At 55.6% G+C, this 137,816-nt stretch overlaps 5 protein-coding genes across 14 annotated transcripts; 3 read left to right on the top strand and 2 right to left on the bottom strand.

The window, feature by feature from the left end:
* Positions 1–23,450: 23,450 nt before the first annotated feature.
* On the top strand, positions 23,451–50,720 carry DAGLA (diacylglycerol lipase alpha). The gene is made up of 19 exons (XM_012454389.3): positions 23,451–23,589; positions 24,027–24,238; positions 26,281–26,382; positions 26,866–27,004; positions 29,706–29,793; positions 31,898–32,032; positions 32,676–32,753; positions 34,980–35,104; positions 38,865–39,018; positions 39,589–39,672; positions 39,767–39,844; positions 40,292–40,372; positions 41,182–41,324; positions 41,683–41,751; positions 42,110–42,182; positions 43,423–43,619; positions 44,411–44,540; positions 45,111–45,298; positions 47,281–50,720. The coding sequence occupies exons 1-19, from the start codon at positions 23,495–23,497 to the stop codon at positions 48,236–48,238; spliced, it is 3,129 nt and encodes a 1,042-aa protein (XP_012309812.2). The 5' UTR covers positions 23,451–23,494; the 3' UTR covers positions 48,239–50,720.
* A 7,057-nt stretch (positions 50,721–57,777) lies between these two features.
* MYRF (myelin regulatory factor) lies at positions 57,778–94,529 on the top strand. Of its 7 annotated transcripts, none has more exons than XM_021676846.2 (27): positions 57,778–57,844; positions 71,236–71,323; positions 71,570–71,833; positions 75,228–75,289; positions 76,212–76,491; positions 77,482–77,732; positions 77,812–77,935; positions 79,629–79,824; positions 81,880–81,956; positions 82,147–82,257; positions 82,609–82,699; positions 83,069–83,269; positions 83,543–83,654; positions 84,244–84,353; positions 85,086–85,246; positions 85,321–85,393; positions 85,662–85,750; positions 86,041–86,109; positions 86,531–86,611; positions 86,779–86,864; positions 86,958–87,149; positions 87,392–87,640; positions 89,586–89,673; positions 89,913–89,987; positions 90,316–90,421; positions 91,825–91,899; positions 92,086–94,523. In XM_021676846.2, the coding sequence occupies exons 1-27, from the start codon at positions 57,799–57,801 to the stop codon at positions 92,164–92,166; spliced, it is 3,438 nt and encodes a 1,145-aa protein (XP_021532521.2). In that variant the 5' UTR covers positions 57,778–57,798; the 3' UTR covers positions 92,167–94,523. The 7 variants fall into 7 exon arrangements, with proteins under 7 accessions (XP_021532521.2, XP_064220886.1, XP_064220887.1 ...); XM_064364816.1 differs by having other exon boundaries at positions 86,776–86,864; XM_064364817.1 differs by lacking the exon at positions 86,041–86,109 and having other exon boundaries at positions 86,776–86,864.
* Positions 94,530–95,139: 610 nt separating this feature from the next.
* TMEM258 (transmembrane protein 258) lies at positions 95,140–98,746 on the bottom strand. Its single transcript, XM_012454397.3, has 4 exons — positions 98,663–98,746; positions 96,497–96,606; positions 95,790–95,926; positions 95,140–95,246 (listed from the first exon to the last, which is right to left on the bottom strand). Exons 1-3 carry the CDS (start codon positions 98,663–98,665, stop codon positions 95,800–95,802), a joined length of 240 nt encoding a protein of 79 aa, XP_012309820.1. The 5' UTR covers positions 98,666–98,746; the 3' UTR covers positions 95,140–95,246; positions 95,790–95,799.
* A 246-nt stretch (positions 98,747–98,992) lies between these two features.
* FEN1 (flap structure-specific endonuclease 1) lies at positions 98,993–103,975 on the top strand. 4 transcript variants are annotated; one of them, XM_012454396.3, is made up of 2 exons: positions 98,993–99,040; positions 101,741–103,975. In XM_012454396.3, the coding sequence occupies exon 2, from the start codon at positions 101,762–101,764 to the stop codon at positions 102,902–102,904; it is 1,143 nt and encodes a 380-aa protein (XP_012309819.1). In that variant the 5' UTR covers positions 98,993–99,040; positions 101,741–101,761; the 3' UTR covers positions 102,905–103,975. The 4 variants fall into 4 exon arrangements, with proteins under 4 accessions (XP_012309819.1, XP_012309817.1, XP_012309818.1 ...); XM_012454394.2 differs by having other exon boundaries at positions 99,007–99,133; XM_012454395.3 differs by lacking the exon at positions 98,993–99,040 and adding an exon at positions 99,322–99,575.
* A 2,285-nt stretch (positions 103,976–106,260) lies between these two features.
* On the bottom strand, positions 106,261–121,194 carry FADS1 (fatty acid desaturase 1). The gene is given in 14 exon segments (XM_012454398.2): positions 106,261–109,112; positions 109,446–109,571; positions 109,678–109,757; positions 110,009–110,105; positions 110,430–110,527; positions 111,454–111,530; positions 113,063–113,123; positions 116,194–116,322; positions 116,429–116,530; positions 117,956–118,153; positions 118,711–118,821; positions 120,824–121,049; positions 121,051–121,101; positions 121,103–121,194. Coding segments are annotated over 14 exon segments (1,500 nt in total). The 3' UTR covers positions 106,261–109,060.
* Positions 121,195–137,816: the final 16,622 nt, after the last annotated feature.

Below are 137,816 nucleotides of genomic sequence, written 5' to 3'. Positions count from 1 at the left end.
TGCTTTTGGAGATAGGGAGGCAGCCTGCAAGCCTCCAGAGCCACTTCTGATTGTGGGTGAAGCTTGGTGCACATAGCATGGACAGTTTCCAAAGGAAAGGAAACCTTGTGCCCCACCTGCTTCCCCGGGGAAGCTCACTCTTGCCCTGCTTCCCACACGCCATCTCTGAGTCTCTTTGGCCAAACGTGCTGGCAGTGTGATCTGAGAGGAGCAAGGGAGCTGGGCCAGGGGCCTTGTCTGACATTTCTCTAGCAGCTGCTAGGCACCAGGCGTGGTGCTGGGTGCCAAGGACAAGAGATGCCAAGTGTAGCCCTGCCCTCCCGGAGCTCCCAGCCCAGTGGGGAGCCTGGAACGGAGGGGCACTGATTAGGTCTGCCCTTGGGGGTTGGTGGGCCCTGGCAGCTTCACAGAGGAGGTTGTGTTTAGGCTGAGCCTTGGAACACTGAGGTGTTCCCAGGAGAGCAAGATTGGAAAAGGCCTTTTGGGCAAAGAGAACAGACTGTGCAAGGGCACAGAGGCATGAAGACCGCCTGCCGAGCACGCTCAACTGTGGCGCGCAGCAGAGCAGAGCAAGTGGGACATGCTGTGCACCTCAGAAAGACAGTGCCTCCTCTGGCTGCAAATGGTGGGGGCCAGCCTCAAGCCGAAGCCCTGGATGGGAGCCAGTGGGGGCACAGGCCTTCCTCAGCTCGGGGGAGTTCTGCCCTGAGTTTGGGGCCAGCAGATGCAGCCCCTGCTGGTGGAGTAGAACTGGACCGTCTTTCCCTCCTGGCTGGCTCTGCAGTCTAGTAAGGGTAGTACCCTACCTCTGCAGGGTAGTAAGGTGTTGGCCTTACTACCCTGGGGCTAAGGCCAGGGGGTCACAGATCAGCCAAGTGAGCATGCCCTGGGAGAGTGTGGTGCCCAGATAACCACAGCACTGCCTCTCCTGCTGCGACCCGCCCTGGCTCTGTCCCATACCCGCAGGCAGCACTACGCCGGGCACCCACGCATCCAGACCCTCTTCTGTGCCAAATCCTCTCTCAGTGGTCCCATACAGGCCTCATCCCATTTAACCTTCACAAAGGCCACGTGCGATAGGCATCCCTGGCCCTAAGGTCCTCCTTTGACTTGCTCCAAGTCACCCAGCCAAGGCGTGGCCCAGCAGAGACTCCAGGCCCAGGTCTGCCTCACCCTTGAAGACTCATGCCTTGCCCGTCCTTCCCTGTGGCTGCCCCTGTCACCTCACAGTCGGGCCCCTCTGGGGAGTACAATGAAGAAAAGGCCAAATCATTAATCCTGGGAGACCCTGCAAATACTGTTGGGCCAAGTGCTGGGGACACCAGTGGCAGCTGTGGGCAGAGCTACCTGAAAGCCACCCGGTAGGGCAGCAGGCCCTGCAGCGTGGAGGCCCTCCATGTTTGCTTTTCCCAGCCCTGTGTTTGCTGTGCTGCTCACACCTGGCTGACTGTTTGCCCAAGGATTTCTCCCCTGGAAGGTGGGTGGGGCTGGGGAGGGTGGCAGACAGGTGGCCGGCTGCCTCTGGCCACCTAGCTTTCCTGCAGCCCCACACTGCCTGCGAATGCCACGCCACCCTGCGTCCCCGAGGCTGCCCCAGCAGTGTCTGGCCTCGCCCACGCAGAGCATGTGACTTGGCAGTGCCCAGGCCTGGCATGCCTGGCGTGCCAGGGCAGCAGCAGCTGGACTGTCAGTAAGGAGCTGGAGAGGCCCCCAGAGCCTTCCTGTTGGGGCACTGGCCTGCGGCGTGGGGGTAAGGGGATGCATCAATGGGACTTTTGTATGGCAGGAGGCAGCGGAGCACATGATTGGACCCAGGAGTATTTGTGGACACATCTGCCCCTTTCTTTTCTGCAGCAGCCTGTCTGCAGGCCCTCACCCTTCCTCCTAGCAAGGAAAGCCTGTCTTGATGCAACCAGTCCCTGCCCTGACCTTCTCTTTACGCTGTTTCTGATGAGTCAGCCCCAGGAACTTGAACTTGGACTTCTCCAGCCTCTGGGCCTGCCCTGGAGGCAGAAGCCCAGGACCTGCCTCCCCAACACTTGCCCTCCTGAGGGTGTGGCCTCCCAGCATCCTCTCCTGTCAGACTGAGCTCATGGCCAGTGACTCCTTGAGGCTGTGGTCGTGGTCCTCAGGCCAAGGGGAACAGATTGAATCAGCTGCTGATGGATCTGGCATCCTAGGGAAGAGGGAGCCCTTTCTCTCCTACAGCTGGAACTTCAAAGAGGGACTTGCATTAGCCAGGCAGGGAGCCAGGTGCCTCCCTCCCTGCAGTCCCGCCTATGGCCAGCTTCCTGGAGTGGCTTTGGTCCTGTGGGGAGGGCGATCTCAAGGCACTGTCTTGGAGTTTCCACCCTGCTTGGCCTTTAGCAAACCCACTGCTCTGGCCTGTGATCTCTCCACCACTTGGTACCTGTCATACAAGCCATGAGTATGTGCAGGCTGCCACCAAGAGGCTGTACTGTGCCCTCTGTGGGCAAAGAGCTCTGTAAACAGAGAGCAGCTTTGGGAGGGGGATCTTGGTGCAGTCATGGTGGCAGCCTTCCCAGGTGGGCACAGCTGTAGGAGGTTACCTGGTCACTCCTATGCTGGCCCTTGGGGAGCCTGGCCAATGTAGCCTGATCTGGGTAGGGCAGCCTCTGGCTCCTGGCCATGGGAAGCCCAGGTACACCCACGCCTCTTAGCTGGGAGGCAAGGCAGGTGCGGAGGAGAGGGCATGCTGGTTCCCTCTGAGGCGTGTGACTTGTTTGAGTTGCCGTGGCCCACCTGGCCCCGCACAGCCCCTTCCTTCTCTTGCCCTGTGGGGATCCGTCTAGGGAGAGCTGGCCCAGCATGCCCACCTGGGACACACCCAGAGAGTGCCAGCCTGGATGGCACTGCCAACAGCCCGATCCTCAGGCTGTTTACCCTGCACCTCCCTGTTCCTCCAGCAGCAATAATGAGACCCCCTCGTGTCACTCACATGTAGCCCCGGGCCAGACACTTGGCCTCCTCACAGTGAGCGATGCCGGGAGGTTGGTGTTCCTGCAGTCCCACTGAAAGCTGAGGAAATCTGATTTGTGTCACGCTTTCTCCAACATCGCTCAGATGTTCATCCCCTCTTTCCAGGAGTTGGGGCTCAAAGAAGTTGTGACTTGCCCACACCTCTGGAATGGCCGGAATGACCGGGAAAAAAATGATCTGGGCATGGTGGCAGAGGCCATAATAAACCTCTCGAATGACCCATTTCCAGCCTGGATTCTCTGACACCAAGCCCCATGTGTTTTCCACTGTGCCCTGCAGTAAACAGAAGTGCTAATAAAGAAGCATGTTAATACATAATTAATCCCACCTCCATCCCTTGGGCCTTTTCTCTCTGAGATGACCCGAGCACCGCCCAGACGTGATCTCATGTGTCCTGCCAAGGCCCCAGAAGAAGGGAGAGAAGGCTGGGTTCAGAGGGGCCATAGGGATTAGGAGCCGGTCTCTCCGCTGCCAGCCTCAGCCCCACCACACGCCCACTACCCGCCTCGCCCTCTGATCTGGGTAGGAAAGCTGCTGAGGCTCAGGCACATCTTGGGCACCTGCTGTCTTCCTCTGCTCTCCTGGATTGTGCGAACCTGGAGGAGGAGAGAAGCCAGCATTCCATGAGCCCCACGTGGTGGGGATGTGTGCGTGCAGGAGCCCAAGGCTCTGCTTAAAGGGAAAGAATATTGCTGAGGCTTTTTCTTGTTCTTCCCTCTAAGGAGTCTTCAGTGTATCTTTTTTTTTTTTGAGACAGAGTCTTGCTCTGTTGCCAGGTGCCAGGCTGGAGTGCAGTGGCGTGACTCGGCTCACTGCAACCTCCACCTCCTGGGTTCAAGCAATTCTCCTGCCTCAGCCTCCCGAGTAGCTGGGACTACAGGCACACGCCACCATGCCCAGCTAATTTTTGTATTTTTTTAGTAGAGACGGGGTTTCACCATGTTGGCCAGGATGGTCTCGATCTCTTGACCTAGTGATCCGCCTGCCTCGGCCTCCCAAAGTGCTGGGATTACAGGCGTGAGCCACCACACCTAGCCACGGAGCCTTCAGTGTATCTTATTTGTTCCCACATTTGCGGGAAGCTGGCAGAGGGCAGTTCTGGGTCACGGGGAAGGGGGCGAATGAGGACCCCGAGAACCTACCCTTCCCCCAGTCTCACCCCCGAACCTGCTGAGGTCACACGGCAGCAGTCAGTAGCAGGTTAGGCTTTTCTTGTTTTGTTTTTAGAGATGGGGTCTTTCTGTGTTGCCCAGGCTTCAGTGTAGTTATGGGATCACAGTTCACTGCAGCCTGGAGCTCCTCAGCTCAAGTGATCCTCCAGCCTCAGCCTCCTGAGTAGCTGGGACTACAGCCATTTGCCACCATGCCCAGATAATTTTGTTTTTTTAAATAAAGACAGATTCTCTGTATGTTGCCCAAACTAGTCTCAAACTCCTGGCCTCAAGTAATCTTGCCTCAGCCTCCTGAGTAGCTGGGACTGTAAGCATGCACCACCACATCTGGCTAAATGGTAAATTTTTTTTGTAGACATAGTTTCTTACTATGTTGCCCAGGCTGCTTTCAAACGCCTGGCCTCAAGTGATCCTCCAGCCTCAGCCTCCCAAAGTGTTGAGATTACAAGTGTGAGCCAACACACCTAGCCCATCCATGCTGGGTTTTCTCTCTCTTTTTTTTTTACTCTTGATAATTGCAAGCTGAACATGTTGTTTTGAACTTAGTTCTGACAGATTTCAGAAGTGGGAATCGTCAAAGCACTGGGCCATGATGTGGAAATTCCTGACCTCTCTACCTCCAGGACAGCGTTGGGGCCCAGAAGAAAGTGGGTGAGAAAGACGATAGTACCTTAAGGCTCCGAGACTTCTGTGGGATTATATTCCTGAGCCAGAGGCTACAGACCCTTAGGAACTGAGCAGGGGGACAGGGGAGGTAGATCCTAGGGAAACCAGCGAACATTTGGTCAACCTCGTCATCTTCCAGATGAAGACGCTGAGGCCCTTAGAAGGGAAGTCATCTTCCCAGGTCCTTCCCCTTCTCGCTTACGGCCAGGCCATCGCTGAGGTGCCCTCCAGGCCCGGGGTGGGAAAGGGCTTGAGTCTCCTAGCTGCATCCTGAGAATGTAGCTCTCTGTGCTCTTCCCTAGAGGGACCCCCTCCCTCCCACAGGATGCTGTACAGAGGTGGACGCAAGTCACCCTTGCCCAGATGCACAGGGTCACGCTAACCAGATGCACAGGGAGGTGGCGTGGAGCCAGGCCTGTCAATGCTGGGGATCCCTCCAGTAGCAGGACCGCTTGCTGCATTACTGCAGGCAAATCGCCCCGCAGCCCCTTCCTGTCACAGTTGCCTCATCAGTCAAGATGCCGCATTTCCTCCCTGCCTCCACCACACTGGGTTGTCGGTGGCCAGTGAAGTCGCATATCTGGGCAGTTCAGGATAGGGCGGTGGATCCCAGGCGTGGCCAGCAGATGGTGTGGAAGGAGTCTAGGGCTGGGAGTCAGGAGCCCTGGGTTCTAGGTGCAGCTCTGCCTTGGCTCCTACAATCTCCTGTTTCTATCCTTCTCAGGCTGTGCTCAGAAATGGTTCCTCCTTCAGGCAGCAGGGCCGTGGTGAGCTCCCCCGACCTGCCAAATCTCTACTCAGTTCAGGGAACCTAGCAAGGAAGAAAACAGGCAAGACCCCTCCCCGAGAAGCCACACCCTGGTGGAGGAAGCCAGACAGTAAACACATTAAGGGGAACCTTAGATCGTGAGAAGTGCTGATAGGAAAACAGAACAGAGTCCTGTGATGGGGCGCTCGGGGTACCTGAGATGTGGCAGGCAGTCCCAGGAGGGGATGTTTGAGCTAGGAGCTAAATGACAGGAGGGAGCCAGCCACGCAGAGATCTGGGGGTGGGGGTGGGGTTCTGTCCAGGCTAGAGGAGGAGTGAGGACAAAGGCATTCAGCATGTCTGGCCTGTTGCAGGAACAGAGAGAAGGCCAGTGTGCCTGGGAGGCGGGTGAGGGCAGGCAGAGGCCAGGCCGCAGGGCTGGCAGGCCAGCGTGAGAGGGAGAGGGCTTTATTTATTTATTTTTTTTGAGATGGAGTCTCGCTCTGTTGCCCAGGCTGGAGTGCTGTGCGCAATCTTGGCTCACTGCAACCTCTGCCCCCTGGGTTCAGGCAGTTCCCTGCCTCAGCCTCCCAAGTAGCTGGGATTACAGGTGCCCGCCACCACGCCTGGCTAATATTTGCATTTTTAGTAGAGACAGGGTTTCACCATCTTGGCCAGGGTGGTCTCGAACTCCTGATCTTGTGATCCACCTGCCTCAGCCTCCCAAAGTGCTGGGATTACAGGTGTGAGCCACTGCGCCTGGCTGGGAGAGGGCTTTCTAAGTGTGTTGAACAGTGTAACATGACTGGAAATGGTGGGTGGGTGGGTGGATGAAGGATAGAGGGAGGGAGGGAGGGAGGGATAGATGGATGAATGGATTGTAGGCACAGCTATGGGGTGATCCCTTTTCTCCCCATTATAAAGGTCACAGCCAGCACTCCTATAAAAAAAGACAGCTTAACAAGAGGAAAGCATAACAAATTTATTTAATCAAAGTTTTACATGACATGGAGCCTTCAGAAAGAAGACCCAAAGATCCAGGGAAAACTCCATTTTTATGCTGCTTAAGTTTGAGGAGGAATGGACAACCATGTAGAACTAGGATTGGACAGAAAGAGTAAGACCTCATGGGGGTAACTGAGTGGGGAACCCAGCAAGGCCTGCTCCTTCAGATTCTTCTTGGCCTCTCGTGTTGCATTCCTTCCTCCAGGGTATGGGGCAGGAGTCTGAATGAGGGTCTCATGACCTACTATCAAACAAAATAGGCCAGAGAATTTTTTTTTTTGAGACAGAGTCTCACTCTATTGCCCAGGCCGGAGTGCAGTGGCGCGATCTCAGCTCACTGCAACCTCTGCCTCCCTTTTCAAGCAATTCTCCTGCCACAGCCTCCTGAGTAGCTGGGATTACAGATGGGTGCCACCAGGCCCAGATAATTTCTTATATTTTTGCTAGAGATGGGGTTTCGCCATGTTGGCCAAGCTGGTCTCGAACTCCTGACCTCAAGTGATCCTCCCGTCTGGGTCTCCCAAAGTGCTGGGATTACGGGCAGGAGCCACCGAGCCAGAGAATGTATTTCTGGCCAGCTCCTACACAGAAAGGCAGGGTCAGGCTGATACTTTTAGGTTTTATGGGTGGCCTTGGGGGAAAGGGTTCTGGTTTATATGATCTGCCTTGGGAAAGAGGAATTCTAGCTTCTATGGCTTGCCTCTGGGGAGAGTGAGGGGTGGGGAAGAGAATTCTAGTTTCTATAGTTTGTGGTTTGTGTCTTGTGTCAGGAGAGTGAGGGGTACAGACAGGAAGGCAGAGGTCAGAGAAGAGTTTTGCTTCTTGGGCTGTTTGTGAGGACTTCACTTTGAGGTACCATTTTCTGAGTGCCAACAGATGGTAGGGTGGGGGTGACTGGCATACAGAGGCCCTCTCTCCATTCCCCTCCTGTAATAGGTTGAATTAGCTCTGAGATCCCCTCTGCATGGTCCTATTCATGGTCAGGCCCACATGGCAGGAAGAGTGGGGAGCTGAATGTTCAGGAGAAATGCCTCAAACCCCCTCAAGCACATGGCCGTGGGGGCAGAGCCCACTGACTACCCCTGAGTGGGACTCCTGGACCGACGTCCTGACCTGCTGTGCCCGGGCTTGCCTGAGCTCGGGACTGAGCTGAACTGAGACTGGGGGGAGGGGAGGACACAGACTTCACCTGTGTTCACAGAGCCCAGGGCCAGCTCCCGGAGCTGTAGCCCTGAGGGTGGGGTGGGCAGCCCAAGCACATTCTCAAGGCGTTCCTCTGGGATCAGGTGCCCCCTCTGCTCACCCAGTCACTCGGGCCAGACAGCTGGGGTCATCTTTGATAGCACCAGTGCTACAGCCGGCAGTAACCATCCTGTGTGTGTGTGTGTGTGTGTGTGTGTGTGTGTGTGTGATGGAGTTTCGCTCTTGTTGCCCAGGCTGGAGTGTAGTGGTGCAATCTCGGCTCACCACAACCTCCACCTCCCTGGTTCAAGCGATTCTCCTGCCTCAGCCTCTTGAGTAGCTGGGATTACAGGCATGTGCCACCACACCCAGTTAATTTTGCATTTTTAGTAGAGATGGAGTTTCTCTGTATTGGTCAGGCTGGTCTCGAACTCTGGACCTCAGGTGATCCGCCTGCCTTGGCCTCCCAAAGTGCAGGGATTACAGGCGTGAGCCATGGCTCCCAGCCCAGTAAACATCCTTGTTACCCACCCTGTCTGTTACCCACCCTGTCTGTCCCCATTTTGTCTGCTGAATCTCCGTCTGGGCCACCCACTTCTCTTCGCCCTCACACCCACCTTGGCTTGTTCCCAGGCTCAGAGCCCAGGGCCTGGCTCTGCCAGCTGTCTGCCTCAGCCTCCTCTCTGCTGGCCTGGCCTCGGTTCCATCCTCCCGGCCTCCGTTGTCCTCACACTTGGGCCCTGCAGCCGAGGGTGTCCTCCGGTGCTTGTTCCCCGCCGCCCACTCCTGTGGTCGCTTCCCTCTGCTAGTCCTTCAGAAACAGCTCCAGCTCCTAGTTCTGAAGGCAGCCGCCCTCACCTCCCCGTCTGAGCATGCATCAGAGGATTTTTCCTTGTTGTATGTGAAGGTTTGCTCAGTCTCTTTCCTTCTGGGCTACAGCCTCCATGAGGGCTGGCACTGTGTCGGCTTTTATTTGTCACCATCCACCCACTCCCTGACACATAGTAGGCACTCTGGTGATTTGTGGAAGGATGGATGGATGGAGAATGGCTGCATGCATGAACTTGACTTTATCCAGATTTCACCTGTGTTCACACCACCCAGGGCCCAGCCCTGGCGCCGTTTCCAGCCTTTTCTACTCTGAGAGCCTGCCCCTGTCCTAAGCCAGGAGCCTGGAACCAAGCCCTGGCCATCTTTGGGTTTTGGTGTCCTCACACCTGCCAGGGCCAGGACCACCTCCTGTCCTTGCTCCTGGGTCAGCCAAGCCTGGGCTTTGAGGTCTGGGCCTGTCCAGGACCTCTCGAGGAGGGAAGGGCTCACTCAGAAGCACGCTACTGAACAGAAGCATGAAACTGTCGAGGACTCACTGCAACTGCTGAACAGTCTGACAGGTCCCCTTTCGAAGTAGAATGCATCCCAGAGAGGCTTCCAGGGCGATGACAAGTTTGGAAACCAGGCTGACTCGAGAATCGAGGACAAGCATGGGACTGAGAAGTTGGGGGCAGGGAAGGGACTTGGGATCAAATGGCTTGGGAGCCTTCACCCTCCAGCTGGGCCTCAGAGTGAATTGGGCATGGACGAGAATGAATGGCAGCAGGTCTTGGGCTGAGCCAGTGGCTCTGGGTGCCATGTCTCTTTCGGCTGGCCAGGGCTCTGCTCCCCACGGACCTGGTAGCTGCGTCCTGCCCACAAACATGTCAAGGTGCAAGCTGGAGGAAGCTCTGGGTTTGAAGCCATCTCCCTGAGGGTTGGAATTTTACCTGAGGGCCCTGCTCATGGTTGGGGGTGGGCTCTAAGCTGCCAGGATTTTCTGGTCAGGCAGGCTCTGTCTAAAACAGGCAGAGAGTGCACCCAGGAGGCCTCAGAGCCCATGATTCTAGGTCACCTCCTGCAACATCCAGAGACAGGAGTGGTATTTATAGCAGCCAGCGGCCACCGAGGGTGAAGAAGTCAGCATGAGCTGTGACGCAGGCTGACCCCGCCGAGGTCCCCTAGCTCTCACTGCATCCCTTACCGCCACCCCCATCCCAGAGTCTTCCTAGGATGAGCAGGGAAGAACTGGGCCTGCTGAGGAAGCAGGCGTCACATTGCCTCCCCACACCCCGGGGGAGATGAGGTGCCGCTTTCTGCCTGGCAGGAGCCTTGGCCTCAGCTGGTCTCACCAGGACCTTGTCTGGCTTGACAGCCCCAGCTGGGCATCCCATTAGCACTGCTGGTCTCTCTCAGACGTTGCCATCAGCTCCTTCGTGGAAAGGTTCATCCTTTGGAGTGACGGCAGCTTCACTGACCTCCCCTGGGCAGTAGGTCAGCTGGGGCCTGCCTCCTCCCCACTGCTGATAGTTAAGCGGGCCGACTGCACCGGCCCCTGGTTGACTGGTATGAGGCCCTGCCAAACTCCCGCCGCCTCCCTGTCCTGTCCTTATGAAGTGTGAGTGGAGTGCCACTGGGACTAGAGGGGCTGTGCCAAGCATGTGGCCCCACCCAGCTTCACCTCCTGTCACCCCTGGAGCAGGTCAGGAAGCAGAGGTCACAGAAGTGACAGCGTCACAAGGCTGGGGCCCCAAGCTTCTGAGGGTGAGTGCCCTGGGAAGGAAAGTGATGCCAAACTCTGGGGTCAGAGGTCGAGCAGGTGGGCCCTTACCTGCCCAGAACAGATGGGTCCGTGGCCCTGCTCAGGCATGGGCAGGCAGAGGCTGGCAATTGTCAGGGGCCTGTTGGGGTTGCCCTCATCACAGAGGCCTGAGCTCCCCTCCCCTTTCCATTCTCCATGTTGCCCAGAGCCTCCTGGCCTATTCCCCTACAGGCCGGGAGAGAAGCAGGTGGAGGCCATGACCCACCGTGTCACAGAGGAGGCGAGGCAGGTGTACCAGAAGCCAGCAGGAAAGTGGGTCATGGGCTTACCTGATCATTTGTGGGCTGGTCTTCCAGGGCTGGGGCTGAAGGCCAGCTGGGACAGGCACCCGAGCAGGCCTCGGAGGCCATGGAGGCCTCGTCGGGGAGGAGTGCCTAAAGCAAGCGGGGCCATCTGGAGAGGAGGAAATGCCCGGACACGGGGCACACTCAGTGACTGAGCAGCTGGAAAGACAGGAGCGGGAGTGGATATGCCTGGCCGGCAGGGACAGAACCAGCCAAAGTTCAGGGTGTGGGTGCTCGTGGCAGGGCTGGGCAGGGTGGGGTAGGGGTGTGGTTGGTGGAAAGCTTTATAGCTGATGGTTGGGAGTTTTAATTTTATTTAAAGGTCATTTAGGAATCATAATATGCTTTTGAGAAGGGAATTTATTTATGTATTTATTTATTTTATTTTTTATCTTTTTGAGACTGAGTCTTGCTCTGTTGCCCAGGCTGGAGTGCAGTAGCATGATCTCGGCTCACTGCAACCTCTATGTCCCTGGTTCAAGTGATTCTCCTGCCTCAACCTCCCAAGCAGCTGGGACTACAGGTGCCCACCATCACGCCCGGCTAATTTTTATATTTTTAGTAGTTGCCTGGCCTCAAGTGATCCGCCTGCCTTGGCTTCCCAAAGTGCTGGAATTACAGGTGTGAGCCACCGCACTTGGCTTGGGGGTGGATTTAATTAGAGTTGGATGTCACCAATCGCCTCCTCTAAGCTGGAGCCTGCTCTCAACACCCCTCTTTGTCCTGCCAGCCACCCCAAGAGGGAGGCACTGTCATCGTCATCCTATTTGACAGACAAGGAGAGGGTGGTTGATTCAGCCTGGGCAGTGGCCAGCCCCTGCATTGTATGTTGAAGGTCACAACTCTGTGGCCATTTGAGTAAATCAAGGCACTGGGACCAAAGCCAGCTCCAGTCCTGTCCTCCACCCGGCAGCAGAGGGCCTTCCGAGCCCCTGCCCCTTCCTGGAAGCCTTGTGCTTGGGTCCAGCTTTGTCCTGCCTGGGGTGATGGGAGGGAATGGGGAGGTCTGAAGGACAGAATACTCAGCTGTCGGCCCAGGTCTCTAAGCTTCTGGGTCAGGGTCTTTTTTCTGTGGCCCCTTTTGCCCTCCTGGCTCAGGCAAGGAGATGAGACGCTATGATCTTTGTGTGAGCTTGGGCACCTGTATGGAGCCCCCAGCCGCTTTCTTTGGCCATTCTGCAGGTAAAACTCTAAAAGTTAAGTCTAGAATTGACCTGAGAGCACATCCTGTTCAGGCTGGAGTGCAATGGTGCGATCTTGGCTTACTGCAACCTCCGCCTCCCAGGTTCAAGCAATTCTGCCACAGCTGCATAGTGTGCCACCATGACCAGCTAATTTTTTGTATATTTAGTAGAGATGGGGTTTCACCATATTGACCAGGCTGGTCTCAAACTCCTGTCCTCAGGTGATCTGCTGCCTCAGCCTCCCAGTGCTGGGATTACAGGCATGAGCCACTGTGCCCGGCCCCTTCAAACATTTTTAAGCACTGAAACTGTTTTGTCCAAACACAATGTTACAAGGAACCCCAATACATAAAGCAGCTGAAAGCTGCTCTGATTGACATTGCCTGTGAGCCCCCTGAAGCCTGCCCACTATGGCCACCTCCCCTCATCTGGGGTCCCTGACGGCTTCGGAAAACCCACTGAAGGGCGCTGACATCCTCCTCATTGAGCACAGAAGGAGAGGAGGGTGACGGAGGGGACGGGGTGCAGCCTGTGTGCTGTTGGTGGCAGCAGATGCCACCTCCCTTTCCAGTCTCCATGGGGGCAGGGGATGTTGGCCCTTCCTGTCACATACTGGAGCTCTGCAGACCTCCTCCCCTGGGGAAAGAGCTCCTGTTACGAAGTCACTTGATCCCTGCTTGCTTTCCAGATGCCCAGGAAACAGTCAATGGGAAACCCAATAGCCTGAGCGGCCAGCCTGTGCCCTAGATGGCCATGCAGCTTAGGGAGGTGGCCCGCGAAGCCTCCCCACCTCTGAGCAGCATGCACCCACGCCAGCCAGACCCCAAGGGCCAGCCCACAGCCTGAGGAGAGGAGGCGGCAGGACCAGGGCTCAGGGTAGGCTGGGCAAGGGGGCGGGGCCCCAAGAGGGGAGGTGTCAGGCTAGGTGTGCCCACTTAGCATATCATTAACAGCTTCATTAGGGGGCTCCCTAATGAAGTGGAAGGTGCTAATTCTTCACTGAGGCGTTGCCAGCACCCAGACGGAGTCTCCTCTGGAGGAAGCTCTGAGAAGCCAGAGCACCGGGATTCTTGCTGGGAGCTGATGAACTGCCTGGCAGGGAGGCCATCTGGGGAGTGAACTCCCAGCAAGTGGCTCCTTGGAGAGGGGGTGACTAGAGGGAGGAGCAGAGGGTGGAGTCGGTGGAAAGCTGGAAAGGCAGATGGGCTTAAAGAGGCGGGGGGTGCTCTGCCTGTCAGGGCATCCTGCGTTTGAGCTGGGAAGGAGCCTGCAGTGAGCCACCCTGAAGCTCAGACATGCAAGCAGATAGATGGTAGGGCATCCCAGCAGGATCTCAGGCTTTGGAGTGTTCTAGAGTCTTGGGGCCTTGGGTGAGAGCTCTGTGGTTCAAGCTGTCCTGGGGTGTTGAGTCCCCTCTCCCTGGGTGGTTGTGTGTTAAAGGAGGCAGTGCCACTAAAGCCTTAGTGCGGCTGTGCCGGGCTCCTAGGAGATGCAGCCCTGCCTGCTCTTGAAGGCAGGTCAGAGGATTCCGCAGATTGGAAGGGTGAGGGCAGGTGCAGTCAGGCTGGTCACCTGTCTGTTTGGGAGGGCTGACTTAGATCACAGAGTTACTGCCCCTGCCTCGCAAGATGAGGGAAAGGTTCTGCGCACACTGGGGAGAGATGGTTACTAAATCGCAATGATGGCGGCTCCTGTCTTCTAAGAGCTGAGTGCTTTGTGTGCGTTCTTTCATTAACTCCTCATGATTCACTCCCTATGAAGTGAGTACCTTCATTATTCCATTTTACAGATGAGGAGATTGACGCTCAGAGAAGTGACAGTCATAGACAAGTAGAAGTGCTGGAACTAAGATTCAGGGCTGCCTCGCTGCAGGACCGGAAGGCAGGCCTGGGTCAGCTCACGGGATGGCCACCCCCCTCCACGTTGATGCCCTTGAGAAAGCAGCGTGAGGGGAGTGAGAAGACCATAGGGCGGGTATAAAGGACGCAGACCACAGATGCCCTTCCCCACAGACAGGCAGGAGAAAACGGCCTGGTGCCACCCAGTGTGGGGTGTGTTGGCCTGTGTGTGAGGGCTTGGAGATCCAGGCCGCCCGGCCGCACCCATCACAGAGGCCAGCAGAGCCCGCCTGTCTGGGCCTCTCCAGAGGGGACATGGACGTGTGGGACCATCGGCTTGTTCCGAGTTTTAGAAAAATGAATAGTCTCCAAGGAAGAGTCCAGAAGCCAGACCTGGCCTGGCCAGGGCCTGGGGACTCCTTCCACTATTGGAAAATGTCCACTGGGGCCCAGGACTGAGTGGGCCCTGGTGTGAACCCCCCGCTGGAAAGGAGAGGTCAGAGGGAGGCTGGGGCAGGAGGAGGGCCCAGCCTGGCTGCCAGAAAACGGTCCTGCCGCCCTCCTGGCCCTCGCTTCCCGCTCCCCAGCAGCCAGCCACCCTTCCAGAACAACCAGCAGGAAATGAAAGGCCCCAGTTGATTCCCAGGGAGTTGGCTGGTGTCGTAGCAGGGCTAATGGCAGATGGCAAATTCTGCTCATTGCAGACGAGTAGAAAATAATTAGCGTGAGAATGAGTAGCTGGAGCCTGGTAATAAATGGGGCCCTGGTGAAGGCTTCAGGGTACAGGCTTGGAGCACAGGCTCTGGAGCCTCAGGCCTGGCTCTGCCACTGAAGTGCTGAGCGGTCTTGGGCAAATTACTTAGCCTCTCTGGGCCTCCGTTTCTTCATCCATAACACAGGGCATAAGAGGTTGTTAAAAGGATTACATTAAAGGAGGTAATCTTTGTGAACTGCTTGTTAAAGTAGCCGGCATGTAGCAAATGCTATATAAGAGTTTGTTTTTAAATAAACATGTGATTGAATAATTGTTGGAACTATTTGTGGGTCCAGCCCAGGCCGGCATTGCCCCCAGGTCGTTGAGGTTTCTCTTTTCGTCCTCCCCCCTGAACACTGTGCCCAGCTCCCTGGCTGCTGTTTTATAGGGAGGGGTCTCTGGCCAAGAAGAATGAGGAGGGTACAGAGAGAACACAGCAGGTAGACCTGGCTTCAGAGCCCGACTCAGCCACTCACTCACTAGGTTCTTTAAACTCTTGGAGCCTCAGTTTCCCCATCCATGACATGCGAACAGCTCGACCCACCCGTGGGGTTGTGGTGAGGGTGGTTATGTGACTGGCACGTGGCGAGGGATGGAGGAGGCGCCTCCCCTGGTCCTTCCAGGCTGTCCTCGGGTAGAGTGGGAAAGGTGTTTGTTAGTACAAGACCCTGGGCGGCGGGTAGGAGGAGACGAATGTCAGTGGCCTCCCACTCCTGCCCCCGGCTGCACCAGGCACACTGTTTTCATCCCTGGGCCTGGGCATGTGAGGACCTATCTCATGCTGAAATCCGGCTCCAGCCCTGGGCAGGCTCCACTCTGCCTTCTGCTCCAGCACAGCTGATGTGTGAAAAGCGACAGCTTTTGGGCCCCTAACTTGGGTTGCACACACCCGGGTACAGGCTGGTGGCGCATGCGGCCCCCAGCCCACACGTGCTCGCTCTCCATTGTCTCCCTTGTCACCTTCCCCCTCCTGAGCTTTCGGAGGCCAGCCGCTCGGCCACTGGGAAGAAGGGGACAGTTCCGCAGCCCCAGAGCCCTGGGTGGGACGTGTGGGTCCTTCTGACTCTATGTTTGTGAGGATAAGGAGTCAGACTGACATGCAGAGAGGGTTTTTTTCTTGCAAGTAATTCAAGGAGGCTGCTTGAAATCCCAGCTCTGCGACGTGACGTCCTCATGGAGGGATCTTTGGGCAAACCATTTTGCCTCTCGGAGCCTCGGTTTCTTCATCTGTAAAGCTGGGGTAATACCCCTGTGGCCTGATGAGGCTGGAGTTGGATGGCACATAGTGTTTCTCGTGCTGTGCTCTCTCCCAACTCTGCAGCCTGCTCGGTGGAATTCCCCTGGGCTCAGTTTTCCTCATCTGCAGAATGGGTCCCATGCTCTCCCATATGATTGTGGGTCTGAAGCCAGATGAAGACCCAGAAGTATTCTCAGTCTGTAAGAAGAGGTTTAGAGCCAGCTTTTGAGTTCAGAAACAGGTGTTTAGCTGAATCCTGCTTCTCAGAAGCAGCACGCAGAGGTTAAGACCTGGGTTCTGGACCTAGACTGTGTGTCTGTGGGCAAGTCACTTCAGCTTATCTGTCAAATAAGGGGAAAGGTAGTGCCTACCTCACAGAGCTATTGTGAGGACTAGATGAGTTCGTGTTTATAAAGGGCATAGCGTGCTCCAAGACCTCGCAGGCAATTCATAAATGTTAGGAGAACCGAAGCAGCCCAGTCCCCGACTTGCGGGTGGGTTGAGCTCATTCCGTCCCCGTCATCACCTAGGACCCTGGAGCCACCTTGCAGTTCTGTAAAACGGTTCCAGTTATTAGGTGTTGATCCTCTCCCTCTGCTGTCCTCTGTCAGCCTGGTGAGGCAGCGCAGAGAGGTTAACTCACTACCACAGTCCCGCAGCTGCAGAGCCAACAGCTGGAATCTCACCACCACCAAAGCCTTTGCTAAAGAGAGCAGGACCTGTCTGCCAGCCCAGCGAGGGCAGACAGTGACCTGCTGGTAAGCCTGCCCTAGCTTGGGTACAGCCTCTGAACACAGCGCCTCTGCTAGGGGGATGCCACCAGTGCCTGGCAGGCTGCCAGGGGCTCAGCCTCACAGTGCTAAGTCCCCCAGATCAGATGTCCACCCTAATGCCAGAAAAGCTCCAGTACCCAACACAGGTACACTCAGAATCAGATGGACCACGAGGGCCTACCAGGCAGCAGGCATCAGTTTCTCTAACTATTTTGGAGCACCTTCCAGTTTCAAAGCCCTTTCACACAGGAATCCCATTCATCATGGAAATGGGAGTCCTGGGCTCTCTCTTCATGCTACCAAGGGTCAGAAAACCCTGCAGAGCTGAAAAGAGCCCTTACAAACTTGCCAGTTTCCCCATTTACTTTGGCCACCAAGAAGTGTGGTGTCCAGTGATAGTTTTATTATTATTATTATTATTATTATTATTATTATTTTGAGACGAGTCTCGCTCTGTCACCCAGGCTGGAGTGCAATGGCACGATCTTGGCTCACAGCAACCTCCGCCTCCCAGGTTCAAGTGATTTTCCTGCCTCAGCCTCTGGAGTAGCTGGGATTACATGCACACAGCACCGCACCTGGCTAATTTTTGTATTTTTAGTAAAGGCGGGGTTTCACCATGTTGATCAGGCTGATCTCGAACTCCTGACCTCGTGATCTGCCCGCATCAGCCTCCCAAAGTGCTGGGATTACAGACCTGAGCCACCACGCCTGGCTGGTGATAGTTTTACATATAGCAACCCTGAGTGCCCTTATGTCTCACACGTGTGCAATAGATTCACCCTCCCGGGCCTTCTATTTGGATTTACTAGGGCCTAGAGGGGTCGGGACTTTCTGTCCTGGGGACACTACTTTTGGTCCAGCACTAGGCAGCTCTAGGATGTGGCTGGACCTGGTCCCCATCACCAGCCCCAGCAGGCAGGAGTAAAAAGGGGGCCCAGGGAAGGTGGCTCTCTGGGTCTGAGAGTCTCCCCTCTGTCACCACAGCTGCTGCAGAGCAACAGGGACTCACCTGCTGCAGGCAGGGGAGCCACCCCAGGTGACTGAAGTAGGCACATGGTTGATGCCTCCCTGCAGATTTATCTCCAGCGAGGGAGCTCCTGCGATTTTGCTGGCTTCTAGGAGGGTTAGGCATCTCCAAAAGCGTGAAAGAGAGGATCTCAGCCAGGCTCCCTGGGGTGACACGCTGTTAATGCTAGTGTCACTGGGGAGTTTGAGTGGGGTATGGAGTGAGGTAGAAGGGAGTGGGCTGGCTTGGGGGCTCAGGCTGCGTGTCCAGCCCCCGGCGGTGACGCTGCAGGGATGGACGTCATGGGAAGAGCTGGGGCCTCTGTGTTCTTTCTGAACCTCAGGTTTCTCACCCATAAAAGGGGACAGTGGGACTGTCCTGAGACCCCTTTTAACTCTGACCTTTGTTAGGTGTGGGCTTTGGATGGCAGCAGGAATGACCTGGGCCTTGGGCCTGCCTGGCCTCTGGATCCCCGGGTGGTGTCAGGCAGTCTCTGCATCTGTCTCCGAATTCTTCAGTAGTAATAATAATGGCAGCGTCTGCTGAGCACTTACCAGATGACAGGTGCTGTTTGAAGTGTTGACTGATCTAACCCTCCTGATAATTTGGAGGCAGGTGAGGAGACTGAAGCACAGAGAGGTGAAGTAACTTGTCCAAGTCTTGTGAGAGCCAAGGCTCAGATATAGCCTGCTTTCAAGAGTGTAGGCTCTTAATCACCCCTCGCGCACTGTGTGGAGCGAGAGCGACACTGCCACCCTGCATTACTGCTGTGAGGACTGAAGGCAGTTAGTCTAGGACTGGGGACACAGAAGGTGCTCAGCTAATGTCAGATGGGTCCCCATGGCTGGACCTGGCTGTCATCCCCTCCTTCAGGATCGACCTCCATCCCATCCCCAGGCCAATGACCAAGGCCATCTCTGGCCGGGTGAGAAATCTCATGGGCTAGAGGTGGCACTGGCTGGGGTTCCCCAGCTCATTGTCCAGTGCCCTGGGACACTCCAGAGGGCTGAGCCAGCACCTTCTTCCATCCCCTGGGAGCTCTTGGAGTCCCATCTGCTGGGAGTCCTGCTTGCAAGGGGCTCTGCTCCCTAAAACCTGCTCCCAGGGTCAAGCCCACAGGGTACCTTGGGATGAGGGGTCGAGGCCCAGCCTAGGGTGCTTTTAGCATCGGAGTGCTCACGGTGGGGGCAGGCTCCTGGGTTAGGGCTTCTGTTTGCTCGCTCCAGCCCTTTCCGACCAGCTGGGCACCAGCAGCACCTTCCAGACCCAGCACCCAGGCACAGGTCACATCACAGGAGGTCCCCACAAAGACCCCCAGGTGTCTGCTAATGCAGCAGCAGCCATCAACAGATCCTTGGGGTGTGCAGGGCCTGTGCAGAGTCCTGTAGTGACGTCACTCCAGTCCATTTTAACCACAGCCTTGAGAGGGGTATTGTTAAACCCATTTTATAAAAGAAGAAACTGAGACCCCAGAGCAGTTCATCCAGCCAGAGGATAGGGAGAGGGTTCTCCCTGAGCTGTCAGGGAAGACTCTGGGGTGGGAGCCCAGCCTGGCAGTCAGGAAGGGAGGGACGTTTCCCCAGAGGGAAGGGTATGAGCTCAGAGGGGGAAGGAGCCACTGTTTCAGCCCTTGTGACTGGGAGGGGAGCTGTGCCGAGGAGGCCACGGGGTGGGGCTGAGGGGCTGGAGCCAGGCACTGCAGCTGGTACCCAGAGGTGTGAGGATAGGTGGTGTGAGACCCGGGCCCCAGAGACTCTCTGTTGAGCTGGGGCGGGGATGGGCAGCAAGGAGTCAGCAGGTTAACTAACACAGTGTGACCAGGGCCATGCTGGGGGAAGGAGTCCAGGATTCCCATAAGAGAGCAGCCTGTTTCCCAGGAGGAGAGTGGGGTACAGGGAGGATATCAGGGAGGGCTTCAGAGAGGAGGTCACTTTTGGCTGACTTAGAGAGATGAGTCGAATTTCACTTGTCAGAACTGGAGTAAGCAAAACATGGACCCTTTCAGTGTCTGGGGAGCAGGACATTTCGGGGGTGTTAAGAAAGAAGGGTGTGGCAGTGTGAGAAGGTGCTGGAGAGCCTCCCCAACCAGAAGGACTGGTCAACCGAGGGTGAGCTCTGTGCTGGAGTCTGTCTGAACCAGGATCCCTTTCTGCTCAGGGGATAAAGGAATGCATGGATTCAGAGAGGGCGAGGCACGTGCTGTCCTTCCAGGGTAACTGAGGCCTTTAGCTGTTGCCCAAGGGGCTTGGACTTTGTCCTGCAGGCCATGGGGGGCCAGGAAGGGTTTTAAAGTAGGGGGCAACATGTGCATTTTTAAAAAGAGTTTGCATTTTTAGAAAGAGGAACTCCCAGAAGGGTTAATAGTCCAGGGGCCTGAATCACCGGCAGGGAAATTGGGCTGTGTGGGTGGGGGAAGAACGAGGCTTCCTCGGGCTGCTGAAGTCATTCCATCCATGTGAGAGGGGCCCTGGCACCCCGTTCACACTTGCCTGTGCTGGGGGCCCAACCAGAGGCAGGAGGAGCCCCCAGCAATGCGTGCCCCCTGCTGGAAGCTGTGCCGTGCCTGCCCTGGAAGCCCCACTGGTGTGGGATAGGAAGGACAGGCAGCACCCACCCATGCCCCACTGTGGCTGTGAGAGGGCAGGACCCTGTGCCCCAGGGGAAGACAGCCAGAAGAGGTGCTTTGTGGCAGCCCCAGACCAGGAAATAGCCTCTGTCCTCCCCCTCCTGAGACATTTCCTCCAGATGAAATCACATCCCCAGCAGGGGAACAGACCCTTATTGTGATGGGCTGGGGTCTCTAGAGAAAGGGTGCCATTCAGGCCCTTAAAAATAGCAGCCGGAGAGAGACGTATGAACTGGCCTGTAGAGTGGTGTGGCCCACCCCCAACCCCCCTGCTGCACAGGCCCTGCCACCCCCACCCCAGACCTTGACCTGTTGGTGACCAGCTGGAGAATACACCAGCCCAGGCGGGAGGGGCGGCTGGTCCCGAAAGGTTTTCCCTGCACTCCATCTGCCTCACCCGCCCCGGCTAAGACAGCTAGGGCCTCTGCAGATCTCTCACGTAATTCTCACCAGGACTTTAGGAGGTAGGGATGATCGACATTTTACAAATTGACATTTTACAGTTGAGGAAACTGAGGCACAACTCACAAGTCACACAACAGGTATGTGGTAGAGCCCAGGTTCAAAACCAGCCAGCCTGGCAGTTGAATCCCAACCTCTGTGCCTTGGATTCTATGGTTGTGGACTGGCCACAGGTGCAGGCCTGTCACCGGGGACCCAGCAGGGTCGGCCCCCAGGAGTCCCCCCACATGCACTAGGTAGGCACCAGTGTTGACCGTGGCAGTTGGCCTTAGGCTGGTCACCTTGAGCTGGGGGCAGTGGTGACCACTGGTTATATTCTTCCAGCGTCTCGACAGTCCTGCAGCCACCTCTGCAGGGCCCAGTGCCAGGTTCGGCTCACTCCTTCCAGCCTGAGAGCTGGGGCGAGCAGGCACGGTTTGGGCAGAGGAGGGGAGTGCAGAGTGAGTGTGAGTGTGCTGGGTGGATGGTGTGTGAGCTGGAGGAGTGTTAGCTATCCTGGGCTCCATGATGCCAAGGGTGGCAGCAAGAGGAGGGACCTCCTAGGGTGATTAGGAGGGGCCGTCCACGGGGTGGAAGGAGATATTCTGGGCTGCTGACAGGGGCAGGCCTGGGGGCAGGCTGGGTACAGGCTGGGTGCAGGCTGGGTAGGGCTGGACCCTCGCCTGCCAGCCAGCCTCTCTGGGATAGCACTGCTCCCTCCTCCCCCGTCTGGCCAGATCAGAGCAGGATGCGGAGCTACAGCACCTGTGGGGGCGTGCTGCCTCCCCACCTCTAGATTCATTCCATTCCATTTCATTCCATTCATGTGAGGGACTCCCGGCAGCCTGACAGCCCCCTGAGCCCGACCCTGTGCTGCACCTTACCCTCTGTGAGCCACCTGGAGAGGGGGAGGGGGTGGCAATACCAGCTGTTGGCAGCTCTGTTCTGGCCCAGCCCAGCTGCCACCCGTGGTACCCCAGCCCCCTCCTGTCCTATCTTGTCCAACCCTAATCTGAAGCTTGTGCTGTCAGCCACTTGTCACAGGCACTGCTGGAGCCCCGGCCCCCTGCAGTCCACAGGCCCCCCCAAGCCCAGCCACCCCACCACCACGCTCCCTCACTCTCCACCCTTCTCCCAGCTTCCCAGAAGCTGAGCTCCGACTCCTCCTTGGAGAGAGAGTAGGATGATGTCACTTCCTGAGGGTGGGGGGAGGAGTAGGCACGACCCCGGCAGGCTAGCCCGCCAGCCCGCCAGGGCCACAGCTTGCCAAGTGGCTGCAGCGGGGATAAGGAGGTGGGCCGGGCGGACATGCGGGCTGGCCACCCGGCCCCACGCCCTCTCACCCACCCCGAGGGCTATGACCACTGGCCAGGGAAGACTTGGCTGCTTCTTTCCCGAATGATGCCGGGCTCCTTGGACACATATTTTCCCTGGAGCCGTCACTGGGGAGAGGAGGATCTGCCGCCTGCCCCGGACCAGGTGCCATGTAAGCCTCTACTGGCGTGCGGGGGCAGCTGCCCACCAACTTGGTGGCTAGCCCCCTGCAGCAGGGCTCCCTCTGCACAGTTTAGGGCAGGGCTACCCTGGAGCCCTTTATGGGTATCTCTGGGGAACCAAACTCCCTGTGGGGTCACCTCCCGCCCATGCTGCTTCCCTTCTCTCTGGGGTGCTGAGGAGTGGGGGCCCTGAGTTCCTGGGCACTCCTCCTTGAGCTTGCTTGGGGCTGACTTGAATTCAGCTACTTCAGAGAGTTGGAAATCCAGCCATAAAAGCTGCACGGCTCAGGGTGGGCTTGGGAGGTATCGTTGCCAGGAGGGGGGTTACCCTGCAGGGCTCACCCCATCCTTCCAGCAGTGCGCGGTGGAAGGTGTCCCAAGCCCTACTCCTGACCTTGCACCTCAACCGTTCCCTTCCCTCCCTGGAGGCATAGCTGTGGTGGGGACTTCTGTCTGATGGGTTCAAAACCAAGTCATAGAGCATGCTCTCAACTTCCAGCAAAGCAAGACACTGAGAACCTCATTGAAGAAATACTTACGGCTGGGCGCGGTGGCTCATGCCTGTAATCCCAACACTTTGGGAGGCAAGGCAGGCAGATCACCTGAGGTCGGGAGTTCGAGACCAGCCTGACCAACATAGAGAAATCCCGTCTCTACTAAAAGTACAAAATTAGCCTGGTGTGGTGGTGCATGCCTGTCATTTCAGCTGCTCGGGAGGCTGAGGCAGGAGAATCACATGAACCTGGGAGGCGGAGGTTGCAGTGAGCTGAGATCGAGCCATTGCACTCTTCTGTCTCAAAAAAAGAAAAAAAAAAGAAAAAAGAAAAAAAAAATACTTGTTGAGCACCTGCTCTCTGCCAGGCAGTCCTCATCCTCCGTGTTTGTGAGTCCGACCATACACGGTCCCTTGCCGCCACCTTCCCAAGGCCTTCAGCCTTTTTCCAGCTTCGCCAGGCTTTGTGCTGTTGGGCAGGCTTGTTCTTGGTCTGGGAAGCCCCCTCCCTTGACTCCAAGGACAGTGTGCACTGGGCCAGGTCTAAAGATTATAGGGCTTGAGGGCTGGGTTGAGGGTCCTGATCCCATGTAGGAGGAAACGGGGTGAGCCTAGATTTTTAATAGAGCTGGACAGTGACTACTGGGGTAACCCCAGGTAGAAACCGATGGGCCAATGCCAGTCTCGCAGGACAGGAGAGACCCCAGGGGGAAGGCTGAAGTCTGTGTCCTGCTACTAAGGTCCTTTGTGTGGGCTCCTGCCCAGAGATGGGTCAGCACTTCCAGTGGCCAGCTCCAAAAATGCCCGTGCTGCTGGCCACAGAAGGGACTGATCCAGTGGCCCAGGAATGCAGTGGCCCTGGGTGCCACCACCTCCCCAGGCAGCCACAGGGTCCTCTGCTTTCTTGCAGGAGGTGAGCACCAGGCCCGCTGAGCCTCTGCAGAGCCACCAGCCATGCCCGGGATCGTGGTGTTCCGGCGGCGCTGGTCTGTGGGCAGCGATGACCTCGTCCTGCCGGCCATCTTCCTCTTCCTCCTGCACACCACCTGGTGAGTCCCCAGACCTGGGGCCTTAGGCCCCGGGTTTGGGGAGAAAGGCCTGGAAGGAAGCTTTCTGGCCCTTTGTTCCTCCCTTCTTGGGCCCAAGTCCTGACCCTGTCATGCTCCCAGCTGTCCGGAGGAGGTGCCTGAAACATTGAGCCCCTCAGGGCGGTACCCACATGGAGCCGAGACCCCTGCTACCATTGCTGGACCTGACCCCGGCACTGGGTGGAGTTGCTGCCACTGTCTCCCCAAGGCTGACCCTGAGTCTTTGGCCACCCAGCCCTTCTAGGCATTCAGTGCCAGGTAGACAATGGTCTTAGGAGGAGGTACCTGCTGCCACCCCTCCCTCCTCTGAATCTGGGCTGGGGAGGGGCCTGCCTACTAGGGACATCTTCAGGTGTGGGGGGCACCCGGCCTTGCTCACGTGGGCTTTCCCTTGACAGGTTTGTGATCCTGTCCGTGGTGCTCTTCGGCCTGGTCTACAGCCCGCACGAGGCCTGCTCCCTGAACTTGGTGGATCACGGCCGAGGCTACCTGGGCATCCTGCTGAGCTGCATGATCGCTGAGATGGCCATCATCTGGCTGAGCATGCGTGGGGGCATCCTCTACACGGAGCCCCGCGACTCCATGCAGTACGTGCTCTACGTGCGCCTGGGTAAGGGCCACCCACCCTGGGGTGCTGCCCCAGACAACTCCCGCCTCTCCATTCGTCCAGCCAGGATTTACTGGGCACATGCTATGAGCCAGGCCCTGTGTTAGCACAGGGGTACACCAGTGAACTAAGGCCTTCTATGGCTTACATTCTAGACAAGGGGCCAGCAAACTGCAAGCTGAGGGCCAAATCCAGCCTGCTGTATGTGTTTATAAGTAAGGTTTTAGGCTGAATGTAGGGTGGCTCACGCCTGTAATCCCAGCACTTTGAGGCCACATCGGGTGGATCACAAGGTCAGGAGTTCAAGACCAGCCTGGCCAACATGGGGAAACCCCGTCTCTACTAAAAATACAAAAATTAGCCAGGCATGATAGTACGTGCCTGTAATCACAGCTACTTGGGAGGCTGAGGCAGGAGAATCGCTTGAACCCAGGAGGTGGAGGTTGCAGTGAGCCAAGATTGCGCCACTGCACTTCAGCCTGGGTGAGAGAGCAAGACTCAGTCTAAAAACAAAAAAGTTTGACTGAAACATATCCATTCAGTCAGGTGTTGTCTCCAGCTGCTTTGCCCCTGCAACAGCCGAGTTGACTAGTTACTACAGAGACTGTAGGACTCCCAGAGTCCAAGACATTTGCTCTTTGGCCCTTTACAGAAAAAGCCTGCTGACCCCTATCCTAAACCATGTACATCTCTTCAGAGCACGTCTTCCCTGTGATCCTTTTCCATCCAGGCTCGCCACTTCCTGGGAACCCCCTCAGGGGTCGGGGCCGGCTCCCCAGAGGACCAGCCTGTGTCCTCTTCCTGGGCTCAGGTTGCAGCCCCTTCTTCTGGTCGTTCCTAGTGAACACCTCTTGTGCTTCTGTGCACTGTGCTGAGCGCTTTTTCCTGTGTTAACTCACAGGGAGCGGGTGTTACTGGTCTCCTTTTAGAGACGAGGAAACTGAGGCCCAGGCCTAGCCCCTTCAAGGTCACACAACTAGTAAGTGTGTAAATGTCGGAGATGGGATTTGAACCCAAGCTGTCTGGCTCCAAAGTCTGGTCTCTGAGCTGCCACGCTGCTGCCTGTGGGGCTGGGGCTTCCAGTGCTGCCCCAGTGAGGCCAGCAGATCTCCTCCTCAGCCACCACTCCATACCCCACCCCTCCAGTCTCAGCCCTGGGCTCCGAGCACTGAGGGGCCTGAGCTGGATGCAGATCTTGGGCCACTGGGCCCTTCCCCTCTCCTCCATCAGGTTCCAGGGGCCTCTTGCTGGGAGTTTCCATAAAGTGAACACACTCTCATCTAACTTTTGTAGTCTTACAGCATAGATGTTGTCACTCCCATTTTGCAGATGAGGAAATGGAGGCCAAGAGACAGATTAGGTGACTTGCCTAAGATGTGTCTGATTCCAGAGCCAGAGTTCGGACACATGATTCTGAAATCCTGAAAGAATGAGGAAATGGGCCGGCGTGGTGGCTCATGCCTGTAATCCCAGCACTTTGAGAGGCCGAGGCAGGCAGATCACTTGAGGTCAGGAGTTCGAGACCAGCCTGGCCAATATAGTGAAACCCCATCTCTACTAAAAATACAAAAATTAGCTGAGTGTGCTGGCGTGTGCCTGTAATCCCAGCCACTTGGGAGGCTGAGGCAGGAGAATCGCTTGAACCCGGGAGGTGGAGGTTGCAGTGAGTTGAGATCTCACCATTGCACTCCAGCCTGGGCAATGAACAAGAGCAAAACTCAAAAAGAAAAAAAAAAAGAAGGATGAGGAAATGCCTCTTTATCACCCACCTTTCCAGCCACCTTCTCAGAGAGGCCCTGGGACCTGAGGGCACAGAAGCTAGGACAAGTGGTGGGCACATTGCAAGGGGTCGGGCCCCTGCAACAGGGCCAAATGGTGACAGGACAGCCTTGGGGCCTGGGAGGCAGAGGTCGGGGGTGTGCTGCTGGCCCACAGCTTCTGCCTTTGCTACTGAGCTGGTTGAAGGCTCTGTGATAGGAGAGGCCAGGCCCTTCCCTGGTGGGCAGGTGGCGGCCATCCTTCAGCCAGGCCTGCTCTCCTTGCAGCCATCCTGGTGATCGAGTTCATCTACGCCATCGTGGGCATCGTGTGGCTCACTCAGTACTACAACTCCTGCAACGACCTCACTGCCAAGAACGTCACCCTCGGTACGTCTGGGCGACCTGCTGGAGCCTCAGCAGCCCCAGGGGCACAGGGGACGGGATCGGTTTAGAGAGGAAGAAGCTTGGGCATTGCTGGAGGGAAATGGCTTTTGTCAGGGCACAAGCAGGTTGGCTGGGCGAGGCAGCTTCCCTCACCCTTGAGTCCTGCCAGCCACCCTTAGGGGACCCTGGTCTGGGGTGGGCTGCAGCAGGCACGGAGCTGCCTAGTTCAAGTCGAGGCTCCTCAACACCTCCTTGAAAACCCACAGAGCCGCTTGCTCTGAGCCAAGAGTGGCCCTTGGAGTTGTGGGTGGGCAAGAGGGTGGCCACGTATGTGGCCAGAGGCTGGGACCAGGGGCTTTGGAGCCTGGCTTTTGTCCCCAGAAGCATTTAGGGGGAGGGAGGCTCCAGCGTCCCTTTCTTCAGAGCGGGTGAGGCAGCGACGTGTCCCCAGCGTCTCTACCTACTGTCCCCCACTGCTGCCCGCAGGGATGGTTGTCTGCAACTGGGTGGTCATCCTCAGTGTGTGCATCACCGTCCTCTGTGTCTTCGACCCCACGGGCCGCACCTTTGTCAAGCTGAGAGCCACCAAGAGGCGGCAGCGTAACCTTCGGACCTACAACCTGCGGTCAGTCAGCAGGGTGGGCGGGCAGCCCCCGGGTGGGCTTTGCTGACTCGTGGGCAGAGGTCTCCATTCTCCAGGAGGCTGCCCCAGGCCTCCCAGACTGCAGGCCAACCTTGTGTGAGCCGTGGGTATTAGTCAAAGAGCTTAACCTCTCCCTGCCTGTTTCCTTGTCTGGGAATAATAACAGTTCTTGTCTCATGATGTTGTTGTGAGATTTAACTGAGATAAAACCTGCAGAGGGACTAACGCAGTGCTCACACTGGGTAAGTGCTCAGTAAATAGTAGCTACTGTCATCGCTGTCAGTGCTGATAATAACAATGCTAATAGCAGCGAAGGCAAGCATTGTGTATAGTTAAGTTACAACTCCACCAGGCAGCTGTCATCTTCCCCATAATACAGGTGGAGAAACTGAGGTACAGAGAGATTATGGGACTTGCCTGAGGTTACACAGCTAGAAAATGGCGAGGCTGGGAACTGGCTCAGGCAATCTGGCTTTGGAGCCCTTGCTTAACTATTTTTTTTTTTTTTTTTTGATACAAGAGTCTTGCTCTGTTTCCCAGGCTGGAGTTCAGTGGCATGATCTCGGCTCACTGCAACCTTCACCTCCTGGGTTCAAGCAGTTCCCCTGCCTCAGCCGCACAAGTAGCTGGGATTACAGGCATGTGCCACCATATCCGGCTAATTTTTGTATTTTTGGTAGAGACAGGGTTTCACCATGTTGGTCAGGCTGGTCTCAAACTCCTAACCTTGTGATCCTCCTGCCTCAGCCTCTCAAAGTGCTGGGATTACAGGCATGAGCCACCATGCCCAGCCACTTAACTAACTATTAACACTAGGCTAGGCTGCCTCTAGAATTCAGAGATTGGAAGAGGTTAGTCAAGGAAAGCTTCCTAGAGGGGGTGAATTTTGCATGGTGTTTTAAAGATGGGGGAAAGTGTGCCATGGCAGGCAAAATGAGGGAGGGCATCCAGGCAGTGTTGAAAGAAAAAGAGCGGGGCTTCCAGGGTGGGCCCCAGTACCTCCTGTGAATGGGGTTTCTACGGTGCATTAGGTAAGGAGCTCCCCATGCTGAGCCCTTTATGCAATTCATCCATTTAATCCCTTTGTGAGCCGCAGCATGGTTGTGAGACCATTCTACAGATGAAGAATCCAAGTCTCAGAGAGGGTGGGTCACCTGCCCTGGGTCATGCTGCTGGGGTGCAGAATTGGCCCCACACCTGCAGCCCGGAGTAGCTGGCTCAAGCACCCTCACCTGGGGAGCAGGCTGCCTGGGCCCCCTGCCCGGCAGGAATTCTCCCCATCCCACCCTCCTGCGCCACTATGTTCAGCTTCCCGTGGACCTTCCACGTTAGCTCAGCACTGCAGCCAGAGCCACACCCATGCCTGCTCTGGCCACCTCCCAGCCCAAAATGTCAGGTCTTGGTGCCAAGGCCCCAGAACCCATTTTCCCTTCCAGCCCAGCTGGCCACCACCACCCATCCCACAGTGCTCTGGGAACCCTGCTTGGCCAGCACACTGTCCCTTCATCAGGCCCCTGGAAGGTGGGACACTGTCTTAGAATGTACAGCTGCCCAAGCCCCTAAGAGCCGGCAAGTCCCCAAAGCAGCAAGTCCCTGCACCCTTCCCTACCCCCTTCCTGCAGCCCTGGAAGACCCTGTTGCCCTCCTCCTCGTGGCCATCTGCCTTAGGGAGCCAGGGTTGGAGAGCGGGAAGTGGTCCTCAGACACAAGGAAGAGCCAAGAGGCTCAAAAAGGGCCCAGCCTGTCACTCCTGATGGGCATTAAGTGCCTTGAATGCATCTGAGGGTCACCCTTGCCTTCCTCTCCTGACCACCCAGCATCCGGCTTTTAAGGAGCCAGCATGTGGCACAAAAGCAAGCCAGCCCCTTCTTGCTCGGTTTGGAGGTCTGCACTTTTAATGTTGGATCTGTTATCTTTATGCTCAAACACGCTGACTCCAGACAACCAGCCTAGGAGGAACCTCTGTGAATCACTGGCCCATTGCTCTGCCTTTGGGTACAGACTCCTGGAGACCCCGATTCTCCATCCGAGCAGCCAGATCCACTGGGGGTGGGGTTGGGGGGTGATAATAGACAGAGAATAGACCATGTTGGGGAGGGGTAGAGCCCTCCCCCCACCTAGGTATCAGATCTAAGGAACTGGGAAATGCAGAGCCTCATTCAGCCCCATCAATTTCCTGTAAGTAGAGTATGTAAGTATATACGTGTCTGAAATCCTTTCTAGGGAAAAGCAGGTCTTTCTGGAAGGTCTGTTCCAGGCCTTAGAATGAGATGACAGAGAGGCTCAACACCCTGCTGACCTCTTCCAGGGTTTGAGCCTTTGGACACCTGAGCTGCAGGGTAGCCCCACTTTAGGCTCCCAGCTCTGAAGCCCCAGAGCCTGCCTGGGTCTAGTCTTCCAAAAGCCAAGGAACCTCTTCACCGCTCCCTACCTCCCTTTTTGACCCACTCACCCTTGGCCAACAGCACACACCATCCTAGGCTAGCAGGAGTCTGTCAGGGAGTGCCCCTGCTAGCCAGCAGCCAGGCCACTGGCCACCAGCTTTGGAAGGGCCTGGGCCCTGTTCTCCCCCAGAACCCCCTGTGGGAACCCTTTGGTAGGGTCCTGGGAACAGGCTGTCCTGTTTCCATAACATCTGGTCCAGCCCTCTGACCTCACACATACCGCCTCTCCCGCTTTGCAGGCACCGCTTAGAGGAGGGTCAGGCCACCAGCTGGTCACGCCGGCTCAAAGTGTTCCTCTGCTGCACGCGGACGAAAGACTCGCAGTCAGTAAGTACTGGGAAGTCGCTCCCCTCTGGCTCACATCCTGTGGTCAGGTGATTTGGGGGCCGTTTGCTCCCTTGGCAAAGTGGGATGGGGCAGGGCTGGTGGGAAGGAACTGGGTTTCCAGCGTGAGCAAATACAGCCTGCTCACATGGGGGCCTGTTATTCACTGACTCACTGGCTCCAGCATGTGAGACAGCGTCCACTTGCTTTGTCAAGGGAACAGAAAGCTGTGAAGACTTTGTATCAAAGCCCTTGGAACTTATCCTCTAGTTTAGAAGAAGAAATACTCAAAGTCAGGGTGACCTGAAGACAAAGAAAACTAGCGTTTCACCAGCAGCAGATTAATCAGGAAGACCTGGCAAAGCCAATAGGCACTTAGCACAGTCCCAGATGGGGGCACACAGTCAGCCTTCGGCACCTGGCCCAGATGGGGGCACATAGTCAGCCTTCAACGCCTGGGAGCTCAGAAAAGTGGCCAGAGGGCCAGACCTATCCAAGGCACTTGCAGAAGGAAGACAGGGCCAGCTGGGGGCGGCCCCCAAGGGGAGGGAAGGGAAGCAGGCCCTGGGGTCCTCCAGGAGCACCCCACAGTGGGCAGGCACTTTAGAGATCATCCAGTCCCACCCCTCGTTTTACAGATCAGGCAGCTGAGGCCCAGAGAGGTGGAGTGACTTGCTCAGCGTCCCACAGCTAGTTAGTAGCAGAGCCAGTGAGGTCAGGAGACCACTCCTCCCTGAGGCAGACAGCAAAGTGCCTTCCACGGAAGCCACCAGGAAGCCTCGAGTGGCTCCTGCCCACCGGCGTCCCCTGGTGAGCCGTAGAGTGAGTAATCCAGTGGAAGAAAGCCCCCGAGTTTCCCTGGTGGGCGGGGAGCACCCCCTTGGGTCTCTCTGGGGTGGTCTGAGGGGTCTGGGCCACAGGCAGGCCAGGCAGAGGGCAGAGAGCCGGCCCCTGGCGGATGGAGGCTGGAGCTGCTGTGCTGTGTGGCGGGCACGCCCACCTCTCCGGGCGCATGGGTAGAGCTGGGGCTGTTGTCAGCATCTGGGGAAAAAGCAGTACCTCATAGCGGAGCCCCAGGGCAAGTGTCCCGATAGGCACTGATGGTCCCAGGGGCCAGGTCCACTCCCAAGCACAGTTTGATCAGCCTGTGTTGTGTTGCTTACACATTTTAATTGGACGCCAGCATTTAAAAATCAGGGTGTTTCCATAAACTCCTGTACTTCTGAATCTGGGGAAGTGGGCCCTCTCCCAGGGCTGGTCAGCTGGAGCCGAGCAGTAGCTGGCTCTGTTTCGCTCCATTCGGCATTTGAGTTGGCAGCCCTTGATTTATCCACGTACAAGTGCCAGACACTCCGGGGCGAGACCCAGTGAGGCAGAGTTCATTGCCATGTGGTGGTTCCCACCTCAGCCTCTCCTGACAGGTTAGGGAAGAGGCTCTAGGCTGCAGTGTGGGGCGGGGAAGGGAAGACCGAGGTGCACCAGCCAGCAGGGCTTGCCTCCTGCCCTGAGGCCCAGACATACGCTGTCCTCAGGCCAAGGGCCTGGAGAGAAGCCGCGGGGGGCCACTGGGCCAGCGAGAACACCCCCTTCTAGGGCACATTGTGGGGGTCACTGAGCCAGCAGCCTGTGGGTAGCTGGGGGAGGGGGCCTGAGACCTGGCAGGCTCCACAGAGGCCTGAAGAGGGACCCCCAAGGTCACAGCTGGTGGGGCCAAGGGAGCCAGGAGCTTAGCTTGGTTTCTCTGCTGGAGAGAAAGGCTAGAGGAGAAACAAACCGGAGCCGCCGGCCTTGATCCCAGCGTCAGGGAAGGTGGAAAGGAGTGGCTCAGGTTGGCACCTGCTCTAGGTAGACAGTGGGCACCCTGGGAATTCCAAGCTACTGCCAGGTCTAGGAGGCCAGAGCCCTGGGCAGGGCCCTCAGGGTCACAGGCGCACAGGGCCGCACAGGGTCACGCTCAGCGGGGGCTGCGGAGGTGCCGGGGAGAACCTGCCCGGGGGTCCCCGAGCAGACACTTCTACAGCCTTCCAGCCCGGGGGGATTTACTCCTGGCCTCTCGTCCTCTCTCCTGCTCCCCTGCCACTGCCTCCCGCCTTCTTGGGCCTCGTAGGATGCTTACTCAGAAATCGCCTACCTCTTTGCCGAGTTCTTCCGGGACCTGGACATTGTCCCGTCCGACATCATCGCTGGCCTGGTGCTGCTCCGGCAGCGGCAGCGGGCCAAGCGCAACGCCGTGCTGGACGAGGTGAGCCCCGCCAGCCCCTCCTCCGTGACCTCCCCACACCACCCTCCTTTTGGGCCCCTTCCCTGTGGCCCCTGCAGCAGAGGGCTCGCTCCCACGTAGCTCCGCAGCCACCACGTGCCCTCTTGCAGCTTGGAGGCCACCTTTTGCCGCGGGCTCCCCCTGCCTTCCTGAGCTTGTCCTTTAGCCAGGCTTTCCGTGACCACTACTGCAGGGACTTTCCGGGCCCTGCGTGGCTGCCCCTGGGGCTGGCCCTCGAAGGACTTCTAACCGCAGGCTTGGTGGCCGCCGTGAGCTCCCGAGCCAGCCTTCTGCCTGACTGCTCCGCCCCCCCACATCCCCACCAACACACCAACCCCAGTTAGGGTTTCTCAGCATCTCATAAAAATACCTCCCCACCCCCCACTAGGGGCCAGGAATGTCCTCAGGGGCTTGATGTTTTGGGTAGAAGGGGAACCTCTGGAAATATGGAGAAACCTCAGATTTTGGAAAAGTGGCTGAATCTTGGAAGAACTAGAAGTTGCATGCTCCTTTGGGCTTCTCGGCCTTTGGGAAGCAGGCAGATGCCAGGGCCTGGGCCCCCTTTCCTGGCCATGCAGCCGGGCCTGGGCCAGCCATTATCCCTCTTCACCTGCCCGTCTTACAGGCAAACAATGACATCTTGGCCTTTCTGTCTGGGATGCCAGTGACGAGAAACACCAAGTACCTCGACCTCAAGAATTCGGTGAGTCAGAGATCAGCTCCCATCCCACCCACCCATCCCCATCCCTCCCTCTCTGCCACAATGACCTAAGCAAACACCTCCTAGCTGTCCTGGCAGTGCCAGCCACATTGCCCCCGCCTGGCTCTCGGGAGAGCCTCCCTGCTCAGATCATGCCCTTCACAAGAACCACCCACCTCACACCGTTTCTACAAACGAATCCCCTGAATTCCTTTACCAAGTTCAGAAGTGTTTGGTCCTGGCCTCTTCGGATGACAGAGTGCTTCACCAGGGTGAGCTGCTAGGATTCTGGCTGCTGCTGTTATGAAATGCAGCGGGCGTAGAACTTGATTTCCAGGCTTTCTTAGTAGAGGAACCTTTTCTCAAGTGCCTTTAGTAGAAATCCAGCATGTTACGGAGAAAGGTGCTGCCAGTACAGTGCTGGGAGAGCCCAGCCCCGCGCCCAGCACAGCCCAGGCTGGAATCACAGCTGGCAGCCGGGAGGAACAGGCCCTGCCTCGGGAAGCGAATGGTTAGAGTGTGCATCTGCTCTGATGCCGGTCGCTGTGACCTCCAGCAGGCCCCTCATCTGTGAAATGACACTGGGCACACCTTCCACCATAGCTGTGCTGGAAGGACACGAGCCATTCCCATCACAGTGCTGGGGAGCCACAGTGCCAGCCAGGATGCTGATGGAAAGAATTCCGTCTCTTAGAAATCTCAGTCCTTTAGGCCACGTGTGCCATCTCGCACCTGCAATCCCAGCACTTTGGGAGGCCGAGGTGGGAGGATTGCTTGAGGCCAGGAGTTTGAGACCAGCCTTGGTAACATAGTGAGACCCCGTCTCTACCCCCCGCCCCCCAAAAAATAGCCAAGCATGGTTGCGCATGCCTGTGACCCCAGCTACTTGGGAGACTGAGGTAGGAGGTTTGCTTGAGCCCAGATCAGGGCTGCGGTGAGCTATGATTGTGCCACTGCACTCCAGCTGCACTGTTTCCTAAAAAGAAGAAAAGAAACCCCAACACTCAGTCCCTTAGAAAAGCCTCTGTCCGCCCTGTCTGCCCCTACTCCCCAACAAAGCAGGCATTTGTATCCTCTCTAAAAATAGCCACATCCATAATGGGTGCCCCAAACCAGCCCATTTCTGCTTGCCAGGCCCTGCCCTGCCTGCTCTCACCACCCTCTCCCTCCCACTCCTCACAGGGAGCATGGAGGGCAGGCAGCTGTGACTCCCATCAAGCGACTCCCATTGAGGTGCCAGGGTCACACCTGCCACCTGGCAGAGGCTGCCAGGGCCTGCCCCGCCCCCGAGGCTTCAGGGAGCTCCCAACAGGGAGAGGATGATTACCTCCCCACTCTTGTTCCTGAAGAGCAGCCAGGCTGGCCGGGGATGTTTCCATGGGCCTCGGGGCCCTGATTAAGGTGCCACCTACTTCACTTCACAAGGTGACTAATCACCCTCTTTAACTTTTACAAGGTGGCTAATTCCCTCTCCCGGCGCCTGGGGCACTCAGGAAAGACTGGAAGCTGGCAGGCACTTCGCTGGGACACCCTGCCTCTTCATCCCTCCACCCTAGCAGCCAATAACCTCCTCAGCGTCAACAGTGGCTGCAGGGCCTTAGACACACTGGCTTTCAAACTGGCACCTTTCTCCCGATAGATCCCAGTCTCCCACAGAGAGATCCCAGTCTCGCACAGACGCAGCCCCTGCCCGGAGCCCTGGGAGCCTGCAGCTGGCTGAGTCAAGCTGAAGGCTCCCGATGTTTGCAGACAACCCGAGGGCGAAAGATTCAGTGATTGGTCTCCGGGCCCAGCGAGGATGCCTTGCTGCCCAAGCCCACACAGCCCACCCAGCTGGAGGGCCAGGGCCTTTCAGGGCTACGTTTTCGCAGCACCAAGGGTCCTTCTCAGGGCTGATTGCTGAGGGTGGCGGGGGATTACTACTCATGCCCCTCAACTCTTCCCTTCTCTGGAAAACAGACAAGGAAATCAACCAAGTAATTTTCTGACCCCAAATCATTAATTCTGAGACTGGAGCAACAGGACAGGTCTCAGAGGACTCGTGTCCTGGTTGCGTGGAGATAATTAGGGAAATGCAATTATCGCCTGGAGTAGTGTCCCTCCTCTAAGACCTGGGCCGCACACCTCCACAGGGGACCGGCAGCCCCTCCCTGCCTGGGGAACTGCTGGGCCCTGAGGCTGCAGGCAGGAAGGGCAGGAGGTGACCGCCCTCTGCCTCCTCTCTTCTAGCAAGAGATGCTCCGCTACAAAGAGGTCTGCTACTACATGCTCTTCGCCCTGGCCGCCTACGGCTGGCCCATGTACCTGATGCGGAAACCCGCCTGCGGCCTCTGCCAGCTGGCTCGGTCTTGCTCGTGAGTACCCCCGTCCTGTCCCCCAGCGATCGCGCCTCTCCTCCCGGGTGCTGTGTGAGGAAGGGCTGAGATAAGGGGCTGTGCCCACTGCCTTGCCCTGAGTGGCTGCTTTTCTGCATCTTCTCTGGGCCTTTCTGGTTCTATATTGTCCCTGAGCAGTGACGCTGTGGCCTTTGGAATCACACAGTTAGGGGTTTGAATCTGGACGTTGTCACTTGCAGCCTTGGGCGAGCGAGTCTACCTCTCTGAGGCTCGGTTTCTTTATCTGCGAAGTGGAGATGTTGCTACATGCCTCGTAGAAGTTTTTGGAGAGGGCTAGATGAGATATTGCATAACTCCCACACTGCTGCCCCCCCTCCCTTCTGGCGTTCTCTCTCTGCCCCCTCAGCCATTCCCTCCTGCCCACATCTTCCCTTCTCTCGGCTCCCCTCATGTGCTCTGCCTTTCTGGAAAAAAGGGCTTTCCTGGTAGGGAGGCCCCATCCATAGAGGTCTCTGAAAAGACACCGAGAAGGCCCATTAGTTAAAGGCTTCAACCTTCCGGGGGATCTCGGAGAGGCCTTAGCCCCCAGACCTGGCCTGCAGCCTGGCTCCGCCCTCAGCCTACCGCTTGGGGGCTGTGTGGACTCTGCTCTCCTAAGTGGGCCAGAGAAGGTCACCTGCTCCAGGAGGAACCCCCTCCCTATCCTGGGTATCTCTGCCCTCAGCTCATGCTAGGAAGAAGGAGGACAGCTCCCTGGGCTTCCGTTCTGGAAAGGCTGGCATGCTGGGCGGCAGCTTCTGTCCTTAACATCCCCGCCCTTGGGACCCACAGCAGCCACACCCACTCTGCAGAGTCTGACCTGTCCTCAGAAAGCTGGGTGGCTCTCGGGGCTTGATTCTCATCATCCGTCTGGTGACTGATCAGAGAGGACTGGAGCACCTCATGCCCCCTTCCCATCTTTGTCAGCTGCACGTGCCTGGCATTCTTGCTGGCAGCCCTGGGAGTACCAGCCATGGCAGAGAACTTCTCAAGATGAGCACCGGGCTGAGTGCTGAGACCTGGGCTCTGGCAGGCCTTGCTCCATGACTCACTGGTAGTGTGGGGACATCTCTTGGAGCCTCAGTTTCCTAAATTGTAACAGGCAGTATCTCTCCTGCCTGGCCATAGGGTGTTTCAGAACCCAGGACATCACTGGCAGGCAGGGCTCTTTTGGTGCCCTGCAAACAGGAGGGATGCTGGCATTTGCATTAGGTGTCTTAGTGCTGCAGAGAGAGCAGAGTCCTTAGACCTCATGAGGGCCCAGCCAGACCCCTGCCTGGAAGAACCAGGTGCCTGTGGGGCAGAGAGAGGCAGGCTTACAGCCCAGGGCGTTGGGAGGAGGCCAGAGTCCAGTGCCTTTCTCAGTGCCCCAGCCTCTCCACAGCAGCCTGGCAAGAAGGGAGAGGGCTAGCCTCTGCCTTGGGCCCAGGCCTCTCCCCCGGCAGCAGTTCTCAGCCCATGCAGAGCACAGCAAGCCAGGCCTGCTCCTGGCTTGGCTCCAGCCCTGCACTGGATGACCCCAGGGCCCTCCCATCCAGGGTGCTGGCCCTGCTCCCCTGACTGGTTCCCCTGGCCTGAAGATCACTGGTTCAGAGGCAGCCCTGTCACTGGAGAAGCGGGGAGCCACGTTTTATTAAGCACCAATTATAGGCCAGATCTTTTCTGCATCTTGGACCCTTGATCTCACACCAGCCTTGTGATGTAGCTGTCAGTACCCGCTCTTACAGAAGAGGAAACTGAGGCTTAGAATGGCCGAGTGCCAGGCCCTTGGGGTCAGGAAGTGACACAGCAAGGCTTCAGACTCAAGCCTCCAGCCTCCAAAGGCCACGCTGTTACAGCCTCATGCTCAGCTGAGGTTGGAGCGGGAACAGCTGCCTGAGCACAGGAGTCAGCCCCTAGATCCTGACCGCCAACACTTGACTGCAGTTTGGCAGACCACGCTCTGCCATCGTACACCGGGGTTGTCCCCGCTAAGCCCCATGGCTTTCTCAGTGAAGCCTCTCCCCGTTGGAAAGTGTGTAATAGTCACCCAAGTGATGCTCCGAGTGAAGACAAACTTCCCAGCATCACCAGAATCTAAGATTCCTAATAAAATCTCAGCTGTCATCCCGTGACAACTGGCAGGCCCAGTCACGTGGGCGCCGGCTCCTAGTGCCTGATCAGTGGGGTGCTGGCTCCCTCTGGTGGCCAGAGGCACAGCTGCACCTAGCTGGGTGCCCAGCTCCAGGGCTGCCTCATTCATTTCTGCGGGGAGGCTACTATGTGCCTGGCACCGTTTGTGTGCCCGGAACACAGCGGTGAACCTCTCTGAGGTGCTCACTGCCCAGCAGGGAGGTGGACAGTGCATAGACAAAGCAATAAGACACGTAGTGGAGCAGATGGGCACTTTGGACCCACATAAAGCCGGGTGCCTGGTTGGGATGGGGAGCGCTGGGACCTGGAGAGCCCTGGCTGTTAGATGAGGTGCCAGGAGAGACCTCACTGTGACAGGATATTTGAACAGAGGCCCAGAGGGGCCAGGGCCCAGGCCACACCGCCTCAGGTCTGCTGCTTCTCAGGTGCTGCTGACCACACTGGCAGCAGGTCAGAGAGAACAGGGCCTCGTGGGTAGACAGGGCGTTGCTGCAGGGGCTTAAGAAGAAAATGATGTGGCTCGACTCACCTTAAAAGGGCCACTTCAGCCAGGCGCGGTGGCTCACGCCTGTAATCCCAGCACTTTGGGAGGCCGAGGCGGGTGGATCACGAGGTCAAGAGATCGAGACCATCCTGGTCAACAAGGTGAAACCCCATCTCTACTAAAAATACAAAAATTAGCTGGACATGGTGGCGCGCACCTGTAGTTCCAGCTACTCAGGAGGCTGAGGCAGGAGAATTGCTTGAACCCAGGAGGTGGAGGTTGCGGTGAGCCAAGATCGTGCCATTGCACTCCAGCCTGGGTAACAAGAGCGAAACTCCGTCTCAATTAAAAAAAAAAAAAAAGGGGCCACTTCATTGCCGAGCTGAGAGTTTAGGGGCAAGTGCAGGGAGGCCAGTCAAGGCCACCAGGGCAGTCCCTGGCAGAGCTGCCGGGGCAGGGGCAGGAGAGGAAGGGAACACCTGAAGTATGGCTCTGAGTGTGAAAGGAAGCCGGGCACGTGTACTGACTGAGTGGCATGGCCGTGGGGGTGACGGCTGAGGAGCCACAGACAGCTGCAAGCCAGAGCCCAAGCAACCAAGGGGCCTTGGGAAGACCTCAGCAGGGCTAGGGTACACAGCAGGGATGGAGTTTGGGAGCTGGCACGTTGTCAGGCATCCGAGGGAGTGTTGCCTAGGCCATTGGATGGACGCATCTGGGGGTCGGGGCGGGCCTGGGGTGGATTCCTGAGTGTGCAGGTGGTGTCCAAACACAAGACTGCATGAGCTCATGGAGGAGCCAGTACCCCTAGAGGGACCCCAGGGCCTCAGTGTTGGGGACACCGGTGAGTAGGCACTGCCCAGGGGAGTCCCAGAGAGGCGGGGGCCCCAGCCAGGTGGGGAGAGGGAAGGGCCCAAAAGGTCAGGTGCTGCCGAGAGCTCGGTTAAGAGGAGGGCTAAGAGTGGCCTGTGGATTTGGTAACGTGGTCACCAGGACTTAGCGAGGGCGCTTTGGGAGAGGCAGTGGGGCTGAAAGCTCACTGGAACTGCTTCCGGGGACGATGGCGGGAGAAAATTGTTCCCTTGGGAACTCCCTGGCCCTGAACTGTCTGCCACCCCTCCCCAGGTGTTGCCTGTGTCCTGCGAGGCCGCGGTTCGCCCCTGGAGTCACCATCGAGGAAGACAACTGCTGCGGCTGCAATGCTATTGCCATCCGGCGCCACTTCCTGGACGAGAACATGACGGCGGTGGACATCGTCTACACCTCCTGCCATGATGCGGTGAGGCCAGGCAGGGCGGGCAGAGCTGGGGCCTGGTGTCAGGAGCAGCAGCTGAGGGCCTGGGGTACTGAGGCTGTCCTTCCAGGCCAGCAGGAGCCCTTGCTTGGTTGGTGCTGGCTGGTTGCAACTTCCAGGCATCCCTAGCTGGGCAGATCAGAGGTGGCCCCCTCGTCCTCCCCAGACCCTGGCCTGCACCACCTCTGGGGCTGGGAAAGCAGACATCAGTCCCGCACCCAGTGTTCGGGTTGCTGGGCCCTAGCCCTCCGGGGAAAGGAAGTGAGGGCAGCAGCTGGGAGGCTTCGGGGAGCGGCAGCCATCACCTGGACTCTGCGAGTGGTGGCACTCAGGGCTGCCAGAGGCAATGAGGAGCTGGGAGGGCAGGCCAGGCCTGTGGCTAGGGATGGGAGGAGATCCCCAGTGACCCTGGGAGCCCATCAGCCTCTCCGAGGGCAGAGGCCCCGTGGCTGGTGGAGCCGGACTTCCTGGCCAGGAAGGAGACCTGCCTAGGTCACTTTCCCTGAGTCTGGCCCCACCAGGGCTGCTCAGGCTCACGAGCTGCCCGCCTCCTAGGTCTACGAAACGCCCTTCTACGTGGCGGTGGACCATGACAAGAAGAAGGTGGTGATCAGTATCCGGGGGACCCTGTCCCCCAAGGTACGCTACCTGTGGCTCCCAGCCCCCGGGGGTGCCTGCCTCCCTCTTTCTGTCCTCTTCAGCCCACACCTCACCTGTCTCTTCTCTCTCCAAGGACGCCCTGACCGACCTGACGGGCGATGCTGAGCGCCTCCCCGTGGAGGGACACCACGGCACCTGGCTGGGCCACAAGGTACCCGAGTCATGTCCCCAGGGCCCCTGGGCTTCTTCCCTCCCCTGCCAGCGTGCAGAAGTATGTGTCGTTGGGGGTTCCTCCCTGCTCGCTGGGCGCTGGAAGAGATGGGTCAGAGGCATGGATGAGTCTGAAAGGCCCACTGCGGCCCACTGCTGTGAGCCCCACAGCCCTGCCCAGCCCAGAGCCTGTCCATGGAAAAGCCTGAGAGGCAGCTGAGAAGAGCTCACACCAGCTCCATTAGCCACGTCGCCCCTCTGCGCCTTAGTGCCTACCTGTGAAGTGGAAATGACACGATCAGCGAGTCCACCAGCCCCCACAGCCGGGTTGTCACCAGGCCCAAAGGGGAATATGAACGGGGCGGGGTTCCTGAGCCTCAGGTCACCGTGGGTTTGCTGGTCACTGGGAGGCCTCCCGCTAACCCTGCTTCTGTTCCTGCCCACCCAGGGAATGGTGCTCTCAGCTGAGTACATCAAGAAGAAACTGGAGCAGGAAATGGTCCTGTCCCAGGCCTTCGGGCGAGACCTGGTGAGGCATTGTCCATGACACTAAGCCCTTGTCACACCCGGGTCCCCCTCCTCCGAGGCAGCAGAGAGAAGAGAGGATGGATGAGTGATGGAAGCTCGCACCTTCCACGAAAGCCAGGCTCCCGCGACCCCTTCGAGCCTGGCTCCCAACCCCTCCTCTTTTGTGCCAGGGCCCGTGGGCGTCCTGCTCTGCCCCACCTACAGTCATTGGGTACCTGAGTCATGCCAGACACTGGAGGCATGACAATGATTCAGGGCAGGCGGCTTTTCAGCCTCATAGCTGCAGAATCATTTGTCAGAAGGAAATGTGGAGAGGCCTGTCTGCCTGGGGGGCTCTGAGCCCTGCCCACTGGCCATGGTCTGTGCAGGTAGCTCCTGAGATGCCACCCGCTGCCCCTTCCAAAGCAAAGCAGGCTCTGGCCTCAGGAGACTTCAGTCTAGTAGTGAGGGTGGAGGGATGGGGTCAGGTAATCACATGTTTGTAACAGAGTAATGACCGTAGTGATAAAAAGCTCCATCCCAGCTACAGATGCAATGAGTAGAGTGAGCGAGCCACTCCTGGAACATCAGGAGGGCTTCCCCAAGCACATAACCCCTGAGCAAGGTTTTGAAGCGTAAGTAGGAGTTTATTAGAACAGTCTGGCTAAGCAGTCGCTCTGCAGGGACCTAGCTTGGTTCTCTCTGCCCCGCATTCACATGGCACAGACGTGATCCCAGGAGTCTGGGAAGACCCCTCGGCCTCCCTTGGGTTGGCTAAGACCATCGCTTGGTGGCAGCGGGCACGGCTCTCAGACTTCTCTCGGTCTCCAGGGTCGTGGAACCAAACACTACGGCCTGATTGTGGTGGGCCACTCCCTGGGCGCGGGCACGGCTGCCATCCTCTCCTTCCTTCTGCGCCCTCAGTACCCGACCCTCAAGTGCTTTGCCTACTCCCCCCCAGGGGGCCTGCTGAGGTGAGCCGTCTGAGGCCTCGGAGTTGGCTGGGGCAGTTGGGACCAGTGGGGGCTGAGGGTTGGCTGGGGCTCGGGCTGCACTGGGAGTCTGAGTTCTGGTCACGTGGAGGTCTGGGGGCCTGGAGAGTGGAGGGTGGAGGTCTGAAATGCCATGTGCCCCCGGGATCCACCCGGCAAAGCCTCGCCAGTGGAAAAGACAGAGCAGGGAGGTGGCAACCCAGCCTGCCACCAGCCAGCTCCCCAGGAGCCAACCCAGGAAGCAGGGGCAGGGCTTGCATCTGGCTGGCCCCCGCCCCGATTCCAGATCACCACTACCCCTCCCCCTTGGCCTTAGCTTCTGCTCCAACTTCCCTTGCAGTGAGGATGCGATGGAGTATTCCAAGGAGTTCGTGACTGCTGTGGTTCTGGGCAAAGACCTCGTTCCCAGGTGAGTTCTTCCCCACGCTGCATGGTCCCTTGCCAGGTTGTTTCTCCCTCCTCCAGGCCTCTCCCTGGCCCCCACATCTGTCTCGCTCCGATTCCTCCACGCCCCTTCCCACCCTTAGTTGCCCTGTCAATGGAGAGAAGCCCAGGTGAACACACGTGCTGGTGCCCGCCCTGCCTGTGCTCCTGCTCCTCGACTCTGCCCTGGGGAGCTGCTCTGTGGACTCCTCTCCACCCCATGACCCTGCAGACTTGTCTTCTTGTTCCTGAGCTGGGATGTGTCTGGCCCTCTGCTCCTCGCCCCGTACCTCTCATAGCCCCGACCAGGCCTGGCTGACGGCCCTGTCTCGCTCCCTTCCCAGGATCGGCCTCTCGCAGCTGGAAGGCTTCCGCAGACAGCTCCTGGATGTCCTGCAGCGAAGCACCAAGCCCAAAGTGAGCCCCCGCCTGGGCACCCTGCCTCTGTGCAGCGTCGCCCGTCCCTGCCCTTGTCCCCCACCGATTTCTTGGGCAAAGCACAAGAGGCCCTGCCATGGGAGGCCAGGGCAGCATGTGGCTGCCGTCGTGGGAACTTGAGACTGTCAGACCCTCAGCGTCCCCAGGCTCAAGCCATCCAACCCCTGTCATTGTGCAAATGGGGAAACTGAGACCCAGAGTGGGAGGGACTTGCATTTGCTCACAGAGCAAGTTAGAACAGAATCAGGACGGGAGCCAAGGGGCTCCCATCACACTGACCTGGGAGCTGCCCACAGTCAGAACGATGCAGAGACTGAGCAGTGAGGAAAGGCCTCTGCCAACGCCGCTGAGATTCCCCAGGCTCAGGGAGGGCTGGGAATGAGCTGTGGAGAGGATTTGGGTACAGTTTGTTCTGATTTTCTGCTGTGGCCAAGAGGAGAGGGTCAGCCCTTCCTAATCCGCATCAGGTCTCTGGAGGACATGGCGGGTGGGTTGGCCAGGTGGGGGTGGGCGCGCGGTGGCCAGGCACGCCGAGGCAGGCCGGGGTGCAGGAGGAGGAGCGGGTCCGCTGGGTGGTCACCCCTCCTCGCCCCCCGTCCCCTGCTCTGGGTGGGCCCTCAGCCCATTCACTGTCTCAGCCCCGTCTAGACCGTTCCCAGCTTTGGTGCCCTAGACTCTATGCAGGCAGGGCCCTGGGCCAGGTACCAGGTGCCAGGCGGTGAGCAGGGCAGCAAAGCTTTGTGGGGCCGTGTCTGCCTGGAGGAGCCTGGTTCCGGGGAGGTGGAACGGCTCCCACCAGATTAATTCTGGGCCTTCGTCAGGCCAGGCCTGGCAGGTCCAGCGGGACTCAGCTCTAGGGTCTGTTTGGCCTCAGACTTGCGGAGTGACCCAGAATAAGTCCCTCCCCTCACTGGGCCTGTCTCCCCATCTACTAGATGAGGGGTTGGCTGGGCTTCCAGCCCCTTGGCAGCCCTGAAATTCAACAATTCCATGTCATCTGTCCTTGGCACCTTATTGGCCGTCTGGCCACCGTGCACCTCGGCCACTGCCTCTTCAGGTGGGCACCGACGTCTAACGCTCCGGCCACTGCCCTTCCCCTGCCCTTTGCCATCTCGCCTCCCACCTCTCACCTGCTGAGCCCCCCTTCTCAGCACCCTGCCCCTGCCCCCAGCCAGTGCCACTCAGCCCTGCTCCATCTCCCCCGTTCCACCCCACACAGTGGCGGATCATCGTGGGGGCCACCAAATGCATCCCCAAGTCAGAGCTGCCTGAGGAGGTAGAGGTGACCACCCTGGCCAGCACGCGGCTCTGGACCCACCCCAGCGACCTAACTATCGCCCTCTCAGCCAGCACCCCACTCTACCCGCCCGGCCGCATCATCCACGTGGTTCACAGCCACCCTGCCGAGCAGTGCTGGTAGGTTCTGCCAGGGTCTGCTGCCGCAGAGGGCCGTGGCCGGGGCAGGGGCAGTGGAGGGCAGGGCTGGCCTTGGCTCAGCTGCCCCTTGGGGCTGGGGGTGGAGGCTGGAAGAAGATGGCCCAGGGCCCCCACGGAGGCCTTCCCCAGCCTCAGGCCCTGGAAATGGAACAGAAGGCCAGGCCTGAGCAGGACTCCACGCTTCTCTCCATAGTCCGGCTTCACCTCCAGTGTCAATCCCCCACGGCAGCTCTCCCACTCCCGGTCCATTTAAAAGTGGGTGCCCTGGAGGGCTTACCCCTCAGGCCCTGGCCGGCTCACACCTCAGTTGTCAGTTGTCACTTGGCTTTACCAGGGGGATTCCTGGGAGACAGCTGTGACCAAGGTGGGGGCCGGGGCAGGAGTGGAACAGGAGAGGCACGAGGGCAGACCTTTCCCACTCTGCGCTCCTCCAGACGCAGGGCCTGGCTCCTCCCTCCAGGGTTGGCTGCCTCCCCTGACACAAGCTGGCGAGCTGGGCCCTGCCCTAGGTGGAGCCAGCGTGGCCCAGGTCAAAAGCAGGTTGAAGGCTGCGGAGGGACCGTGGCTGAGGCTCAAGGCCAGCCTTTCCCAGGCTGAGGGCAGCACAGGAGCCCAGGCCGGGAACACAGCCCTGCTGCCAGGTGGGCCCAGGACCTCCAAACCCATGCCAGCCCTGCTGAGCAGGGCAGAGAGCAGAGCCAGGAGGTCCTGGCACCAAGGGCCAGGCCACCACTCCACCCTCAGCTCCCCTCTGTCCATGTCCGTCTCAGCTGCTGTGAGCAGGAGGAGCCCACGTACTTTGCCATCTGGGGCGACAACAAGGCCTTCAATGAGGTGATCATCTCGCCAGCCATGCTGCACGAGCACCTGCCCTATGTGGTCATGGAGGGGCTCAACAAGGTGAGGCAGCTCGCAACAGGGCCGCTCCGGGGAGCAAGGCCTGGCGCCCAGCAGAGCCCCACAGGCGCCTTGCAGGTTGGAGCACTCCCCCATTTTACATGTAAGGGTGCTGGGGCTCAGAGAAGTAGGTGGCTGGGCCAGAAAGCCCCACTCAGACACTTTACCCCTACACCCCTGGCTCTTTCCACATCACCACATTGCCCCATGGTGGGGAGGAGATAAGGAGACTCCCAGGGGCCTGTCCCTGAGGCAGGCTAAGCTCAGAGGCCCTGAAGGCCACCTGCCAGACGCGTGGGCAAGCAGTGACAGCCACAGCCATCCCCTGGCTGCAGAAAGGCTGAAGACAGCCAGGGCAAGAGCAGGAGCCAGGCTGTGGGGCGCGTCGTGACCAGATGGGCAAGTCTCAGGCCTTGGGGAGCGGTGACCTCGGGAGGAGGAGAGTGGGACCCAAGTGCCTCCATGAGGCTCTGCTTGGCCTGCGAGGCCTGGGCCCTGGCTCCACATCGGCCCCAGGGTGGGGCCTGCCGTCCCTCTCCTCCCCCACCCACAGCCTCCCCATCCTGTCCTCAGGTGCTGGAGAACTACAACAAGGGGAAGACTGCTCTGCTGTCTGCTGCCAAGGTCATGGTGAGCCCTACCGAGGTGGACCTGACTCCTGAGCTCATCTTTCAGCAGCAGCCACTCCCCACGGGGCCGCCCATGCCCGCTGGCCTCGCCCTGGAGCTGCCGACTGCAGACCACCGCAACAGCAGCGTCAGGTGAGCTTGGCTACTCCCAGGCCCCTTCAGGGTGAGTGCGGTTCAGAGTACGCAAACTTGTGCGCACGTGCGTTTTGTGCACGCACCAGGCTCAGCTCTGCACATGTGCACAGGAGGGATCAAACGCACCCTCTGTGCTCCAGGGCTCTCTCGCTGTGCTCCAGCTGTCCCCCAGCCTCCTGTCCCTGAAGCCCACATGAGCTAGGGGACATTTAGGCACACAGACCCACAAACCCTGGGCCACAAAAGCACAGATTCACTCTTACACGCTTAGACCCAAACAGATGGGCACCTGTTTACTTACATATTTGTATCTAAGCTTACACATATACATGTGCACACAATTATAATTTATAAGTATACAGATCACCCCCTGCAGATATGCACATGTACAAGACACACACCAGACAAAGGTGTAGACACAGGTATACAAGGACACACGTGGGCAGGCAGCCACACATGTCAATGCATGAACACACCTGTGCTCAGACCCAGGCACAGAGGCGTAGGGACACACATGGGCTAGCTGACATACACAGACATGGCCTACACACTCATACACATGAACAGAGATGCACACAGATGCTCACGGATGCACACACACACAGGTGCGGCACACACGCTCACAGGTGGGTGCACGTGCAGGCCATAGCACTCTACCCATTCGCATACTCTTTGACGGGTGCCAGGCTCTTAAGTGGTAGTCCTTCCAGGGGAGCATTGTCCTGCCTTTCTAGGACCTTCCCACCCAGGCCTGTGCCCTTGGTCACAGATCCGGCCAAGAGGCTGCTTCTTGGCCCTTGGTAGGGACACCTGGACATCTCTCCCTGCCATTTGCGCATTTCCTGTGGCGGCTGCACAACCAGATGAGGGACCCAGTGTCCATTTCCGGCTGCAGTGACTGCTGCCAGCCACCCACTCCTTACACTGTCACTCACCCCCTGCAGGCTGGTCTGCGGAGCCAGGGGCTCCAGGGTTCCCCGTCCAGCAGAGGGCTGCAGCCCATGGGAGAGGCAGGAGGAGACCCGAATGAGGAAGGAAGTGATGAGATCTCTGGGAGCGGCACCCAAGGGTGCTGTCTCTGAGATTGGGGTGGAACCAATAGGGCAGCTCCTGGCAGGGCCCTCTCCCTTCCCTGTCTCCCTGCTGCCCTCTGTCCCTCCCTCCCTCTTCTCTCCCATTCCACTGTGGCCTCATGAGTGACCTGGGGCCTGGGAGTCTCTCGGAGCCTCATTCTCGAATCGGTGCAGCGACAGGGGTTCTGGTGCAGGGAATCCCAGTGGCACTCCTGAAGCCCCAGTGCTGCCAGCAGGGTCTTAGCCCCTCAGGGTCCCCCTCCTGGCTCAAGCCGCAACTCTTTTGTCTTCTACCTTGAGTTCTTGTGAGTTGTTTTTTAAAAATAAGCATTCCCAGCCAGGCGTGGCGGCTCATGCTTATAATCCCTGCACTTTGGGAGGCTGAGGCGGGTAGATCACCTGAGGTCAGGAGTTCAAGACCAGCCTGACCAACATGGTGAAATCCCCTCTTTACTAAAAATACAAATAATAGCCAGGAGAATCGCTTCAATAGGGGAGGTGGAGGTTGCAATGAGCCAAGATTGTGCATTTGCTCTCCAGCCTGGGTGACAGAGCAAGACTCCGTCTCAAAAATAAAAATAAAAATAAATAAGCATTCCTAGCTGGGTACAGTGGCTCATGCCTGCACTCTCAGCACTTTGGGAGGCTGAAGCGGGTGGATCACTTGAGGCAGAGGTTGCAGTGAGCTGCGATCACGCCTCTGCACTCTAGCCTGGGTGACAGAGCGAGACTCCATCTCAAAAATAAAAATAAAAAACAAGCATTCCCTGCCCCAAACGATTCAACAACTGCTAAACGAACTGTATGCCTCATTCCCTGCAAGCTTATTTTAGCCAGGGAGCTGGGTTGGGTTCAGTGCCCTCTCGCTTCTGAGTCTCACACCCCTGCTCTCCCCTCCCTCTGCAGGAGCAAGTCCCAGTCTGAGATGAGCCTGGAGGGCTTCTCAGAGGGGCGGCTGCTGTCTCCCGTGGCTGCGGCGGCGGCGGCCCGCCAGGACCCGGTGGAGCTGCTGCTGCTGTCCACCCAGGAGCGGCTGGCTGCGGAGCTGCAGGCCCGGCGGGCACCACTGGCCACCATGGAGAGCCTCTCGGACACAGAGTCCCTGTACAGCTTCGACTCGCGCCGCTCCTCGGGCTTCCGCAGCATCCGAGGCTCGCCCAGCCTCCACGCCGTGCTGGAGCGTGACGAGGGCCACCTCTTCTACATTGACCCTGCAATCCCCGAGGAAAACCCGTCCCTGAGCTCGCGAACTGAGCTGCTGGCGGCTGACAGCCTGTCCAAGCACTCACAGGACACGCAGCCCCTGGAAGCGGCCCCGGGCAGCGGCGGCGTCACTCCTGAGCGGCCCCCCAGTGCCGCGGCCAATGAGGAGGAAGAGGTGGGGGGTGGCGGTGGCAGGCCGGCCTCCCGCGGGGAGCTGGCGCTGCACAACGGGCGCCTGGGGGACTCACCCAGCCCTCAGGTGCTGGAATTCGCCGAGTTCATCGACAGCCTCTTCAACCTGGACAGCAAGAGCAGCTCCTTCCAGGACCTCTACTGCATGGTGGTGCCCGAGAGCCCCACCAGCGACTATGCCGAGGGCCCCAAGTCCCCCAGCCAGCAAGAGATCCTTCTCCGTGCCCAGTTCGAGCCCAACCTGGTGCCCAAGCCCCCGCGGCTCTTTGCCGGCTCAGCCGACCCCTCCTCGGGCATCTCGCTCTCGCCCTCCTTCCCGCTCAGCTCCTCGGGTGAGCTCATGGACTTGACGCCCACGGGCCTCAGCAGCCAGGAATGCCTGGCAGCTGACAAGATCCGGACTTCTACCCCCACTGGCCACGGGGCCAGCCCCGCCAAGCAGGATGAGCTGGTCATCTCAGCACGCTAGCACCCCCGTCACATGGCTAGCTGGGCCAGGCAGGAGCAGGTGGCTCTGTGGGCAGCTGGCGGCTGCCCCCTGCCAGGCAGCTTTGAAGAAAGACCCCAAGGGGCAGTTTAGCCTCAGGCACAGGCATTGCTGCCGAGCTGGGGGTCCGCATCCCTACCTCAGCTTAGGACCCCCAGAGCCAAGGTGGCCCCGCAGATGGGGAAAGATGGGGAAGGATGTGGAGCCAGGGCTGCCTGCTGGATGGGCCACACTCACCCTCTCAGCCTGACTGCCCTCCGTGGGGGCGTTCTGGCACCCGCTGTTCCAGGGCAGGCCATGGGCAAGCTGCCTCCATCACTGCCTGCTGGCTGCTCTCCCAGGGCCCAGGTGGAAAGCAGTGCCCCCAACACACATTCTCACATGTGGTCCAGGTCGGCCTCTGCCCTGGCCACCCCCCAGATCTGGTGCCTGCTGGCCAGCCCCCTGGGGTGTCCCTGCCGAGGTGGCCTGCAGTGCTGTATATGTTTACAGAAGCTGCTGGGCTGGGCTCAGGGTGTGTTCTGGGCTTGCAAGCCCCCCGCCTGATCATATGTTCAGTAGCCCTCCTCCAAGGAGGGCCCGAGGCGACCAGGGGCCTGGAGAGGCCAGAGGAGGGTGGGGTCAGGGCCGCCCCTTTTCCACCTGGTGCCCCTCATGCTGCCTCCTCTGCGCATGGGTCCTGGTACCCAGGCCTGCCCTGCCTGCTGGCTACTTCCTGGCTTCCTGGCTTACCTTCTACCCCCAAGGATCCTGGCCACTCGAAGGGTGGTGGGCACTGCTGTGACCACCCCAGCTGCAGAGTCACTGCGCTGGGAGGAAGGAAGAGAGCCCCCTTCCTCGGGGGGCCCCACCTGACCCCTTTGTGTCAGCCCCACCATGACTAGGCAGCTCCGGGCCCTGGGATCTGGAACCGACACGTCCCTGCCCCCCTCAGTTTTCCCTCCTCGCTAGCCTGGGCACCCTCCTGGGAAGCAGGCCTTCCTCCCTCCCACCCCCAATGATGTCCTGTTGGTAGGAGGTGGGGCCAAGAATGGGGTATGGTGGGCCTTGGCTGGAGACCCCTGTCCACTGCCCAAGGAGGAGCCAGGGGCTGGGAGTGGTCCCGGTTTAGCCTGAGGTCCCCATAGGGGTTCCTCCCCTGCTGGGTTTGGGAACCAACTGGGGAGGTAGCCCCTGGTGTTTCCCCAGAAGAGGGGTGGGCGGGTGTGCATGCTAGTGTTGGCGCGTGTGCATGTGCATGAGTGTGCACCGTTCCTGAGGAAGGGGCCGCTGGGGCTGCCCACCCTACCTGCCCTGCCTGCCTGCTGCCCCTCCTAGCCTGCCAAGAAAGTGGTCAGGGAGCATGATGGGGCCTGGGAGGCAGGGCCGAGGGACAAGCTCAGCTTTAGACACCATCTGTTCCCATTGCGCCTACTGTTCTGACCCCTGTTTTGGAAAACTGGCGTGTACCAAGGCGCTGACCGCACGGCTGACTGCCTGCTCGTGCCTTCATTCTGCGGTGGCATGGTCCCTCCCACTCTGGCCCTGCCCGCAGCCTCCCTGGGTGGCCTCGGCTCCCCTGACCAAGAGCCCCCCATCTCATGATCACTGGTACCTAGGGGCCTGAAGCCTGGCCCCTGGCTCCCCACACAGCTGGGACTGGCCTGGATGGCTGTCCTGGGGACCCCTGCCCACCCTGACAGAGGGGACAGAGACCTGGGAGCTGGGCCTCCCCTTATCCTCTGTAACTCCCACCTTCACCAGACTCAAAGACGTCCTGCCCCTGCTGAGGCATAGCTTCAGCCTAGCACAGAAGCAAGACAAAATCAGTGACCCTTAGAGTTTAGAAAACGACTTCATTAGAGGAAAGATCTGACAAGCACCCCGGCCAGTCACAGGGAGAGACTTGATGTCTGGCCTTTTAATTCCTCCTCTGCCAGGATGGGTCCTGGGACCGCTAACATAGGCACATCACCCATCCCAGGGCTGAGCCATCAGGGACAGACCCCCCACCCCCAAGGCTGCAGCCACACCGTGTTGCAGGCTTGGAGCTGGGGCAGGCTTGGGCTCAGTCCTGGGCATCCAGGGGCAGCCCACCCCTAACCTGCCCCCTACCCACCTCGCTCCTGAAGAATGGGCCTGCTGCACGTCTCCCTCCTCCGCCCCATACCACACTGGGGGGTCTGAGCCACCCCCCTCAGCCCAGTGCGGCTCAGACTGACCCCCATTCCATCCCCAGACCTGCAGCACAAGTGCCCGGGTGACTCCATATGCAATCGGTAGCGAGCAGCCGGGCCTCACAGACCTTCACGCACTCTACGTGCCATTCTCCCCAGACTTTTTTGTACTTAATGTATGAAAGATCCAAACTAATATTGCTGTAAAAAGGAGAGACAAATTAATATAGCTTATTCTATAAATATATCTGTATATAAAGGTTTCTGTATATTGTATAGAGCTGTGTATAAACTGGATGTAGAAGCACGCTGGCTGCCTTGAATGTCTGCATCAGGTGGGAACTGGGCAGAAACTGGATGCTGAGGTGGCAGCAGAGCAGGGGGTGGGTGTGGGGTGGGGAGCAGGGCGACCTCTGCCACCGTTCCTTGGATGAAACAGCCTCAGGGGAAAACAGCTTCCTTGGGAAGAGGCCGTTTTCACTCCTAAGACGCAAGGTGTGTTTGGGTGGTTCAGGTACAGCCCTTTGGCTGTGCTGGGTTAGAACGCTGCTTCTCAAAGTTCACGGTGCTCGTGACTCAATGGAGCGCTTGCTAAAATGCAGGTGTGAGTTCAGTGGTCTGAGCTGGGGCCCAGAGTATAGATTTCTAACCTGCTCCTGCTCTGCCAGTGCCCTGCCCCAGGGCCACACTTTGAGTTGCAAGGAGGGAATAGAAGACCCTCAAAGCCCCCTGTGAATGGAGGCAGCCCCTCGTGCTGTCCTTCCTGTGTGAGAGATGTGCCGGGGGAGCACGCTCATATTACAGCCTGGAAAGATACAGTTTGCTAGCCACCCATTCTTCCCACGGGGTCTGAGGCTCAGAGGGGATGAGCTGCCCAAGACTGCTGAGCTGGTGATTAGCAAACCAGGGTGGTCTGACCATGGCCACCTCCCTCCCCCACAATGTGGACAGCCAAGGAAGGCAGGGATGAAGATCCCGGTGGGACAGCACTGAAATGCAGGGGCCACTAGAAGTCTTTGCTGAGGGCTTTCCTAAGAAGGCACAAAATACCTGGCCAGGCGCAGTGCAGCCCAGGGACTCCAGCCCAGCCTGGCTTGGCTGGAAGGCCCAGGCGGTGGAGCCTGCCCCCTCCACACAGCAGGTGGCGCTGTTCCTCCAGCCAGTCCCGCCTTGGCCACTGAGTCCCGCCCAAGCACTGACCTAGCCAAACTGACCAACCTTTCCCTTTCCCCCGCCCTGCCCCCATCTCTGGCCCCCAGTGTCCAGTGACCCTACTTGGTGAGGGACTGAGGAGGGTGATAGAAGAATACCCTCGGCCAGGTGCGATGGCTCACGCCTGTAATCCCAGCACTTTCGGAGGCTGAGGTGGGTGTATCACTTGAGGTCAGGAGTTTGAGGCCAGCCTGGCCAACATGGTGAAACCTGGTCTCTACTGAAAATACAAAAATTAACGGGACATGGTGGTGGGCACCTGTAATCCCAGCTACTTGGGAGTTTGAGGCAGGAGAATTAATTGCTTGAACCCAGGAGGCGGAGGTTGCAGTGAGACAGATCATGCCACTGCACTCCAGTCTGGGTGACAGAGCAAGCAAGACTCCATCTCAAAAAAAAAAGAATATCCTCGGTCTTAGAGCCTGTCTTCACCCACAGCCGCTGAACAGAAGAGGAAATGCCCAAAAAGGGTGAAGACCTGCCCAAAGTTACATGGGAGGTGGGCACAGACTGGAGACCAGAATCAGGGCCTCCCAGCCTAGGACTCTGGCCTCCACCGCACTGGATGGTTTTCAGAGGTTCTTTGCCCTCAGTGGTCTCACCGGTCTGCAAATTATCCTGTCCAGTGAGTGCAGCGCAGGCAGAAGAAACTGAAGGCCAGGGAGGGTCTGTGGCTTGCTTGTGGCCGCAGCCAGGCTGTGGCATGGGGAGGGGCTTGAGAGGAGAGAGAGGGGCTGGGAAAGGCTAGAGAAGCACTCTACATCCAGGGCCACTCAGTACCTGCAGCCACCTCCTCCTGTCCCAGCGCCTCTGCAGTCAGGAAGGGAGTCTACCCTGTGGGCCCCCACACTCAGATGCGCCCTCAGGCCCTAGTCTAGGCAAGCTGCACCCCCAGCCTCACTGGCTTGCTGGATTGACACACACCCCACTTTGAGCCCTCCTCTCTTCCTCTTCGAAATGGCCTCATGCTAGTGCTGTGCTGGGTCCGTGGTAGGCCCAGAGCGTCTTGGGCTGGGGAGGCCAGGAGAGTCCCGTGGTGGGGAAGGCAGGTGAGTCCTGGGGTGGGAGGACAGGGCTCTATCTTCTCCTGGGCTGGCCTCCACGCCCATTAACCATGAACCGTCAGGTCCTAGCATCCCTCTCCCCAGTGCTGCCGTCTGTCTGTCACCTCCTCCTGGCCCTGCTGCCACTCAAGGGCCAGTGATGGGTGCTGAGAGCTGACCAGAACTGGAGAGGGCAGCATTTACCCAGCACTTTACCTCCACTGTGAGGCAGGGGTACTGAGCGTGCTTTATAGATCAGGCATCTGAGGACAGAGGGCAGGCCTTGGGGAGCAGGCGGAGCTGGCCACAGGGGACAGCCTTGTCAACTGAAGTAGGGCTGCAATCTCAGCCCCTCACTCACTGTGGCTCAGTAGGGAAGCTGGGGCACAGATGGGGACTCATCTCCATCGATGGGCCCCCCTAGGTCCTGGTGCGCCAGTTCCCTGGGGCCCTTTCACGAACCTAGCCACCTTCTTGCCCCAGCCTCAGCCTTGGCAGCTTGGGCCTCAACTTCATTATGGACTTGGCAGGTGGCAGCCTTGACTCTTGGCTGAGTCCTTGAGTCTGGGACATTTCAGCCACCTCTTTCCTCCAGTCCAGAGATAAAAATCCCTGGGGACAGCTGCTCCTGTGCTCAGTGACCTAGTGGAACAGGGGAGATGGCAGGGCCTGAGCTTCCTTAGCCGGGTCAGCTTGTATGGGATTAACAGGAGGCTCCATTCCACCCTGTCCAACTTCAAGGCTACTCCAGAGACTGAACCACCTATAATCTTAATTGATTATAATGCGATGGAGTTGGGGTGTTAGGGCCAAAATACGAGTCTTCCCTCCTACCTGCAGCCCTTGCTGACCAGGACAGGGACGCTGTGCAGCTCAGCAGACGGTGGTGAGACCTTAGATGGTGGTCAGTTACACAGCACTCGGGATATGGAGGAAAGATCCGTGGGTGCGTGGAGCCTTATAGAGAAGCTGGTCTGCGGCTGGACCAGGCAACTCATAAAGTAAATTCTTTTTTTTTTTTTTTTTTAAGGCGGAGTTTTGCTCTTGTTGGCCAGATTGGAGTGCAATGGCGTGATCTCAGTTCACTGCAACCTCCAACTCCTGGGTTTAAGCCATTCTCCTGCCTCAGCCTCCCTATTAGCTGGGATTACAGGCATGTGCCACCACACCGGGCTAACTTTTTTTTTTTTTGAGATGGAGTCTCTGTTGCTCAGGCTGGAGTGCAGTGGCGCGATCTCAGCTCGCTGCAATCTCTGCCTCCCAGGTTCAAGCGATTCTCCTGCCTCAGCCCCCCAACTGGCTGGGAATACAGGCACATGCCACCATGCCTGGCTAGTTTTTGTATTTTTAGTAGAGACGGGGTTTTCCCATGTTGATCAGAGTGGTCTCAAAATCCCCACTCCGCGTCCCAAAATGCTGGGATTACAGGTGTGAGCCATCGCGCCCGGCTAATTTTGTATTTTTAGCAGAGACGGGGTTTCTCCATGTTGGTCAGGCTGGTCTCAAACTCTCTACCTCAGGTGATCTGCCCACCTTAGCCTCCCAAAGTGCTGGGATTACAGGCCTGAGCCACCCCGCCCGACCAACATAAATCCATTTTTAAGAATCGTATGGTGTAGGCGGGTATCTACTTTGTCCACAGGCAGGCCTGCCCCCCGGTGGAGGAGGGGCAGGGTGGAGAATAACAATTGTCTTAAGGGAGTCTGCAGAGGGAGAAAAACCTCTGGGGTGTATCAGCTGGAAAAGAATAGGCGTCTCAGTGTGGGCCCTCTCCCCCCTCTCAGCCCAGCCCCTGCGGGGGTGGTGGGGGAGCTGCGGTCAGCACACACAGCTGGGGCCTCCAGCAAAATCCCATTCTATATATCTAAGAGCAACAGCTCCGAGAGTGGCCCCCAGAGGGACAAAACCTCATTGTGAGGCGCCCGCCGGCCTCAGCACCCCTCCCCCAACCCCAGAACTGTCGTGGCATTGACCCTCCTCGGCAGGCCACCACGGGCCTGCTGACTGGGCCACATCTGGGGCTCAGGCACTGGCTGCCCCTCTCCCACGGCTGGCCAGTGAGGACGGACAGGGAGGCTGGGGTGGGAGCAGCTTCCAGACTCTCACCCCATCCCCACGCGAGGCCTTGCTAGTGCCCCGCCCCTCCCAGGGATGCTGCAAGGCAGAGGTGAGAGTCGGAGGCTGGCCAGGCTGGCATCTTGATGTGCCAGCAGTCCCCCACACCTCTGGCCTCTATTTGGTGGCTTGTCAAACAGTGATTGGGTGGGACAGGTTTTTCCAGCTTTTACTTGCTGCCTTGAAGGGTTGTGAGAGGCTTCAAGTTGAACCACTCTGAAGTGGGATGATTCTCCAGGTCTGAGATTCCAGAATGATCTGCTCCCAAGGTTTCAGAGGTCGGGGATTCTGTAGTTTTTGGTTTGTTTTGTTTCGTGTTTGTGTTTTGCTGTCACCCAGGCTGGAGTGCAGTGGTACGAACATGGCTCACTGCAGCCTCCACCTCCTGGGCTCAAGCAATCCTCCTGCCTCAGCCTCCTGGTCTCTACAAAAGATTTTATTTTTTATTTTTGTCTCCACAAAAAATTTAAAAAGTTAACTAGGCGCAGTGCCTGTGGAGGCATGTAGCACCATGCCTAGTTAACTTTTTTTATGTTTTGTAGAGACACGGTCTTGCCATGTTGCCCAGGCTGGCCTTAAACTCCTGGCCTCAAGTGATCCTCCTGCCTCAACCTCCCAAAGTGCTGGGATTACAGGTGTGAGGCACTGGAGCCTGACGGGATTTGGTAGTTTGAAGATGCCATCATCCATTCATGCAATACACATTTATTGAGAACCTACTGTGTGCCAGCCAGGTAGCGTTCTTGGTGTTGAAGCTATAGCAGTGACTGACACAGAAAAATCTCTTGTCCTCATAGGGCTTCCATTCAAGAGCAAGAAGGATAATAACAGAAACTAAATAAGAATCTTTTACATGGTGAGAAAGAAAGGCCTAGGTAGGGAGAACTGCTTTAGGTAGGGTGGTTGGGGATATGACATTTGAGCTGAGACCAACTGCTGAGAAGGACTAGCCATGTAGAGACAAGCATTGTAAACAGATGGAATGGCATGTGCCAAGGGCCTGTGGCAGGTATGGGCGTGGCATGTTTCAGCAAGGGCAAGGAGACCTCGGTGGCTGTTATTCAGTGAGCAATGGAGAGAGGGGAAGAGCTGAGGTCAGTTGTAGAGGCAGGGCCTGAGAAACCAAAGCAAGACGTTCAGATGTTGTTTGTTTTTTTGTTTGTTTGTTTTGTTATTATTTTTTTTCGAGACAGAGTTTTGCTCTTGTTGCCCAGGCTGGAGTGCAGTGGCATGATCTCGGCTCACCACAACCTCCGCCTCCCAGGTTCAAGCGATTCTCCTGCCTCAGCCTCCTGAGTAGCTGGGATTACAGGCATGAGCCACCACACCTGGCTAATTTTTGAATTTTTAGGAGAGACTGGGTTTCTCCTTGTTGGTCAGGCTGGTCTTGAACTCCCGACCTCAGGTGGCTCAGGCGTGAGCCACTGTGCCCAGCCAGATGTTGTTTTGAGTGCAAAGGGAAACTTGGTTTTGCAAAGGAGTGACATGATCAGATGTATGTTTCAGAAAGGGTGATTTGGAGGATTGTAGGGGAAATCAGTGAGAAGAGAGGCTGTGCAGTTGGGCAGGATGGAGATGCAGAGACAGTCATAAGGGCAAAGGCAGGGGCACAAGGACAATGGCTTTATCCTGGACATATTTCGAGTTAGAACCTCCAGGTTTCATTCTACCAGACAGCGCCACAGTGAAGGAGAGCTCAGATTCCCAGGGCAGCCAGGATTTGGCTATGAACTTTAATGACCTTGAAACTCTTGGCCAGGCCCGGGTATGGTGGCTCATGCCTGTAATCCCAGCACTTAGGAAGGCTGAAGCAGGCAGATCAGCTGAGGTCAGGAGTTCAAGACCAGCATGGCTAACATGATGAATCCTCGTCTCTATTAAAAACACAAAAATTAGCTGAGCGTGGTGTCAGGGCCCTGTAATCCCAGCTACTCAGGAGGCTGAGGCAGGAGAATTGCTTGATCCCAGGAGGCAGAGGTTGCGGTGAGCTGACATCGTGCCTTTGCACTCCAGTCTGGGTGACTGAGTGAAACTCCATCTCAAAGACAGAGAAGCTCTCAGGCCTGTATTGTCCAATACCACAGCCACAAGTGACTGTTTAATCACAATTAAACAAAATGAAAAAAAATCAGTTCCTGAGTCTCAATAGGCACATTTCCAGTGCTCACTTGTGGCTAGTGACCATACTGGACAACATAGGGAACGTTTCCATCATCACAGCCACAGGACAGGACTTCCTGGCAGTCCTTAACGCACTGAGCCTCAGTCTTCCCATCTGTAAAATGCAGGTAACAGCAGTATATCCTTGCTAGGGTGCCTGTGAGGACTACGTGAGATAACGCCTGTGTGGCCCGGCACAGAACACACGTTTCCCTAAATGCGGGCCGTTATTGTTGCTGAGCTGGGGTGGTAGGTAACGAGAGGGATGGGGGCTGTCTCTGAGGTTTGGATTTGGAATCCTGACGTCTCACCCTGTGCAAGGCGAAGGCGAGGACGGCGGGGACAGGCCCTTCCCGTCCCGATCCCTCAGAGGCCAGGCAGCCCTTGTCCCCCGACCCCCCCGACCCGGGAAGGCCCCGCACCCCGCAAACCTGGGATGGCCCCGCCCCCCCCGGCTTGAGACGACTCCGGGCCCCGTAAACCTCGGACAGTCCTGCGTCCCCCGATCCGGGAAGGTTCCGCGTCTCGCAAGTCTGGGACGGCCGGGCGCCCCCCGACCCGGCAGGGCCCTGCGCCGAGCGCCGCCTGCAGGAGCCGGGCGCGTGGTGCCCGCGGCGGGGCCCGGCGCAGCACGGGCCGGCAGGGGGCGTTGGACGCGGCGGGCGGAGCGCGTGGGGCGCGTGGGGCGGGCAGGGGCCGGGCCAGGGCCGCGCGGGGGGCGAGCGCGGCGGCGGACCGGGCGGGATCGCAGCAGGAGCCCAGCCGGGACTGTCGCGCGGGCCGCGCCGGCGATGCCGCGCCCCCGGGCTGGGCTGTAGCGGGGCCGCGGCCGGAGTGCGCGCCGGGCAGGCGGGACATGGAGGTGGTGGACGAGACAGAGGCGCTGCAGCGCTTCTTCGAAGGTGAGAGACCGCGGGCTGGCGGAGGCAACACTCTGGCTCTGGGAACCCCCCGGTCGATCTCCCCCGGGTCTGGGGTCCCCCGCTGTGTTTCTTCCGCCTCCTCTGGCTGGGACCCTCCTCCAGGCTGGCACCAGCCCGCCGAAACAGGCTCCCGGGGGTTACCACCCACCCCGCTGGAGTTGGGCTCCCCTGCCCCGCTCCTCAACGCGCAGCTTCCTTGGGGCTGTGCCCCCTTCCAGGTCCAGACCTCCTTTGAGCCTTCCAGGACCCGGAGCTTTTCCTAAATTGCCACACTCCCGCCCCCAGCGCACTTCCCGAGTCTGGGGATCCTCTGCTGTGCTTCCCCAGAACCCCAGAACCCCAAGTACCCACTTCAAGGCCCAGGCCCCCAGTGTGCCTTCTAGGACCTTCTATACTTCTTGAGGCTGGCACCCCAACCTGCTTCCCAGAATCTGGGACCCCCGCCTAGAGTCCAAGACCCCAGTGAGCCCTTCAGGTTGGCGCAATCCCCCTGACTTCCAGGAGCTGGGACCGCCCCACTGTGCTTCCATGAGGGTAGGACCACCTTGGAGACCCGGACCCCCTAGGACACTGCCACTTGACATTGCCACCTGCTTTCCACAGTGCTGACCCTAGTGACTCCTCTCCTGTTTGGCGCTGCGCTCCACCCCCGTCCCCCCCAACAGCATGCTTTCCTAGGGCTGGAACCTTCTTGAAGCGACATCCCCACCACCAGCCACCTCTGCTCTCCCAGACCCTTCTGGTGCTGTGAACTGCATTCCTCCAGCCCTCTGAGGCTGCTCAGCACTATGTCCCCAGCCCTGGAGCTGTGCCTCTCTGACCTCGCCCCCTCAAAGAGTGACCTCACCCCCCCCACCCTGAAAGAACCCTCCCCCTGGGGCGGAATTGACATACGCCCCATAATAGCTTCTCCTGCCCCCACCCCTACATTGATTTTGGAGGTCTCCTCTTACATCTAACCAACTCCCCCTCTTTTCCTGGGCAGCCCCTGCCTCTCCTGCAGGGCTGCCACTCCTCCTGGAGCTGGGTTCTGGAGGGATGGGATGGCTGTGGGAGGGGGAGGGGAGGTGCAGGCTGACACCTCCCAGCCCACTCTGCTTCTCAGAACATCTCTGGAACATCTAGCCAGACCCTCTGGCCCTCTTTTGTGCCCCTGTCTACCAATGTAAGGGCCCAGCCCCTGGCAGGAACTCCCCCTGTCCCCAGTCCCTAAGGCCACATCCTGCTCTTTGGTGCAGAGAACCTTCCTTTCGTGTGTGACCCTATCAGGGCTTCAGGGCAGGGAATCAGCGTCCAAGTTCCAAGCCCCAGATCCTGTGGAGTCCTGTGGAGGAGAGAAGCAGGTCTTTTTTTTTTTTTTTTTCCCAATATGGAGTCTCGCTCTGTCGCCCAAGCTGGAGTGCAGTGGCGTGATCTCGGCTCACTGCAACTTCCACCTCCAGGATTCATGCGACTCTCCTGCCTCAGCCTCCCGAGTAGCTGGGACTACAGGCGCACACGCCCAGCTCATTTTTGTATTTTTAGTAGGGATGCAGTTTCACCATGTTGGCCAGGATGGTCTCGATCTCTTGATTTTGTGATCTGCCTGCCTTGGCCTTCCAAAGTGCTGGGATTACAGGTGTGAGCCACTGCGCCTGGCCAGAAGCAGGCCAGAAACTGTGCCTCAGTTTCTCTCCCTCTGTGACTTGGGAGGTGGGAACCCTTCTTCACGCCTGCTGGCTTAGCAGCCCATGCAGGGGCACCCCCCAGCCTCAGTTGTCCCACTCCAGGATTCTGGACACCCTGCAGACCCAGACCCCAAGAATTCAGGCTTGGACTAGATTGAATGGTTGACCCTGAGTCAGCTGGGCCATCTGAGGGTCTTAGGCCACCCCGCATCTGTCTCTCCCCAGACAATGGTTGATCCTTAGGAGCTGTTGAGGGGCCTGGCAAGGTTTGAGGCCTTCAGGGAAGAGGGGACAAGACGTGAGTGCTTGCTCGGGTTACTGTTTGTGGTGCCTTGAGCCTGCTAGGTACCTAGAGGACCCATAAGCCAGGCTCCTTGACTTCTACACTGCCTCCCCCAGAACCCTGGGCCCCGACAGAGAGCAGAGGGGTGGGCCTGGCTGGCCTGGACTCCCTGGCTCCCTCCTGGCCATGGGTGGAGGGGTGGGGGCTGACGCCACGGCTTAGCCATGCGGCGGCCTGGTGGGGGGAGGCTGTGCTGCTCCCTCCAGAGAGATAAGAGGAGACTCAAGAATGTCTGTGGGGAGCAGGGAGGGAGTGAGGCTGCCCGCCTAGGAGGGCTGGGCTGGAAACGGCTCCCAGCCCCTGCGGTGGGGGAAGGTGTGGGTGGGCGCTGAGGGCTGGGGTCTCTGGGCCACTTGGGAAGGGGAGGCCCATGTGGGGGACCCCCCGTAGGTGTGAGGGAAGGCCTGGGGGTGGCGGGGCCTGGTGTGCATGTGCGTAAGTGGAGGGAGCGGAAGCTATGCTTTTGAGTGGTGGCTGCGTCACTCCTGAGCGCACGAGAGCCATGTGTGCGCTCACACTTGGGGCCAGGACTGGGGACACCTGAGCTCTCATCCTGGTCCCCAGTTGGCCTCCATCATCCCTCAGGACAGTGGGTCTCGGACCCTGTGCTCTTGGCTCTGGGCTGGGAGACTGGCAGAGGGTTTTATTGAAGGGGCAGGAGCATGGCGAGCCCCCTCACCTGATGCAGTGCCCCTCCCTGGGCACGCCTGGCATAGGTGCTGGGTCCTGCCCTGTGCCAGTGGTGGGCTGGGGGCTAAGGCGCTTTGGGCCTCGGGTGGGAGGCCGGGATAGGGCGGCCCCCTCGAGGCTGGTACAGCCGGGCCCCCGTGACCGCCCGACTAATCCCCTAGAGAGAGGCCAGGCAGCCCAGATTGGCGGGCACAGGGCCTGCAGAGAGGGGACCTGCCCGGCAGGATGCACTGGCTCCCAGCAGGTAAACTGGGTCCCAGGGTCAGGTGTGCTCCTCGTCCACTCGTGGGCTGGGGCCTTGGACTCCCAGAGCCAGGGCAAGCACGGGACAGGGCAGCGTCTGAGAATCCGGCCAGAACCTGAGAGTTCTGGGGCAGGCTGGGACACTGAGAGTGGGGTGACCGTCTGTGCCCTCCAAGGATCCCCCAGAGAGCTCTTGCCCTCTCTAGGTCCTTTTTCTTCAGCTGCAAGACAGGAGGGGGTGACAAAGAAAGTTTTCTCAGCTCTGAAGAGCCTCACCTCCCAGCCCTGGGGACCAGGGACGTTTTAGAGTATGAATGGCACGAAGGGCAGCTGCTGGCCCCAGATTCTAGGGGCACATGAGGCTCGAGTGAGCAGCCAGTGCCCCCCAGAAAGCAGGTGGGTGTGCAGGGAGCCTTGAAGGATGGAGGGAAGTCGCCTTCCAGCAGGTGATGGAAAGACCACTGGGAGTTTAGTGGGTGTCTGCCTCGCCTCTGGAGCCCACCAGGGCTGCAGGAGGGAGGCCTGGGATTTCAGCCCTTCTGAACCTGATGGGTGGCCTGGACTGGTGACTTCCTTCTCTGGCCTCATTCCCCTCCCAGGGTAAGTCAGTGGGTTGGACCAGAGCAGGGGCTTCCATTGTGATTTTGTAGCCATCGAACAAACTCCTGGTCTCCTGATAGGACAGGTGCAGTGGATAAGCAGGGCTGGGCTCCCCACAGCCTCCGGAGCACCAGGATACTGGTTTGAAAGCCACCCTTCCCAGCCGTGGGATGGGTGAGGGGAGGGGAATGGCACTGGCTGAGGCTCAGAGAGAAGGGAGTTGGCTGGAGTTAGCCAGAGTGGACACTTAGTCCCCAGCTCCCTGCTCTGCCACCAGAGCCTTGCGGTGGGGGGCTACCTGTCAGGGGCCAGCATCTCTGCCTCAGGTCCCAGGGAGAGACTACCTGAGGATTTGGAAGAGAGGACCCCACCTGGCCAGGAATCTGGGGCTGGGCCGTGCCATGTGATGGGGGTGGCACTGTGGCCATGTCAGCCTCTCTGTCTCTCTCTGTCCCTGGAGCACTGAGGGAGTAAGTAGACGGGAGGGGTGGCCAGGAACAGAGTTTCCTGATCCCTGACTCTCAAGGAGAGGACCTTCCTCTTGGGCCCACCCGGAGCCCTCCTGAGGACACCTGTCCCACCTCCAAGGCATGGAGCTGATTGCCAGACCTGCCCCAGGCCCTGAGCCCAGGCAGGAGAGGAAACGGTAGTAGGGGGTCTGACTCATCCTCATGTCCCCAGCACCCAGTGCAGGGCAGGGTGGGGGAGTGGGCAGGAAGTGTTCTCAGGGTCAACAGAGACAACAATGGTATGTGAGCAGAGGCAGCGGGGGTGGGGGACGAACCCCAGAAAGCACCTCTCTGGAGGGCCTGGGGTCAGTGCAGGGCTGAGAAGCTGGCAGTTACCAGCCCTTTGGCGTCAGGGTCTCTCCTGAGTCTGGAAGGCTGGACACAGTGCTCCTTGGGGTCTTAGGTAGAGCCAGGGAAGGCATTTGAGGGCAAAATGTCCTCTTCCTTGGGGGCCTGGCCCCCCACTTCCCAATCCCAAGGGGTTACAGATGGGAGGGCCCTGGCAGCAGAGGTTTCTGGGTAACAGCCCAGCAGGGCTGCTGATTGGCTGCTGCCCTTGGACTTTGCCCTCCCTGATAAGGAACTGGGAGCAGAAATTATTAACTGAATCATTAACCGGGTGGCCCCGCCCTGCCCAGGCAGCCTGCCTTACCTTCCCACCTTCCTCCTCACGGACATAGCACCCTCCAGGCCCTCAGTTTCTCTCATTGCCTTGGGTGCTGGGATATGTGGGGGCCTCCTCTCCTATCTCCAGGCCTTCAGCCTCTGCTACCACGGGGTGTGGGTACCTCTTGGCTGGGTCTGGGGATGAGATGATGTAATGGTTTTGTGCATTCGCCAATGGGGACAGCTAGGGTCTGTTCCTAGCTCTGCTGCTTACCCACTAGTCCTTCTCTTGGCTATATCAGGGCACCGCTGTGCCTCCGCTTTCTCATCTGTAAAATGGGCATGCAGTTGTAATAGCAGGGCCTCCATCCCAGGGTTTCTGCGGTGATTAGGTGAGATAGCGCCTGGCCTGGTGAACACGCCATCGGCCCATGGCAGGTGTCCTGCGCCCTAGGGTAGGTCACTGCCCCTAAGCTTACAGGGCTTGTTGAGCACGTTCTGTGGTTCTGTGCCAGGGCTTGCACCATGACAGCTCTGACCCAGTGTGGCCCAGATGCCTGGTCCTGGTCCCTGGCACATCCAGTGGGCCCTCCCCACCCTCCCCTTCCAAGATACAGATCAGGTTCTTGCTGCCATTGATGGGGAGGGGACTTGACTGTATTGTGGCTTCATCTGCCGCACCCAGGCCACAGCTCTTCCTGGAGTCCTGGGGCGCAGTGCAAGGGAGGGTGATGTCCTATTTCTGAGGAGGGGGCAGGAGAGGAAGTCAATGATGTGTCAGCTCAACTCAAGGTGGCCACATCAGAGCTGGGACGGGAGACTGGGTCCCAGCTGAGTGCCAGCCTGGGGTGGGCAGGGAAGGGGCCTCTCCTCCTGGCAGGCTGAGGGGTGGCTCCAGCATGGGTGGCCATGCCAGGTGATGCCTGTGCAGCCTCTTTGACCTCTCTAGACCTCAGAGCCCTCACTCACATAGTCAAGGTTGCGTGATGTTGAGCAGTTAGACTCCACCAGTGCCAAGGCCTGGAGTGAGGGGGGAGGGGCAAAGCCCTTGGATGGGGAGTACAGTTGGGTCTGGAGCCCCCCACCAGCCTGGATTATGGAGGGGCTCCCTGGCATTCTGTCCTCCCTGTGCCCCAGGTCACATCAGTGAGGGAAGTTCCCCCTCCAGCTGACCCGGGTCCCTGCAGCCCCTGGCGTGCCCCCACAGCCCCTGTCTCTCCTCTGTGGAGCCCCTGTCTCTCCTAGCTCCCTCTGGCCTCCCTCACTCCCCTCTCTTCTCCCTCCATGGCTGGGGGAAGGAAATCCCCATAACCTGCTCTGCTATCTTGGAGGTGGGAGGCTGCCTGTAGGGAGGGGAGTTGTGCCTGTGACGCTGAGTTCACCCAGTGGGGTCTGGCTCCAGCCGGAGCTGCTTCTGGAGGGTCTGACAGCAGGTGGGGAGGGGCTTGGAGGGAAGAGGAGGAGGCGGGAGCTTTTCCTGGGTGGCCACTAAGCTAACCCACACATGCGATGCCATGCCTGTGGGCCTTGGCTTGCTGTCGGTCAGTGAGCATTTGTGTACACACGTGTCCCGGCACACACGCCTGTGAAGACTGCTGAGATGTGAACATGTACGGCCATACTCGTACCTCAGGGCTTGTGCACCGGCTGTCCCCACCATCTGGAACCGTCTAAAATGCTAGACATTTTACTGCTCTCGTCATCTGACTCCGCTCCCTAGAATGCCAGCTCCATGTGGGCAGGGCTTAGGTCTCTTTTGCTCACCGCTGTGCGCTATGCTTGCCTGACGCATGACAGGTGCTCAGTAAATAACTGCTGAATGAATGAAGGCGTACAGGTGAATGCTGGTGTGCACATGTGTGTGGGAGTGTGTGTGGCATGCCCCTGTGTGTTAGCACTGTGTATGTGTGAGTAGGGGGCGTGTGGTATGTGATCACACGCATGTTAGTGGACACCTGACTGTGGGGTGTTCCTTTATGTACGTCTGTGTGTGTGTGTGTTGTAATATCCCTGTGTGGGGCCATGCTGACGCGCAGGCACAGATGGGCACAAGTGACCCTGGTGGAGACCTGTGCCCACCCCAAGCTGCAGGGTCTCTTATGTGGCACCTGGTGGCCTACCCGCTCTGGTCCCTGTGGGAGAGAGTAGGAACAGGTCGCAGCCGCTGGCCTCGGTGCTGTTGGACTGAAGCTGCTGGCTTTGGAGCATCTTGGGGCTGTGAGTTCAGCCTTGTGTGGACCTGAGGACAGGGTGCCAGCTTCCTGGGGACTTGCAGTGCATGGAGCCATAGTCCAAGGGTGGCTATAGATTCTGGGTCTCGCCAAGCCTGTAATCCCAGCACTTTGGGAGGCCAAGGCGGGCGGATCACAAGGTCAGGAATTCAAGACCAGCCTGGCCAACATGGTGAAACCAAAAAGACAAAAAAATTAGCTGGTTATAGTGGCACGTGCCTCTAATCCTAGCTACTTGGGAGGCTGAAGCAGAGAATCACTGAACCTGGGAGGCAGAGGTTGCAGTGAGCTGAGATCAGGCTATTGCACTCCAGCCTTGGTGGTAGAGCAAGACTCTGTCTCGGGAAAAAAAAAAAAAAGGGATTCTGGGTCTCCTAGAAGAGAGGGTTTTCTAGCTGGGTGCAGTGGCTCATGCCTGTGATCCCAGCACTTTGAAAGGCCAAGGCAGATGGATCACCTGAGGTCAGGAGTTCGAGACCAGGCTGGCCAACATGACCTTGTCTCTACTAAAAATACAACAATTAGCCAGGTATGGTGGCAGACACCTGTAATCCCAGCTCCTCAGGAGGCTGAGGTGGGAGAATCGCTTGAATTCGGGAGGTGGAGGTTGCTGTGAGCTGAGATTGTAGCACTGCATTCCAGCCTGGGCAATAGAGTGAAACTTTGTCTTAAAAAAAAAAAAAAAGCAAAAGAATAAGGAGAGGGGGTCTTTGAGGATTTGATGCAGAGAGGCAAAGGGTTGCTTGCCCAAGCAAACATCTGACCTGAAGCCATTTTGACTAAGAAGGCTCTGGTCACAAGTTGAACCTGAAGCAGAGGCAGCTAGCAGTTATAGATTATATTAATAAAGACAGAAAGTCCAAACCAAAGGAGGTGAGGCCCACTGTGCCTTGCTCCCATGTAAACTGGCTGGGAGATGAGCCATAGCTCCCCCTCACAGGGGGCCCTCTGTGACTTGGGGGAAGGGGAAGGGCTGCCTGGGCAGGCAAGGAGGCAGTCACAGAAGGCCGACCCACTGGAAGGGATGGATGGGGCCGAGGCTCGGAGGCTGGACTGTGCTGTGCATGTAGCAGCAGGGGCCAGGTGCAGTGACTCATACCTGTAATCCCAGCATTTTGGGAGGCTGAGACTGGCGGATCACATGAGGTCAGGAGTTCGAGACCAGCCTGGCCAACATGGTGAAACCCCATCTCTACTAAAAAAATACAAAAATTAGCCAAACATGGTGGTACACACCTGTAATCCCAGCTACTCAGGAGGCTGAGGCAGGAGAATCGCTTGAACCTGGGAGGCAGAGGTTGCAGTGAGTCGAGATTTCGCCACTGCACTCCAGCCTGGGTGACAGAGCAAGACTCCATCTCAAAACAAAAAGAGTAGCAGCCGAGTGCTGGCCATGCGTCGGAGAGACTTAGAAGAAGGCTGAGGCCCCTCGGAGGCTCCGGAGCAGATGTGCAGCAAGGCGGAGAGGCCTCGGGGGAGGGGAGAGCCTGGGCAGAGGCATGAGGGCAGGAAGGAGATGGGAGTCCCAGGAGAGATGGAAACAGGGCGGTTGACCCTGACTGAGGAATGGCCTCCTGGGGGTCTCCTGGCTTAAGGCTCACTCCATCGCAGGGATTCCTGCTCCATCTGATGATGAAGGAGGCCAGGGCTCAGGTCACTTGCTGAGGGTCACAGCCATGAAGTGGGGTTCACATTAGAAGCCAGGCCTCTTTGACTCTGGGGGTCTCTCTGTGCATCATGGTAATGTCCAGGTGGGCTGTCTCCTCTCCACTACCACCCTGGCCCTCAGCTGCTGCCTGGAGCTAGGGCATCCCTCAGGTTCAGATGCCCCAAGTGGACACTCAGAGCACCTGGAGTCCTCGGGAACCGGCCTGGGTCCTGGTGCCCTCTGCACCCCAGGTTCAGGTCAACCAGGCCTGGCCAGCATCCTCGGGCCCCAGCCCACCCTACCCACAGCCACGTGGCTGACGGGATTTCCGCCATGTTTGGGGCATGAATTGACAAGTGCCCCATTGACGGGGCAGGGGAGGGGGTGGGCAGGGCACAAGCCTCCCACTGTGCCGTGTCCCCACCCTCCCCCGTCCCTCGGGACAATGGCCGAGACTCAGCCAGAGGCCACAGCTGGTGGGTGGGGGGGAACATGAGCACGAGGAGGGGCGAAAGGGAGGGTCCTGGGTGGAGGGACCACCTGGCCCCCTGCTCGCTGTCATCCTGCACCTGGTTTGGGTGCCCTCCGTTCCTTTTCTGGACATCTGGGTGGCCTTAAAGGGAGGAGAAGAGAAGAGGGAGGGGAGGGGGCCGCCTTCCCATAGTTGGGATCGCAGCCTGCCTGGGAAGGGGCAGTGTCTGGCTCCTGTTCCAGGCAGGTAATAAAGGGCCTAATTAATGAGGAACAGCTGAGGTGCACAGCCCAGCAGGGCAGGGGCGGGACCTGGAGGGGCCCTGGCTAGCCCCAGCCCTGGCCACAGCATGGCCTGGCCGAGGTCCCTCGATGACCACTTGGCTCATCTACTCCGCAAACATTTCCTGGGTGCCTGCTGTGTGCTGAGATACTATATCCCAGAGAGACAGAATAGGGCAGCGCTCATAGCCCAGCATCTGCCCCTGTAAGCTACAGGCACGCACCCATCCTTTCTGAGCTTCTGTTTCCTCGTCTGTGAAATGAAGAAAAAGAAAATCACCTACCTTGTAGGGTTGGGATGAGAATTCAATATGAGCCATGTAAAGTGCGTGGCATGGGGCTGGGCACAGAGTGGCCACTGGGTGAGCTGTGGGTGGTGGGTGGGTGGTAGACAGACACCCATGCTGCCCAGTGTGGAGGCGGGAGGGGAAAGAGCTGATGAGGAATTACCGTGCCACTGCCGCTCCTCCATCCCCTGCTAAAGAGAATGGGAGAGTCAGAGGTGGCCTCTTGGGGGAACTTACATTTAAGCCAAAACCTAAAGCGTGAATAGGACCCGGCTTTCTCAGGCTTAGGAAACAGCGTGGAACAGCATGCGCCAAGGCCCTGATGCGGGGTGGAGGATGGAACGGAGGCAGGGGCTGACCAGGGAGAGGAGGGAAGGAAGGGGACCTGGGAGGAGAGAAGGCCGTGGGGGCAGGCAGGGACCATGTTGGGCCTCAGACTACAGAGGGCTCCGCATTTCTCCCAAGCAGTGGGAAGTTGTTGAAGGGTTTGAGGAGGCGAGGACAGAGATGCTGGTTTCTGAGCTCATGCTACTGTGTACGGGTTGCTGGGCCCTGGGCAGCCTCCGGCAGCCTCTGGCAGGCCCGGCTTCCCTTCTCTCAGCAGCGTCCCTTCTCTCAGAGAGGTCTTGAGGATCAGAATGAGCATGTGGCCTGTGTGCCACTTTCTGCCTGCCAGGTACCCCTGGTTGGGCTCCAGTGATGTTCTGGGGCTCTTTGGAGAGCACTAGGGAGGGGTGCTCCCAAGAGTGTGCCCATGGGACCCTATCCCTGTCCTGGGTTCTTGGGGGCTCTGCCCTCAGCCTCAGCAATCCCTGGGCTTTGGCAAGCCCCTGCCCTCAGCTTGTCCTCCTGGAATGTCTGTTAGAAATCTCCAGTGTGGTTCGTGGGCGGGCTGGGGGCCGAGCGGCGTGGGGAAGAGACGAGGCAGCCTGCAGGGCTTCCAGGAGAAGGTGTGGGGTCAGCGTTCCTCAGGAGGCCCTCTGAGCCCCCAACCCTCAAACTTCTCCCCCACCCACTGGCCCTCCCTAACGCTGCCCCATCGGCTCCCTCCTCCCACCTCCTTCCTCCGTCCTCCGGCCGCCCAGACCCTGGCACGGGAGGGTCCCTCCTCCCCCAAAGCACATCTGGTTCTCGTTAGGGTCTCCCAGGATGCCTCTGCCTGAGGCCCCCTATCCTGAGGGAGGTGGGTAGGAGGATTAGGGGCGATTAGGAGTGTTCCTGGCCAGGAGAGGAGGGGGCTGGGCCTATTATAAATAGCAACACCACGCCTGCCTCAGCCCATCATTCACTGTAAATTCCAAGTTCAGGCTCAAAAACTTGCAGCTTCAGTGGCCGAGGTGGGGGCAATGCAACAGGTGGGGTGGGGAAAGCACAGCAACCACCAGCCACACCTTCCCTCTTGGAGTCAGACCCCTGCACCTGGTTGGAATCCTCCTTGCTGTGTTGCCTTGGGTAAGAGACTTGACCTCTCTGAACAGAGGGGATGGTGATCATGTCACCTCTCTGAACAGTGGTGTTATTATCACCATCCCCACGGTTGAGAGAGGGAAAACAGTGCAAGAAAGCAGCCAGGACTCTTGGGCATCAAGAGGAAGACATCAAGTGACAGCCACTGTCACTGCCACTGTCACTGTCATCATCACCGTGAGGAGTTGAGAAGCACTGGGAGATACTGAGTATAAGCCATGGTCTTGTCACTGCCTCTGTCATGGTCACCATTCTGGCTGTGAGGATTGAGTAACACGCTGCAGGTGAAGAGCCTGCAGGATGCCTTGCGCATAAGACACTCCTGTGATTAGGCCTGTAATCCCAGCACTTTGGGAGGCTGAGGCGGGCGGATCACCTAAGGTCAGGAGTTCAGGACCAGCCTGGCCAATGTGGTGAAACCCCTTCTCTACTAAAAATGCAAGAAATTAGCTGGGCGTGGTGGCGGGTGCCTGGAATCCCAGCTACTCGGGAAGCTGAGGCAGGAGAATCTCTGGAACTGGGAGGCGGAGGTTGCAGTGAGCTGAGATTGCGCTGACGCACTCCAGCCTAGGCGACAGAGCAAGACTCTGTCTCAAAGAAAAGAAATTCCTGTGATTATTAATGTACTTGACTCACAAAGTGCCTGGCACACAGTAGGGACTCAATAAATGGGGCCCGTGGTTACTGGGAAAGGCGGGGTGGGGCCTGAGCAGAGGCGGGGTCCTGGAACCTAGGCACGCAGACTGGCCACGCCCAGCTTGGGAAGCTGCTCTTGCCCTGGCCGCACCGCCCTGGACGGCCACTGGCGCTGCGTGGTGGGTGTCCCTTGTTCCTAGCTGGGCGAGCCGGGGGTGGGGGTCAGCAGGAGGGCCCTGGCCTGTCGCAGGCAGCGCGTGACTCCTAGGAGGGCTTAGCCGCTCATTAATCACCTAAGCGGGGCTCAGCATTCTTGAAATGCCGGCTGGGGCCAGGGAGGGGCCTGGGCAGGGGGCTCTCGGGGACCCTAGGGCTCTGGGGCTGGGAAGTGAGACGGCTGTTGCGACCGCTGAGCACCCACTACGTGGCCGGCACTTCACAGACCGAATCTTGTTTCATACTCAAAACAGCTCTGTGAAGCGACAGCAGGACATGTCCCCATTGCACGAATGAGGAGACTGAGGCTCAGGGAGTGCATGTGACCTGCCCAAGGTCACACAGCAGGGAGCGGCTGAGCCAGGATTTGTTTCTGGGCCTGTCTGAGCTCAACAGGAGAGGGCAGACCCCAGACTTAGGCTCCAGCGGCCTGTGGGAGGGGCCCTCCTGCCTCAGTGGCGCTGGCCGGCCCAGGTCGGCAGTGTGGGTGAGGCTGTCCTCCATTATCGGGGTTGACGCATCTCCCACGTCAGCCCCCTTATCACCCTGCCCTCTGGCTCCCCCCACAAGGTGACCCAGGGAGGCGAAAGGCCGGCACCTCCCCTGTCCTTCCTCTTGATGCCCAAGAGCACTGGCTGCCTTTCCTCCAGGGGCTCCTCCCCTTGATGGGGCTGGGGCCAGCACCAAGGGCCCAGGAGAGGGCAGCCGGCAGAGGAGTGGAGCTCTGGCAGCCATCATTCTCTGCTGGGTGGCTGGGGCAAGCCCTTTTCTCTCTAGGCCTCTGCCTCCTCTGGAAAAAGGGGGTTAAGTACCCCAGCCTGTGCCCCAGAGGGTGATGGGCATATCCAGTGAGGGTGCAGGGGGCTCTCCTGATTCTGATCCCCACTCCCCTTGCAGCCAGGGCCTGGGTGCAGGAGGCTCCCCCAGCCCTGTGGGCCTCCAGGATATATGGTCCCACTCAGCCAGGCCTTGTGCTCCCGCATGCCTGGAGCTGGGCCCTCTGGAACTGACCCCCTGGAGGACAGGGCAGGACAGTGCATGTTGGGTCCAAGCTACCCTATCGAGGGCAGTGGACACCCACGGGGCTCTCGACTTAGTAAGCACCTCATTTGTGCCTCACAGTACCCCAGAAGACAGACGGAGAGTGACCCCATTTGACAGATGAGCAGAAAGGACTTGCTCCCTATCACGCAGCTAGAAGGGGGCATGGAGGGGCAGGATCAGCCTCTCTGTACCCAGACCCATGCTCTGGGCCCCTGCCCTCCTCCGAGACTGAAGGTGGCCTTGTGGCAGGGTGGGGGCATTATCAGTGCTTCCTGGAAAGGAAACCCACCCCACATGGATACCCGTTGGGAAGGAGCAGGGGCATCTGTTTTGGAGGGCCAGCCTGGGCAGAGATGGAGGGCTGGGCCCCATTACCCAGGGTCTGCAGGGAACTGGGCCCCTTCCCTAGCCCACCTCTTCTGCCCTGCAGGCCACGACATCAACGGTGCCCTGGAGCCCTCCAACATAGACACCAGCATCCTGGAGGAATACATCAGCAAGGAGGATGCCTCTGACCTGTGAGTGGCCCCCTTGCCTGGCCTGCACCCGCCCAGCCCCCAGCCCCTCGCCTCCCTTCTGTCACCTGGGAGGTCTGAGGGCCGGACCTGGGGTCTTCCATAGTCTCATCTCTGAAAGCCACTCCTTGTCCCTTCCCAGCCACTGACTCCTCCGAAATCTCCACAGTTCCCTGCAGGGAGGGGGTGGCTGCTTCCCTGCTGGGTCTGGGGTCCTGGCTGGAGCTGAGCAGCCCCTCTTCCCCGCAGCTGCTTCCCCGACATCTCTGTTCCAGCCAGCTCGGCCTCCTACTCCCATGGGCAGCCCACGATGCCCGGCTCCAGCGGGGTCCACCACCTGAGCCCCCATGGGGGTGGACCCTCCCCGGGGCGCCATGGTCCCCTCCCACCCCCGAGCTACGGCGCCCCCCTGAACTGCAACAACAACAACGGTGTGGGCGCCGCCCCCAAGCCCTACCCAGGGGGCACCGGGCCCCCCATCAAGGCGGAGCCCAAGGCTCCCTACGCCCCAGGGTGAGTGAGGGCAGGGAGTGGGGGGATGCGGAGGCCTGGGGCCGGCAGCCATCGGGGTCGTGGCCGTAGCCTGGGAGGTGCTGGATGCCGGCCTGGCATGGGCTGGGCTGGGTGACCGGCTGTGCGTGGGCAGGTGAGGGTGGGGAGGACAGGGCCAGGCCGAGGGGCGATTCCTGGGCTTTGTTCTAAGGCAGTGGGCAGCCGCGAAGCTTCTAAGCCGGGAAGTGATGAGGGCTGACGTAAGTGCTAGAAAAATCTCAGGGCTGTGTGGAGAGTGGACGAGAGGCGGCAGGACTGGAGGCCATGACTGTTTACCTTCACGGGAACACCTGGAACCTGGGCACACACGCCGGTCCCCTAAACACCCTTCACCGCGCCGGCCCCCACGCACTCACGCATCCAGCTGACATGTCCTGTGGCCATGGGAGTTGGCAGATGGCTCAGATGTGGCACCTCAGTTCCCCCCTTCCCAAGCAAGCCTCCTGGAACCCGAACTCCTCCTCCCAGGCCCTTCCCCCCATCTCTCTGAGGCGTCCACACCAGGGGCCTGACCCAGGGCTGAACCTTGGGCCTGGCTTTGACCAAAGGTTCCAGGCAGCCACTCGCCCAGCCAGACCCAAGGCAGTCCCAGGGGACACATGCTCACAGGGGAGGCAGGGAGCATGGGTCTGCAGGGGAGCGCAGGGCAAGTGTAGGGCCCCTGTCTCTGGGTGGAAGATAATTAAAGCACTGGGTCCATGAATGCTGTGTTCAGATAGCCTGGCTCCAACTTCAGCCTCCACATGTGCCAGCCTCCTGCCTCAGTAACCCATGGTCTGTTTCTTTTTTATTTTTTTTCATACTCTTAAGTTGATTTGATTTTATTATTATTATTATTTTTGTTTGAGACAGAGTCTTGCTCTGTCACCCAGCCTGGAGTGGAGTGGCACTATCTTGGCTCACTGCAACCTCCACCTCCCGGGTTCAAGTGATTCTCCTGCCTCAGCCTCCTGAGTAGCTGGGACTACAGGCATGCACCACCACGCCCAGTTAATTTTTTGTATTTTTAGTAGAGACAGGGTTTCATCATGTTGGCTAGGCTGGTCTCAAACTCCTGACCTCAGTTGATCCCCTGCCTTGGCCTCCCAAAGTTCTGGGATTACAGGCGTGAGCCACCGTGCCCGGCCAACCCAGTTTCTGCTGTAAAGTGAACCCCCAAATGCTTACCCTTCAAGATTATCTTGGGAAGCAAGTGAGGGCACAGAGGAAGCCCTGGGTGCACGGTGGCCACTGACATGGCCGGCCGTGCTTCCTGAGCTCCCTGGCTTCTGGGGAGAAGGTAGTGGAGGCCAGGCCTGGGGTGCCAGGGGTGAACCTTTGCTGCAGAAGGCAAACTGTTTGCTCGAGGCTGTGAGGCTTTTCCTAAGCCACAGGCCCCTGAGGGGAGGGGGAGGAGAAGTAACATTTAGTAAGCGCCTGCTGGTGCCCGCTGCTCTATCACATGCCCGTGGCTGTGTGAGGTCATCAGCCTTCCCCAGCATCCAGCTCCTGGGAGACCCCACAAGAAGCCCTGGCCACTGCTCCCGTCAGGATTCTAATGGCACACTGAAGCTCAGAGAGGGAAAGGGGCTTGTCCAGAGCCACACAGGGACTCTGTGGCCAGGGCCACTCTAGGGAGGGACCCAGGGCCAGGCCTGAGTCTAGGTGATAAACAAGACAGACATGAGGCTGGGCGTGGTGGCACACACCTGTAATCCCAGCACTTTGGGAGGCCAAGGTAGGCAGATCACTTGAGCCCAGGAGTTCAAGACCAGTCTGCAACATGATGCAACCCCATCTCTACAAAAAATACAAAAATTAGCTGGGTGTGGTGGTGTGCGCATGTAGTCTTAGCTACTAGGGAGGCTGAGGTGAGCGAATAGCTTGGGGCAGGGAGATTGAGGTTACAGTGAGCTGTGATCATGCCACTGCTGGGGACAGAGAGACCCTGTCTCAAAAAAAAAAAATCAAATGATCTGCCCACCTTGGCCTCCCAAAGTGCTGGGATTACAGGCATAATCCCAGCACTTTGGGAGGCCAAGGTGGGCAGATCACTTGAGGCCAGGAGTTCAAGACTGGCCTGAGCACATGGCGAAACGTCTTCTGTACTAAAAATAAAAAAATTAGCTGGGCGTGGTGGTACATGCCTATAATCCTAGCTACTTGGGAGGCCAAGGCACAAGAATCGCTTGAACCTGGGAGGTGAAGGTTGCAGTGAGCAATCTCTGCTCACTGCACTCCAGCCTGGGCGACAGAGCAAGACTCTCTGTTTCCAAAAAAAAGACAAGACAGACATGGCTCTGCAGTGGCTCCTGAAGCCTAACTGGGGAGAGGTATTCACCAATACATCTCCCAAAAGAGGACTATTCAGATGCCACAGAAATTTAAGAGGAAAGAACACGAGGTCCTGTGGACCTGGGGCATTGGACTGCAGGAACTGGAGGGTGTGAAAGACCCTGACACATTATAGAAGCCAAGGCCATTGTCAGGGAAGTGCAGGAAGGCAGTGGGCAGACCAAGGGGCCTGAGGCTGTGGCGAGGAGCAGGTTTGAGTCCTCATCCACGTTTTAGTAGTATTCACACAAAACCTGCAGGGTCCGAGTTCTTGAACCATATAGGTCTTTACCCAAGGCCCCGAAGGCGGGTGGGCGGCTGGTACAGGGGTGCAGGGGACTTTGGAACCAGCCCTGGGACTGTGTCCATGACAGGGCCATGGCTTCTCTGGCAGTTCCATGGGCATGGGAATGGGGAGTTGCTCCAGATGTGGGGACCAGGTATGGCCAGAGCTGGACCCCACATGGCCTCAGCCTCCCACTTGCTAGGCGAGCACAGGGTTCATGCAGGACGTGTTGACTTCTGGGGTTGAGTTTGTTCTTTTTCCTGAACACTGATAAAGTGAAACCTACAAGAAAAAATAAACCCAGGCCCGGTGGTGCTGGCTCCCTTCCCAGTCCACACCTGCCTCTGGTGGGGCAGCCTCTGTGACCCGCTGAACGCCCCAGGCCCAGCCCCCTCGGGCCCTGCATTTCCAGGAAGCTGTGGGGCTTCAGTGGGTGCAGGAAGGGAGAAGAAGGCCTGGCCCTTGGACTGGAGCAGGAGCCTTTGAGCCCCTGTGCCATCATCAGGGACACTAGTAACTGTACCCCAAGTGCCCAGTCAGTCTGAGGGCATCCTGGGCAGCCCCCTCAGCCCCAGGCCCTGTCAGGTGCCCCAACGTGGGTGGTGCAGAGAAATGCCCCTAAGGGTGGATGTGAGGAAACCTCAGTGTCCCCAGCTTCTGGGGGGGCTCTGGGACCCTGCTACTCGGAGGAGCTGCCCAGCTGGAAGGCAGGGGCTCAGCTGCTCACCCACCGGCCCCTCCCCCTGGCTCTCACAGCACACTGCCGGACTCTCCCCCAGACTCGGGCTCAGAGGCCTACTCCCCCCAGCAGGTGAATGGTGAGTCCAGCGGGCACCACCCTCCCCCTCTGGGGTTTGGGCAAGTGGTTGGGGCGGCCTTATCGGGGAAGTAGGGGAGGAGGGAGGGGGCCAGCGGCTGCCCAACGGGCTGAGATTATCGCTGGTCAAATACTCCCCGGCGCTTGGCTATTGTTTCCCCACGGGCGGGTGGGGAGCCTGGCCCTGCCTCTGAGCAAGTATCCCCGCCGTGATGCCACCCGCCTGCCCGCCTGCGCCATCATGGACGCGCCCTTCGGCGGTAAGTGGGTGGCTGGGGAAGGCCATGGGTGCAGCCTGAGCACAGGCTTCCCAGGCCGGGCCCATCTCAGCTTAGAGGGTGCTCAGGGGTGCCCCGGCCCCCAGGTGGCCAAGAGCAGAACCACCGCGGGCAGCAGGCTCCCCGCAGCCCAGAGTGGGGTCAAGAGTTCTGTTTATCTTACCAAAAACATCCCTGGAATGCCTCCTGGGGAACAAAGGGAGCTGGGGCCTCCCTGCTCAGACTGGGGGGCTGGCCCCCGGGAACCTAGTAGAGGGGCTGCCTGCCGGAGGAGGAGCACCCAGCAGGCCTGGCCTGGGGTCTCCGGAGACTCCTTCCTGAGGCCCAGAGGAGGAGCAGGCCTCAGAGGAGAGGGGGACAATGTTGGGGGGGGCTTGAGATTTTGCTTGGATCTTGTGGCCCAGCCTGGGGACAGGAGGTGGCTAGGATGGGGTGAAGGGCTGTTCTCCCTTGGGCAGGGTCGTGCCCCTGCCCAGGCCTCTAGTGGGTGGCTGATCAACCGCCCTCCCACCTGGGGTAGATCGGGGGCAGCCCCTAGGCTTGGCCCAGGATGGGGTGGAAGCAGGAGACTGTGTTGGGGAGGATGGTGCCCAGGAGCCTGAGCGATGTTAGTCTCAGATGCCTGCTTCCCCATCTCTCCTACAGAACCCCATCTCCTGCGTACGATAACCCCTGAGACGCTGTGCCACGTGGGAGTGCCCTCCCGCCTGGAGCATCCGCCCCCACCTCCAGCCCACTTGCCAGGTCCCCCACCGCCTCCACCGCCCCCACCGCACTACCCTGTCCTGCAGCGGGACCTGTACATGAAGGCTGAGCCCCCGATCCCTCCCTACGCTGCCATGGGGCACGGGCTGGTGCCCACTGAGCTCCACCACACCCAGCAGTCCCAGATGCTGCACCAGCTCCTGCAGCAGCACGGAGCTGAGTAAGACGTGGGCGGCCAGCTCCCTGGGGTGGGAAGGTGGGGTGCAGGGACCAGGGTGGGCGGCAGGCAGGCCAGAGAGGGAGGTAGGGATGGGGATACACCTAGGAAGAGCAGAAGGCTCTGCAGGGCAGATCAGGGTCAACGGATTTACACATGTTTGCCCGCAATGCCTTGGGGGGTTTACAGCCATGGCTAATTGCTCACAACTACCTTATCTAGTGGGAACAGGTATGTAAACTGAGGTTCCAATGGGGGAAATGTCCCGCCCAGACTACGAGCCAGGGGCAGAGCCAAGACAGGGCCCAGCCGGGGTTGTGCTGTTACCCAGACCCCAGTGGCTTTCCAGATGTCTCATGGAACCCTCAGGTTTCTGAGAAGTCTTCTTCCTAGACCCAAGCCCCCCACTCTGACTAGCGGCTGTCTTTTCATCTGCTTTATCACATGGAGACTCCACGAAAGGCTTAGTTCAAAGGAAGGTTCTGCAGTCCAAACACTTTGTAAACCAGAAGGGGAAGGGGTGCTGCGGAGTCCCCCTGAAACTCCCCACCCCAGGAAGCTCCCTTCCCTGGCTTTTGTGGCCCAGGCCCTCTGTGGCTTGGTTCTGATCACAGGGCCTGCTCTCCATAGCACCCCTACTATAAAGAATGACCTTGAGTGTGACAACGCAGGCAGGGACAAACTCATTCATTCCTCAAGCGATCGCTGTGATTCCGTGAGCCAGCCTTGTTGCTGGGCGTGATGGAGACACCAAGTCAGGTGTGGCTCCTGTCCATAGTGTGGGGGAAGGGAAGAGTGATGGAGGCAGAAAATGACAGCATGGATAGATGGGGAGTAGGAGGAGGCAAAACCTGAGGGCTTCCTGCAGGAGGTGTCCTCTGGGCGGGGCATATCCTGACCCAAACAGGCTAAAGAGAGGAGAGAGGTGGATACTACCCACTGGGAGGGGCTCAGGGAGAGCCAGCCCCCATGGGACACTCTTCTGTTTCCCAGGCTCCCCACACACCCCTCCAAGAAGAGGAAGCACTCCGAGTCCCCCCCCAACACCCTCAATGCCCAGATGCTGAATGGAATGATCAAACAGGAGCCCGGGACGGTGACAGCCCTGCCTCTGCATCCCACTCGAGCCCCATCCCCACCCTGGCCTCCCCAGGGTCCGCTCTCCCCAGGCCCTGGTTCCTTGCCTCTCAGCATTGCCCGTGTCCAGACACCGCCTTGGCACCCACCAGGTGCCCCCTCCCCAGGTATGTGGCTGGCCAACCCTTCAAGGTGGGGTATGGGGCCCGGGGTGCAGGGCCCACATGGGCATTCCCTTCCCTCCAGGCCTCCTTCAGGACAATGACAGCCTCAGTGGCTCCTACCTGGACCCCAACTACCAGTCCATCAAGTGGCAGCCCCATCAGCAGAACAAGTGGGCAACCCTGTATGATGCCAACTACAAGGAGCTGTGAGTCCCCTGTGCCGTTCCCCACTCCTCCAGGCCACCCCATCTTGGGACGCCCCAGCCCAGGACTCCATCAAGGTCCCAGAGCAGGGTCTGGGAGCACGCATTTCCCAGAAGAGCAAACAGGCTCAGGGAAGAGCCAGGACTGGCACTCAGGGCTCCTGAGTCCTAAGCCCGCCCAAGGCCTCCTTGAGAAGGTGATGACTGCCAGGGAGGGACAGCTGGGAACCAAGTCAGGGAGAAGTGGGCAGATGGGTGTTTTTTCCTGGCTCCTCCTTCCCTGCCTCCTCCCCCTGCATTCCAGGAAGGTAGCCGGAAGCTGAGCCCAAGCTGGGCCCTCCCGGCAGCCCCTCCCTGGAGAGAGGGAGGAGGGGCTGGGGAGGATCTGATCAGAGGCTGCCTGAGCATTCCTAGTGCCCCCTCCACACCCAGATGGCTCCATCTTCCCAGGTCCCAGGCTGGGAGCCCTGTGGGGACCATCCCCTGGCTCCCCTAGAAGGCCAGTGAGCAGGTGACAGGGTAACTGGGCATTGTCAGGCCTGGGCCGGTGGCTGAGACCAGCTGCCTGGAGTTGGGTGCTCTAGGCCTTGAGGGAATTCTTAGACAGCAGCCCCAGGGCTGGGGGCTTCTGGCTGCTGTGGAGGCTGAAGGGTCCTATGAGGTCCTGCCAGGTGGGGGTGCAGTCGTATGGTGGTCCAGCCTCTCTGGCATGGAGACGAAGCCCCCTACCCTTACCCCCATACTCTTTGGGCCACCCTTGCCACCCCAGGTCCCAAGGCCAGGAAGCTTGGCAGCTGCAGCCCCAGAAGCAGCCCGAAGGCTTCCCGAGTGCTTTGCTAGTTCAGGCGGGCAGGTGGGGCTCCAGGAGGGAAGAGTGGAGAGCCCAGGCCTTTGGCAATACTGGCCGGGCCCAGAGGCCTCTTCCCACAAGTTTGGAAGCGTTCTCCCTGCCCAGCTTCCTCCAGGCTGGCACCAAGCACTCCTGTGACCACTCTTGTGCCTGGGGACCTGAGTGAGGGTGCACTAAGCCACAGGCCAACAGTTGCTCTTTTTACTATCAACTAGAGGTGTCCCAAAGGGGCCAAACATGGGACACTAAACCCAGCAAACAGATGGGCACACTGAGGCTGAGGTTGAGGAAGCGTCCAGGAGTGCCCCCTTCGGAGGGAGTGGGCATGAGGGGGTTTGAGCAAGCTGGTGGGCAGGGGCGGGGCCTGCAGCAGAGCAGGCGCCTGGTTCCACCGTTTCCAGGGCAACCAGCTGTCAGGCTCTGTGAGGCTCTGCAGACGCAGCCCCTCTCGCCCCGTCTTGGGTGAGCAAGGGGGCTTCAGGCAGCCTTCTGGGAAGGAGCCAAGTGTGGGGAGGGGAGTCAAGCACCCTCCGCCCCCCCCACTCAGGAGTTCCCTCCTGTCTGGTGAGCCTCAGGGTCTTGCCCTGCTTCCCGCATCACCAGGACAGGGCGGTGGCTTGAGGCGCGAGGTAGAGGAGAGAATGCTGAGGAGGAGTTTGCAGCCCTGCACTGGAACCCTCCTGGCACTCACTTTCCATTTCTCAGGAGTGGGGGCAGCTGCATTGGTGGTTTGAGGAGGCAGGGGTGTGGGGTGGGAAATGGCTTTGGAACCCTGAAGATGGGAGGAACTGGTGTTCCAGGCCTGGCTCTGGGGCCTCAGGGGAGTGCCCTCACCCGCCCCCCCAGGCCCATGCTCACCTACCGCGTGGACGCCGACAAGGGCTTCAACTTCTCGGTGGGCGACGACGCCTTCGTGTGCCAGAAGAAGAACCACTTCCAGGTGACGGTGTACATTGGCATGCTGGGCGAGCCCAAGTACGTCAAGACGCCCGAGGGCCTCAAGCCCCTCGACTGCTTCTACCTGAAGCTACACGGAGTGAAGGCAAGCTTGGGTCTTGGCAAGGAACGGGGGCAGGAGGGCTCCTGGAGGGCACTGAAAGACCCCAGAAAAAGCAAGCAATGGCCAGGTGCTGTGGCTCACGCCTGTAATCCCAGCACTTTGGGAGGTCGAGGTGGGCAGATCACTTGAGGTCAGGAGTTTGAGACCAGCCTGGCCAACATGGCGAAACCCCGTCTCTACTAAAAATACAAAAATTAGCCAGGTGTGGTGGCACGTGCCTGTAATCCCAGCTACTTGGGAGGCTGAGGCAGGAAAATTGCTTGTACTCGGGAGGCAGAGGTTGTAGGGGCCCGAGATCACACCACTGCACTCCAGCCTGACAACAGATCAAGACTCCATCTCAAAAAAAAAAAAAGGCAAGCTTGTATGCGTGTGTGTAAACTAGATCTGGCTCTGCCATCACCCCCACCCCGCCCACCTTTCTCCCTGTGCCTGACCCTTAAATGACGGGCTCCTCAGCCTGCCTCCCTCTTGCCCCGTTTCCTGCTCCAGCCTGTGATTCCCAAGTCTGCAATCCCAGTCAAGACCCATCTCTTGGCCAGGAGCAGTGGCTCACGCTTGTAATCCCAGGCACTTTGGGAGGCCCAGGCGGGCAGATCAGCTGAGGTCAGGAGTTCGAAATCAGCCTGGCAAACATGGTGAAACCGCATCTCTACTAAAAATACATAAATTAGCCAGGCGTGATAACACATGCCTGTAATACCAGCTACTCGAGAGGCTGAGGCAGGAGAATCGCTTGAACATGGGAGGCGGAGGTTGCAGTGAGCTGAGATTGCATCATTGCACTCCAGCTTGGGTGACAGAGGGAGGGAGACTCCAACTCAAAAAAAAAAAAAAACAACAACAATTTCCTGACCCCTCTACCAGCTCCAAATCCTAAACTAAACTCCCTGCACCCTTGCCTCCCACCCTGGGCTCTTCTCTCAGGGAATGGGGCGCAGGGCCTTGGTTACCCCAGTCATAAATCTGGGTCAGGGCCCTCTTTCCCTCCATCATCATGCATCTGGCCCTGCTCTTGAAGATCTGTCTACCTGGTCCCCTCCTTGCTTCTTTCCTGTCCATCCCCTGGTCTGGGTCACCTCCCTTCCTTGCTGGAATGTCCACAGCAGCTGGGACCCCCAACTCCTGCTCCACTTGAGACTCAAGGGGGCCATGGCACTCCCTATCCTTCCAAGGATATCCTTCCAAGGCCCCCAATGTCCTCCCAGCAAAGAGCCAGCTTCCTAGCTGCACCATGGCGGTCTTGGGGGCCCTGCCCTCTGCTCCAGCTCTGCCACTTGTGGTACCCCAAATCTCTCCTGCCCAGCGTAGCCCCTGCTGTCCCCCTGTGGCTCGCTTTGCCTTGGATGCCCTTCCCAACACCCATCCCTCCTCTCCAGGCAGACTCCATGCTGGCCCCTCCCTAGGAGCCCCTCCCCTGAGGCCCACTGGGAGGCACCACAGCCCAACCCCAGTAGTGGCTGATTTTGAGTCTACGAGCTCTCTGGGGGCATGGCTGGGTCTGTCGGCTTTGGTGTCCTAAGTGAGCCGGCATGGCACCTTGGCATGGCTCTGCCAGTGCATGCACGTGGAGTGGTAGAGGGGACATGGGTATGGAGAGGGTCTGGGGAGTGAGTGGGTCTGGGTGCAAGTGGTTGGGCTGGGAGGCTGCTGTGAGGTGTGGGGGTATGGACGTGAGGGAGGGTGGGGCTGTGTGTGTGTGTGTGCGTGTGTGCACACATGCAGAAGTGGGGGAATGTGTGGGTGTGGAATGGGGGCGTGGATGTTTGGGGAGTGACTGCATGCGTAGCTGTGCAGAAGTCAGGGGAGCGGTGTGATGTGAGGGGTGAGGACAGTGTGGGTGTAACGTAGGGTGTGTGGGGGGGTGTGACTGTGCAGAAGGCATCTGACTGAGCTTGTGGGAAACGCGGCTGAGGGCTGGGTGCTACCCCGTTTCCTGGTGAACTCTAGCTGGGGCAGGCCTGGCTGAGAGGGGCAGGAGGGCAGGACCAGCTGGGGCACCCCATCCCGAGGTGCCACTGGCTCCATTCTCCCCAGCTGGAGGCACTGAACCAGTCCATTAACATCGAGCAGTCCCAGTCAGACCGGAGCAAGCGGCCCTTCAACCCGGTCACGTGAGTGTCTAGATGCTGTTGGGACTGGGACCTTGAAGGGCCCTCCCTAGAGGTGGCTTAGGAATGGAGGGGCCAGGGAGGCACCCAGGGCATCCACCTCCCCTATGTTGCTGGCCTGGGTGCCCCTCAGCGGCATGGCTCTTGGCAGCCTCCCTCCCTGCCCCTTGAGCACCCTGCCTGTCCTCTGCAGGGTCAGTCTGCCCCCGGAGCAGGTCACGAAGGTGACCGTGGGACGGCTGCACTTCAGCGAGACCACCGCCAACAACATGCGGAAGAAGGGCAAGCCCAACCCCGACCAGAGGTGAGCAGGTGGGGGCCCTGCCCGGAGCCCCTCTGTCTCTGAAGCAGGAAGACACCACCCTGTGTGGCCTGCCAGGCACAGAGTCCTACAGGCTGAGCCATTTCACAGACGAGGGACCTGAGATTCGGAGCCCTTCACTGACTTAAGGATGGGAAGAGCAGAAGCCTAGCTTCTGGGTTGAGAAACAGCCCTGGCCTCCTGCTGTGGGCTGGGGGTATTTCTGCCCCCTGGTGGAGGCTTGGGTTCCTCCTCTGTAGGATGGGGTCAGATGAACGTGCATCTGGCTGGGGAAAGGGTGGACCCAGGGAGAGGACAGGCCTCTAGTGCTTCTGAGACCCCTGTGTGTCCCAGGTACTTCATGCTGGTGGTGGCCCTCCAGGCCCATGCACAGAACCAGAACTACACACTGGCCGCCCAGATCTCAGAGCGAATCATCGTGCGGGTGAGGGCCACTGGGTCCCCCCAGGGTGTCGACAGCCCTCGCCAGGGCTGGGAGAAGTAGCATGCAGAGAGTCAGGAGAGGGGGTGCTCATCCTGCTAGGCACCGGCTGTGTGGCCTTGGGCAAGGCTCCCACCCTCTCTGTGCTGCAGGGTCTCCACAGTAAAGCAGGGAGGTGGACAAAGACCTGGTAGCTTCTGGGATCCCACAAGTGACAAAAAGTTGTCACAATGGGAGGGACAGTTTAAGTTGGGCTTGGTGTGGTGAGAAGCCCTGGCTGGAAGGGGAGGGGCTGCTGTGGCGTTTCCCCTGCTCCCAGGGCCCTGCAGGTCCCCTGTCCCCCAGGACTGATCCAGCTCCAACTCGCGGTAGGCCTCCAACCCAGGCCAGTTCGAGAGCGACAGCGACGTGCTGTGGCAGCGGGCACAGGTGCCCGACACCGTCTTCCACCACGGCCGCGTGGGCATCAATACAGACCGGCCGGACGAGGCGCTGGTTGTGCACGGGAATGTCAAGGTCATGGGCTCGCTCATGCATCCCTCGGACCTGCGCGCCAAGGAGCACGTGCAGGAGGTGAGAAGGGGTTGCGGGGGGACTGGGCGGGGCCAGAGGCTGGGGCGGGCCGCAGGGGCGGGTCTCCTGGGGAGGGGCGTGGCCACGCGGAAAGGCGGGGCTGCCGAGGAAGGAAGGGAGGGAGGCCGACCTCGAATCTCGATCTAACGACTCCAGTAGCGGGGTCTCCTCTCCACACTGCAGCCTCCGGGTGGCCTCCCTCCTGGGATCCGGGCCTGCTCCGGGACGGCCGCAGGTGGGGAGAGGTTCATTCCCGGGCCTGGCTCCCCGCAGGTGGACACCACTGAGCAATTGAAGAGGATCTCGCGCATGCGGCTGGTGCACTACAGATACAAGCCCGAGTTCGCCGCCAGCGCGGGCATCGAGGCCGCCGCGCCGGAGACAGGTAGGGACCGGGCTGGCGCGGATTGGGGTCGGGGAACCCAGAAACCTCGGACCTCAGTGACCTCGCTCCCTGTCACCTGGAAATCCTACCCCTAGAAATCCCTCCTCTTGACTCCCGGAACTGCGCCCCTGGGAACTGCGCCCCTGGGAACTGCGCCCCTGGGAACTGCGCCCCTGGGAATCATGCCTTCTAGAAGTCCCGCCCCTCAGACCCTGGAAAATCGCGCCTCTCCAGGTCCCCGGAAGCTCGCCCCGTTGTCAGTGGAAATCCGAAAATCGCGGCCCCAGGACCCTCGCCCTTCTTGCTAAATCAATCCTACCTTTAACTTGCCGGAGTACTACCCACTCTCCCTGGGATCCTTACCCCGGGGAACCTGCCCCACCCCAGCCCGGGCACCTTGAGCCCTGGAATTGCAACTCTGTGAACACTTGTTCATCGGATCCCCCTGCTCCAGGGCTACTTGGAATCCAAATCTCTGGCTTCCAGAACTTCACCCTCTCCAATCCTGCTCCCACAGTACATTAGAGAGCTGTGAGCAGTCCCCTCCCCCACTCCCCCCGCCCATCTTTGGCTTGCCCCTCACTCCCAGGTGTCATCGCTCAGGAGGTGAAGGAGATCTTGCCTGAGGCTGTGAAAGACACGGGAGACATGGTCTTTGCCAATGGGAAAACCATAGAGAACTTCCTGGTGGTGAACAAGGTCTGTGGGTGGGGGAATGGGAGGGAGCCCAGGGGCAAGTGGGGAGCCAGCTGGGGGGTACTCATCTCCTCCATAGATACTGGGGGGCACTGCAGAGCAGAGGCAGGAGCAGCCTCGACTCTCATGCTGCCTCCAGAGCGCCCTCTGCACACCCCAGGGAAGGGGTGAGTGTTCAAGGGGATGAGTGGGTAGGAATTTGGGCCCTGAAACCTGTGTGGTCAAGGGCCCTCCACCCCCAGTAATATGAAGGCAGTAACAGAACCGCAAAGACATCTTCATATGGCTATCTCCAGGCTCAAATACGTGGTTTACTGTGAGGATGACGTTTGTCACTTACCTGGCCTGAGTCTGGGCTCCAAGGAGGCCTGTGATAGCTCTCCACCCCAGCTGAATAGTGAGGTGCTGACATCTGAGACACCGCCATCATCAGAGGGGTGGATCCCAGGCTGCAGCCTTCAGGCCCGGGGAGCCTGAGAAGGGCGGAGAGCTCTGGCAGGGAGTGGGGAGGGCCATTCAGCCCAGGTGAAGCTGCAGTGCTGGGGGTGTTGCTTGGAGACGGGCACAGGAGCTGTGGGAGCTGAGGCTGGACTGAGGGGCCCGCCCAGGTAGGGAGGCTCTGAGGGCCTCCAGGTAGCCAAGGATAGTGGCCGCCCCTCCTGCCCCCTGATGTCTGGCAGCCTGGGGCTCCTGGGGCTGATGGAGCTGTCTGCATTGGCCCATGGCTCATGGCAGGACCGCATCTTCATGGAGAACGTGGGGGCCGTGAAGGAGCTGTGCAAGCTGACCGACAACCTGGAGACACGCATCGATGAGCTGGAGCGCTGGAGCCACAAGCTGGCCAAGCTGCGGCGGCTCGACAGCCTCAAGTCCACTGGCAGCTCAGGCGCCTTCAGGTGGGGGTGTGGGGTGGAGGAGGGTCAGACCCCTCTTCCCAGGGGCACCCCTGACCCTGGCCCTCTTCCTGCAGCCATGCAGGGAGCCAGTTCAGCCGGGCGGGCAGCGTCCCGCACAAGAAGAGGCCCCCCAAGATGGCCAGCAAGGTAAGGGTGAGCAGGGATGACAGGCCAGTTGAATGGGGGTTTCCCCACCCCTTGTGGCCTCCCTTTCCAGCTTGCACTTCTCCAGCCTCACTGCCTCCGGCACTTCCCTCTCCTTGTCACTTCCCAGTCCCCAGTTTCTCTTTCTTTTCTCTCTGCCACCCTGGGGGAATGGGGTACCCCCTTAGCACCCCCAACCTCCAGCGGAGCCCGTAGCAGGCAGCCTCAGCCTGGCCCGCTTTGCATCTGCACTTTTTCTCTTGGTCCTCAGTCACCGTCCGTGGTTCCAGACCAGGCCTGCATCAGCCAGCGCTTCCTGCAGGGAACCATCATTGCCCTGGTGGTGGTCATGGCCTTCAGGTGACTTGTCCTCTGGGATCTCAGGGTGGCTGACTGGGGGAGTGGAGCTTCCTCGTGGAGTCAGCTGCCCAAGGGCTCAGGGCTGGGGGAAGAGGAAGACGTAGCTTGGGAGATCAGGCGGCTGAGGTCTCGGTGAGGTGGGCCTTTCTGCCTCTTCCCCTCAGGGCGACCGATTTGCAGGCATCACCTGGGGGCCCAGCCCCAGGAGCCAAGGACCACAGCCCTGTCCTGGAGAGAGGGCACTGGGTGGTGGCTCCAGCTCTAATGGTCACCCTTTTCTGTGGCTCCAGCGTGGTGTCCATGTCCACACTGTACGTGCTGAGCCTGCGCACGGAGGAGGACCTGGTAGACACTGATGGGTAGGTTCCTGGAGGCCAAGCCAAGCCGCCGGGCCAGGTGGGGCTTTGGTAGGCAGTCCAGGGTCAGAGAGCTATGAGGCTGTCTCCTCTAAAGGAGTTCATCCTTAGCCTCTCAGCCTGTTGGGGGTGGGGGGATCCAGGAAGGGCCTCCTTAAAGGGTGGGCAGCCTTTCCCAGTCCCTGCTGACGCCGATGTTGCTGTCTGGCCTGGTTAGTGCTCCTCCAGGTCGCTGGGCCTGCGAGTCAGGGCTGTCTGAGGGGCTGGATTTGGAACGTGGGGAAGGGGGAAGGAGGGCCAGGACAGGACTTTGGGCTCTGTGAGCCCACTGTCACCCCCAGCTCCCGGGGCCACCTCTGACTGTGTCTTCTCTTCTCTCTTCCCCTTTGTCTGTCTCGCCCTCTGCCTCTCTGCTGCCCCTTAGCTCTTTTGCCGTGTCTACTTCCTGTCTCCTGGCCCTGCTCCGGCCCCAGCCCCCTGGGGGGAGTGAGGCCATGTGCCCATGGTACGTGCTGACCAGCGCCCCTCTCCTCTGGCTCCTACTGCCCCTCTTCCTGCCTCCCTCCCCTACCTCTCTGCCTCCTCCTGCCCTCCTGCCTCTCCAGGACTGCCAGGCCCTCTCCCCTCAGGCTCTCCCAGCCCCTCTGAGCTCAGCCCACCCTTCCCCAGCAGGTCCAGCCAGAGCTTTGGGACTACGCAGCTCCGACAGTCCTCCGTGACCACTGGGCTGCCAGGCATACAGCCTTCTTTGCTGCTGGGTGCGTGTCTGGGCATGTCTGGGGTGGGACGGGGAGGTGGGTATGTTCTGTCTTGGGAGTTCCTCCGGCTTATACAGCCTCTGGCCTCCTCAGTGACCACCAGCCTGACCAGCTCAGCACCAGGTTCTGCCATCCGCACCCTGGACCTGTGTTCCAGCCACCCCTGCCCTGCCGTCTGCTGCTCCTCACCCACCGCCAGCCCCACCACTGGTCCTAGTCTTGCCCCCAGCTTTAACCCTGGCCACGTTCCCAGCCCCAGTCCCAGCCCCAGCACCAACCGCTCAGGTATGGCTTTCTCAGGGCTGGGGCTTGGGGTGGGGCTACCTGAGTAGAGAGAGAGGCCCAAAGACTCTTTGGTGGGAGGGTCTCCTGGAGAGCAGAACGAGGCTCTGGACAATGACTGGGAAGGCCCCTGAGGGGACCAAGGGACACATGGGGTTCACGCAGTCTTGCGGGGCCCTAGAGAAAAGCTGAATGGGAAGCAGCCAGCTCCCCTCTTCTCAGCCTGTCCCTGGTTCTATCCACAGGCCCCAGCCAGATGGCCCTGCTGCCAGTCACCAACATCAGAGCCAAGTCCTGGGGCCTTTCAGTCAATGGCATCGGCCACTCCAAGCATCACAAGATGGAGCCTCTGGCCAGCCCTGCAGTCCCCTTTCCTGTGGGGCAGGGCAAAGCCAAGAACAGCCCCAGCCTTGGTTTCCATGGCCGGGCCCGCCGAGGGGCCCACCAGTCCAGCGTGGGCCCTGCTCAGCCCACCTGGGCCCAGGGCCAGTCAGGTACTTGCCGCACTCCTGACACTACCCAGCCCAGTCCAGCAAGGCTCACTGGCCGGGACCCATCTCAGCTCAGCCATGTGACTGTCTGGGTTCAGGTTTGTCAGTCAATAGACATTTGCTGAGCAGAGTAAGGATCAGGAATCAGACCCGCAGACTTACATAGGTCACCTCATTTAGTCCTCACAGCACTCCTGCAAGAAAGGAATTGTTCCTATTGTTCAGCTGAGGAAATGGGGATGGAGACGAAGGTGAAGTGACTTGCTCAGGATCATGCAGCCCCTCCGAGGCAGGGCTGGTATTCGATCCAAGCCCGGCCCCTCCTTCACCATGCCAGCCTCAGGAGGGTGCTATACTGGGTTTCCCCTATAGTTTCCCACACCTCAGATCTTTGGTTTTAAGAAAGCTACAGAACCTTTTATTGAAGTCTTCAAACTAGGTTTCTCTGAGGTACCCTGGGGACTGCCTTGGGGGTTGAAGGGGGGGCTGGGAGGCTTCCTGGCTTCAACCAGGCAGCTCAGCTTTCACCAACTTTCATTTGATGGGTTTTGTGGCTTCAAGAAAAAGAAAGCCTGGAAAGTGTGGCTTGCAGAGATGGAAACCCCAGGGGGAGATGTCTGCCAGGCACCCATTTACTGGGCTGCCTGCCACTCTGGCTGGCTCTGTACAGGGCACTGGGGATGACGAAGACAGACACACCCCTATCCCCAAAGACCTCACAGAGATGCAAACACAGCAGTGTGATGAGGCTCTGGGGGGACATGCAGGCAGCTTTGAGACTGGGAAGGGCACTTAATCTGGATGAAGGTGGGGAGGATCAGGGAAGACCTCTCTGGAGCTGGTCACATTTGAGCTGACTCTTTTTTTTTTTTTGAGTCTCGCTGTTGCCCAGGCTGGAGTGCAGTGGCGCAATCTCAGCTCACTGCAACCTCCATCTCCTGGGTTCGAGCAATTCTCCTGCCTCAGCCTCCTGAGTCGCTAGGATTACAGGCGTGCACCACCACGCCTGGCTTAATTTTTGTATTTTTAGTAGAGATGGGGTTTCACCATGTTGGCCAGCTGGTCTCAAACTCTGACCTTGTGATCTGCTCGCCTTGGCCTCCCAAAGTGCTGAGATTACAGGCGTGAGCCACCACACTTGGCCGAGCTGACTCTTAAAAGGACCTTTGGAACTTGCCCAGAAGGGACGTGGGGAGGGCACCTTCCATCTCATCTGTATCTGATACTTGTCCTTGGCCACACAGGGTGTCCTGGATCCTGCTGGGGTCCTCGGGTCCCTGGGTCATGCCACAGAGCTGAAAACTTACCAGACCCAGCAAATGTTCAGCGGCCCCAGCTTCCCCCTTCCTGGGTGGATAGTCAGGCAGCAGCAAGACTGTCGGTGGATTAGATGACCAAGAAAGCCTTGTCTCCCCCATCTGGCTTGTCACACTTCAGTCCCACCTCTACCCAGCCAGCCAGTCTGCAGTGGGTTCATTCAGGGAGGCTGCGAGGAGCAGTGTGCTGATAGCTGTGTAACCATCGGCCTTGGGGCAGGAAGAGCCTGATTTGTGTGGTGTTCTTACCATCACCTATTTCAAGCTACCAGTATAACTGATGTTTCTGAACCCAGAGCTGAGAGAGATGCCTGCAGTCAGGAACAGAGGCCTCGAGCAGGCTCCTGCACACCTGGCAAGGGATGTGAAGACCCATCCCTACTTCTGGGTGTTCCAGTTCTTTTGAGGAGGCAGATGTCAGGCTCATGGGGACTGGGTATTCCTAGGGCTGCTGAGGAAAGGGTATAGTGTGATTCTGGACATTGTGGGGGTCTGGGGAAAAAAAACCTGGAACTTATTCATACTAAGCTGTGAGTGACTGCTCCAAGTCTGGCAAGGAAAGACGTGCCTGCTTCTCATTTGTGTCCTGCCTTGTCACCTTACTCCTGCCCCAACAGCTTCTCTCCTTGCAGAGCCAGTGCCCTCCCTGACCTCCATCCAAGTGCTGGAGAATTCGATGCCCATCACCTCCCAGTACTGTGCTCCTGGGGATGCCTGCAGGTGGGCCAGGCTCCCTCCCCTCACCCAGGGAGGTCCCCTCAGGTGACATGAGCCCAGGTGGTACAGATCGTTCAGAACTTGCCCCCTCAGGGAGGATCCTCCCCCACAAGGCAGGGCAGCCCCTTTCCAGGCCTCTACAGGGCTCCAGTACAGACTGGGGGCTGAGTCGTCAATGGTGGGGGGGAGGGGGGATGTTGGCAGGGTGCCCTTAGGCTAAGGGGCCAGTTTTGTCACTGCAGGCCTGGGAACTTCACCTACCACATCCCTGTCAGCAGCGGCACCCCACTGCACCTCAGCCTGACTCTGCAGATGAAGTGAGTGCCAGCGTGGGGAAGTGGGAGGTGGGAGGGGAGCCAGGAGTCTCCGGCAGAACCTCAGAACAGCCAAGCCTGAGGACAGCCTGGGAGTCTGGCATTTCCTACACGGTGGGATGAGTGCTGACTTCATTGCCTGCTTTGTGGTTAACTGGCTCAATGACCCAGCCTCATGGGCTGAAGACCACGTGGGATGGTTGATGGGAATGGTTATTATGCGGTGTTTCAGGCTGGGTGGGGATTCAGAGGTGTGTGGAAGGCTGGCTGGGAGGGTGCTGGGGTTGAGGGACTCCAGAACCCCATTTCTCTGCTAACTGGATGTCTCCAGCTCCTCCTCCCCAGTGTCCGTGGTGCTGTGCAGCCTGAGGTCAAAGGAGGAGCCGTGTGAGGAGGGGGGCCTTCCACAGAGTCTCCACACCCACCAGGACACCCAGGTAGGTGGGACTGGGAAGCTGTGGGCTGGCCAGGCCTTAGCTTCTTCTCGCCTGGCACAACTGGGCCACCAAATGGGCAAGGAGCCGGAGCTGGGAGTTACAGAGTGAAGGTGTCTCCACAAGGGGCACTCTGGGGCCTGGGCCTCTGTGTCCCAGGGATGGGCACGTGTGCCGTGTTTGTTCATTCCACTCTGAGCATCTCCTGGCCCTGCCATGCTGGAGACCTGGGAAAGAAAGCCGATCACGGGGCTGACGTGGATGAATGCAACGATGGAGACAGGAGGGTGTCTGGGAGCCCATGCAGGGAGGGTTATGACTCACTGAAGGTGTCTGCAGAAGCAGGAAGGAGCCAGCCTCATGCTCAGGTTGGGGAAGTGGCACAGCTAGATGTGCATTAGAAGGCCCCTCAGGCTCCATGTTTGGCCACCTCTTCTGGGAGAACTGGATGGCCAGCTCCTCCCTGGCCAGGTAACCGGAAGTTAGGACTCTCCCTGAGGCTGATGGACCCCCACTTTCTCCTTGGGCCTGAGAAGCCATGGGAGAAGACTCTCAGGACAAACAGGGAAGCAGTGATTATTTTTTCTTGCTCATTCATGTGTTTACTCAGAAAATAGTGATTGGGGCCTCATCTGTCCCAGTCATCTGCTGGGTGGGCCCAGTTGCAGGGGACAGACGTGGAGTAGACACAGGTTTTGACTTCCAAGAATGTACTCCATAGTGAGGGAGAAAAGACATGTAGAAAGCACCTGGAAGAGCTCGGGCTTCCTCTGAGGGAGGCCCAAGTCCTGTGGCCCCACAGAGGAGACAGTGGCCGAGAGAGAGCCCAGCTAGACATGCATCAGACGCGCTCGGGCCTGAAACCACATCACACAGACTTGCCCATCTCCTACCTGAGCCAAAGCCTCAGGTAGGAGATGGGCAAGCTGCCTGCAGCCAGGCCGCAGGCCACCCTGTGAGGGAGAAGGCCAGACACACCTGGATTTGAATCCCAGCTCTGCTGCACTGTGTGATTTTTATGCAAGTGACTCGGTTTCCTCATCCAGAAGGTAGGGCTAGTAGCAGCACGGCGTCACTGGATTGCACTGAGGCTGGAGCTAATGAAATACTTTGATGTGCACAGAGCATAGCGGGTGAGGGAACCCAGCACAACAGGACTGGGAAGGAGGCAAGGGCCAGGCAGAGGTGGCTGTGGACCTGCCAGTACCAGGCACAGTCTGCATGGAGTAGCTGCCATTGCGCCTTCCGCTGAAGCAGAACACGCTCTCTCCCATCTCTTCAGAGTTCTCTGCTTTTTTCCTTCATAAAACTCCCCACAGACCCCAGGACTGCGATGGCTGTGGTGAGAGATGCTGGTTGGGATAGGGGCAGCAGTCTGTCCTGACTCCTTTCTCCCTTCTCTCCAGGGCACCTCTCACCAGTGGCCAATAACCATCCTGTCCTTCCGTGAATTCACCTACCACTTCCGGGTGGCACTGCTGGTGAGCAGGGGCATCCCACCTACCCCGGAGGTCTGGGCACCCCTGTCTGTGGTGTGGGGCTTGAGCAATGGGGGTTTGCACAGTATGTGGGAGGATGGGGGCACAGTGTCAAGGAACGTCAGCAGGGAGTGCCATCTGCCCCACACTCACAGAGCCACCTCACCTTCCCACTGCCCTTCCACTCAGGGTCAGGCCAACTGCAGTTTGGAGGCTCTTGTCCAGCCAGCCACAGACTACTACTTCCACTTCTACCGCCTGTGTGACTGAGCTGCCTTCTGAGGCAGCGCCAGGGACCAGGGGTGCCTGGGCACCCCCCAACACTGGATGCAATGGTGTACACTGGAGCCCACTGCAGGCCAGCTCTGCTGTTCACTGGCCCTCCCCGAGACTGGTGAAACTGGAAGTCTTCACACTGGAGTTGCTGTTCCAGCTGGTTGCCCCTCACAGCACAGAGGGAACCTGAGAGCCAGAGACTTCCTGGGCCTTCCTGCCTGCCACCCCCTCGGGGCCAGGACAGGACCAGTTCACCTCTGTCCAGATATGGTGGCTGGAGGGCAGTTCAGGTGCCCTGGAGGCAAGGGGAAGCCTGGGACCCTCATTTGTTCAGAGCCCACTCTCCCCTGCCTCCCCTTTTGAGACCGGAGCCAACCCTCTAGGAGAGAGGACCTGCCCACCTTTGAGATCAGCAGGGGGCTTGGATCCAGCCCTCAAAGACTTGGGTGGACCCCCATGAGTCAACGGAGGGCAGATGGCTCTCCCCCTTAAAGCTATTCCCTGGGGGATGGCTAGGTAGTGGACTTTCTGGGGTTTGCCTGTTACGCTGGACTTGGACTTCTAAGCTTTAAATGTGGCCCAGGAAGTTTCTTCTCCCTGCGAGAGCTTGGCTCCCAAGAAGTCCCAGGGCAGCTGAGGCCAGCCCTAGATGGGCTGGAGAAACTGACTTTGTGCCTTAAGTCTACTCAGTGTCTGGTGAAGCCACCCTCAGCCCTTCACAGGCGTGAACCAGTGGGGGCCAGTGGGCCAGGTAAGCCCCGGAGCCTTGAACCAAGAATATCTGGAAGGGGACATTCCCTTTGAGCCCCCAGATGGTGTTGCTGCCCATTGCCTGTATTCCTGGAGTGTACGGAGGTCACAGTGATGTCAGTGACCACATCCTTCTCTCTGAGCAGAGGAGCAGGAATCCCTCAAACAGCAGCCTGGTCTTGGCTGCTGGGCAGATGCAAATAGCTTTTGCTGTTATTAATGAAGTAACTACTAAATGCACTTAAACCAGGGCAGGAAGGAATGGAAGGATGGAGCTAGAAAGCTCAGAGTGGGCTAGAGCAGGGGTGTGACACTTACTTACAGACAGGGCCCTGGCTCTGATCCCTCCCAGGGGGCCTCAGACACCCATCCCACTCCTGACCACCAAGGCCCTGGGTTAGGGAAGAAGTTGTATCTTAAGTGCTAACTTCAAGTTTCTTAGTGGTACCTGGTGCATTCTGAGGTCACATCCAGGCTCATGGAAGGAGTGTGGTAATCATTTAGCCATGTCTGCCATGGGTCCAGAAACGGGAAAGGGAATTGCTGTCCTTGCCCTGTGGTACGCTGCCACCTCTTTGGGAACCAGGCCTTGCCCCTGTCCCACCGCTCATTCTCAGCTTTGAATGGGAGGCCTTTCTATAGTGGAGCTGAATCCTTGAAACCTGTGACCTGCAGGCCCCCTTTTGCCATTGATCTGAAAGCACTTGTCCTCAGGATAGGGAACAGCAGGGGGACGCAGGAATAGCAGGGATAGCTTCCTCCCAGCCCCTCCCCAATTAGGCTCCACTGACATAGGAATTTCACGATTCCCATACCATGCAGGGGCTGAGCCTTACTTAGGATGACTTTGTTCTCCCTCCTACTGAGGGAATCCTCCCTATGCCTTAAAACTGCTGAGCCCCGCTCCATGTAATAGGATTCTGGGGCTTCCTCAATGGGGGTTCATGTTCTCAGACAGCGGCCCCTCAGTCCTTAACTGGAAAGTGACCATCCACTGCCCCCTGGAGCCCATCTGAACACAGCACAGCCCCAAAGCCATTAGCAGCTGGCTCTGTTTCCATGCCTGGGGAGGGGTTCCTCAGTGCAGGCGTTGGGGCCAGGCTGGGGCTCCAAGCTGCTTGAGGGGGTCAACCTTGGACCAAAGTTGCCTTAAGCCTGTGGTAGAAGGGCTTCAGGAAAGGTAAGTGGGCCACCTGCTGGAGGCTGCCAGCTGCCCGGCTGGCAATGGTGTGAGTGTCTTGGCCCCATCCCTGCCCTGGGGTCCAGCAGGTCATCCCTCCCTTCTCTCTCCTTTGGCGTTTGTTCCTGTAGCCACTGGGCTAATCTCCCCCTAGCTTCAAGCTGTACATAGGGCCTCCCGGTGCAAATCGTGCTGCCCATATTGTGCCCCATAGAAGCCTGCATGTGCATAGAGCGCCCCCTACCTCCCAGTTAACTCCCAGTTCCTCTCCCTAAGCTTGGACTCGTATTTATCATGTACCAACTGACTCTGAGGTGGGCAGTGAGGGCAGCTCCAGGCCTGCTTGTTTCCTGTCCCCGAACTGTTCTTTTCTTCTGAAGTAAATATACATATATAAATAAATGTATAAATACTGCTTTGTATCTGAGCTTGCCTCCTTGTCTCTTCTTGGGATTGGTCTGGTGGGAGAGGAGTCACCTATGGGGCTAGGGCCAATTGGAATTCAAAGTTCTTCCTGAGAAGACTGAAATCTCAGCTCCTGAGCCAGAGAGCCAAATGGATGCTTCATACCGCTTATCCTCTTAGTTTCATACTGGGGCTAGGAGTGGACTCAGCCCCTCCCATGGCCACACCTTCCCCACCCACGCACCTGCAGCTGCCTGCCTGCGTTAAAAGTAGCCGAGGGGAAAAGCTTCCTTAGGGGGACAAACTGAGCCTGGTGAGGGTGCCCCAGCACACAGAAGGGTGGCTATGTTTAGGGCAGGGACTGGCCCCGGGCAGAATGGACTGATGTAGATTCCTAGAGAAGTTTGTCCTAGAAACAATAGTACAGGGTAGGCCCAGGCCCTTCCTATCCACAGGTGAGCCTTAAATTTCAATGACAAAACACCCCTGCCACACAAGTCTCATCCCCCTTAAGTAGGTCAGCAGCAGGAACTGTGTGAAAGGCAGATGAGAAATGGGAAAGGGAAGAGACTGGGTAAGGAATGTAGGTCCTAGCACCCCACCACCCCTGCAGAATGGGCAACAGACAGGACTGCCATACATCTGCCTTTATTATTAGCAGCAGGTGGGACACTTACAGCAACAGTAAAAAAAAGGAATTTACAAAAGCAGGGATTCAGTGAAGCCGCCTGGTGGTTACCTAGAAGAGGAGAGGGGTATCAAAACGAGACCAACAGCCCTTCTTTCCACCTTTTCTCCCTGCACCCTGTGTTCCTGGGGCAAGGGCTGTCAAGCACACGCCTCTGAGGATGAGCCACCAGAGCTGACTCCCAGCGGCCTGTTTGGTGAATTATCTTCTGCAGTAAGTTTTAAGCCCCAGATCTTGACCCCCTTCCAGCCAGCCGACTTCCCAGCAGCCTCTCCAAGTCATTGGGGCCTGACTTAAATGTACAACCATGGGAAGCCTGTGCCCACACTCTTACGTGGTACATCCCAAAGGCAGATGGAGGCCTTAGGCCATGTGAGCTCAGAACTGACACAGTCACACTTGGCTCAAATCCGTATGAGGGGCAGGGGAAGAGGAACAAATGTCCACTGTCCCTTCCCATTCCACTGAGTCTGTCTCCATCAACCAAGGGGTCATGCTGGTAAGAGCCTTAAGGACCCTGCTGACCTGACTATGGAGAGGCTTCCCCGGGCTACGCCCTGGAGGCTCACGTGTCCACCCCATCGCAGCTCTTACCCTTGGGCGTTCACACATAGATGCCGACCCAGAGCAGCAGGAAGAGGACTCCAAAGCCCATGAAGAGTGAGGCCACCAAGGAGATGAGGAGCTCTTTATAGATATCACGAGTGTACTTGGTAGAGGTGACCTCGTAACTGGGCACAGCTGTTAAGGCAAAGCAAAGAAATGGACTGTGGAGTACAGACAGCCCAGGCAGTGGGACTCTGAGGAGAAAAGTATTGGCTCAGTGCCTTCTGGGGAGCCTATCTGGCTCAGAGCAGCCAGGCAGAGGGGCCTAAGAGATACCCTGGACTCCGGTGCTCCACTGCCATGAAGAAAATGAGACCCAGAGGAGTTAGGTCACTTGCCCCAGGTCACACAGCTCATGAGGACTGGAGCTGGGACTAGCCCTCTGACCTCTGACACCTGAGTGCACCCTTCCCTATACCACCTTTCTAACTGCAGCTCCCCTATCCCCCACCTCCACTCCAGCCAGGCACCCTGCTCACTGTCCTGGAAATCCACAGAACAAACTGAGTTCACCTGAACTTGGGAAATAAGGCCATAACCTGCCCCTGGGCATCACCAGCCCTCTTCCCCTCCTTACCTTCTCTCAGCCTCAATCCACTGTAGAAAACTGGCAGGGTGCATGTACCTAGCGTGGTTTCTCCCTCAGATTCCCACATCACTAACGCTGGTCCTCTGGCTGCTTAGTGAAAGGATACACGAAGAACCAGGCAGTGAAGAACATGCCGATGGCCAAAAGCACCACGGTCAGATGGGGGAAGACAGCTGGGTTCACTGGGCTGGTGTATCTGCTCATGGCCTCGAGCTCCTAGGGGAGGGCAAGAGATCAGAGCTAGCAAAGAATCCCACGATTTCAGCCTGGGGAAAACGTGGGGTTATCAAGGAGCCTGGTGCTGCTGTGAAAGCTGATTTCAGCCAGGAAATGTGGAAATCCTTCCCAACCAACAGCAACTCATTCAGTATGGGAGTGACAGTCACAGTTCTATCTCAAAACTGAGGAGACACTTTATCTTTTCAGTATGAGACAAAAAGGGCCGCTGAGTGTCAGAGGCTGAGACACAGAAGGTGTTTAGCTGCAGATCAATGGTACTTAGCATTTTCTGAGGTCAATGATCTCACCACTATGAAAATGTGATGAAAGGTATGAACTCTCTGCCTGAGAAAAACTACATACAAAAAAAAAGTGTGCCTACAATTTCCAGAGCTTTGTGGACCAATGTCTATAGACTCCAAGCTGAGAACCCCTGCTCTAAGTCACTGACTGGCGGTACCCAGATCTCAGTATCTTTTTTTTTTGAGATGGAGTCTTGCTCTGTCGCCCAGGCTGGAGTGCAGTGGCATGATCTCGGCTCACTGCAACCTCTGCCACCTGGGTTCAAGAAGTTCCCATACTTCAGCCTCTTGAGTAGCTGGGATTACAGGATTGCAGGTGTGCATCACCACGCCAGGTTAATTTTTGTATTTTTTGTAGAAACGGGGTTTTGCCATGTTGGCCAGGCTGGTCTTGAACTCCTGACCTCAGGTGATCTGCCTGCCTCGGCCTCCCAAAGTGCTAGGATTACAGGCATGATCGGCCTCAATTTCTTTTATTAGATGGAGTCTCACTCTGTCACTTAGGTGTAGTACAGTGGCACGACCTTGGCTCACTGCAACCTCTGCCTCCTGGGTTCAAGCGATTCTCCCGCCTCAGCCTCTGGAGTAGCTGGGATTACAGGCGTGCCCCACCACACCCAGCTAATTTTTGTATTTTTAGTAGAGATGAGGTTTCACATGTTGGCCAGGATGGTCTCAATCTCTTGGCCTCATGATCCTCCTGCCTCGGCCTCCCAAAGTTCTGGATTATAGGCGTGAGCTACCCCACCGGCCTTAATTTCCAATTCAGTATTTTCCTCACTACATATGCTATTATGGCATCTTGTGAGCTATGAGCAAAGACATTAAAGTTCTGGTTCTACTAAGTAATCCGAGTCTGAGTAAAGTAATTGTAATATCTATTTCACAGAACAGATGTATAAAAAAGGTTATGAATCAAAGCATGTAGTCTAGTGCCTGGCACAGAGTATTTTGCTCAATAGGTATTTGCTTCCTTCCTAAGGTTGTAGGGAAGATGATGAGGTATTGCCTATAAAAGAGGGATGTAAACGTAAAGTTCTGTACAAATGTTAACTTCATTGTCACCCGTCAGCCACCGCTTCTAAAATCCAGAACATAACAACTCTAGAGAAGTAAACTGACCCCATTGTTCTGAGACACTGGAATTCAATTCAGTAAACAATCACAGCCCCCTTCCCCCAAAATGATAAAGACAATCGCTGCCATTTATTGAGCTTCCAATTACAGGCCCTCTGTTTGGCACTGGGAATACAAAGATGAATAGACATCATCCCAGAGCTAGATGCGCGTCAGACGGTGGTCACTGGGAGGCGTGGCCGAAAACAAAGAAGTCCACGAAACATAGCCAGAGGTCTATACAGAGGCTGTGGGCGCTCCTAGGAGAGTCTGGCCAAGTGCCTGAGAGTTGGAAGTGCTTCACCAAGAAACAACATTTGCCCAGGGCATTGTAGGATGGGCTCAGGTTCGGCAGAACTTTCCAGATAAAGATAACACACCACAAATAACAGAGATATATAAACTGGAAGGTATTAAAAATACGCCCCACGCCCCTCATCCTTAGAAATCGCGAGCTCAGAAACCTAAGGAGTTCATGGCAAGGGCTTCCCCCTTCCCCACCTTTCAGCCCAAGCCGGAGGTTCCAGGAGCGTCTAGCCCTCTGAACCACTGGCATCTGAGGAGAGAAGCGAGGTATAGGTCAGCCCCCGAGGGGTCCTCGTAGCCCCGTGAGGAACTCCCCTCAACCCTCTCACCATTTTGCCCAGCTCAGGATAAGCCGCCGCTCCGCCACCGGAATAACACGTCTGCAGGAGCAGGCGCCTAGTGTAACCGGAAAAGGAAGTACCTCCGGCGCAAGTGGCATTGTGGGACTTGTAGTCCTGTGATTTCGGGTATAGCGGGAGCTGGGGCCTGCGGGGACCTGGTGCAGGTGGAGTGGGGACAAGCTGTGACGAAGGGTAGGACAGGGTCGCTGAGAAAGTCGTTCTCCCTGGCAGGACTGGTTGCCCTGAGAGCAGTCGTCTGAGGGGACTCGGCCTGCACTACACTCCCCAGGTGGCTGTGCGTGGCGGGCAGGTCACGTGACGGGAGCGCGGGCTTTGGAAGGCGGCGGAGCGACGGGAGACCCGTGGGTAAGCTGAGCAGGGAGAGCGGGCTTAGCACCGCTGGCACTTGGTAACTCCTACCAAGCTCTAGCCGCCAAGGCCTTGTGTCCCAAAAGCCAGGTGAGACCCCATGGGAAGCACCTTTCGGAGCGACGGCGTCCTCTTGGCGCTGGGAGTCGTGGGGAGCCGGGGTCTGGAGTGCGCGGCATTCACCATCAGGCGGTCCCGCCACTTTCCCGCTGCGACCCTTGGGTCAGCCGCACAAGCTCCGAGCCTCTCTTTCTTCCATTATAGAAAGGCGGCAGTAAGCTCCCTTTTATGGGGACATGTTGTATTTTCCTAAGACCTTGGACGAGAAACAGTTCTGACAGTTGAGTTGAGGTCCCTTTCCTGCCTGACGCCGCGAGGTAATCAAGGGCTAACACGGCCTGGTCCTCGGTCCACACTCCAGCAGCGCGGCCGGCTTGAGCAAGAGCCGAAGGGTTGAAAGGGTCTGGAAGGGGGACATTAGAGGTTTCCGTCTGTTGTCTCAGTTAACTCTGGCAGCAATCCTGAGAGACAGGTAATGGTTGTCTTTCTTTTGTAGACGAGAAAATAAACCTCAGTGGCTCGGTAAATATCACACGGATGGTAAATGCTGCGCCTATATTCAAGGCCAGAGCTTTTGCCGCTGCAATTCACAGGGGAATTATTCATATTAATCAAATGGGATGGACCTGGAAGGACGCGTGAGAGGATGGCGAGAGGATGGCACAGCTGAGGAAAAGTGGGAAAAGGCGGGCCTTATTCCAGCTTTCTGTTGAGATTCCAGAATATAAGGTTAGGTTGGGAATCAGAACATGAAAGATCTTGATGCCATGCTGAAGTGTTTGGACTGAATTAGAAGGAAGAATTGAACAGTCATTAATATTCTAGAAAGAACCCTGTGAGGGAAGGGTGGGAACAGTGAAAGAGCTTGGTGGAGTCTTCTCTTCCTGTTTTTTTCCTTTCTCTTTCCTTTTTCCTTTCCTTTCTTCCCCTTCTCTGCCTCCTCCTTCTTCTCCTGCTCTTTCCTCACAGGGTTTTGCTCTGTTGCCCAGTGTGGAGATTGGCGGCACAATCATAGCTCACTGAAGCCTGGAACTCCTGGGCTCATGTGATCCTCCCACCCTGGCCTCCCAAAGTGCTGGGATTACTGGCCAGAGCCTCTATGTCTGGCCCTGGTAGAATATATCTTAGAGTGTTGGACACATACCACCAGTGGGTACAAAATGACTTTATTTACTTATTATTTTGAGACAGTCTCGCTCTGTCACCAGGCTAGAGTGCAGTGGCGCGATCGCGGCTCACTGCAGTCTCCGCCTCCCAGGTTCAAGCGATTCTCCTGCCTCAGCCTCCAGAGTAGCTGGGATTATAGGTGCATGCCACCACACCCAGCTAATTTTTTTTTTTCTTTGTATTTTTAGTAGAGATGGGGTTTCACCATGTTGGCCAGTATGATGACTTTAAATTGCAGCCACTAAAAATCCTTTTTAATAGTTATACATTTAACACATATTAAAATATAACTGATAGAACACAAATAGTATTGCTTATGATGAGTTTTCTTTTTTAGTTTATTTTAGTTTTTTAAAAAAATTCTAAATGAATAAAGGTACAGATTTTAGTTGGAAGTGGCAAAAATCATGAGGGTTTTGGGAAATGCTGCCATAAGAAAGACTTGATGGCGTGGCGAGGTGCCTCATGCCTGTAATCCCAGCACTTTGGAGGCCAAGGCTGGCGGATCACCTGTGGTCGGGAGTTTGAGACCAGCCTGACCAACGTGGAGAGATTCTCTCTTACCGAAAATGCAAAACTAGCTGGACATGGTGGTACATGCCTATAATCCCAGCTACTTGGGAGGCTGAGGCAGGAGAATCCCTTGAACTGTGGAGGTTGCAGTGAGCTGAGATCACACCATTGTATTCCAGCCTGGGCCACAAGAGTGAAACTCTGTCTCCAAAAAAAAAAAAAAAAAAAAGACTTGATCAGGTACCTATCAACTCTGAAGTGCAATCATTTTTTGGGCCCAGTGACTGTAGAATGCCAGATTCCAAAATCAGGACCCAGGGAAGAGCCATGGAGTTAACATTTCAGACTGAGTGGTAGAGAGAAAACGCAAAGTGAAAGCTTGAAACTCTAGCAACATCATAACAAAAGTAGAAACTCTTATGTGCTGAGGCGATGACAGAGAGACGAGAGAAGCTTATGAGGAAGCCACATCACCGCCATTCAGATGTTACATTTGCAGTCCTTTCTCAAGGCTGCCTTATCAGTCAGGGTTCTCCAGAGACTCAAATCAGATCTATTTGTTTAGCTGGTGTATTTGCCTGTCTTCAGGTTTGCCATTATGGTCCCTAGACTCCTTAAGCTGGGCCAAGCACTCTGGCCTTCCGTGGTCCTTGATGGAGACCTAGGTTGTAGCTTTTTTTGGTGTAATAAATAATGCTGCTGCCTTAGAATATTAACAATATCTTATTTCTCTAAGCACCTGGTTCAATTTCTGGTACTTTTACTATTGAGTAAACTCCCCTGCTAGACTAAGTTTTTTGAGAATGGGGACTTTGTCTTCTTCATCTTTTTATCTTCAGCAGTGCTGACTTGGTGTCCTTTTTGTGTGGAATTTAGCTGAAGACACGAAGTTGGTGAGATAACGCCAATTATAACCCTTCTCCTTTCCTCCAACTCTGACTTGCCTTTCTTTTTTAGTCATCCCTCCTCTGTATTGCCATGGGAATTCAAGGCCTGGCCAAACTAATTGCTGACGTGGCCCCCAGTGCCATCCGGGAGAATGACATCAAGAGCTACTTTGGCCGTAAGGTGGCCATTGATGCCTCTATGAGCATTTATCAGTTCCTGATTGCTGTTCGCCAGGGTGGGGATGTGCTGCAGAACGAGGAGGGTGAGACCACCAGCCACCTGATGGGCATGTTTTACCGCACTATCCGCATGATGGAGAACGGCATCAAGCCCGTGTATGTCTTTGATGGCAAGCCACCACAGCTCAAGTCAGGCGAGCTGGCCAAACGCAGTGAACGGCGGGCTGAGGCAGAGAAGCAGCTACAGCAGGCTCAGGCTGCTGGGGCCGAGCAGGAGGTGGAAAAATTCACTAAGCGGCTGGTGAAGGTCACTAAGCAGCACAACGATGAGTGCAAGCATCTGCTGAGCCTCATGGGCATCCCTTATCTTGATGCACCCAGCGAGGCAGAGGCCAGCTGTGCTGCCCTGGTGAAGGCTGGCAAGGTCTATGCTGCGGCTACTGAGGACATGGACTGCCTCACCTTTGGCAGCCCTGTGCTAATGCGACACCTGACTGCCAGTGAATCCAAAAAGCTGCCCATCCAGGAATTCCACCTGAGCCGGATTCTGCAGGAGCTGGGCCTGAACCAGGCACAGTTTGTGGATCTGTGCATCCTGCTGGGCAGTGACTACTGTGAGAGTATCCGGGGCATTGGGCCCAAGCGGGCTGTGGACCTCATCCAGAAGCACAAGAGCATTGAGGAGATAGTGCGGCGACTCGACCCCAGCAAGTACCCTGTGCCAGAAAATTGGCTCCACAAGGAGGCTCACCAGCTCTTCTTGGAACCTGAGGTGCTGGACCCAGAGTCTGTGGAGCTGAAGTGGAGCGAGCCAAATGAAGAAGAGCTGGTCAAGTTCATGTGTGGCGAAAAGCAGTTCTCTGAGGAGCGAATCCGCAGCGGGGTCAAGAGGCTGAGCAAGAGCCGCCAAGGAAGCACCCAGGGCCGCCTGGATGATTTCTTCAAGGTGACCGGCTCGCTTTCTTCAGCTAAGCGCAAGGAGCCAGAACCCAAGGGATCTACTAAGAAGAAGGCAAAAACTGGGGCAGCGGGGAAGTTCAAAAGGGGAAAATAAATGTGTTTCCCCCATGCTTGACCCCAGAATATTTGCCCTCTTATACCCTTAAGCGCTACAGCTAGAGAAACCGTCAGGGGTTGAGCGAGGATTCTAAGGCCTTTCTAATGTGACCCTTCTCAATAGTGCTTGTCCCTTTTTTTACTTGATCTTAATGGCAAGAAGGCCACAGAGGTCCTTTTTCTTTTTTAGCTCAGGAAAATACGTCAGGTTCAAACCACTTCTCAGGCAGTTTAATGGACACTAAGTCCATTGTTACATCCAAGTGACAGCAACAATTTTTGGAGAAGAGAGAGGGAGATAAAAGGAGGGAGACAAAAGATGTAGAGAAATGATTTCCTGGCTGGCCAGCTGGTGGCCAGTGCGAGGGGATGGTGGACCTGGCCTGTGCTTTCCTCTAGTTCAGCCTTGACCCACCTTGAGAGAGCTGTCAGGAAGGCCCATCTTAGCAGATGGGAGGAACAGCTGAGAGAAGATAGGCAGAGAGCTGGAGCCCCTGGGGTTCACTGTGTCTGTGGCTGATTACTGGCTGTGTCTTGGGGTGGGCAGACACTCGAACTTGCTGTTATTTGTGTCTAGTTATTCAGAGAAGTAAGATGGTGATGTTCATCTGTCAATCAGCTGAGTTGAGACTTTGGGATAAGACACTGGTTTTCATGTGCTGTTTTTGTTTTAAAGTTATGAAGAGAAAAAAAGTCAATAAAATCATAAAAGTAACCAAAATGTCACATTCTTTGAGAACATTTGAAAATATCTGGGGGGATCATGGCTCCAAATAGTTTTCCTTTTCATTCAGATAACATGCTGTAACGTAATTGCACTTGATTAACAATGGGTGGTTTGAAAGTGGCCACAAGATGGCACCATGCTCCATAAAATGGCCACAGCAGCTTGATGGAACTTTGGCCATTAGGAGGAGGATGCTTTGTTAATTGTTTCTTGCTGGGAGAGGAGTTTTAATAAGTTGAATAGATCTCTAGTCTCTCACTCCATGTGAGATCAAAGGAATGCCTTTAAGAAAGCCTCACAATTAGGCCGGGTGCGGTGGCTCAAGCCTATAATCCCAGCACTTTGGGAGGCTGAGGCTGGTGGATCACAGGGTCAAGAGATCGAGACCATCCTGGTCAACATGGTGAAACCCCGTCTCTACTAAAAATACAAAAATTAGCTGGACATGGTGGTGCGTGCCCGTAGTCCCAGCTACTCGGGAGGCTGAGGCAGGAGAATTGTTTGAACCAGGAGCCAGAGGTTGTGGTGAGCTGAGATCACGCCATTGCACTCCAGCCTGGGTAATGAGTGAAACTCCGTCTCAAAAAAAAAAAAAAAGCCTTGATCACAATTTAGATCAACTACCTTGTAACATCCAACCATTTATTTTGCCACTACTTATAAACTGAAAGCTGCCATTCAGAAACCATTTTCTTGTTCCTTTTGTAACATTAAATCTAAGTTGCTGTTTCCCATAGAGATGGCATGGTTTTGAACTTTGAAAGTTTTATAAGCCCAATAAAGCTTGGTGGGGAACTGACCCATTTGAGTGTTCGATGTTTTAGCATTCCTGTCAGTTCCATTTGAAGTTAACAGGGACACTTATGTAACTGTCCGAAATTTAAGCTGGCAATGTCTTGACGGATTAAACAGGAGCCTGAAGACCAGTAGTTTTCAAGTCTTTTAATGGAGAAACCTATTCTTCAAGTGTAATCTTACGTGAAATTTCAGGATATACAAGTTTCTCTGGTTGAAGCTGGAATGGGATAAAGTCTCCCCAGCAGTGGCCTCTGAAAACGTGTTGACAGAAAGTTCTATCCCAAGAGCAGCTAACTTTTGAAACTGATTTTCCCAGATTGTACCAAGCCACACAACTTATTTGAGCTCTATTTTCTGATTCAGGTAGATTGATTGTAAACCTGCAGTAATAGTGATGGTGATAGGAAGTAGAGATGGTAAGATTTTTTTTTTTCTTTTTTGAGACAGAGTCTTTTGCTCTGTCACCCAGGCTGGAGTTCAGTAGTACGATTGTGGCTCACTGCAGCTTCAACCTCCTAGGCTTAAGTAATTCTCCCACCTCAGCCTCCCAGGCAGCTGGGACTATGGGTACAGGCCACCATGCCTAGATATTTTTTAATTTTTTGTAGGGATGGGATTTCACTGTTGCCCAGGCTGGTCCTGAACTCCTGGGCTCAAGCAGTCCTCCCACCTCAGCCTCCAAACGGCTAGGATTATGTGTGCCATTCTCTCCCAGTCCTGGAATTATAGGCATGAACCACTGTGCCTGGCAAAACGGTAAGATTTCTTAGGACTTATTTCCTCAGTGCAGTAGCTTGTAATAATTAAGGGCTTATACCCTGTGGTAGTCAAGAATGTAGTGGTTTTCCTTTTGTTTTTTGAAGGTAAGTTTGTCTCCTGTAGAAGTTAATCTAACTTTCTGTGTGCACAGTAGAGGGAAAATTAATGCTGCCTGCAAATGTTTTTGCTCAGGAGAGCCGTTCTAGGATGATTAAGAGGCATTGCTCTGCAGTCCAGCTCTGAGGTGTCACACTTGCAGAGAAAGATTTAGGCAGATAGGGCTTAGGGAGACTATTTGGAAACTAGAAACGAGTTTAAAAGTAAAGAGAGGCCAGGCGTGGTGGCTCGCTTGTAATCCCAGCACTTTGAGAAGCCGAGGCAGGTGGATCACCTGAGGTCAGGAGGAGTTCAAGACCAGCCTGACCAACATGGTGACACCCTGTCTCAAAAAATGCAAAAATTAGCTGGGTGTGGTGGCACATGCATGGAATCCCAGCTACCTGGGAGGCTGAAGCAGGAGAACTGCTTGAACCCAGGAGGCGGAGGTTGCACCACTGCACTCCAGCCTGGGCAACAAGAGTGAAACTCTGGTCTCAAAAAAATAAAAAATTAGCCTGAGCTGGGGAGATGGCTTGAGGCTGTGAGGCAGAGATTGCAGTGAGCTCGGATGGCAGCACCACTGCACCCTAGCCTGGGCTATAGAGCCAGACCTTGTCTGAAAACAAGTAAGTAAAAATAGAGAAAATAATTCAAAATGGAAAACTGAAGGGCGCTGCCTCATGAATAGCAGGAAGTGATACCATGAAACTTGGTGAGATTATCGACAGTCTCACATTTGAGCATGGGAGTCATCAGAAGTACCTGGCTTTGCTCTTCCTTGCAATAGTCCACCCTTGGCTTTGTGTTTTCTGGAGAGTCCTGATGTTCCTTCCTCTGCCCAAGGAGTTTATACAAAGGGAGACTGCAGTGATTCAAGAGGTTAGAGCGCAGAGAAGTGAACAGTAACTTGTAGCAGAGGCACCAAGGCATCCTGCATACACACAGATGAGCATCATGGGTTACAAATGAAGTCTTTTGGTCAAAATTAACTTTATTTTTCAACTTCAACAGGATGTGATAACAAAATTGGCACACACAAGAAGGATACTGGTATCAGGCCTGATTTTAAAAAATGCCTCTGGCCAGGCTGTAAAAAAAATTAAAGTAACAAAGATAAACATAGAAGTTGGAGTTGTAAAAAAAGTGAGTTGGAATTAGTTCTGCCATGATCTGTGTGACCAGAGGCACCTTTTCCTCTCTAGGCCTATTTTACATCTGTCAGTGGAGTTGAGATCACTCATTTTACCATTGTAATATTCTGAGCCTTTTGTCACTGTGTGTCCCTTCATGGCCATGTGAGACCACATTGCTGTAGGCTGAGGAGAGAAGGCCATGGTGGCTCCAGTGCTTTGAGGACCTGGTCTTGGCTCAGTAGAGCCTCACTGGTGTTTGCTCAGATTGGGCAGCCTCAGCCTAACCAGGCTGGTGACACCACACCCAAACCTTAGGTGACACGGAATGGGAATGGGAATGATCAGCACCTGTTTTGGAGTGAGGAAGCCAATGAGGTACAGCTCAATTCTGCTTCTAATTTGTTTTCTTTTTTTTTTGAGACAGGGGCTTGCTGTATCACCCCAGGCTGGAGTGCAGTGATGTGATCTCAGCTCACTGCAGCCTTGACATCCTGGGCCGCAGTGATCCTCCTGCCTGGACCTCCCAAAAGTGTTGGGATCACAGGCATGAGCCACTGCACCCAGCTTGCTTCTGATCTTCCCATCCAGGCTGTTTTAAACCAGCTGTTCTACAGCTAAGCTAAATGTGCCCAAATGGAAAACATCTAAATCTTCTGCAGCCCACTTTTCCTGTGTCTTTGTGTTGACAAACCTCTAACCTTACATGTCTTTGTGTTGACAAACCTTTAGCCTCTCCATGGGTGGTGCCTCTGACCCTATCCCAATGTGCCTTAGGACCCTCATCTCCTTGACTGTCTGCCATCCCCTCTCAAAACTAAATGTAGGCTCTGTCTACTAGTTTGAGGTTCTCTTTTCCCAGTGTCCAGATGATCAATATGCCTAGATTAGATACTGCTGAAGAGGCAAAGAAGTAATCCCCTCACCTGGAAGCAAAGGCCTCGGGCTAGAGGGGGAAGCGGGTGTGAGGTCTGATGATAAGCCCTAGGAGTGAAGCCTCCCGAGACATATTCCTGTGTTTGCTCTCTGGAGTATGGGCTAAACTGCATTTATCTTTTAAGAACCAGAAGATTAAAAAGTTATATTTCAGTATTACACTAATAGGAATTTAGGATAGTCTCTTCCAAAGCCCATTTGGTTTCCAGAAGAGTAAGATACCTAGCTACAGCAACAGCAATCACAAACTGTTCTGTGGTTTTAATCTTCCTATTTCTGATTTAGAACTATGAAGTGATCATATTATTCTTTCTGCTCCTGCTCAAAAATAATGCTATATCATTTAGGCTATAGAAAGTTTCTGCTTATAGCCCTTACATTCTTTATGACCGAAATGTGTGTCTTTCCTCATGACTGATAATTATCTCCAAATTTGGTCACTTATGCTCACTAATTGCTATTTTATTAAACTTGGAATTTTAGGTTGGGAAGCAAAGGGAAACCACTAGGCATCTCCTTTGTTTCTAGGGAGAAAAGACTAAGTTGTCCCATCTGCTCACTTATGGAGCTAAAAGTCGACTCCCAGTCCTAGGAGTGTTCTGTTCCTGGGGGATGGCTAAAGAGGTAAAAAGAAGAGGTGAATAAAAAGGTGAAGGGGCTTTTCAATAGCCAGCAACTCTCTCTACCATCTGTTTTGGTAAGAACTAGCACCTCTTGTTCTCTAGACCCTGGAGGGAATAAACCAAAATCAGTGGTTCCAGGATCCTTCAAAGCCAAAAGTCTTGACCTTTGCCTTGCCTGCCTCTGAAACTGAAGAATGGCTTCTTCCAGCAACCTGAGGCAGACACAGGTCACACCTATTCCTGGGCAGTGAGTTGAGCTCCCAGGCACTGAGTTGTGCTAGACCTCAGAATTCTAAGCATTCATGCTTCCTTTCTATTATAATTCTTGCTCAACAGGTTCAACTGCTTTTATCCCTCTGAGGCTTGCAGGTGAGGAGAAGGCACTGAGAAGTGGACCAGTGAGCTGAGCTCACCCTTTATATGAGTGGAATTTTTTTTTGAGGTGGAGTCTCACTCTGTTGCCCAGGCTGGAATGCAATGGTATGATCTTGGCTCACTGCAACCTCCACCACCCTGGTTCAAGTGATTCTCCTGCCTTAGCCTCCTGGGTAGCTGGGATTACAGATGCCTGCCACTACGCCCGGCTAATTTTTGTATTTTTAGTAGAGACGGGATTTCACCATGTTGGTCAGGCTGGTCTCAAACTCTTGACCCCATGATCTGCCCGCCTCAGCCTCCCAAAGTGCTGGGATTACAGGCGTGTGCCACCATGCCCAAGTGGAATTTGTGTTAAATCTCTTCCTGACTCTGGGTTTGGTAGGTCCCTCCTCTTCTACTGCCCTCCTGGTTCCCTCTGCTCACCAACCACCTGCATGTGCCAAACTAGAAAAGGGAAAAACATTTTATGCCCCTGCCCCAACAGCTCCTTCACTCCTTCTGGAGGACTTCTGTGTTCACCCCCCACTTTGGGTCTTAGAACTGTGTCTAGAAGATAAAAGGGAGGAGTTTGAGTCAGAGCCTTTATGTCCCCAAACCCACCCCCCTTGAGTATTAAACTGTAGTGGCATTGTCCCTCAAGCTCCCCTCTGCTTTGGCTCCAGAGTCTTCCTCCTCTTCTTCCAGACTGGGCAGGGTGGCTGTTGTTATTGGTGAAGATAGGCATCTAGCCAGAGTTGCCCTGACTCTTTCAGTGAGCTGCAGGGACAAAACGGGGGCAGACAGTGAGACAGGAGGAGCTGAGCCCACCAGAGGTGGAGCACTGAGACTAAGGCCTTCTTTCATCTGGAGGCTTTCCTCCCCTCTACTTTAGAGAAAGTTAGCTTGGGCCGTGGTACTGAGGGGAGCCCCAGTGAGAGCAAAGGCCTGACCTGGCCACAGGACCAATAGAGATTCCTGCCTTTGCCATGGTGGACTCCATCCCACACGGCCGGGAACACCTTCTGGTACTCCCCACCCCACATGTCACCATTTCCATTGCCCTGCCGTCTTCCCTCCCTACCAGCCATCTTCCTGGGCTCAGATACTCACTGGACGATGTCGGCGAAGGCTGACAGCAGGGGCTTGGACTTGTACTCTATGCCATGCTTGGCACACAAGGACTGCACCAGGGGAGCCACTTTGTGGTAATTGTGTCGGGGCATCGTGGGGAAAAGACTTCAGGGAGAACAGGGGGGAGTCAGTGGTTCCTGCTTCTCTGCTCCCACCTGCACCCAACACTTACACCCTCCCCAGGACCCTGCTTCCCAGGCTTCCTACTCACTGGTGCTCAATCTGGAAGTTGAGGTGTCCACTGAACCAGTCATTGAAGGCAGACTTGTGAACATTGCATGTTGCCTGGAGCTGGAGGAAAAGGTCAAGGGAGAGCACGTCTGAGTATGAGATGGAAAGGCCAGCCTAGCATTCAGGTAAAGCTGGCTGAGGAGGGGACATGAGACTGTCTTGGTCACTCCCTTCACATGGTGGCAGAAGAAAAGCCTCAAGCTAATGAAAAATTGCTGCTTGGGGAACTTTTTTTGTTTTTGCTATTACCACCTACCCACCCTTTTCAATAGTGGTGTTATGTTACAGTCTTGTGAGTGACTGTCCCTTACCTGGGTGGACACCCAGTCCCTGTTCCGGTCATGATCAATGTGCATGGGGATGTGGTTCATCTGTGTCACCCACACAAACCAGTTGCTTTCCAGGAACCTGTTGGATATGTTACACAGACAAACAGTATAAACAGAGCCCAGAGTTCTGATTTCCCCCTCAGGTAACTACTCCAGCCTGTCTACTTTCCCAAGCCAACTTCCGAAACACCCGCTGTTACCCAAAGCCCCAGCACGGGGACCTGGTCTTGGCTCAATAGAGCCTCACTGGTGTTTGCTCAGATTGGGCAGCCTCAGCTCAAAGCCACTTGGCTAACCAGGCTGGTGACACCACACCCAAACCTGGTATGGTCATGGCTCGACCAGACTGGTCACTCCCCAACATTTCCTTCACCAGTCCCTACCCGCCCCCACCCAGTATTACCTGACAATGAAGAAAAGTCCCAGGCAGCCTTTCAGTCCCAACAGTGGCACATAAGTGAGGAAGAGGCGGGCATAGAAGGTCATCATCCAGGCCAAGTCCTTTAGTGAGAAAAGCAGAGAGCATAACAGTCACAAACAGCTCTTCCTCTTCCTCTCACCAGCTCTTTCTTTGCATGGGCAGCCATTCTCCTGGGTGTGCAGACTCAGGCATCTTCAGCTTCTCAGGGGTCCAATCCCACAATATCTAGTGCCACTGCTCCTTTCTTCCATTCCCACTGGCACCCCCAGCCGTTCTCGCCTATCCCCTTCAAAAGTACCAAGGCCTACAAGGTCTCCTCACCTCTGGCTCTTCCCAGCCCATCTAAATCCTTCAGCATGCCGCCAAATGAATCTCCCAGGACCATGGCTCAGTCCATGCCAGCGCCCTGATCACATCTCTTATCACTTTTCTATACATTGAGCCAAGCACCATACTCTTCCCCTGACAGCTGAGTCCTCCACAGTATGTCTGATGCTCAGTCTTAACCCTCATTTACAGTTTCTCTGCTTGGAGTTCATCCCCACTGCCCCACCTCTGCCTGTCAGAAACCCTGCCCAGCCTCTAGGCTGGCTAGAACAGTGATTTCACAAAGCCAGGCACAGTCAGGCCCCTTTTGGAGTCCCCAGAACCTATTGCCTGTACCTCCTTTCCATTAACAACCACATTCTGCTTCATCGGAAGTTTCCTTGAAAGTCAGTATTGTCTCTCATTCATCATCCCTGTTCCCAGCCTAGCCCCCTGGCATTATGCCAGCACAAGAACCTCAGGAGACACTGGCTGCATGAAATTGCACATTGGGAATCAGGTTGCCTGCTAAGCTCAAATCATTCTGTACCACTTAGAGGTAAGGAGGATCTGTTCCTGGTTTGATTATTTGGCTCTAAATTAGGCCTGGAGTTAGTCTCAGTTTGCCCTGGGGAACCCCTATCCCCTACTCTGGGTGCTGGAGACAAGGACATGGGCTTCTTGGGCCATGGATACTCACCACCCACTTCTTCCGCTGGATAACAAAATAGAAAATATACCACTGGAAGTAGAGAGGCAGCAAGGCTGGGGGCCCAACTGGGGAGGAAACCGAGACAGAGGCAGCATGAGCACAGTAAGGTCATGGAAGGGCCAGTGGATGCTGGAGAGATGGCCTCTAGCAGGGGCTTGCCTCTTCCAGCTATCCCTTCCTGTTTCTCCTCCAGCTGTCTGAGCGCTCTGCAATCCACTGGAACCAGTGGGCATTGAAGGTGGGCATAAATCCAAGTCTGGAAGGCAAAAGCTCCCAAGAGGATGCCAGGGAAGGTGAAGGGTGCGAGTGGCACTCTTCAGTGACAGGCAGCTTGGGCAGGCCCCACGCATGGGACTTGCTCTACTCCCACACCTGTTATTTTTCATTTTTCTTCTCTTTTCTGCATACACACCTCGTGGATCCCACACCTTTAAAAGGGTGCTAATGCTCTCTGAGTTACCTTGGCCACAGCCCTGTCGCTGCAGTTATCTGCACTTTGTTCCTGGCTGCTCCACCATGCAGGTGAAGGGGCAGGAGCAGGAAAGTGTGTGTGTTGGGAGGGACCCTGTGGATCCTTCACAGGCTATGAAGCTCAGCTCCTTAGACTGGGGAGATGGGCTTGTGCCACCCCAATCTGAAGCCCTGGAGGTCAGTTGTGGGAAGGAACAGAGGGGCCTCTTTTGAAAGAAAACTGGGAGTTGAAGAAGTGTTGCATTCTATATGCTGCCTTATTTCCTTTTCTGTATCCCTTCTCTGTGGCACCTAATGCTACCTATAACCTCTAGCATGACAATGCCCATCATGGCTCCTCCATCTTGATATGCCATGAATTCTAAAATTATTTCTTCCAGAGGTCTCTTCTCTACCCTCTGCCTCACCTACCTTTCTCTATTAGTGATAGTTGGTGATAGGCAGTTAGAATAATTCCTTCAAACTAAAATAAGATCAGTGGGCTCCTTCCCTTCCTTCTTTAAAAAATTTGAAATTTTAAAGCAGTTTAAAGCTCATTTTAGGCATTAGGGAACAGAGGCACAATCAGAGCTCACTGCAGCCTCAAACTCCTAGGCTCAAGGGATGCTCCCACCTTAATTTCCCTAGTATCTGGGACAGACTAAGCTGGGGATATATAGCAATATAGCAGTCATCAGAAAGGTCTTCTCAGTTCTAACAGCTCTTCCACTCTCTCCTCAGGACTCATCCTTCCAGAACTACTGATACCTTTGTTCCTCTGGGGGGTTGGACTGGGCTCTACCAGGTCACCTTGGCCCAGGTCTCTGTTTGACAAAGTTTAAGGTTGAAGGATAAAGCAAGAGGCCCCTCTATACCCCAAACACCCAGCTTCTTAGTAGAAACTGGGGTTGGATGGGAGGAACTAGTTTGCCCTCAACCAAATGACCTTCAACCAAACATCAGCCTAAGTGTTCACTTCGCTCAGTTGAAATGGCAAACTGCTCTCATGTAAGGAGTAACTGGGGGTGGGGTACTTCCTGCAGCCCCTCTTCTTAAAATACCATAATCCCTCGGAGAGCCACATCCTCCTCATTCCCTCAGCATTCCCTCCTGAAGCAGCTCCCCTGTGTTGGATGGGGACACTCACTCAGGAAGAAGTATTTGTGCTGGTGATTGTAGGGCATATATTTTTTCTTCTGTTTCCCAAGCTGTGAAGAAAAGCAAACCAATCAGCATTCAGAGACCAGCAATCCAGCCTCCTCCCTCAGTGACCCTGGCCTTTCCCGGCTTGGAAGTTTTGGCCTCCTCCAGGGCTGACAGCTTGTTGGTGCTATTAGAAAGCTCCAACAGGCTCAGCCTTACCTCCAGCACATGGAACATGAAGCCCTGGGCTGTCATCTGCAGAGCCTGTCACACCATGGCCTGCAGCTGGATGGCCCATGCTCATGAGGGATGTGCACAGCACAGGCTGTACAGGACCACAGGCCCTCTTGTGTTCACCCTCTTTGTCATGAGGTTTCCAGGCCCCACTGCACTCTCCCTTTTCTGCCATCTGGTACTTTTTTGACATCGGAATCTCCATGGACAACCATATTTACCCCTATACAGGTTAAATATTCCATCTACATCCAGGCCCCAATTCTCTCCACCAAAATCTTTTGGTCTCTTGACTTCAACATGAGCTTTATCAAATCCCTTCAAGGCTAATTAGAGTTTGGCAAATATTTCTGGGGACACCAAGAACAATTTGGCAATCTGAAGGTCCCAGCAGTTTTGTCCAGTAGGTAGTGGCTATTTTTTAATAAGCTGAGCTGCTGAAGACACAAGCTGGGGCCACCAGGTCAACCAACCAGCCTAGGACCTCTGGCGTGGGCTCACAAACAAGACAGCAAAGCTCTGCTGTCTCACTCCATAACTACATCTGCATCGCACTCCAATCAGTTCAGGTAACTAGACAACCACAAGGGCACAAGAGGAGCACCCAGCCCCTGAGCAGAACTCTACTCACCCTTCCATGTGTCCACAGCTCATTTATTGCGAGCTTATTCTGTGCAAGCCATCTCAGCTAGATGAAGCATCCTTTCTACATTAACAGATTCAAGTACTTGAGTACCTACTGTGTACTCAAGTTCTAGATGCTTAGGATACAGGGGTGAATAGTACAGACTTCCCACCCTCATGGAGCTTATAACTGAGGAGATGAAGCTGGTGATAAATTTGTAAACAGAGGCTGGTGCAGTGGTTCACGCCCGTAATCCCAGCTTACAGAGCTTTGCTGTCTTGTTGTGAGCACTTGTAAGCTGGGAGTACAACTGCTGAGACCTTCAAATTGCCAAATTGTTCTTGGTGTCCCCAGAAACATTTGCCAAACTCTAATTAGCCTTGAGGGGATTTGATAAAGCTCATGTTGAAGTCAAGAGACCAAAAGATTTGGATGGAGAGAATTAGGGCCTAGATATAGAGGGAATATTTAAGCTAGCCTGGGCAACAGAGCGAGACTCCATCTTAGGGGAAAAAAAAAGATCTGGGACCCAAAATAGCCTTTCTTCTCCCTTGCCAGCTATGAGGCTGAGGATAGGCTGCCCATTAGTGAATGCCTGGGCAATAAGCTGCTTGGTTCCATCCCTCTGCGGATGTTGATGCCTGTGCTGACCCCGTGACATCCATGTCAGTGCCTCTCGAAATTCCTGGAGGACAAGGAGGGGCAGGGGACACTGCCCTAAATAGAATCCTTCTGACCACCAAGAGTCTAAACATAATGGGGCAAGTTATAGGGATCATAAAGGCATCTGCCATTCAAGGAGGAAAAATGGATGGAGCTCCTTTTTTTTTTTTTTTTTTTAAAGACGGAGTCTTGCTCTGTCACCAGGCGGGTTCAAGCAATTCTCCTGCTTCAGCCTCTCGAGTAGCTGGGATTACAGGTACGTGCCACCACACCCAGCTAATTTTTGTATTTTTAGTAGAGATGGAGTTTCACCATGTTGCTCAGGCTAGTCTTGAACTTCTGACCTTGTGATCTGCCTGCCTCTGCCTCTCAAAGTGCTGGGATTACAGGTATGAGCCACCACATCCGGCCCCATGTCTTTTTTTTAAGCCCTCTGTAGTAACAGTAGAAATGTACAACCTCCATGCTACTGTCCAGTAAATAACCACACTGTCTTTGAAGCAGCCACCTGACCAGACGGGGGGCAGGGCTGCTTCACCATCCACACACTATGGACCGTAACGGTATTGGACACGTAACAAACCCACCTTCATGCTCATGAGATGGGAAAATAAGAACATCATGGACAGGTGGGGCATGAGCCTCAAGCTATGAGCTCCTCATGCCAGGCCAGCCAATGCTGCCAAAGCTCTTTCAAAGTTCTCATGGTCAGGGGCGAGAGGAGAGCCCTGAGAACTCATGCCTAGAACTGAAATGGGTTTTAACAACAGTTTAATTCCTGGCAAGCTAAAGTGTCACAAAGTGGAGGAGGGGGACCTGGCAGAATTCTACAGCCTGGAGCCTTGGGACAAAGGGCTTTAAATTAACTTTCCAAAGAACTCTGCTGGCCTTTCAGAACCTTACATTGGCTAACGCTCACTAAAAGTTCACCAGATCTCCACCCCCAGGCATATTCCTTCAGCAGCTACATTATTTCCATTCACAACCTCCGATGACAACTCAAACCCAATGCTGACCACCCTGAAAGTCAGGCTGGGATCAGGAGGGTGGGAAGAAGTACTCAGTGAATGAATGTTCCAGACACTGGACATCAAAGAAGACTAAGACAGTCCAGCCCTGGACAGAGAAGACTGTGACAAGTAGGGTACCTAAGTATGAGAGAGAAATACAAAGTGCAAGGGGAATGCTTGCCTGGGGCAGGAGTGTCAAAAAAGCACCCCCAGGAGGTGCCACCAGCACCTTCAAGGCTGAGGCATCTCATCCTTTTGGATCTGGCTAATTTTCGTATTTTTAGCAGAGATGGGTTTCACCATGTTGGCCAGAGGATGTTGGTCATCCTCTGGATCCTTTGCAGAAGAATGCCTTTTATGCCTTTTACTTTGCAGTGATGCCTTTTTTGCAGTAACTGTTTGCTGACTCAACTCTCTAGGGAGGATGGTGATTCCCTCCTGGGCAGCCTGTTGCCTTCTAGAACTTCCAAAATGGCAAAAGCCCCAGCCAGCCCAGCCCCCAGTGTCTTGCCTACACTGACAACATTGTGGGCATCTCCCCCAAACCCCGCATGCTGGCTGCCTCCTATTCCCCAAGACCTTTCCACTGATACCTCCACTTACCTCCACAGAGAGGATCTTCCCCAAGGCAAAGAAGAAGGGATGCATGTTGATGTCTGGGTCTTTGCGGAAGCAGTTGGGCTTGGCATGGTGCTGGAAGTGCAAGTGGTTCCACCAACTGGCGGGGGCCCCCTACAGAAGAGCAGGGAAATGAGTGTGAATACCTAGCGCCCCTTCCCCCCAGGCAGCCTTTCATTGCCTGGAGGTTCAGAGAGCCCCTCCCTGCCATCCCACTGACCTTCAGGTGGCCAATCACAAAATGATGTAGCAGATGGTTCCACTTGGAGGTGCTGAAGACTGACAGGTGCCCAAAGTCATGCTGCAGCCAGCCAGCCTGGGCCTGGGCGAGAAGAGTCAATGCTGAGAGCAGCCCACCAGCCCGTGTCCCCTTTACTGACCTCGATGCCTCCTGCAGCCTCTCCCACTTCCCTCATCTGCCAAGGCCTGTGATGCACCTCAGGAGTCAGGAAACATGGGTCCTAGCTCTGCCTCTGCCACTGACTCACATGTGGGTTGGGGCAAATCACAATCCCTTCTCTGTTCTTCAGTTTTGCCAGCTTTGAAGCTCATGACTTTTTTTTTTTTTTTTTTTTTTGAGACCGAGTTTCATTCTTGTTCCCCAGGCGGGACAGAATGCAAGGGTGTGGTCTCAGCTCACTGCAACCTCTGCCTCCCAGGTTCAAGTAATTCTCCTGCCTCAGCCTCCTGAGTAGCTGGGATTGTAGGTGCTCGCCACTACACCTGGCTAATTTTTTTTTGTATTTTTAGTAGAGACGGGGTTTTACCATGTTGGCCAGGCTGGTCTCAAATTCTTGACCTCAGGTGATCCACCAGCCTTGGTCTCCCAAAGTGCTGGGATTACAGGCATAAGCCGCTGGACCTGGTCTGTTTCCTTTGCAACTGAGTCTTGCTCTGTTGCCCAGGCTGGAGCTCAATGGTGCCATCTCGGCTCACTGCAACCTCTGCTTCCCAGGTTCAAGCAATTCTCCTGCCTCAGCCTCCTGTGTAGCTGGGATTACAGGCACCTGCTACCATGCCCAACTAATTTTTGTATTTTTAGAGAGACGGGGTTTCACCATGTTGGCCAAGCTGATCTCGATCTCCTGACCTCAAATGATCCACCCGCCTCAGCCTCCCAAAGTGCTAGGATTACAGGTTTGAGCCACTGTACATGGCCTTTTTGTATTTTTAGTACAGGTTTTACCATGTTGGCCAGGCTGGTCTTGAACTCTTGGTCTCAAGTGATCTGGCCACCTTGATTGACCTCCCAAAGTGCTGGGATTACAGGCATGAGCCTGAAGCTCATGGCTTATGATGGACTGACATCCAGAATACAGAAAGGACTCAAACATGAGCAGAAGCCTTGCCAAATGGGTTCTGACAGCCAAGAATTAGTGCTCAATCATTATTAACATGTTGGGTAATGTCAGTGGTGGGGAGGGAATCAAACTTTATTAAGAACCAGAAACTTGGTTCTTGGCACAGTTGGACTGTGGCAGAGAGCAAACCCCATGTGAAATTTTAGAGAACAAACCATGTAGGAAGAAGGGAACCCTGGGAGAAGCAGCTAAAAAAGCAGTGAGAGAAATGAAGATGCCCATGTGTCAAGACAGTGGAATGCATGTTCCTGCCCTCACTCTCCCACACACCTGCAGATCTGCCCAACCTGGAGGGCAAGGCTTCCTGGCTTTCCTCCAAGGGCCCAAGGAACTTTCCCCAGGGATGTTGAGCATTGCTGTGCATTTGACAAGTCAAAGACTCTCACCTGAACTGCACTGAGCAGCACTGCACAGAGGAGGAGGGGTAAAAGGGACGTTCCAAAGACCCAAAGGGTGAGCCAGGCTGCACCATCCAGCAGCAAGATGTGCAGCAGGCACAGCAGGAAGAAGACATGGTTGGCTTTCATGAGCCCCATCCGCTCCACTGTGGCCCGCAGCTCCCGGAACTCATCAGTTAGCTCTTTCTGCAGAAGAGGAGGAAGAGCTGTTATTCTTCCCATCTGCAGTCCAGCACTGCTGGAGACAAGGGCCCTCTCAGGCTCAAGGACCTCCCACTGAGGTAGCTGTGGGAAGTCCGCAGTCCTAGGCAAAGACACCACAACAATGAGGATGACAGGAGGAAGTGCTATGGGATAGTGCCTAAGAGTTTAGCTGACTTCCGTCCTTGCTCTGTCATTTACTAACAGTGTGATCCTTGACTGTTGCTTAACCTCTCTGAGACTGTTATCTGTAAACGTGTGAGAGTTATAAGTTTATGCTTGGCGCATAGTAAGTGCTCATATTGATAATGATATCAATGATGGTAGCCACGGTAGTGGCAGCCTTGGGGAAGCCATAGCTTGCAAAGCCTTGCTCCCTTGGGCGGGTGACCTCATGACTATGCAAGAGAAGCAGGGACCTCAGACTCCCCAGAACTACTACTGACTGTGATTACCTGTGATCCCAGCTAGACGCTCCTTCTACCCACTTCCTGTCTCCCTCAACAACCAAGAGTCGCCACATAGCAAAAACAGGCTCTCACATTCTTGGTGGGCTCAAAGCTGGGCTGCTCCGGAGACAGTTCTCCAATCAGGAGACAGTTCATATACTTCTTCACAAGGTCCTTGTTGATGTGGAAGGCCACAAAGGGATCCTGCAAGTTGGGGGAGATGAATGGTGGGGGAGCCAGCCCCCTGGACTCTGGCAGGGTTCGCACCAAAGGCCATCCTCCTGCCCACCTGAAGGCTATACCCAAGGTGAAGCACAGGCCACCTCTCTCAGCCAAGCTGTCTTTTAAGGGTGCTCGTACCCTTCCCAGGTGTCCACAGTTCAAGATCACGCAGCATCTGCTCTAGTTAGAAGGGTGCATCAAGGAATGGGAAGCACTGGCTGAGGGGGACCACCAAGAAACACCTGCCTGGGCTGGCCTTTCCCCAGGGTGTGTGCGCACACAACTTTTGCCCAAGAATTTCAGTATAGGTGAGAAACTGGAGGGACGGGCGGGGCTATGAGACTCCCGTCTCTTCTTGTGGACTTTTAACAAGTCCCTTTCCTTTCTGAGCTAGGGTTTTCCAAAAACCGCGAAGACTTCCCTACGTCCGAACTGGGGCACTTCTGCATTTCTTCCCCGTCCCTCCACCGTTGTTCTGGATAGGGCCCCATATTTCCCAAGCACTCTGGCCACCCCATGGCCTGAGGGAGCTAATTTGGGTTGTGCAAGGTAAGGTCCACGGCGACAAGATTCACGTCCGCAGGTCTGGCAGCCCCAGACCCTATAGTTGATGAGGCGTGTGGGGCGGGGGCCAGGGCGGAGCCGGCGGCCAGTGGCACCACGCATCCGGACCAATCGCCGTCCCCGCCGCGGCATCCCCGGCCCCAAATCACACTGCGGGAAGCCCCAGGGTCTGTGCCTGGTCCGTTTGCGCATGCGCTGGCCCACGCCTGCGCCTTGGGCCGCTTTCTGGGCTCCCGAGTGGTCACTCGGGGTGACCACAGGCCCTGGCCTCGCCCCCTAGGCTGGTCGCGTCAGAGAGTGGGGCGGGCCTTCGCCCCGCAGCATCTAAGCTCTGCTGCGATGTTAAGGGAACCCTGGTGACCCGCGGCACACTCTGGGACGCCAGGGTAATGGATAGAGACAGTGGAGGATGTCATGCTGCAGGGCACGGGATCAGAGAGGGATGCAAGGGGAGGGGACGCCATTCTGGCCGCCAAGGGGGAAACGAGGTGAAGCAAACGCCCCGACTTTGGAGTCCCTAGGGCTGAGTCCCTAGCACTTCAAGCCAGCAGAGGTGCCGGGGCCTCAGCTCTGAGGGCTGTGGTCCAGAAAAAGCAGCAGCAGGCCCGGGGCTGGGGCGCGCGCCGACCCCGCAGTGAGACCAAGGGAGGAAGGGACTTAACCCCGCGAAGGGCCTACCGCCCCGGAGTGTAAACAGCGGTCAGTTCGGCGGAATAGCTGAAGACCTCGCTGGCCTGCGGCTCAGTGGCCTCCCCGAAGATTCGAGGACTGCTCCGGGGGTCCTTGCTAAGTGTATGCCATTCCCAATACATTCTGTGCACCAGCCGCCGCTTGCCCTCCCAGGCCAGTGCTGTCCCTTCCGCGTCCTCCAGCCTTCACCCGACGCAGGGGTCCCCAAGGCAAAGGGATCCCCAAGCTTCCTGTTTCAGCCTCATCCTCGAGAATGGGCTCCTCTCCTGCTCCCTTACCGCCCTTGCTCGCGAGTGGAGCCCGGGACCGAGGTCCAGACGCGGCTGCGCTGGACCCAGTCCCTCCCCCAGCCACTGACCCCTCCTCCCCAGGCGCCCGTCATCCTTGCTCTCCACCTTCCTAGCTTACCCAGCTGGGGGTCCTATCCCCGCCCCGAGACCCGAGGCTCCGGGCTGCAGACGGAATGTGCGGCCGGGCGGCGGGGCCCTTTGTTTGCGTGTGCGTGTTGCTGGCCTCCATCCCCACTCCCCAGACTCCACTTCTCAGGCCTCTCTCCCGCCCTTGCATCCCCGGCCCGCGGGACACCCAACCACTGAGCCACAGGTATGCTCGGGCGCCTACGGGCTTTCCTCCGAATTAGTCGGTGTTCGCCTTAGGGTGCGAACTTTGTCTCGCCTGCACTCAGCCTTCGGCCCCGCCCTCTCCCGTGCCCCAGCCTGGCTGCGCTTACCGTGGCATCCTGCCCGGCGTAGTGGCTGATGACCCGGGAGCCCCCTGGGTGCCGGCGGGTGAACTCGCTGATGTTGTACACCTTACGGTCGATCACGAGCCACCGCTCCTTGCGTCCCGAGCGCTGCGCCACCTCGTCCCAGGTGAAGTAGCGCGGGGTAGGCCCCTGGGCCGGGGTCTCGGCGGCCACCGGGTCAGGGGCCATGGCTGGCTGGGCCACGCCGCGCCGGCCCAGCAGGGGCTGTCAGGCGCGTGTTCGGGACCCGCGGGCTCCGGGAGGGTTTGCTGGCGCGCGCCCAGAGCCCGCCGCCTGCGCGCCGGGTTCTCAGCCCCGCGGCGCAGACCTCCCGGCCTCGCAGCGCGCATTCCCATTGGCCGAGCCTCGTGGCGCGGGCGTGCGAGACTCCGCCCCGCTGTGGGTCTTGGTCTACACACAGCGGCCCCGCCATCGCGCGCCCCCTCGCGGGCTCCCTAAAGACGTCGCCGACGGATTCCTCTTCCTGACGTCAGACGGGCGTCGCGGCATTGGGCTCCCAGCGGGCGCCGCTGGGGGAAATAGCGGTTCCCGTGGAGGCCCTGGTTGCGAGGCGGGGTCGGGCCGGGTCAGGCGGGGCTGCGCGCCATGAGTGGATAGACTGAGGGGCTGGGGCTGCGGGGTGACCGAAGGGTGGTCGCAGCCGAGGCCAAGGCTTTTCTGGGCACGGGGCTTTCCGGGCGGTTGTAGCTGCCGCGGGGACATCGTCTCGACGCTGTGGCTGCCTTCGCTGGGGTCTCCAGACGCTGACCCTCCAGGGATGGAGACTCCCGTCTGCTCCGCCACGTTGTCCCGCCAGTTGTGCCGCCCGAAGTAGCAGCCTAAGAGCCCTGGAGTTGCAGTTACCTTGTGGACATCAGAATCAGGGTTTCTTGGGCTTGGTGGTGGTTGGGGGAGGACTGTTAATGCTTTAATGTGTTCAATACAACATTTAAAATGCCCACAATTTTTATAATCCTGTTTGCCTTTTTTTGTTTTTATTTTTATTATGCTTTGAAAAATTCACTGGGATCCTTGAATAATAATCCTAGCTAGCATCTCCTGACCTCTGGGTGTTCCAGCTGAAAAGCCTGGGTCTTCAAGCTGAGGCATTTTTGTTCTAGCCTGGAGGCGCCTGGGAGTCCTGGGCGCAGTTCTCGAAGCAGAGAGATTTGGCATTCAGATCTCTGAGTTTTGGAAAAAGGAGTGGGAACGCACCCAAAAGTGGCGGTGCCAGTTACGAAGCTGTTGCAGTCCTGAAGAGACCCAGAGTTTAGGTCCAAAGTTTATTTATTCAACAAACACTTTATAAAGCACCTACTGTGTGCCTTAGCGTTTTGCAAACCTTAACTCATTGAATTCTTCTAACAACCCTATCGGGTAGGAACTATTAACCTCATTAGTGAAAAAACTGAGCCAGGGAGAGGTTATTTTGCCACACAGCTTGTAAGTGGAGGGCTGAGATTTGACCCTGGCCTTTGCTCAGAACTCCCAGGCTCTGCTATCCCTCTGATTACACTAGTGTTTGGACACTTTAAAGGGAAAGGAAGCGTAACTGTCCCAAGCACTGCACTAGACTCTTAGTCCCTACGAGTCAGAGGGTGATACAGAACAGACTAGGTGGATACGGCTAGATTTCTGGTAGAAAAGGATCTTAATTCATTCCATCCAAATTCTTCATTTTATAGATAAGAAAACTGAGGTTCGGAATGGGGAAGGGACTTCCCAAGTTTCCATAGGGAAATGTAGATGTTCTGACACCAGGTGACATGCCAGGCTACTGGTCTCTGCTCAAGAAAGATGGTCCACACAGCTGCACCTCTGTACAGCCAATATTCCTTTTTAAAAAACCTTGCTCAGGTCGGGTGCGGTGGCTCACACCTGTAATCCCAGTACTTTAGAAGGCGGAGGTGGCAGATTAAAAGGTCCGGAGTTCAAGACCAGCCTGGCCAACACAGTGAAAACCCTGTCTCTATTAAAAATACAAAAATTAGCCGGGCGTGGTGGCATGCGCCTGTAATCCCAGCTACTCAGGAGGCTGAGGCAGGAGAATCGCTGGAACCCGGGAGTCAGAGGTTGAAGTGAGCTGAGATGGTGCCACTGCACTCCAGCCTGGGTGACAGAGCGAGAGACTGTCTCTAAATAAATAAATAAATAAATAATAATAATAATAAACCTTGCCCAACAGCTTGGCAATATCTAACCAGAGCTACAAAAACAATTTGTATTCTTTGATCAAGCAGTTTCACTCTTGGTAAAGTAGGGGAGACTGAGCAAAGATGCAGAAATCGCTAATTTAATAGCAAAAACTGGAAAGAAACCCAAGCCCCGACAATAAGAAAATCACCAAGCTTACTGGGATCTGTTAACACAATGAAGAATTAAAGAATGATTTTAAATGGCCAGAATGTGAACTATATCAACAGGGATAGAATCCTTCCCTGTGAAATAAGCAAAACCCAAAGTAGTATGGATTCACTGATTACAATTATATAAGAAATTCATGGCTATTAAATAACAGAGGAGAGGTCCTTACATAAACGATTTCTCCTATAGTGACGGTGCAGTGGGGTAAAAGCTCTCATACTGCTGGTAGAAATGTAAGTTGTTAAACTTTTTTGGAAAAAATTGTTTGACGACTTTATATAGAACTTTAAGAATGCTTTAAATACTTAAGAGATGAAAAAAAATTAGAAAAAATAAGTGTTTCCAATAATTCCACGTTTAGGAATGTAACCTGAGGAAATGTTCTTGGAACAGTATAAACAAAATATATTCATTAAAGCAGTATCTATGATTGGAAACACTCTAAATGCCCATCAATGAAATATGCTGCAGACATTAAAAATAATATGATCTTTCCTTTAATACAGAATCAGGAAAAATAAAATAATGTGATATAAGTTTGGCTACAGAGATAACTGTTCTATAAAAAAAAGACTAGGTTGTGTGCAGTGGCTAACACCTGTAATCTCAGCACCTTGGAAAGCAGAGGCAGGTGGACCACCTGAGGGCAGGAGTTCAAGACCGGCCTAGCCAACATGGTGAAACCATGCCTCTACTAAAAATACAAAAATTAGCCAGGTGTGGTGGCGCATGCCTGTAATCCCAGCTACTCAGGTGCTCAGGCACGAGAATCGCTTGAACCCAGGAGTGGGAGGTTATAGTGAGGTGAGATCATGCCTGGGTGACAGAGCAAGACTCTGTCTCAAAAAAAAAAAAAAACGGAGGTCGGGCTCAGTGGTTCACGCCTGTAATCCCAGCACTTTAGGAGGCTGAGGCAGGCAGATCACAAGGTAAGGAGTTTAAGACCAGCCTGACCAACATGGTCAAACCTTGTCTTTACTAAAAAAACAAAAATTAGCCAGGCATGGTGATGCGCACCTGTAATCCCAGCTACTCAGGAGGTTGAGGCAGGAGAATCACTTGAACCCAGGAGGCAGAGGTTGCAGTGAGCCAAGATTGCACCACTGCACTCCAGCCTCGATGACAGAGACTCCATCTCAGACACACACACAAAAAAGTAGAAGGAAACAATAATAGTGATTTTTTTCTAGATGTATGGACCAAGATAATGTATACTTTATTTAGTACTTTATGAATTCTCTGTTTACTTTTACAATCAGGAAAAAATTTTATTAAAACTGAGGCTGGGCACAGGTGCTCACACCTGTAATCCCAGCACTTTGGGAGATGAAGGCAGGAATATAACTTGAGGCCAGGAGTTTGAGAACAACCTGGGCAACATGGTGAGACCCCATCTCAGAAAAACCCAAAAAACCCATATCACTTGTAGGATAATTCCTTGATTAACCCCACCTACCTAGAACCATTCATTAAGTGTTTTATTCAACATTTATGGAGTGTCTTCTCTGTGTCACTTACTTTGGTAGGTGCTGGGAATACAAAGTTCAGTACTCTATGGGTCATGCCTAGTCATGTCTACTGGAGGAGAGAGACAAGTGAATCACTCATTAAAGATCAGTAGGATAGATGCAAATCATATTCATCTTTCTCAGTATTTAAACAGCCCACATCACATGTTTCTTTGCTTTTCATGTGTTCTTAGGTCATTGTCATGTATTTTGCTACCTCCCTAACAAGGTTATAATCCGGGGTAGGGACTGTGGATTCTATTTATGCTACCTGATACATATTCAGAGTACCTTGGTTTGGAGTTCTAGGTGGAATCCCACATAAATTTGCTGAATTGGCCAGATGCTGTGGCTCATGCCTATAATCCCAGCACTTTGGTAGGCTGAGGCCAACAGATCACCCAAGGTCAGGAGTTTGAGACCCACTTGGCCAACATAGTGAAACCCTGTCTCTATTAAAATGCAGAAATTAGCCGAGCGTGGTGGTGGGTGCCTGTAATCCCAGCTACTGGGGAGGCTGAGGCAGGAGAATCACTTGAACCTGGGGGGCAGAGGTTGCAGTGGGCCGAGATTGCATCCACCGCACTCCAGCCTGGACAACAGAGGCAGACTCTGTCTCAACAAAAAAAAAAAAAAAAAAAAAGAAAATTGCTGAATTAACTGATGATTTCAACCTGAAAAAATGCACATGAAAAAGCACACAGGCCACTAGGCAAATGTCCCATTGCCCTCTCATCTCCTTATCCACCTACACAGGTGGTCACACAGACTGCAATAAACCCATATTTAGGCCAACTAGAGGAAGCCTTTGCCTTGTGGGCTCTGTTGATCCTAAGAGAACTTGCCTTATCCTGGATATGAATCACATGCTTAATTTAGGTTGCCACTTATGAATACTAATTGTTCTGGCCAAATTATTACTCAAGGAACAGAACAAAATGAGCTTAAGACCCTAATGCCAGGCCAGGCACAGTGACTCGTGCCTATAATCCCAGTGTTTTGGGAGGCTGATGTGGGAGGATTACTTGAGCCCAGGAGTTGGAGACCAGCCTAGGCAACATAGTAAGACTCCCCCCCCACTGCCCCGCCAGTTTCTCTCTCTAAAGGAAAAAAAAAGACCTTAATGCCAATTGTAATGAAGCCATGTTTGAATAACCTGTCAGTGGCTGCTGGAGTAACCTGAGTTGTGAGTTCAAATTTTGATCCATTTTAACAAAGGATCCTAAACATGATAGTTGGCCAGTAGCACACAGTAGGCATTAATAAAGTTAACTGAACCAGTTTAAGAAAATTCATCTGTAATTATTCTGCAGATTAATGTCTTTTTTTTTTTTTTTTTTTTTGAGATGGCGTTTCACTCTGTCACCAGGCTGGAGTGCAGTGGTACGATCTTGGCTCACTGCAACCTCTGATTCCCAGGTTCAAGCAATTCCTGCCTCAGCCTCCCAAGTAGCTGGGATTACAGGCATGTGCCACCACGCCCAGTTAATTTTTTGTATTTTTAGTAGTGATGGGGTTTCACCATGTTGGTCAGGATGTTCTCGATCTCCTGACCTTGTGATCTGCCTGCCTCGGCCTCCCAAAGTGCTGGAATTACAGGCATGAGCCACTGCGCCCAGCTAATGTTAAGTAATATATTGTTAAAAATAATTTATGACATATAGTGCTTAAACTAAAGGGAGAATCCCAAGGTTACACCTCTATTAGAGACAGAGAGAGAAGTAGAAACAGGACTCTTTCATTTTACTGCATTCTAAGAATGTGGGAGGTTGGGATGGGGTGTAGGCAGGTTCACGAAGGAACTCGTGGGATTTCCTTAATGCAGTCTTCTTATTGTTGTATAGAATACAGATGCCTTAGGAACAGATATATTAAACTCTCTGTTTTATAGATAAGGTGACAGGTCCAAAGAGCTGGAGCCACACATGAAATATAGGAGATTAGGGGCTGGAATTTACCCCAGAACTTATTTATACCTTTTAGTTCCTCTCTACAGGAGTTCCTTAACAGTGGGTTCAAGAAATGTTTCGGTATAAGGTCACCTTGGTTTAAAGAGGAAGAGGCTGATTCAGTTTTGTTGTCCTTGCTTCTCTGGGGTACCTTCTTCCTCCCAGGCCCTTAGACCTGCCTCTATTAAGTGGGAGAAGGGAGGCCTGAGCAGGTAGGTCCCAGGTCTTCAGATTTCCTGGGGAATGGGTCTGGAGTCCTCTAGGCCTTGTTGTAAGCATTTTGCTGGGTCTTCAATGCAACTTTCCAGTACAAAGGATCTCTATTTAAACAAAACGAAAAAGCTAAGCTTAGAATTTTATAATGAGAATATTTACTTCACTATAGTAGGTCATCATATATCTATACACACACCTATGTATATACTCCCAATAGATTTAACTTCATCCCTATTGTTGGACTTTTGTGTAGAAGTTTTGCTTGTATGAATGTTGTGATGGACATTTTTGTATATAGATACTGGTTTCTATTTCTGAACATTTTCTTAGGATAAATTCCACATGTGTAATTTGTGAATCAAATAATAACAACATTTTAAGGCTCTTGTTATTTGTTGCCAAATTGTCAACTTGCAGCCAAATTACTTTGGCAGGTATTCCTCTAGCACTTACTCGGCATGCCTTAGTTTTACTGCACTTGTCACCAGAACTGGAATGGTGTCCTACAGCTCCTTGACCAAGTGCCTCTTCACCAATGCTATGAGCACTAAAGATACAGGAACAAAGCACTATGCTCTGGGATGTGAGGATCTCAAATTCTATCCTTGTGCACTGCAGAGTTGGAGAAGGACACATCAAGTTTCGGTAGAACGTAGCAAGGAAGGGAGGCAATGCGGTAGAACAGAAAGAATAAGGATTGTAGCTGAGAGGCCTGCTAGTACAGCTGCTGCGTAATCTTGGACAATGATTTCCACCTCTGTGGGTTTCGGATTCCTTATCTGTCAAATGAAGAGATTGGCCAGATGCCTTTCAGCACTAGCAATCTGTGCTTTAAAGTTTTACCTAACATATACCTCTTATCAGTGCCAACCTAGAGATAATAACTCAGCTTATTTTATTTTTCAGACGGGGTTTTGCTCTGTCTTGCACTCCGGGCTGGAGTGCAGTGCTGTGATCATGGATCACTGAAGTCTCAACCTCCCAGGTTCAAGCGTTCCTCCCACCTCAGCCTCCCAAGTAGCTGGGACTATAGGCATGCAGCACCATGTCCGGCTAATTTTGTATTTTTTATAGAGATAGGGTCTCACTGTGTTGCCCAGGCTGGTCTCAAACTCCTAGGCTAAAGTGATCCTCCCACCTTGGCCTCCAAAGTGTTGTGATTATAGGTGTGAGCCACCACACCTGGCCTAACCCAGTTTCTTAGATAGGTTCCTCAGCCTGTCATTTAAGGCATCTAAATTTGATGCACTTAAGAAGTTGATGCCATTTTTGTTGTTGAAAATTATTGATCTTTAAAAAATAGTTAATGACTTTCACCACATATTAATAAATCATTATCTAGTGAGCTTGGTTAAAGTAGTTTGATCTAACCAACATTGCTAGCTGTTGGGAAAATTAGAGGAGGAAGGACGTACAGGAGTGCCTACATAAATTGGTTATGAGTAACGTATAAACAAGGAACAACAAACTGTGGAAGGCTGCAGGAGGCCTCTGAGGAGGAAGGCCTCTTCATGCCTCATGTTCTGCTGCAGGGTGACCTCAGCTCTGTTACCATAAACATTGTGCTCAAGGACGTAAAACCCCTTTGTAGCACTATGACGTAGCCAGACTTGTAGGCTCCTCGTAAGGCCCGTGTTCCATCAGCTCTACATAGATAATAAGCTAAAGATAACCACATGTTCTTGTTTTGTGAAACTCCCAAACTGCCACTGTTATCAATCCTTAAATTAATACACCAGTTCCAGCCACTGATTCACTTCCGGCTCACTGATTCTCTCCACCATTACTCCACCCCTACCCTATAGATCAAAGTGATTGTAATCAATAAATAGTGTGGATGATCAGAGCTCAGGGCCTTCACTGTTTCCTCCAGAGTAATAAAATAATGACCCCCTGGTCCCACTTTTTCTCTTAATCTGTCTTTCTCTCATTCCTTTGTTGCCACTGAACTCGGGGTACCCACGGGTGATGTAGGGCTGGCTCCCTACATTCTGGTGCCCATGTGGGGCTCATGGATCCCTACGTTCTGGTGCACCAACGTGTGGGGCTCATGGATTCCCTACAGCTAGCTAAGAAAATACATGTATGGCACTTCCACATACCTTGCATCCTTCGAGCCTCCTTATTAAAATAGATGAGATAGGTTAGAAATCACTATCTCTGTTTTATCATGAGGAAACTGAAGTTCAGAGACTGAGGTCTAACATCATGTGGTAGGTATGGAAAAGGAAGACTGTGGAGGCCTGTGATTGCTTTTGGTTTGTGACTTCCCATGAAAAGGAACAGACCCTGTTCCCTAAAGCCCAGGTCTGCTGCCTGGCTTGTGACCTGCACCGAATAGAGTACCTCAGCCCTCTGATAACAATGGCCCAATGGTTAGCATCTGACACAGAGCCCATTAAAGTGGAATTAATCCTTAGGATCAGGGAATGGGGAAGAATTCTTTCTGCTAGTCTTGCTTACCAAATACAGCTATCTTTTTTTGGTCACATGGAATAGACCCTTCTGCAGTAAGAGAGAATCAGGCCAACAGGGAAAGGAAAGCACAGATAAACAGAAGGTGTTGAATTGCTGCTTCCAGAGGCTCTGGTTCCTGAAACTCTTGAGTTCTGTGAACTGCCTGGCTAGTTGATCCAGTGTGATGACCTGCTTTTTGCCAGCTAAAACTAACTCTCTCTTTCTCTGCTTCTGTGAAAAATTTGCTTCAGCTAACTTACCCCTCCCTTTTAAAAGTAGGGTATAAAAGACCACCTAACTTTTTCTTAGGGGCTGAGAGAATTTTGGGCATTAGCCACCTCTCGGTCGCTGGCATAATAAAGGACTCATAATTTAATCTCGGAGTGTAGCGCATTCCTTGACTCGCTGAGGTACAACATTTTGGAGGCCTCAGCAAGGTTCTTCTTATTTTTTGGTCGCCACTGGGCGTGACTGGGCTGGTTCTGGCCTTCCCGGATGAACGGTGGCCTATAGGGGAGGCACCCCCTGAGACGTTTCAGGGCCCCGTAGCCCACCGCTGTCCAGAGGGGAATGGATTGACCACCGGTGTGCCCACCAAATTTGGTTCCTGAGTCTTCTGTCCCTGGTCCCGGGAAGGTAAGTCAGATCTGAGTCTGTCTCTGGGAGGGAATTGGTCCTGATGAGGGCCTTCCCTCATGACTCTGTCAACACTCCAGGACACTGGAGGACAGAGTCCTGGTTTCTGTTAGCTCTGCCAGCACTCCAGTACGCTGGAAGGCAGAGTCTCAGTTTCTGTTAGTGAGTGTCTCTGGTCTCTCTCTCTCTCGTTCAATTTAGAGCGGCCTCTATCTTGAAATGAGTATAAAAAGTGCAATAAACTCTGTGTAAGTTGTGAGTCCATGTGTCAGTGAATGGGGTAATTCAAGGGCCTGCCCTTGAAATTCCAATTTGTAGCTCCACAGCAAAAGCTACGGAGCTCGAGGGCCCTGACCTGTGTTTCCATGGCTACCTCATAAGGCTAATGGCAGTGAGCTCAGCTCGGTCCTAATCGAGAGTTTATACTGATCTGCTGATGCTAACAGGAGCCCAGCGTCTCCTGGGGCATCTGACTGATCCCAGCACGGGACTCTTTCTGTTTGTCAAAACCATCATGACTGTTTGTATGTCCCAGTGTCTATTGTTCTGTTTGGTGTCTGCTTAAGTCTGTATGTCTCGCCGCCGCTACTGCCCAAGGCGGCTAGGGGAAAACTTCTTTAAGGTACTCAGTACAGACTTCCTATCTGAGGAGGTAAAATCCCTCATTTACTGGTTGGGCTGCCATCCCAGTCCTGCCTTTTCTGTCAAACACAGATCAGCTGTTGTTACGGGGAAAGTTGTGAAAAACATTCACCAGTCTGTGAATTGTGACACTACAAAGATTGTTGGCGTCTTGATTGTCACATCCCATGCCCCAATGACTGGGGGCATCTCTCTTATTTCTCAGAACAGTGGTGGATTCAAAATAGCCATCCTGCAGACCTCCTCGCCCACCTTTTCTGTCACCCCACAACTTTCCCAGTGCCCTTAAACAGGGCACTGTGTAGAGAAACGTACACCTGTAACACTCTAATTCTTCTGGATTCATATTATGCTCTTCTGTGGTTGATCTCTAATCTTTAGGAAAATTTGGGTGGCTCTTTATCCTCCCCATTCCCATCTTCTACCCTGAACGTCTCATTCTGTCCTGTCTCTTTAAGAACACCGGAGCAGCCGCGTGGCTGGCCGGAATTTAAAAGTGCAGTTTTTTCCTGCAGGAGCCGGTGGGGTAGAGCAGGCGAACACTGCCTCCCAGGGCCTTTCGCTCCTTGACTGCTGGGAACACTGCCCAGCCCTGGGAACCGGGAACTGGGACCACCTGAAGCTCAGCTGCGCAGCAAGCTGCAGCCTGGTGGAGAAAACAGCAGGGAGGGGCAAGGTACAGCCCAAGCCTGCAGGGAACCAGGGAGCCCGTCGGCCTGGCACTTGGTTCTGGCTGGCCTCTCCAGCACTCCCCAGTCCCAGGCAGCAGTGTAAAGAGCCTCCCCAGATTGGTAGCCTTCTCCCCATAACTCAAAGTTTAAGGAAACCCGATGTGGCAAAAAGCCATTGGCTATAACCTTATTCCTACTTCTTCTGGTTATAATACTCCTAGCTTGCCGATTCTCCAAGCCCCCAGGCCGTGAATATTTCTGTCCGTGCTGGTTTTAATATTTCTGCTTAAACCTTGTCAGATTGCCTCCAAATTGGGAAACTGTTCCTCTGGCGCCCGACTGCAAAGCCCTTTCCAATATATGTTAAGGAACTTTTATCTGGGCTTCTCAGACAATTACAGAGTACGCCTTAAAAAGGCAAACTCCGGACTCTCTGTAAAATAGAATGGCCAACTTTTGGAACCGGGTGGCCCCCAGCAGGGTCACTGAACCTCACAACAGTTCAAGCTGTGTGGCACGTTGTTACCGGAAAGCCCGGGCATCCTGATCAGTTCCCTTATATCGATCAACGGCTTAGTTTGGTTCAGAACCCTCCCCCGTGGCTCCGATCTTACACTGTTCATGACGCCACCTCTAAGGTTCTTCTGAGTAAAATCCCCTCCCGGCCCCGACCTACTGCTCCGGTGGCCCCTTCTGCCCTCCCTGTGTTGCCTTCCTCTGAGGAAGAGGAAAGCTATCTGCACCTATTACCCCACCTTATAACCCCCGTTCCCCAAGGATCCCCCACAATTTCTTCAACGGCACCTCCTGCGGCCCCCCTGCCACCTCCACCCCTTGAGCCACTGTCTCTGGCAGTTTATCCACTTACTGCCTCCCGGCTACTGCCCGATCACAGGAAGCTACTCCGCTCCTCCCCTTGAGGGAGGCTCCACCCTGTCAGGCAGAGAGCGTTCTGCTGCTCCGTTCTTAGTCTGTGTTCCATTTTCCACCTCTAACCTGTATAATTGGAGGGCTCAAAATCCTCCGTTTTCTGAGAAGCCCCGGGTCCTAACTGCGCTGATGGAGTCTGTGCTCCAGACTCATAGGCCCACCTGGGACGATTGCCAGCAACTCCTTCTTACCCTTTTCACCTCTGAAGAGAGGGACCGAATTAGAAGGGAAGCCAGAAAACATTTCCTTAGCTCAGAAGGGAATCCTAAGGAGGAAGCCCAAGACCTCCTTGAGGACGCTTTTCCTTCTACCTGACCTGAGTGGGACCCTAAAACCTCGTGGGGAAGGAGGGCTTCGGAAGATTTCCACCGGTATCTCCTTGCCGGTATTAACCGATCCATCCGGAAACCTACAAACTTGTCTAAGACCACTGAGGTTGTTCAGGGGCCGATGAGTCACCTGGAGCATTCCTAGCCTCCGGGAGGCCTATGGAATTTACACCCCATTTGAACTGGCGGCTCCTGAAAATAGCCCTGCTATAAATTTAGCATTCATGACCCAGGCAGCTTTTGACATTCGGAGAAAGTTACAAAAATTGGAAGGTTCTGCTGGAATGAACATTACTTGCCTTTTAGAAGTAGCCCAGAGGGTTTTTGACAATAGAGAAGCTGAAAAACAAAATCAGGCAGCTCAAGCCGCTGACAGGGCAGCCGACAGGGCCGGGAAAAGACAGACAAAAATTACAGTGGCTGCCCTCCAGGGAACCAAAAAGGAAGAGCTCCCATCCCAGAGCACCAGCCGGAGGACCCGGGACCCCCACCAGAAAGCAAAAAGGTGAGCAGGCTCCCCTACAAAGGAACCAGTGTGCTTACTGTAGACAGACTGAACACTGGGAAAATGAGTGCCCTTTAAAGCCAGAGAAAAAACAGAACAAAAAAGGGTCCTCACCCTCCCCACAGCAGAGGAATCTGATGATTGATGGGACCGGGGCGCCTTTTCACTTGGCCCCCGGGAGCCCATAGTTACCGCTACTGTGGGGGGCCAGCCTGTATGCTTTTTAATCCACACGGGGGCTGAACATTCTGTACTACAGACATCCCTGGGCAGTGTTTCTAACAAGAGAATGGCTGTACAGGAGCTACTGGAGCTATTCAGGAATATCCCGTCACCCACTGACGTGAAGTAAGCTTAGGTCAAAAGAGAGTAATCAATTCATTTCTGGTAGTTCCAGAGTGCCCCTGCCTCTTCTTGGGTGTGACCCGCTCCACAAGCTGCAGGCATCCATCTCCTTGGCTCAGCGAACTCATCTCAAGTTAGGAGACGCAGAGGCCCCTCCTGCTTAGCTCCTGCTGACCATTCCTGTGTCAGAGGAATATCTTGTAGTCTCGTCTTTACTCCTGAAAGAAACCAAATTAGCCCTCTCCTACCAGATCTGCAAGCTCTTTTTCCCTGAGTTTGGGCAGAATCAAACCCCCCAGGATGGGCAAAACACCATGCACCAGTGGTTGCAGAACTTCTGGCTGATGCCCTGCCTGTTCGGGTCAAACCATACCCTATGAGTCAGCAGGCTAGAGCGGGAATCAGCCCCCACATTCAACGGCTATTACGAGCCGATATACTTACACCTTGCCGGTCAGCTTGGAACACTCCATTTCTGCCAGTTCAGAAACCTGGAACAAATGATTACCGCCTGTACAGGACTTGAAGGAAGTTAACAAATGAACAGTCACAGTCTATCCACCTGTCCCTAACCCCTAGACACTGCTCAGCTGGCTCCGACCAGAACATACCGTGTACACTGTCTGGGACTTAAAAGATGCTTTCTTTGCCATTCCTTGGCTCCAAGGAGCCCACCCATTTTTGCTTTTGAATGGACAGACCCTGGTTCGGGAGACAAAACCCAATTAACTTGGACTCGGTTGCCCCAGGGTTTTAAAAATTCTCCAACTATTTTTGGGGAAGCCCTTCAGCAGGACCCTGTGGCATTCCCAGCTGTCCCAACTGTACCCTACTGCAATACGTGGATGGTTTATTATTGGCTACTGAGACTGCCAAAGGTGTCTGCAACATACTAAGGACCTGCTTTATCTCCTTCAGGAGCTTGGGTATCGAGTCTCAGCCTTTTTGGCTTTGTCTTTCCAGGGCCTCCTACTTGGGATATGAACTAAACCAGGAAAAAGAGCACTCACCAATGCTCAAAAGGAGGCCATCTTAAAAGTGGACAGTATTCCTGCTTGAATTCATCAATCCCGCATCAAGAAGGCCAACAGGGCACAGCAAGAAACATGGGTCCCCAAGCCCGGTCAGGCCCCTTAAAACTGCGCCTGAGTCGGGTGCAGCCATCAGATTAGTGCTTTTTGTCTATTTTCTTGTCTGTTCCCAGGCGTTCAGCCCTCTGCCCCCTCCTACTTTCTCCTTACTTCTTTTGCAACAGGCCGAGTACTTGCGAACACCACCGGGAAAGAAAGTACCTCCAATGAAGTTTCTTTTTCAATTGATTTATGTGTTTTGTTCCCAAAGCCCAGCCATTCCCTCGAGAACCAGGGAAGTTTGCCCCTGTGGGCAGGAGTGGGACTCGACCTTGCTGAAGGGTTGGGACACACCAGAAGTGAAAGTGGATGCGGCAGCTCGAGGGCTGCAGAACAGGGACTCCAACGAGTAAATGTCTACCTCTGTCCTGGAGACCACCCGGACGCTGCCTGCTGGGACAGTTATGAGTTTTTCTGCCCTTGTTTGGTCATGTGGAACCCTTGGCTAACACTTTAATAACTGGATTAGCAGGACCTCTTTTCCTCCCCTTGTTGGGGTTAACATTTGGGTCCTGTCTATTAAATTGGTTTATTAATTTTGTAAAACTGTGCGTAGCTTCTGTCAAACTTATCTTAGAACCCAATATAACCCCCTCGCTATGACTGAGGAATTAATGATTTGAATCCCCAAAAACACAAGTGGGGATGTGATAACCTGCTTTGCCAGCTAAAACTAACTCTCTCTTTCCCTGCTTTTGTGAAAAATTTGCTTCAGCTAGGTTCCCCCTCCCTTTTAAAACTAGGTATAAAAGACCACCTGACTTTTTCTTAGGGGCCGAGAGAATTTTGGGTGTTAGCCTCCTCTCGATCGCCGGCATGATAAAGGACTCATAATTTAATCTCAGAGTGTGGCACATTCCTTGACTCACTCGGGTACAACACCAGTACATTTCTTGTTTTCCTTGCGATGGTAAAAATTTCTTTTCTATTGTTTGTAGCCAAGAAATGAACCCAGTGCCGTACGAATGGTGGCTCACTCTTGTAATCCTAGCCCTTTGGGAAGCTGAGGCAGGGGGATCACTTGATCACTTGAGGCTAGGAGTTTCAGCCCACCCTGGGCAACATAGCAAGACCCCTTCTCTACAAAAAATTTAGAAAAGAAATGAACCCAGAAGCTCTGGCTGTCAGGCCAAGGTCCTTTCTTCTAATGTAACAGCAGCGAATAGCTGAGTGCTCACCATGTGTCAGGCAGTGTGTGAAATGCTTTACATGTATCCCTTATTTACTGTGCCAAAACTGAAGTTCCAATCCAGAGTGGTTAAATATAGAACCCTGGAGAAGAGAAACCCCTTATCCAGGTACTTTGGCATCTAAACTATCTTTTTTTAAGAACTGAGGAGATTAGAGTATTTGTAAAACATGGCCAAGTGATTCTGCCCTGGTAGAGATGGATGCGGGGTTCTGGAGAGAGAGCTCCAGATTGCAGCACTCCCTTCTACCCTGGAGGAGCTCCTCCTCCCGCTGCCTTCTTCCGCTAAATGTTTCTGCATTCTTACCAGTCATTCTGACTTAATAACATGCATTGAGTTTTTGAGAGCCCAATGTAAGTGTAAGATATTATCACTGCTAAGCCACTGTCGATTGTAAAAGTCTAACTATTCATATCCTTACATTTAATTACTCTCAAGCTTCATGGTGAGAACACTAGGAGCATTTCCCATTAAGTGTACATATTTAGTGCAGACTACTCTTGGGAGCTTCTGATTCATATAGCCAGTGGCTTCCGGCCGTTTCTACTGGGATGTCTTACCCCCATTTCGAAATTAACATGTCTGAGCCCAGACTTTCCACCTCCCACTTACCTTCCAAACCTGCTCCCCTTTTATGCGTTTCCCATTGTTACCAATGCTCCATTCACTCCACTCCATAGGATGAGCTGAAGACTGGGAGTCATTGTTGAAACTTCGCTCTAGTTGATTCATGACCAGTCCTGCACTATCCTCAACCTCCAGTGCCTCCACTGTCACCCACATGGTTGTCTTTTGCTTTGACTCCCGCAAGCCTTCCTGCTCTTTCGTATTATACATTTGACCCCTGTCATCCATTCTCCTCGAGCAGCTAGAGTAATCTCTGAAATTACTATCATGTCAGTTTCCTGCTTAAAGTCTGTCATTGTCTTCCCATTGCACCGGAAATAAAATCCATACTCCTGTGGCCCTTGCCTGCCTCTCCAGTCTCATCTGGTGGCCCTCTTTCCCTGTTGGAAATAGATGCTCGGTGCTGCAAAGAAAAATTAGCAAATTAGCACTGAGACAAAGGATCTTTTAGCAACACAATTTTTACTTCCTGGACTGCAGGAAGGGTACCCTCGCTAGCCATCATGCCACAAGAATACAGTGAATAAAGGAAAACACACACATTTGTCCCTTACACACTTGGGGGTCATCCTTACTCCTGTGTCTGATCTCTGTTGGCTGGAGCTGGACCTCACAATCTAAACTAAAACCTGATTGGCTGACAACTTAAACCTTTTCTAAACAGGTAAAAGCAATGGAGAGCTGGGACATGCTTGTGAGCACATCCAGCACAGATATCTTAGTTAAAGTACAAGGATATAGAATGTACTATGTGTCTGTAAGCATGGCATGTCTAACAGCTACATAGAATAGGGCTTAACAAAGTTATTAGCACACTTATTCTTTAACAAGAAAGGACACTTTAAAAAGGAACTTTTCTATTCTCCACATTCCCTCACCAAGGACACTGCAGCCACATGTCCTTTTTGTTCCTGAAACATGCCACACTCATTCCTGAATGAAAGCTCTTGTGTATCGCTGTTCTTTCTGCCTAAAACATCATCTGCCCTTCACAGGATTTACTCCTCAGACATCTGTTCCCAGCTTAAATTTTGTTTCATCAAATGCTCCTTCCATGATGACTACTTTTTTTTTTTTTTTTTTTTGAGTCAGAGTCTTACTCTGTCATCTAGGTTGGAGTGCGGTGGCATGATCTTGGCTCACTGTAATCTCTGCCTCCTGAGTTCAAGAGATTCTCCTGCCTCAGCCTCCCAAGTAGCTGGGATTATAGGCCCATGCCACCAAACCTGGCTAATTTTTGTATTTTTAGTAAAGATGGGAGTCTCACCATGTCAGCCAAGCTGGTCTTGAATTCCTGACCTTGAATGATCCACCCACCTTGGCCCAAAATCCCAAAGTGCTGCGATTACAGGCATGAGCCACTACACCTGACAAATTTTTTTTTTTTTTTTTTTAAGAGATGATGTCTATGTTGCCTAAGCTGGTCTCAAACTCCTGGACTCCAGCAGTCCTCTTGCTTTGGCCTCCTGAAATGCTGGG

This window comes from Aotus nancymaae, unplaced genomic scaffold, assembly GCF_030222135.1.
Source record: "Aotus nancymaae isolate 86718 unplaced genomic scaffold, 86718_ANA_hifiasm-v0.15.2.pri h1tg000059l, whole genome shotgun sequence".
Lineage (NCBI taxonomy): Eukaryota > Metazoa > Chordata > Mammalia > Primates > Aotidae > Aotus > Aotus nancymaae.
Note: the sequence above shows the minus strand (reverse complement) of the source record. Positions and strands in the feature narration are given on the sequence as shown.

Coding starts and splice junctions, on each gene's coding strand:
- FEN1 (XM_012454393.3), top strand. CDS start 99,761: ATGGCACAGCTGAGGAAAAGTGGGAAAAGGCGGGCCTTATTCCAGCTT. Junction 99,833..101,740: donor TTGAGATTCCAGAATATAAG/GTTAGGTTGGGA, acceptor TTTCTTTTTTAG/TCATCCCTCCTCTGTATTGC.
- TMEM258 (XM_012454397.3), bottom strand. Junction 95,927..96,496: donor TTCACTGCCTGGTTCTTCGT/GTATCCTTTCAC, acceptor AGCTGTGCCCAG/TTACGAGGTCACCTCTACCA.
- MYRF (XM_064364816.1), top strand. CDS start 57,799: ATGGAGGTGGTGGACGAGACAGAGGCGCTGCAGCGCTTCTTCGAAG. Junction 79,825..81,879: donor TGAAGCTACACGGAGTGAAG/GCAAGCTTGGGT, acceptor CATTCTCCCCAG/CTGGAGGCACTGAACCAGTC. Junction 91,900..92,085: donor ACTTCCGGGTGGCACTGCTG/GTGAGCAGGGGC, acceptor CCTTCCACTCAG/GGTCAGGCCAACTGCAGTTT.
- DAGLA (XM_012454389.3), top strand. CDS start 23,495: ATGCCCGGGATCGTGGTGTTCCGGCGGCGCTGGTCTGTGGGCAGCGAT. Junction 29,794..31,897: donor GGACGAAAGACTCGCAGTCA/GTAAGTACTGGG, acceptor TGGGCCTCGTAG/GATGCTTACTCAGAAATCGC. Junction 32,033..32,675: donor GCAACGCCGTGCTGGACGAG/GTGAGCCCCGCC, acceptor CCCGTCTTACAG/GCAAACAATGACATCTTGGC.